Source organism: Chanos chanos, chromosome 10, assembly GCF_902362185.1.
Source record: "Chanos chanos chromosome 10, fChaCha1.1, whole genome shotgun sequence".
Lineage (NCBI taxonomy): Eukaryota > Metazoa > Chordata > Actinopteri > Gonorynchiformes > Chanidae > Chanos > Chanos chanos.
This window is the reverse complement of record NC_044504.1, coordinates 18,102,723-18,244,730: the sequence shown is the minus strand read 5'-3', so window position 1 is coordinate 18,244,730 and position 142,008 is coordinate 18,102,723. Positions and strand designations below refer to the sequence as shown.

General features: G+C 41.6%; 9 protein-coding genes and 1 long non-coding RNA gene across 11 annotated transcripts in view; 2 read left to right on the top strand and 8 right to left on the bottom strand.

Moving 5' to 3' along the window:
- Window positions 1-4,529, top strand: part of tedc1 (tubulin epsilon and delta complex 1) — a 5,511-nt gene extending 982 nt beyond the window's left edge. The window contains exons 4-8 of the mRNA XM_030787428.1: window positions 291-476; window positions 610-690; window positions 1,847-1,933; window positions 3,228-3,434; window positions 4,164-4,529. Of these exons, the coding sequence (XP_030643288.1) occupies window positions 291-476; window positions 610-690; window positions 1,847-1,933; window positions 3,228-3,434; window positions 4,164-4,529 (927 nt within the window). The remainder of the gene's footprint in view (window positions 1-290; window positions 477-609; window positions 691-1,846; window positions 1,934-3,227; window positions 3,435-4,163) is intronic.
- Window positions 4,530-44,207: 39,678 nt separating this feature from the next.
- Window positions 44,208-45,158, top strand: tmem121aa (transmembrane protein 121Aa). Its single transcript, XM_030787219.1, has one exon. The coding sequence runs from the start codon at window positions 44,208-44,210 to the stop codon at window positions 45,156-45,158; it is 951 nt and encodes a 316-aa protein (XP_030643079.1).
- A 4,947-nt stretch (window positions 45,159-50,105) lies between these two features.
- Window positions 50,106-50,690, bottom strand: pth2 (parathyroid hormone 2). Its single transcript, XM_030787427.1, has 2 exons — window positions 50,581-50,690; window positions 50,106-50,472 (listed from the first exon to the last, which is right to left on the bottom strand). Exons 1-2 carry the CDS (start codon window positions 50,688-50,690, stop codon window positions 50,106-50,108), a joined length of 477 nt encoding a protein of 158 aa, XP_030643287.1.
- A 4,427-nt stretch (window positions 50,691-55,117) lies between these two features.
- rin3 (Ras and Rab interactor 3) lies at window positions 55,118-62,639 on the bottom strand. The gene is made up of 9 exons (XM_030787426.1): window positions 62,275-62,639; window positions 61,627-61,741; window positions 60,804-60,876; window positions 60,584-60,675; window positions 58,665-60,149; window positions 57,129-57,437; window positions 56,150-56,281; window positions 55,801-55,964; window positions 55,118-55,447 (listed from the first exon to the last, which is right to left on the bottom strand). The coding sequence occupies exons 1-9, from the start codon at window positions 62,602-62,604 to the stop codon at window positions 55,118-55,120; spliced, it is 3,030 nt and encodes a 1,009-aa protein (XP_030643286.1). The 5' UTR covers window positions 62,605-62,639.
- Window positions 62,640-66,638: 3,999 nt separating this feature from the next.
- LOC115822818 (synaptosomal-associated protein 23) lies at window positions 66,639-73,430 on the bottom strand. Of its 2 annotated transcripts, XM_030786741.1 has the most exons (8): window positions 73,354-73,430; window positions 70,516-70,630; window positions 69,124-69,165; window positions 68,924-68,972; window positions 68,432-68,549; window positions 68,173-68,337; window positions 67,811-67,955; window positions 66,639-67,642 (listed from the first exon to the last, which is right to left on the bottom strand). In XM_030786741.1, the coding sequence occupies exons 2-8, from the start codon at window positions 70,570-70,572 to the stop codon at window positions 67,583-67,585; spliced, it is 636 nt and encodes a 211-aa protein (XP_030642601.1). In that variant the 5' UTR covers window positions 70,573-70,630; window positions 73,354-73,430; the 3' UTR covers window positions 66,639-67,582. The 2 variants fall into 2 exon arrangements, with proteins under 2 accessions (XP_030642601.1, XP_030642602.1); XM_030786742.1 differs by lacking the exons at window positions 69,124-69,165; window positions 70,516-70,630; window positions 73,354-73,430 and having other exon boundaries at window positions 68,432-68,550; window positions 68,924-68,974.
- A 2,986-nt stretch (window positions 73,431-76,416) lies between these two features.
- sptb (spectrin, beta, erythrocytic) lies at window positions 76,417-96,160 on the bottom strand. Its single transcript, XM_030785936.1, has 36 exons — window positions 95,614-96,160; window positions 92,484-92,635; window positions 91,966-92,139; window positions 90,913-91,019; window positions 90,713-90,793; window positions 90,504-90,619; window positions 90,268-90,380; window positions 89,972-90,159; window positions 89,746-89,863; window positions 89,375-89,533; window positions 88,872-89,174; window positions 88,602-88,752; window positions 87,475-88,345; window positions 87,089-87,226; window positions 86,206-86,965; window positions 85,813-86,015; window positions 84,183-84,273; window positions 83,909-84,055; window positions 83,492-83,761; window positions 83,017-83,241; window positions 82,829-82,918; window positions 82,349-82,633; window positions 81,960-82,090; window positions 81,553-81,757; window positions 80,931-81,154; window positions 80,654-80,804; window positions 80,276-80,520; window positions 80,055-80,193; window positions 79,887-79,971; window positions 79,598-79,794; window positions 78,697-78,764; window positions 78,531-78,594; window positions 77,989-78,245; window positions 77,665-77,838; window positions 77,482-77,524; window positions 76,417-77,289 (listed from the first exon to the last, which is right to left on the bottom strand). The coding sequence occupies exons 1-36, from the start codon at window positions 96,158-96,160 to the stop codon at window positions 77,101-77,103; spliced, it is 7,461 nt and encodes a 2,486-aa protein (XP_030641796.1). The 3' UTR covers window positions 76,417-77,100.
- Window positions 96,161-104,948: 8,788 nt separating this feature from the next.
- LOC115823376 (stAR-related lipid transfer protein 9-like) lies at window positions 104,949-106,258 on the bottom strand. The gene is made up of 5 exons (XM_030787425.1): window positions 106,212-106,258; window positions 105,905-106,107; window positions 105,629-105,708; window positions 105,245-105,403; window positions 104,949-105,050 (listed from the first exon to the last, which is right to left on the bottom strand). Exons 1-5 carry the CDS (start codon window positions 106,256-106,258, stop codon window positions 104,949-104,951), a joined length of 591 nt encoding a protein of 196 aa, XP_030643285.1.
- A 128-nt stretch (window positions 106,259-106,386) lies between these two features.
- Window positions 106,387-106,878, bottom strand: LOC115823186 (uncharacterized). Its single transcript, XR_004025629.1, has 3 exons — window positions 106,833-106,878; window positions 106,629-106,725; window positions 106,387-106,539 (listed from the first exon to the last, which is right to left on the bottom strand). It is a non-coding gene; the product is annotated as an uncharacterized LOC115823186 (long non-coding RNA).
- A 12,385-nt stretch (window positions 106,879-119,263) lies between these two features.
- LOC115823375 (stAR-related lipid transfer protein 9-like) lies at window positions 119,264-133,220 on the bottom strand. Its single transcript, XM_030787424.1, has 14 exons — window positions 133,158-133,220; window positions 130,937-131,065; window positions 124,178-124,245; window positions 123,926-123,958; window positions 123,134-123,246; window positions 121,738-121,880; window positions 121,413-121,480; window positions 121,021-121,118; window positions 120,699-120,899; window positions 120,427-120,524; window positions 120,250-120,327; window positions 120,033-120,110; window positions 119,673-119,852; window positions 119,264-119,269 (listed from the first exon to the last, which is right to left on the bottom strand). Exons 1-14 carry the CDS (start codon window positions 133,218-133,220, stop codon window positions 119,264-119,266), a joined length of 1,356 nt encoding a protein of 451 aa, XP_030643284.1.
- Window positions 133,221-137,278: 4,058 nt separating this feature from the next.
- The window catches only part of cdan1 (codanin 1), a 9,392-nt gene continuing 4,662 nt past the window's right edge, over window positions 137,279-142,008 (bottom strand). The window contains exons 12-28 of the mRNA XM_030786385.1: window positions 141,927-142,008; window positions 141,655-141,798; window positions 141,240-141,406; window positions 140,984-141,065; window positions 140,655-140,744; window positions 140,450-140,504; window positions 140,202-140,335; window positions 139,993-140,096; window positions 139,706-139,855; window positions 139,543-139,606; window positions 139,275-139,353; window positions 138,936-139,153; window positions 138,583-138,690; window positions 138,259-138,322; window positions 137,963-138,144; window positions 137,727-137,834; window positions 137,279-137,374 (exon numbers count right to left, since the gene is read on the bottom strand). The exon at window positions 141,927-142,008 is cut by the window's right edge and continues 51 nt beyond it. Of these exons, the coding sequence (XP_030642245.1) occupies window positions 137,279-137,374; window positions 137,727-137,834; window positions 137,963-138,144; window positions 138,259-138,322; window positions 138,583-138,690; window positions 138,936-139,153; window positions 139,275-139,353; window positions 139,543-139,606; window positions 139,706-139,855; window positions 139,993-140,096; window positions 140,202-140,335; window positions 140,450-140,504; window positions 140,655-140,744; window positions 140,984-141,065; window positions 141,240-141,406; window positions 141,655-141,798; window positions 141,927-142,008 (1,927 nt within the window). The remainder of the gene's footprint in view (window positions 137,375-137,726; window positions 137,835-137,962; window positions 138,145-138,258; window positions 138,323-138,582; window positions 138,691-138,935; window positions 139,154-139,274; window positions 139,354-139,542; window positions 139,607-139,705; window positions 139,856-139,992; window positions 140,097-140,201; window positions 140,336-140,449; window positions 140,505-140,654; window positions 140,745-140,983; window positions 141,066-141,239; window positions 141,407-141,654; window positions 141,799-141,926) is intronic.

The following is a 142,008-nucleotide window of genomic DNA, read 5'->3' as shown; positions in this document are numbered from 1 at the left end:
GTTTCTAAAACTGGTTAGAATGCTGTGCTGTACTTGTGTTAAAGTCCAGCAGATGGCAATGTAGCCTCATAATACAGGTAGCAAATACTTGAGCATTAGGAAAGCCAGGCAAAAATTGCCACGTGAAGCCACATTAAGATCTGTCACCTTTATTTTTGTTCCATTGATTTTATCAGTTAATTTGTTTTGTCAAATAGCATTGTATAACTTCTCATATAACTCTTCTTAAGTGCAGTGAGAGAGTATAGTGATGGTAGACAGTAGATTTCCATGGTTCATATCTGTCTCAGGACCACATGCATTTGCTTGGAGATGGGGACTCACAAGTGGATGTGAGTGGAACAGGAGAGGGTGGTAGCAAGCCGATCAATGGTGAGATGCAGCTTAGGACTTTGCAATGGCAGTATGGCAAGCTAAAGCTCCACTGGAGAAGACTGCTGGCAGCCCAGGAGGAAAGATCCAGATTGACACATAGGGCAAGTTGCTAATAAAATCATTTATACTCTCATATTTACTCTCATATACTCTCATACTCTCATATTACTCTTATACTTTCAGACAACAAAAGAGTTAAGATGCAATGTCAGAGTCTGTCATTTGTTTTTATAGATCCTGTCTAGTCCTGCTCCTCTCCCTGAAACTTCATCCACTGATTCTTCTCACAAGACATGTTCCACTGCACTTCACAAGGTGACATAAACACACATACATCTGTACATATGTGTGTAAATATATACACACACACATTCTGGAGGAAATGGCTTTGTCCTTATAGTTTGTGGCAGTTAACAACAATCAAAGCAAATCAGAAAGTTGAACTTATCCCTCTGTTGTATAATATGATGTGTGTTACTTATGCAGACATATAGCAGATCAGAAAAACGCTCCACACCCAGTAATTCTACTTTTTTTTAACACAGTTATCAATAATATTTGCCAAAACTTTGTGATGTATAATTGGAGCACCTCAGAGTACTGATTAAAAGCTGGAGAAGACCACTGTGTTCACAGATGTGTATTTTCACTCTCCTGCAAGCTTCTCCTGTCAGAAAACTACCACCAAAAGATTTTGTGTTCTGTGCTTTTTATAGAGCAGTTGAGGGAGCTCTAAATCTCTACATGTCTATCTGTTTTCACAGTTCAGAGTGACAGATTGACAGACAGGAAATCCTAGTCGTTTGAAGAATAAACACTTGATCTTAAAAGTCAAAGGCCCACGCACACACTTTTCTCCCATTCTCCTCTGAGCTACATGGAGAGCTTTTTAAGAGTATTTCAGCTCAGCTTAAATGAAAGTGCTCTTTTTTATGATTATGATCTGGACTGAAGAGATAGGGGGTTGTTTTTTTGTTTGTGTTCACAGAGAGAGAGAGAGAGAGAGAGAAAGAGGTGGAGGGGGGGACCTTTGAGACTTTGTTTTTCCCTCTCTGCAGTTTGTGGGTATGCAAAGGCCTATCAGCCCACAGTGTCTGGGGACTATAGTTAGACATGTGTGCATGCAGAGACAAATAGGCCGCTTTTTTTCTGTGTCTCTAATGGGTGGTGAGCATCTCAGGGATTTCTCTTCACTGCCCTTCAGAGTTTGTAGGCAAGATGAGAAGAGCTATCAGTCTAACTCTCCCTAAAGCAGTTAAGTCTAATGGGAAAGCTGTGGAGCATTAATGATACACCTTATGGGAAAGGTTCGTTGTTTCTGTGTAGCGATAAGGGGCTTACTAGAATATGAGGAAAGTCTAGAAGAGAGCATACATTTGCTGTAAGCACAGTGGGAGGAAAGAAACAAAATTTTGTAATAGGAAGGGTTATTTGAATACATTCAGGAACCAATGTCTTGATATTTTTACAGGAACTAGAGCAAATACAATCTCTGAATGCCACGCTGGAAGCTTATCTGAACTGGAAGTCTCTGGAGCCACTCTTCTGGTCCTGGATGGTACATGTTCTCCTCTTCTTTACTGTTTTAACTGTCTTTTTCATCAGTCCCTACTTCCACTGCTCATTCTTGGTATGTGATTTTGCCTTATGGTCTTAAATTCATTTTTGACCTGAGCCTGATGTCATTGTTTGTGGATAGAAACTCTGACCTCTTGTTCCTCTGTGATGTTGAGACTCAGAGTGTAGCTGCAGCCACTGAATCCTTCACTGGTTCAGTACTGTCACAGAGAGTGATTCAGTAGTTTTGGTGGCCTGATCTGGCATGGCTTCACCCACAATGGCTGGCTCCACTCCAGACAAAAATGAAGTCATAAAGAAGTCTTCTGCAAGAGGGAGTAGAAGCTGGCTTTTGGCAGGAGCCTCCAAAAGCCTCTTACCAGTGAGTGTGCAGATTTAAGAAAGAGGCACTTTAAATGCTGCTCATTGAGAACTATGAGCAACGGGGGTCCTTTGAATCTGTCAAAGGAGGGAAAACCATGTGTTCTCACGGCCTGACAGATCAGCGTTGGAGAAGAAAAAAAAAATGCTTAAATGGTTTGCCCACATTTTCACTATGGTTTCACACCTTGATCTCCACCTGTGATGTGCAGTGAATGACTGGTTTCTCACAAAAGCAAAATTCTGTCCGTGTCCTCTAATGCTTGATTAATGTTATCTCTCAAATACATTTAAGCGAGTCAAAGAATAAGTTGCCTTGAAGTCTTCAGAAGATTAAAATGAGCTAACCATTTTGAATTTCATGTTAATTGTCAAATTCAGTCCACCTCTCAAAGGTATTGGTGAGTTCTTCACTAAAGGGCTAAGAAATTACTGAAAATTGAAGTTGAATAATAACCTCACAAAGTCAAAAGAAAATCTATAGTCCTTAATGAAAGCCCAAAACTTTGGGATGGAGTGTTATTTGGCTGAGACTGGCTGCTATCACATATACCCAAGAGTGATATGAGAAGCTCATGCAGAGCATCCATCGGCTGCGACTCTCTGTTGATTAACACAGTCTCAGCCACATCGATCTCCTCGGCCTGCAGTCATTGAGGAAGACTGGCTCTGAAAGCAGACAGCTATAGTCAGAAACTGGAGCGTTTTCAGAGCAATATGGGGGAGTGGAACGCAATAGAAACGCACTGATTTGCTCAGATGTCAGGATAGGTCTCCTCAGATAGCGAGGGAAAGGATTTTTAGATGCATGTCGATGTTTTTGGAGAGAGACAATACATCTGCCATCTCTTGCTTGTTTCATTTTTAGCATGATTTCTGAAAAATACTTGTTGCACTATGACATCTCTATTTAGGACAGTGTGATTGACAACGACGTCTCGCGTCTGGATGAGGACGCCGTTGCTGACGTGTCACAAAGGGACCAGGGTATTAAAAGGAGCTGCTCCCATGCTGAGAAAAGTAGAGAAGCTGTTAAACAACTGAATGAGATGGTGCAGTTACTAGAGGCAGAGCTGAGGCTTGGACAGACTCAACAGCCTGACCACAGCTTGTCCACACAGGTGAGGTGAGACAGGAGCTGTACCAGACTGGACTGACTTTGAGTTCAGATGAAAGTTAAACCAAAGCTTGGATGTAGAGCTCATTCCCATTCTCCCCCTTTAATCCTTTGACTGAAAATTGCCTAATATATTGTCCCGCAAGTGAGTACCTCGTAGGCATACTGTACTCTTTTCTAAACAGAGCAAGCAGATTCCTCCTTCACACATGGAATTACATTTCATGACGTTTCATGACCTGATGGCAGAGTGGCTGCTCAAACAGTCATCAATAGCTTCCCTAACATTAGTGCATAATACAATAGATTAGAGCTGAATGACCTGAGAGAGAGAAAAAAAATGGGTCATCTAATCATTACATCGCTTTATTGACTGGATAAATCCTCTTCTTTTACACTGACAGTGGTGAACTAGCTTGAATAATTGGTTGGTCTCACACACATTGAAACAGATGTAGGTCAGCTTATCAAGAGCTATTAATAGTTGTCTATGTTTACAGTCTCTTCAGAATCTCTGTAGTAAGGCTTAATTTTATCACCAACAACATGAAAAGTCTGCCCTCCCAATTATTTCCTAGGAGAAAGCCGCTGCAGAAGTTATATCAAACAAAGATATATACCATACTTTAAAGATAATGAGGTGTATTGTCTTCATACTGTGTTTATGGTGGAAACTGTGCTCCAAATTCTTTCCTTTACCTGTGTCTTATGCCTACCCCTTCACCAACGGCAGGGTAGACACCAAGCTCAGCACCTGACCTCAGACAGGGAGAGGACAGAGGTGGAGAGGAGAGTGACCACCAGATTACAAGGCCTTAGACTGACCAATGGCAGATATCCACTGCCATCCAGAGCCTACATACCCTGTCTTCAGGACTCTCAGCCAGCATATTCAGCTCACAAACCCCAAAAAGTTGAGAGTGGCCAAGTGCGATTGACGGGAAAGCTCCAGGCTTTGGACGTGCTGAGAGATCTAAAGGAGAGAGAGGCTCTCCTGCAGTGGAAACTAGAGCTGCTTAGGCAGACCCAAAGAGAGGAACTGCAGGACCACGCCAGCACTCTGGAGGGGCTGGTCCTCATTCCACCACTCAAGAGATAAAACTCACAGCTTGGGACTAACACTCAGAAATCACAGAAAGAAGATCTGCATACAGACACTAATAGGGCCACAAAGCTGGCCCCTGGCAGTGGATCTGGAACCGCTGCCATTTAGTCTTGAAGTGATTTCATGTATTTTCCAGTGAGAGCTAATGGCCTTGATAGAGGATAAAAGTACTTGGAGAATGCAATTGAAAAATTTTTGTCACATAGTTTTTACAGACATGTTTATTTGTGTATGTATTTTGTGAAATGTGATTTTGGTGTCAAAGAATGTTTAAGTTATGACTGTTTATTAATCCCCCAATCCCCCAAAACAACTGTGAATTAAATGACAAGCATGCAAACATGTAGCTATGAAAAGGCACTTTTAAATTTAACATCCATGCAACAGCCACATCATGCAACATCCACCTTTTCATCAGTCATTCAAGGTCAGTCCAAGCGGAACAAGACACGAAAAAACACTCAGTGGGGGGAAAGAAGTTTGGCATAGAGAGAACCTGAACTGTGTATGTATTCTCTTAATGCAAAACATTTTGGAGAACAGACAAAAGTTTCTGAAGTAGGTCATGCTTCTGGGTTTCCCCCCCTCAACTCTCTCTTATGAAATAGGACAACTGTTCTCAAATACTGAGTAGGTCTGCACTCTTTTGAGATCCAAGCACAGAGGTCCACAGTTTTGTGGTGTGCTTTCTCAATATGACAGGATTCCACCTTGCAAAGCTGAGCATTTTTTATTGCAGAAAAACATGTCTGCGATTGAAATCTTTTGGGTTTAAGCAAGTCGGGGGAGTGAGACGGCCAGCAAGCAGCATTAGCTTGAGAGGTTTTCGAGAGCGGCAGGATTAGTAGATTAAGGAAAGTCATTTTCTGCAATGATTTTCGGTGGGATTAAAGGGAGATATGTTAATACAGCAGCTCTGTGGAGCATAGCAAGTCCTAACAGGATTTTCTCTTCATTACCTCCACCCTCCTCCTTAGTCTGGTGAGCCTCATCTACGTGTTTACAGCTAAGGATGCAGCTAGTTTTCTCCTGTTAAACAGTGCCCCCCCCCCACACACACACACAGTGGGGCTTTTCTCTTGGATATGGTGTACTGAAGAACTCTGTCCAGAATGCTGACAATTAGGGTTGTATTTGGGACCTTGGCTAAAAGGTCATTTAATGTCACAGCTGAACGCTGGTTCAGGAAGGTGGCAAGGTGTGTTCAGTCAAAATCTTGCTGCAGCAGCAGTTAAAGCATTCTCATGAATATTCCCATGATTTATTTACAGAAGCCAGGAGAGGAGAGAGACAGAGGTATTGTCTCAGACTACCCTGGCAGGAGAGTGAGAGTAGCAGCAGTAGTGTTGAGTGTTGTCTTTGTGAACACTCTCTGACTGGGTGTATATGAGACAGATGAGCTGTAGAGTGAGCTGTCTGGCACTTGACTCAGGGGTGATGTGGATTAAATGAAGCTCTGGACCAGGACTGTCAATCACTCTTCTTGACATTCTTCAAACAACTAAACGCAGCCTAGACACACTGCTCCCAGGACCCATGCAGGAAAACACAGCCTCTCCTATGGAAGGGAATACAATCTCCACAAAGGCCTGTCAGAGAGAGCGAAAATATGCACATTAGGGTCTCAGAAATAGAGCTTCTAACAAAAAGGAAAACCGAGTCCATGTGTTCTGGCTGTTTTTATTTTAGACTTAGAGCTGTTAGGAGGATCCTTTGCCTCATTGCCGTCTTGAAGGTTAGGCTGATAGCCCTCCAGAGAGGAGAGCGTTTCCATCTTTCATAGCAGCATTTTTTTGTTGCCAGAAAGGAAACTTGCTAAGAGGAACAAACTTTCCGAGAGAGGTAAAGAGACACAGGAAGGCCATTGTGATGCATCTCTCTAATTGGCACAAGTGGCTTCCTCACTCTTTTCCTCTATCTATAGAGGGAGCAGAAGGGTGAAGGCCTTTCCTCCCAGCCCTCTGGGAGCTCTGACTAACATGAGGAGAGATGTATCGGACTAATTAATGAAAGGAGGCACTGTGCTGGAATGTGGAGTTCAGCAGGCTTATACCACAGTCTCATCCACTGTATTGAGATGTTGGAGCACAGGGGAGGGAGGCACAAGGGGAGAAGCTGACAGCAGACAAATGAAGAGACCATGGTAGGAAGATGTTTTTAGCTCCTCCAAAAAACATGGAATACGTTAGAATTAATCTAACCTTTTTGTAATGCAGGATGGACCATTACACAGATAAGAGTGTATCTCACGAAAGGGAAAGAGTGGTTGAATATACTAGTACCAGTGTGTATCAAATGTAACCTAGTCAATTTCTCCTTTTGCTGTCAGTGTAAATGCTGATTGGGTTGTATTGAGATGCATGTCACTGAACTTTGGACAATTGAAATTTTGTGCCTGAGTACAGATTGCTGTTTGTTATTGGTTAATCAAAATTTAGGAAGGAGAAACATGCCAGCAGCAAGCTCAGAGCACAAACATTGTTTACATTTGGTTAGAAATAACAAAAACAGGAATTTTCTCTTTTGTAAGCGGAGGATTGCATTATATGGTGTTCTGTAAGTGGAAGAGTTTATGCCGAATGGCAACATCATAGTATGTGTTTCCTCTTTTATTTATCTCACATCACTCTTCTCTTGGTGTGTTGTGGTATCCTCCAGGCACAACACATTTCATACCAGAAGGAGAGAGCTGTCACTGTTTATCTACATGGTTGCTTTATCAGGGTCAGTGAGTTTGTTGAATGAAGCAGGACAGCTTCACTTTCTGTTGCTTTTCTAGCCTCCAGACCAAACTCTTGGATCTCCAGCTCTAAACACCCCCCCCCCCCACACACTCCTCTCCCCCTCCCTCCCTCCCTCTCTGTGCTGTGTTAGGCACACTCTCACCAGTACCCACAGCAGGTGGCAGGCTCAGAAGAGAGCAGCGAAAACACTAATGTGAAGGACTCATTCTTGGGGAGTTCTCTTTGTCCCTGGGAGGGGCAGGTTTGTTTAACTGGACACCTAGAGACACTGCAAACAGCTCCCGCTTCTGATTTAAGAATAATTATCCAAGACACTCAGCAACCGCGACAGGGCCCAGCCTTGAGTTAGAAAGGCAGTGAATATTAAACTACATATTCATCTAACTCTAGCAGACATTGATGGCAAATATGAGGCAATGGGTCTGCAGATGGACCCAGGAGTAGATACCAGCCCTTGAGCACTAAATCAATAACCATCCCAAGGCCTGGGGGATTTATGGCCTCTATTGATTCTCACTGTAGCGCCTCAACATCAAGACCTAGGCCAGAGCAGCAGAGCATGAAGGATTGATCACATGGATCACAGCAGATGACCTGGAGGGATCTAACAGACTCAAGCAACAGAGTGCAGAGGGTCAAATATGTGGATCATAACCTCGTAGAGGAAGTACACTCAACACTGCTGGTGGCATTGCTGGGGCTGAGTCTCCATCCAGACATGACCCTGAGGCATGAATGTGGACAGACACTGTTAGATACACAGCTCATGTGACCCAGCGTTGCGTCACCACTCCAAATAAAAGGCATTGAAAAGCAAGTCAGAGACGAGAGAGTCAGAGAGAAGCTTTACTGGGTCCATAGATAATCAGTGGTATTATAGTTCAAAACACACCATGACATTACACTCCTATCAGAATGATTTGTTATTATTTTAGTTTAACGGCTTCTGTCAAAGCACCCTCTTCATTTTCAGATGCAGCTCCCTTTTAATCAACACTGTAGCAACAACAACATGAAACAAAGAACTTCAGTAAATCGCATAACTAAAGAGTAAAAGTGTGCTGTGTGTCTTCCTTAACACATCCGTGTAAGCTTCCCCATCTCTCAACACTAGACCATACAAAGCACAGACTACACATGCCAGAGTTGTGGACTGTGATGTCTTGTGTAAATGTGAGGGAAAATCTATTCTTTTTTTTCTTTCTTTTTTGTGTGTGGAAAAGGATTACAACATTGGATCAAGTGTATTATATGTGTGAGGTGTTTCCCTTGTCGGCTGACCTTTCAGCAGCTAAATGGAGCAGATGTGAATTCCCTAGCTCATAAAAATGAAAAATGTTTATATGAGTTGAATAGAAACTTTGGCCAAGATGAAGGATTTTATAGATATACTAATGACTAGATGTCACAGTTCTAGTCAGAGGAGCTGCTTCCTCTAGAGAGGAATGCTTTTGATCCATAACTGCCTTAGGAGAATGAATAAGAGTAGAAAAAGCCACATTAAAATCTCATTTTTAGAAAAAATAACACAATTTCAGTCTTTTAAACTGGGTCTCTTCATAGTGTTGGACAGTGGGCAAAAGTCTGTTTGTAGATGACATTCCTGTCACTTGTGTGCTGAGAGGTCTCAGGTGAAAGCATACTGTCCCTTGTTTTGGATACTCATCATTCTCTGTGGCCTTTACCCCCCCCCCCCAACACACACACACACAAACACACACACACACACACTCCATACCCAAACTACTGACACCCTCAGCTCTGATTTATACAGCAGTAAATAGCAATCACCATTCACTCACCCCAGGCCCTCCCTCCCAGTCACTGGACTCCCTCCATCTCTCCTCTAAACTCTGCCCGAGCTGTCATAAATACCAGCTGGATCGATAAAAGCGCAGGGTTCACTGGGAAAGTGTGGCTCCCACAAATATCCACATAATCAGTCCAGTGCTCAGCTGAGATGTGACCTCTATTCAATCTCACTGTCGGCCTTGTGGGCTGCAGCACACCCTGGCACAACTATGCACTTACAATACTGCTCTCCTTCTCCTTTCCACATAACGACATCCAATTAGTTAAGCTGAGATAGGACACCAAACTCTCAAAACAGACTTTTATGTGAGGTTATCGTGCGATAGGTATAAACAAATCGGGGCGTACTGTAAATATTAACATTAGTTTTTTTCATTTACTGTTAAGGGTTAACTACTGCTGATCAATTAACAAATACACTGTTAGATATACTGTAGGTATAATGTAAAGTTTTTATAAAGTTTCTTCAAGGTGGACTTTGTATTTTTAGTTATTGTTACTAGACTTATCCAATGGTTTTATCCTAGCACACTGCATGCTGTAGCCACGGCTTACTTGGCCTTCCCATAATCTGAAGTCTATCTCGCCTAATCATTATGAAGCTGCCTGACTGATTCCATCCCAGTCACAATCAGTCCTGGAACAGATATTGGAAATAAATTGAAATTTCATAATGTCTCTGCCTGTGGGCTGCTCTTACAAACCATGACTGAATACCACAGACTGGAATGCCCCTCCACTCTGAGGTACTGCCAATGTGATGATCTTACCCACCGTCCGTCCACTCAGAGAAGAGGATGAAGCTAAGTTGTTTGTCTCCGGGGATAGGCTTGAAATGTGTCCGCTCAGAACTGGGGTAAATATTTACAGTTTAATGGCCTTAGCAAGCTCAACTGCTATCAACCCATCTCCTTAATAAGCGCTGACTTAATGCATATTTATCAGATCCGGCATCTGCTGTGGGACTCTGAGTCTGGGAGTGTTGAAATTCAGCACTTGTTTTTTCCTCTCCCTCCACCACCGACTGGAGACGTGTATTTCCGCTCCTTTTTGATTTGTTTTCTTGCAAACTCCTGTTATGATGAATGCACAATTACACAGTAATCCTTCCCTTGGAAAAAAAAAGTCTAAAGTGACTGGGGAAAGCAATGATCTGTGATGCCTCTAAAAACACTAATCACCCCTGTCTAATAAAGACAGGTGGCCTTTCTCAGAAGGGAACACTCATATATCTTCTGCTCTCAGACTGCCAGAGAACTTGTTGAATGAATCTCATCTAGCTTGGCCAATCTCAGCACTCGGTAATCGTTCCATGCCATCAAAATGACACACACTTCAACTTCAACCTAAAATAAGATCATGATCAAGGAGAAAAACTTTAAAACCATGACTTCATGCTTAACTTCACATGCGAACTATGCCACAGAAAGCAGCTATGTGATATGCTATCTTAGGGCAAAGGGAATCATCAACACTTGATTATTCACAGCATGGTTCCTCCACATTTTAATAGCATAGTTGTAGCAACTAATGCACAACATGTACTAGAAGTAACTGTTATACTACAGGTATATATATAAGTCTATTATATAAGTCTATTATATAAATGCTTTCATGACCTTGTAGGTGTTGGAAACTTCCCTATCACAATGAGGGATGAGTATATGCTCTTCAGTATAAAAATTCAAAAGAAAATTCTGTGATATCAAGAATCAAAGTCAATATTGTGGGTTTTTTTCCTTCAAGCTGTTTGCTGTCATTTTTATTTATTTTACATGGACGAATTCTGTGTCCCTGTGTTGGAGTCTGGGATACGGGAATGTCCTCTGCAAATCCACCCCATAGTTATTTGAAATTGGCCTCTGTAGGCCTCCGTAGTCTGCTTGCCATGGACTTTTCTTTGTATCTACACTCCTAGCATATCATCAGAATAAACCTGGACAAAAAATAGCACGAGCTAAGCTTTGCCTGTACAACCCAGAGCATTGTTCAGGACAAAGGCAAGTCATGCACCATTCAGATGCAAAAAGAAATATGTCAAAACAGATGATGTATTAACTGTAAACTAATGGAAATATCAGGCTGAGGAAGAGTTTAGAAATGGCCAAAGAGGCAAAGGCTTATTCACCATTTGCTCTATACTTTGAATTGCTCCAGACTGAACAGTCTGTTTTCTTAAAGCAGTGCAGGTGAATGACACTGGTGTGGAGGTGCAGGTGACAAAAGTGTTAAGTAGACACTTAAAATGCAGAGTCATGTTTCCAGGTCAGCTGAGATCAGATGTGATGTGAATGCTGGGGGAAAAAAGGGGGCCCTCTTGTGCAACAGGTCCTCCCAGTGATCCTATCTCTGTTCTGTCTCCTCCCAAAACAGACAAGAGTATGGTAGAAAGATCAAGGGTGATGGTTGGAGAGGAATTAAAAAACAAATGATTCCCTCCATCTCTCCCCTTTTTAATGTCATTCTCCTGCACCACTGTGCTCCGCAGGAGCATAGATAGAATGATTCACCCAAAGTAATGTCAATGTAATTTCACCTTCACGACCGCAATTGAACTGAAGGATGTTAAGGTGTGCTCGTGGAGAGAAAATAAAAAGTCCCCCCTTTGCTGTAGTTGTATGGATCTCAAATCCATTCTTCATAAACTGTTTCTTGCCACATGAAGTGAGAACATTGCTGATTAGAAGACTATCTGGTATGATTCCAGATAAGTTTGCAGGAAATTATGTAAATGCTGGCAGCAGATCATTTTGGAGAGTGTTGTTGTTCATTTATTTATTTATTTTTAATTATTCATTTACTTACCAAATCTGAATTGAGAGCTTGAGCGTTAAAGGAAGTAAATTAAGCTTTGTTACTTACAACTGGAGTTAGACAGCTTCCCTTGGAGCATTGATCAAAGACAGACAAAGATGTGATAAGGAAATTGTCTGGGCATAGGGTCCTATTCTGTAAGCTCAAGGTTAACTTCGGTGGGTCATATGCCCTGACATGAAAATGAAAAATCTGCATAGCTACCATGAGAGACCCGGGCTCTGACGCCACAGGAATACAACATTAGAAATGTAACAAAGGAGTCAGAAGGCTTCAGTAGCCTTTGCCATCACGCTCAGAGCTCAAAATGAACAGATGCACCAGTTCACATTGATTCACTTGATGTCAAAATTTAATCTTTTGCCTTTTGCCTCAGAACACTCCTGCCTCAAATCAAAGTAATCAGTGATACATGTCTCCCCATGCCTAGAGACAAGTGTACCTTTTGGGAAACATGGTCCAGTCTTGCCTTGGCAGCTCAAGTTTCCTGTTAGTCTCAGTTCTTTCCCACTCCAAAAGGATAAGGGTCTAATTGATGTTTGTTTTTCTATGCACTAGAACTGTGACAGAGAGACAAATGATCTTATTATTATGTAAATTGCCCCACTATCTCATTTCAGTAAAAGCAGGGGCAGAGCCTTAGACACAGACTGTGCCTTCAGCCTCTGTCTCCTCAAGCTTCTCAGACCAGGCCAAGTCACGCACACAGATGAACCCCATACTGAGGGCTCACACTGAGAGCCCGCCCGCCTGTATATGCACACATGCACAGGCACAGTTTTTCTCAATTTTTGACGATGGAGTGACGGGAGTTAAAAAAAACAAAAAAACCCCATCAAAAACAGAATACCCAGCTTAGCGTGTCATGGTTATGGAGTGTGTGTGGACTAATAGGTGGAAAGGGGAAGGGGGTGGGGGGAGAGAATGGAAGTTTGAGCATTGCATGAACAGGAGAGGTGTGGTTGTAATCAGTTCACTTATTGAAGCTGATGTGAATAATTCTCCGCAACGAAAGCGCTCGGGTCCCAGGGGAGAGAGATCAGTCGCGCCAATGAGGCGACAGTGGAGATGAAAACAAACGAGAGGCAACACAGCCGCTGTGCTTAAAAACCTCATTACCCGCAGATTTCAAAGGCACGCGAAAAAAAAAAAAAAAACCTGTTCGCCTCTGTCATTCCGCTCGACTCGTGCTGCATTGATTTAAGAAGGTTTTTCTCAGAAGGTGCGTTTGTCTGGGCTCACTATGAATGAGCAATTCATGAGACTTAAATGAGACTTGGTAATTCTAAACCCTATTAAAAAGGCAGAGTGGTAAGGCCATCCAATTAGGTCCAATGTCATTGGGCTGGAAAGGAAGAGGGCTCCACTCTGAAAATTATTGGCCATTATGAGGTTAATGAAACAGCAGTCTGTAAGCAACAAGAACATCGAATATATGTATAACATTATTGAGAATAGAGGGGACATCATTAAAGCTCTTGGAAAGACAGTTCCCTTCATTCGCATCTCTCATAAATTGTGTCCAGAATTCCATGCATGGTTCATGGACTTGTAACACATTTACCCTGCCATGATCTCTCCTAAAACTTTCGTAGTCTTTAGCCTAGAGAATCTTGTGTGATCTTCACATTAAGATACTTTTTAATTTTCACTGTACTTTTTACTTTGACTGAACATCTGCGGTTCATGTTGTGACCACATTTCTTTCCTTCTCTGCCATGTGCATCTCCAGACATTAAAGCTTTTCTAATTTAGTCTGTTACCTAACCTCACCTTACTCATCACAGCCTGTCCTCATAAGAGATGTCCCAACAATGACGCTTACAAATCAAACACCACAGTACACTGACACTCTCTTTCATATCCTTTCATCTAGTCTTAGAACAGAGGAGACTGAGTCCCCTGTGACGACATCACTCCAATGCTGAGTGCAGAGGAAACTCATTACACCATAATGCCTCAACTAGTCTTGAGAAATTCCAGCTGCCACAGTGACGTCTGAATGCCAGACAATCGCATAAAAGCTCTGGATAGAGTAGAATCTTATTGGGTCTGGATTCCCTTGGCATTTGATCCAGATTGGATTAAAATACCAAACAAAGGCAAAAACGTCAAAAGACAAAATAAAAAAGACAAGTTGGAAATAAGAAATAGCAAATAGAGACGCAAGCAGATGAGGAAATTGAAGGACAGAGGTCAACCTTCACAAAATTCATTCCAGAACACAAGCTTTAAAATCAAACTAATCACCCATTGTGTTACCGGCACACACCTGAGCTCACTGGCGTCTCTTACTGCTGGGGGCGACACCTGACACAGAGCACATGGGACTCTCAAGGACAGATCAGTTATTTTCAGTCAAGCAATGCCATTTGTTCATTATGAATTAAAAACAAATGAGTCACACCTGTGACACTCTTCTCTCCTCATACTTGATATTCTCATATTCCCATGGCCACTGTCTCTGGAATTATGATGAGCATTCCAGTTACCAACTCAAACACAGTCTTTTACCATTGTACTGTTTCAACACACGTCATATGTTTTTAAATGTGTGTTAATGAGTCTTAAGTTTATGAATAGATTATTGAACATATTTTTTTGGGAAGGAATTTTTCCTGGAAGTCTTGGGCATTCATCCGCCTGTAAAAGTGCCACTTTTAAAATGAGCATCGGTGTCACAGTGATTGCGTGCAATTACTCCGGAGATGAGAGGCCTGGAAACCATAATTACTTATTTATACGCAAATGTAAGCCACCAAGGAGCTTGTCATTCATTACTCTGGTTTTCATCATTGTGTCTGCTGGTAATCTCATATAGTCCTGCACACATTCGCCAGGGCACAATAATCGTGTGTGTGTTTAATTGCATATTAAAAGTCACCATTTTAAGTGAATCGAGCCATTAGCAGAAATCAGGTTGTTTGAGCCCAGAGCGGCAGTAACTTTGTAAAGACTGACAGTTGGTTTATCTTAGCTGTGGATATATGTTTTTTTTTTTTTGGATATATTATATATTTCTTTTTCAAACCAATTACAGATTTCCCATTAGGAGAGGTGCAAAACACCAATTAGGGGAATTCTGAGCAGAGGAAAAACATGGAGAAAAGCCTTATGCATTGGTTCATATCCACATCAAAACGAGAAAATAATGTATTCATCCCAAACCCAGGACTTTGAGAGGAACTCGCAATCAGCCACAACTTTAATCCTTGCAAAATGTGGAGCAAGAAATAAAAAGATTTTCTTCTTCCATCCAGTTAGTGTTGGTATATATTGTGCACATCGTTGGATCTAGCCTCTGAAGCTGGAAAACAACATCTCTAGGGATCTATCAAAACTTTCATGAGGATGCTAGTTCCTGGTTCCATTAGAGCAGAGCTAATTTTGCATATATTCCTCAATTACCAGATGAAACGTGCCATGAATATTCAGTTGTACTATTTTTCTTCCAAGAGTTTTTTTTTGTTTGTTTGTTTGTTTGTTTTTTTTTTAAAAAAAAAGATGTATAGGAAGATTTGGTGGACTGCATTTTTCATGCTGTGTAAGCACCTACAGACTTTAGAAACATATTTTGTGAGCAAATTTATAACTTGTAATTGTAACACATTCTCATAAAATTATGAGCTACTGCAAATATGTTGGTTTAATTCTACTGCAATAAACATTGTTCAGTTAGCAGGATACGGTTTACAAAGTTCCTTATCCCCTATCATTACTAATTGACATTACTTCAAACTGTAACTAAATTGATATTGAAAAAAAAATAATTAGTGAGAGAGAGAGAGAGAGAGAGTACTCAATAATATGACAGGTAAAGGAAGAGAAAGGAGTTTTATCTGACACCTCATGACATCTCATCTCATCTCATATAAAGCGAATACAGTAGTCAGAGTGACCGCACGCAGCGCTCATCTGCCAGAGGGAAAATGCTAAAATCGATAGACCTCACCCTGCATTAGCAGTAAAGGGTCACTGTTAAAAAGCCATGATGGGAGAGAGTTAATGGCACAGACAGTGCTCAGAGCTGTTTGTGAGTGTCCACCTCAGGAATTGTGGGGGACAGTTCAGGAGAGAGGGACAGATAGATGACAACGATGGGCCATTGTCTGAGGAAAGCTCTCTACAGAGTTCAAGAGTACAGTGTCTTGTTACTGAGACTCGGGATGGTAAATAACGAAACCATCTACTTCTCATCTTTATTTCTTTTTATCCATGTTCTCCCTCTTGTTCCTCTAAATCTTTAAGCTCTGCTTGTTTTATCTTTTTTTTTTTGTTCTTCTATGGTGCAAATGGTAACCTCTGAGTTACATTGTGCGTTTATGCATGTTATAGGTTTGTCCGAAGGGGGAAAATGACACCCTTGAGTAAGAGGCCGTGACTGTCAGAGTGTGCCTGACAAACACTACATAATGCTGACAGACTGCAACTCCGTGCTACAGGCACATATATCAGAAGTCATACTTGACTGAAGGCTCTCTGCTTACCATGAAAACTACTGAGGCTTCGTTCAGCTGCCATAACTCTTATTAACTTCATCCATCTTAGTAATGTTATCCATCCTTCAATCTGCGGCTGCAACAGAGCAGGTCCAACCACATGGAGAATTTGGGACCCTTTACTTCAATTAATCCTGACACCCCAGATTCACAGACCCTCTCTACTTTTCAAACGACGAAAGCACCTACCCATAATACTAGTGTTTCACTGCAACCCAGGTCATACCGCACTCTCTTGATAGATGGGTATGATATCGTATATGTAGATATGTAGTCGTATCACAGTAATGTTGAGCATCGATAACGGGAAAAAAAGACCTGACTGTCAGTAATGAGCAGCTAGGGAAAAAAACAGTTGAACCCTGACAGAGAGCCAGAGGGCAAAAGAGACATATCTTAAATAAGAAAATCATCAATCATGTTTTCCGTGCAGAGGCCTTGATGAGCTGGCAGAGTAACTAATTGCTGTGTAACTGCAATTACAGCTGACAAGCCTGCTACTGAAGCTTTTACTATGCAGGAAACAAACTGTAGCTTTAGCCTTGATGTGTATAAAACCATAATAACTTTACCTTAAAGAAATGGAACTTGCATATATTCTAAAAGTTTTCCCAAAAAAATTCAAAATTTGAAGGCTGTATCTCAGATGAGAAATCGGCGGCAAGCAAAATAATTTGCTAAGTACTTAATGTGAGAGCGTTTAAAAAGGAAGCTAATTAATTTAGAATTGACTGCAGATTGACACAAATTCCATAAGTCCATTTCAAATCTAATCAGCTCCTCTGAGTAAGGAGAGAGTGGGAAAGCTGCATCAATAATTATTTGAGCCCTTGTTGGACTCATTAGTTTAATTTTGCTGTGTATTTTAGCGGATATATTCAAATGAAGTGTTGTCCTGAGCCGTAGTTTTTGCACTACTCATTAGAGGCATGGGCTCTTATTTTCTCCTCTTCAGCTTCAAAGAGAGGAGATTTTTTCCCCCCTGGAAACCTGGCTACATCTCCTCATGTCCCTCCATTCATTTAAAGATTTTTCCTTATATAGACATGGACTAAGAACGGACAAGAGGCTGTTTGACCAGACACTCCACTCCTATGTCAAATATCACAAAAATATATCTTAGCCATATTTATACCGCCAGAGTGCACATTGGTCACGGAGTCTCACATGCTGCTCTTTAATCTAACGGCAAATGAGACAAACCCAACATCAGTATTAGTAGACACTGATGTAGCACAAAAATATGATTTGTATTGCTCTTATAACTGCTGAAGGAGGAGGAGAAGATTCTAGATCAGCATTTGACTCTCAGAGCAACTCTTCTCTTACCTTTTGCCCTCTGTACTGTTTTCTGAGCAAAAGAAAAATTAGTATACTTATCTAAGACGAGTGCTGTAGTTCATTAGTTCGTTAACAGGAACCTTTGTGCCTGCAGGTGTGAGCCATGCTCAAAATGCAAAAACTACGTTTCCGACAAGCCTCTAATGATTAAAATCCTACAGGAAGAGGGCAGGTGTCCCAGAGCTGTGTGAGCTGGTATTTTTTGTTTAGTTTTGCTAGTTATGTATTTTCTATACAGCTCTTAGCACTTGGCAGTAGAATGTGTTTCAGTCAGAAGTAATGTTGGGTTGTGTGAGTTGGAAAAGAGGGTTATAGGTGCATTAGAGGTAAAGGTGATATGTGTGGTGAAAATGACAGAGGAGCCCCGAGTGGGCAGACGCACTCAGTCTTGCGGTGTGTATTAATGTGTCGTTTACACAGAGCTGGTGGGATTTACGATACCTGCAGAAGCAATGAGAGGCAAGGAATGTCTGCAGCACAAAAGCCTGTAAACACTCACCTGAGAACAAATGATAAATAACCTCTCAGTGATATGAACAACATGGCTGGGAATTTAGAGCATTTATAGTGTAATTTGTCAGATGCATAGCACATGTTAGGTGACATTAACTAGATTTTGATGGCAGTTAGAGTCAGATCTCTGCGCTCTGAGAAAAGCCATAGTGAATTAGAGTAGACTTCATTTAGCATTAGTGATGCAAGTTGCTTTGTACTAACTGAAACAAGGCACTCATCTTTTTGTGTGTGTATTATGTGACTAAGTACACAGGCATTACATGGGCATTTGAATGTATGCAACTAGGCAGAACAAGTGTTTGCCTTGTTCCACAAGCCAAATGCAGATAACAAACACAGATTGGCAGCACGCTGGGAAACAATCCGCCATGGCAACTTGTACAGTGAGCGACAGGACCTTCACGCTGTTCTTTTGAAATTACACAGATGTTCTCCCTGTCAAAAGAGATTATGATTCATCTCATGAAAGCTGATTAACACACCAAGGCCGGCCAAAACTATTTTAATCTCTATGGCTTTCCCATCGAGGTGACGAGAAATTAATAGAATTATCCCTTGGTTATTGACGGTCACTATATTGCACCTGTATGTTATTGCACTGGGGTTGATAAAGAGTGGAGACATCTGGCAAAATGTTTGTACTGAGATTTTCATAAATGAATCATGGCCAGAGTCATTTCAAAAACAACAACAAAGACAAAAAACACTATTTCAGGACGAGTGAGGAGTGTAAAGTGGACAGAGGGGATATGAGGACAAGATCAAAGGATAATGTTTGATCAGTAGTGTATGGATAGTGTTTTGATGAGCAACCAGCAGGAGGGTGGGACTGTTGGTACTGAAATTAAAAAAAATAAATAAAACAAAACACTACCCCTCTCCAATCCCCCCCCCACACACACACAAAACCACTCTAGATCGCAGCAGTTTGTTTACATTTGTGTTCTTACACCCACGTTTACTTGAAGTCAATCAATACATGCTCCATCTCCCAGCTGCTCCCTCCTGATAACAGCCATTTCTTGGGTTGTTTGTTTCCATAAACGCCTCTCTGTTTGTGTTTAGGCACTGGGCTCCCACCTCTCACGCGATGGGAGATGACAGGTTGGCTGAATAATGAATGCCTGCACAGCGAGTGCCCATCTGCGCCTTGAATCTCTCTCTCCTCTCGTCTGTTCCTCAGACACCAGACGGCCAACCATTAGCCACACAGTGGCTCCCACACATGCCAGACAGGGCTGCCACAAGGGCTTCCACCCTATTTGTGTCACTGGGGAGATGCCGATGTGCTATCAGCGTCTGAACCGTGGAACGACACAGCGAGAAAAAAAAAAGTGGCACGGGCTCAAAAGAAGAGCAGAGCTCCAACTGTTCATCCGTCTCTGCCCCAAGAGAGCTAGGGAAGGGAAGCCATTTGAAGCCTGTTGTATGTGACTGGAGCTGTGTTTGTGCCTCTTCTACACCAGACAAAGGAAAAGACTTGCCCTGAATCTGTCAGTGTAGAAAGCAGGGTGAGGAAGCCTGGTGGAGAGGTACTGGGAGAAAGGAAAAGGTAAAGCAAGGAGAAGAAGTGATGAGGGATGAAGGTACCTGCTATAGCAACCAAAAAAAAAAGAAAGAACGAAAGAAAGAAAGAAAGAAAGAAAGAAAGAAAGAAAGAAAGAAAGAAAGAAAGAAAGAAAAAGAAACAAAAAATGAGCTCAGGTTTGGATGCCAAGAGATCCATGCCTGTTTTTCATCCTCCATTCAGTAATTTTGGCCTTTTATGATAATACCACTTCTTCCCTCAAACAAATTAGACAGACCTTTGCCGCGTATATTAAAAGTCCCTGTGTTTCAGAAAGATGGAAATAGAGACTGAGCAAAATGAGGAGTGGAAATTTGTGTTGACAGGAAATTGGGTGTAAAGTGAGCAGTGGGGTTAATGCAATCTTTTTGTTCGGACCAGAGTGTGTTTGACCGAGGAAAAGCTATTTCACACGGCCAATGCAACAAAAGCCACCTGTGAAACCAGAGGAAAAGGAAATCACTGATTTGAATTTTTTTCTGTCATGGCCAAAACAGAACAAGCCACCATGCAAATCTGTAGTGAGTGAAAGTTTCAGACCAGACATCCTCATTTCATACACACACACTGATCTTTCATTTCAAATACACACACTGATCTGTCCCAACAATGGGAAAAAGCTTTTCTAAATGGAATGGAATTTTCGGTAATTCATGGCTCTGAACCTTCCCTTAAATTTTGCCTTTTAATGATGACAGAGAATATGTGTTAGATGAGTACATTGTGACATTCAGAGCTCAGTTCATTAAGTAATGCAATTTTAATGGTGATGATTTAGTGTTCAGATATTCACATGTGAATGGCTGTGTCATGTGACTTCTCAGTGCATATTGTGTGTTGAGAAGGGAACTGGCTGAGGGTGATGAGCTGCATGGTAGGTTTGTTTATTTGATTACTGTGAATTCCTATTTCCTGCATGAAATCACACCCAGGTTACTCTTTAGTACTACAACATCCAATCGATCACTGAAAAGACAGACCTGGGGCCCTCTGAACACACACATCTTTCTCTCTCTCTCTCTCTCTCTCTCTCTCTCTCTCTCTTTCTCTCTCTCTCTCTCTCTCTCTCACACACACACACACACACACACATACACACACACACACACACATGCACATTCACCTTACTCAGTGCTGAGGCAAGCCAGACAGACTGGAGGCTCATTACCGTAATTACCCAGCATGCTTCATTAATCCACTGCACCAGTCGCAGCCTTTCTCATGTTTCAAGAATTTAGGAGTGTGTAACACAATTTCACATGGGTTTCCTTGACTGAAAAGATGGTATCTCACTGTTCAAAAACCCAAAACTGATCAAGGAGGACCACTGACAACATTATGGAATAAGATAGCAAGCAAGAGAGAGAGAGGCAGAAAGAGATAAAGAGAGAGATAGAAAGCAAACATGATAGCCAATTAATCATACATTTACTGACATTTCATACGGTCCAGTGTACTAAGCTTTTCGTTGCCTCGTAATTTACATTTCTCAAGCACAGTTAAGCACAGACCGTTACCAGCTGAGCGGACCCCATAGAGAATCATGTTTTTATGTAATACAATCCATCAGCAAGCACTTTTAATTAAGCTAGGGTCATTCCCACAAGCTAAATAATGTTTAGTGTCTCTGTCTTGAGCTGTTACTTAACACTTCACCCAATAATCCCCATTATCCCTCTTGTGATTATAGTATAAAGCAGGCTCAGTAGAGCTGAAACAAAAACTCATACATAATCTGGATGTAAATATTTGTGACAAACCCTACCAAAAGCATTTGTTTTGGATAATCATCTTGACTTGCATAAGATGTTTGCACAGCATGACACAACAGAAAGACAACAGAATCAGGGGATTCCCGCAGGCTCCAGGGGGCAATGACAGAGCAGTTTGTACAGAGGGAGTGATAACTGAATGCTCCCTGACACGAGCTCTAACACTGTCTGTCTGTTTCTATGTCCTACGCAGACAGGTAAACTGATAGGCTTCACCAGCATGCTACAAGCTTAGCCTTTACACCTGCCTTTCCCAGCCAGCACTGTTAAAGAGAGGACTACAAGAGGAGGATATAAAAGCCCTGTTGCTAAACAGGGAAGAAAGACTAGCTTATCAACAAAGAAAGAAATGTCAGCCGTAGTCTTTAGAGTGGGAATTAGTGAATGTAATTGGTAAAAGGACAGGTTGAGTCTTAGTGAGTTTATTTTAAGAGAGAGAAGTGAGTGAAGTGTTAAAGGGACTAGACAGCAGAAGGCGATTCATACGAGCTTCATAATTGAAAGACTTTGTGAGGTGTGCTGTCATTATAAAATTAAACTACATGGGAACCTAAAAGCATTCACTGGTCACTGATATGATTTACATGAAGTGATACAATCAACCATGAGACTAGGGGAGGTGTTCCTGTTTCTAATTCAGGACAATATTTTTAGCTGCTGAGTGTGTTACGGCCATTCAGCCTGGACTTGTAGTTTTATGTGTCTCAGCAGTGGACTGTAAATAATTGTACAGCTGGGTCCTGTATTTCACCTTTGATTCTCGAGTACCTGCAGTTTTCTTTCATTTAACCCCCATTCTGTCTTTGGCTTGGCTCTCTCTGAATAGGCTGACTTAAATGTTCTCAATGAATTTCTGTTTTTTAAGAGGGAACAAAAAATCTCTATCTTTCTCAGTGTACTGTGATATCAAAGGCTCAGTCAAAATACTGAATAAAATGGCTAGTCTTCTATTTGAATTATGCAAGTACATTTTTTGTAATAAATGATGAAACTCTATCTGGATGAGATCTCTTCTCAGATCTCCAAAGCCTACTTATGATGAGTAGGATGGTAATTATGTTAACTTGCCCTTGTTGTAATTGGACATCAGCTGTTTAATTGGCAAATGCTTAGACTACTCTTTCTCTAATTACAAAGCCCTAATAGACTCTTTGGTGGAATCTAATCCATGCTCTGCTTTGCTCTGTGATATTGACAGACAGCACACTGAACAGAAAATTGTGCTCATATCATCTGATTGCTGCAAAATCCATCCACACTGCCACTGTGCATTTTCTCCATGTCTGATGGATATAATGCCCCACAAAATGGAATGTACTGGAAGGGAAAAGGGGAAAAAAAGAACATGTTTTCTCTTTCCTCGAAGCTTGCATGGGATTCTGCATGTAAAAAGCTGGGAAATGGCTCAACAGGGAGAAATGTACCGTTTAATATCTGATCTCAGTGTGACACTCTAATAACGCTAAAAAGAGGTGAGAGAGGAAAAAGGCCAACCATACATTGCAAACACATGCATGCATACATATAACTCCTAAAACAGAATTGCTGTTTTGCTATAACAGAATGGTGGGTACGGCAGCATATGCAGTTGTTGAGGCTAAATGAATTTAGGTCAGAGTGAAAAAGTAGCACGTGTTTATGCCACTTCACAGGCTGATGATGTGTTCTAGCATTGAGATCTATCACAAGCTCTGTGGGGTCCGAGCTGGAGTTTATTTTATGGCATGTTTCACCGCTCCCTCAGTGCCACCTGATTACTGTCTATGGCTCAGACCAGCATCACTCATTCTTCTCTCTCTGCACAGGTTCCTCTCTTTAATATCATTTTTAAGATCTTAGCCCCGAGAGAAGAGTGAAGGGTCTAGACATGTCTGCGTTTAGTTGGTTCCCATCAAGTGGTTGCCATGGTTATTTAAAATCCTTCATTCAAGGCAGTTCGCCAGTTTGGTGCCACTGTAGTGGATTTTTTTGTTGTTGTTGTTTTTATCTATTTCTGACAGAATGGAAATGCAAACATTGTGCATAATCCATAAAAGCACACACATATATGCACACATGCACATAATTAGTTCTGCGTCCATAAGGCTTAATAGATGTGTGAAAAATAGGTACAAGGGAACCACAAAATGCCTTCAGCCAAACTCTCTCACACAAGCAATCCATCACATCAGAGTCAGGCTCAGGAAACAGCTCCTTTCCTCCAGAATGAAAATGTCACAGTATGTTTACTGTTGGGGAGTGGAAAATTCAATTGGAAGACATCAAGGAATACAACAGAGTATCAAACTAGATTGTGTAGAAAAATGTAACCTCTTTAGCAGAGCTTTCATGCCAATGAGCTATTGTCCTTTGCCAGGTTTTTTTAGCACATTTAATTAACACCAAACAGATGAGACAAAGGCGTGAATCTGGGGCACAAGATAATGCTTCAGTATGTATATGCCAGATTCCATATGCTGTGCTGTGTTAATGAGATTAGTGGGACCTGGGCATAAAACACAGGCCCAGATTTAATGAACCTGTGCCAGGGAAGTGCTGAACCGAACACATTCCAGATCTCTCTGTCTCTTCTGCTTTCTCTTCCTGTCTTCTTCTCCATCCTCTATCTCTTCTCTCATCCATAACTTGGGTTAGGTTCATAATAATCAAAGGAATCACAACAAACATCCACACAATACAAGTAATAGTTTTGTTTTTTCTTTTTTTTTTTAGAGAGAATTCTGATTTGAGCAGATTGTGATAATTTCATAGATGTGGGCTTAGAGAGGCCACAACAAATTTGCTCAATAGCGTATCAATATTTTTTTTAACTGTACACTAGTCCTTAACATAGAGCTTGGAGTCAGGTACAGGGAGATGTTACCCCAGTCTCAGGTCAATTCAGTCTCAAGCTAAGTGGAAGCCTTTTATTGAAGTTACTACCTTCGTTTGTGAGTGTACTTAACTAGATTTTGGAATATAAAGCACAGCTTCAGCCAAGCTAGGAGAATCCATGATTAGATTGTACCAACATATGAGAGCAGCTGGTGTTTAGAGAATGGTAGTGCACTCAGAGGTTTGAAGAGTCATACCCAGAGCACTAGAATGGAGACCTAGAGTCTGGGGATGAGGGCTAGCTCTTTATCGTCTTATCACCATGAATGACAGTTCTTCTTGAGAAACCAGAGCCCTCACGCACGTCTCTCTCCAATTAAATCAATGTCTCTCTTCCATAATCTGTCCACTAGTACAACTCCCATCAGATGTTTCCATTTATCAATTAGCCCCCCTTTATTGGACCGTCTTAGTCTCTGGATTCAGGGTTAATCAGCCTGACTAATTCTCTCCATGTAGCCGCTAGGGCCCTCAAGATCAGATAGCTTTCTGACAAGTGTGCGTGTTGCTTGGGAGATATCAGACTGGAGGTGAAACTTGACAGGGTTTCTCTCTCTCTTGCTCTGTCTCTCTCTCTATCCCTCCGTTTCTCCTTTGTTTTTCCCTGACCTTGCTTTACCTTCTCTGCTATCTAAGAATCTTTCTGCATGGCTTGGTGAGTCATACAGACAGACTGGTGACTGTCTATTGTAATACTGTATGCCTGGAGCTCAGAGCAAGAGTAGGACATCTGTTCCTCAATTCTGAACACACACACACACACACACACACAAACACAAACACACACTTTATGACTTCAATGTCTTTTCATGATACTTGGAGTTGTAAAAGCATTCCGCTGACTCATAAGAATGAGCAATGCTGGTTGAGCCATTGTATGACAAAACAAAAAAGTCTTCAGTTGTACAGTCGAGTTGCCCCTTTGCATTCCATGACTAGCACTATGTGACTGTGTGAGATTTTTTTGTCACTCTCTCTATTCTGAAACACTCATGTGGCTAAACCAATCAGCTTGAGGAGTGAGCCCGATGATGCTTCACCCTTGTGTGCTGTGAGGATTAAGAGTAAAACATGGCTGCATCATGCCGATCTCAGGCCCAAATAGATGAAAAGGTCAACACTTTTAGAGGTCCGTAAATCTGTGAGCTGTTCCCCGGGCACTTAATGTCACTCCCACCCCACACACACACACACACACACACAAACACACACACACACACCCAACACTGTCACGCACTTTCCTCAGGGTATTAAAAGAAGACAGGTTTTCTTAAGGGAAAGACAGTGGCCTGCTTATTAACTCATTCAGCCACTGTCTCATTCATCACTCACTCTGCTGTCCCTTCCCCCTGCTCTTACTCCATTCTCACTGTAGAGAACGACTGAGGACATAACCCGATAACACAAACCCACACACGCCATCACGTGTTCTCTCAGTTCACTGAATCACATTCCACTTACATGCTATATACATCATGTTACTGCTGTGTGTGTGTGTGTTTGTGTGTGTGCGTGTGCGTGTGCGTGCGTGTGTGTGTTTGTCTGTGAAGCCATTTGTCTGTGCTGAGGGAGTGCTCCGTTGCCAGGACTCGCTGTTTCTGCCCTAAAGACCTGAGCTCACCTCAGCAGCACTCACTCACATTCAGCTTTCACTACCATTGACACCACCTCTCTCACTCATTTATCACATTTCACCACCTACACCACCCATTCAGCCACTGCCCACACTGTCCATTCATTCAGCCAGAACTACCGCACCAGCATGACTGCTTTACTTCATACTCCATCTGTTCATGACAAGGTCAGGTTTTTAAAGATTTAAACACTCAAACATATAAGATATTGTCCAGATGGTAAAAGATCAATTTTCTTACTCTCATTATTTTTCTCTGTGAGTAAAAGGTAGCAATCCTGGATGGGCAACAGTTTGGTAGGTAAGGACTGGGCTATAGTGAAACCTTCCCTACTGATCATGTGACCAGTGGCACACACTCTACAAGCCCATATTCTTTTATATTTATTATTACTCATATGAACCACCAACAACATTGGTATCATGGAGATATCCCACCAGCAGAGAAAAAAACAATATCTGTTTACACAGTTTGAAAGATTTATTACATTTGAATCTTCTGAACGCAGTTGTTCAGAGTATTTAAAAGTGTGAATTTTAATAAGATTTCCCATGTAAAGCTTTTTTTGGTGTTTATTGCTATATTATATATAAATAATATTATATGCAGGGTGGCACGGTGGCACTGTGGGTAGTGCTGTTGCCTCACAGCAAGAGGGTCTCGGGTTCGATCCCAGGGTTTGGGCGGCCAGGATCCTTTCTGTGTGGAGTCTGCATGTTCTCCCGCATCTGTGTGGTTTCCTCCCACAGTCCATGCAGGTTAGGCAACTTGGAGATACTAAATTGCCCCTAGGTATGAATGAGTGTGTGTCTGCCCTGCGATGGACTGGCAACCTGTCCGGAGTGTTTACCCTATGAGCACAGGGATAGGCTCCAGCACCAGCTCCCGTGGCTTAGAAAATGAGTGAGTGAGTGAGAGAACATTATATGCATATTATATGATGGCATACATGCAGTTAACAGTGTCTGTGTATGTGCATATGAAAGGATATGAAAGATTAGTCTTTGCATTTGATCCTGAGTGCCTGTGGGTATACATGTGTCAGTACCCTGTATGATATATGACTTTTGAAGTTCTTTTTACTTTGGCTTTGATATATCAGAGGCCTGACGGTCCCTTGCGCAGATGTATGTATATATAGTGTGTATGTACATGTGTGTTTGATGAGACTTGAACTTCCACAGATCATTCATTGTCTGTCATAACACAGATGACAGCAGTATTTGAAATGTATGAGGTTTGAATGTGCAGCCTGAATATCAAAACATTTTCCTTTTCATGTCTTCCGCAGCTAACTACTGTTCCTGGACTCTGCAAGGGAGAACAAGGTAACCAGCCTCTTAAAATCTGCATATCTCCATCAGCCCCCTGATTCTGGTGAATGGGGAGACTACTGGGAGGGGGGATCAGGATGTCACCCTTCTTTTTGATGCTTGTTTAACGTGTGTGTGTGTGTATGTGTATGTGTGTGTGTGCATGCTAATGTGTGTGCATGCATGCGTTTGTGTGTGTGTGTGTGCGTGTGTGTTTGCGTGTGCGTGTGCTTGTGCGTGTGTGCGTGCCTGTGTGTGTGTGTGTGTGTTGAGAAGTGATGAGATCAAACAGCATTGCTAACAGAAAGGCTCTCAGTGTCATCAATATAATGACATTACCACAGGATGAGCAGCATCATCTGCAAGATAACAGAAGACGTCGGCAAGACAAAGGTTTTTGACTGAGAAAAAAAGACAATCAATCAATTAACAAAATATATACTAAATTCCAATATATTACTAGAGCCGCAGCAGTATACACAGATGTACAGGAAGCAACAAAAGAGAGGCCAAAGGAAGTGAACTGAAATTAATGAAGGTTTGCATTTAGTTCAGTGAAGGGTGTCTACCATGCTTGATCTCTCAGACCACTCAGATCTTGCTTTCTCTCTCTGCTCCCACCCTGACCTCTACCTTCATTCCCCTGCTGCATGCTCTCACTCTAACTCTAACATGTCTTTTTACTCACCAGAAGGAAAGCAAACATCAGACGCTTTTAGATGTTTATCCATCACCAGTTTCTTTGGCATTGCACTGCATTCATTCCCCTGACCCCACCACAGTCCCCTCAGTGTGCTGTGTGTGAGTTTCAAAACCCTTTTGAGAAGAGAGAACAGTCACCTCTTAGCAGTGCAGGTGCTAAAATGAATTTCTATTGTCCAAACAGTGCACAGGATGCACTTGAATTCACACTGTGTTAAAAAAATTATAAATGAATGCTGCGACACCTATCTTCGACTAACAATTGATCTCAAAATTTCTTTCAGGGGCCCGTTAGGGCTCATTACCTTTAAACCATCTCACAGCCTTGAGGATAATATCAAGAAGAGTGTACATCCTATTGCTCAGAATAAACATAGAACCCAGGAAATAAAAAGTTCTCCAGGCCCCAAAAAACGAACTACAATGAGGCTATGTTAAACAAGAATCTAGCTGACAAGACTGATGGAGTGAGAATGATTTATATGTTATCCTGATACCAGAAGTAAAACTGGCACTTTATTACATTTTACACATTACAATTTGTTACATATCACACATTGGCAATACGTTACATATAGTATCAACTGGACAGTTTAATTTGAAACATCACATTTTTAAGGTAAGGAGTACTGAGTGAGATTTCAGAATTTGCACTGGCATATACAACAAGCAGAAAAACAACATATCAGTGGGTTGGCAAATGAAGATGTTAACATAGTCTACCAACATGCTCCCACACACTCTGCTAATTAGTCTGCCAGAGCTATGTCGGAGGTCAGGGGTAATGAGAGAGAACGTTGGAACTGCTCAACGTTGAGCTGCGGGGCCAAACGGAGAAGGGAAGCCGAGCGTGTAAAATTGGAGTGATGTTTAATTAAATCTACATGTCAGCCAGCACCCAGAATGCCGCCTGCCCAACAACAGTCACAACCACTTTCCATAAAACGCATGTACACGTCAGACTGCGGCTGACTCGTTTTAACAAGGACACTCAAACTCTATTGCCTTTAATGCTCCTGTAGTCATTCCGTCTCAGTCTTCTTTCACACACACACACACACACACACACACACCCTGCATACTGGTAACCCTGTTCCTTCAGACAGACTGCAGTAGGTCAGCAGGTCAGGTCGAGGAATGAAACAATTTAGCCATACACGGAATTAATGAACATGTTCAGGCATTCTGTTCCGACCTCTTATTCTTCTGTGCTGCCATTACCACAAATCCTGTCCTGAGGGAACCCTCTGCTGCTCTCTTCACAACTAGAACTCCTTGAAAAAGTGTCTCTCTACTAAAGTGTACTCCACTAAGAGTTCTGACGGTCATTTTTTTCCTGTCCGCTGTCATGTTCTCCCTCCTTCTCTTATATGTATATAGCCTTTACATATATATATAATTATATATATCATTATAATTTTATAAATATTTATAAATACAATACATACATATTATGTGTGTATATTATGTGTGTTTGTGTGTGTGTGTGTGTGTGTGTATGTATTATAAATATTTATAAAATTGAAGTGTAATACATACATTTCAATTTCATACTAATCCAGCTCAATGTATATCCGTGTACACACGTATATTTATAAGGGTGTGGTCTTTCCCAAACATTAGTTTACTGCATAAAATATCAGTGTATCTGAAAATGCATATTTAGAATTCAGCCAATAAGACTCTGATGACAGCGGGCATGCTCTGATCTCAGTGATCTGTTGGTCCTGCGGGTCGTGTGAGATTTTTGTCTCTCTGTAGCTGTAACCTGCTAACTCTAATACATTATTCATCTGTTTCTCATGAGACATCCTGAAAAGTGTCCAGGGTGGTCACACAGGATAAAAATTAATGAGCATATTTTAAAAAGGGGGAAAAAAGATATGCTAACCTATTAATGACAGATGTGATCTGCATGGTAATTGCTATCATTCATATTTTATTCCATTTTAAATAAATAGTGTTTATCTACTTCGTATAGTCAAGGTAAAGTCAGCATTCAGATTGTGTGATACTGGTACATTAAAATGTTTTCAATCCACTTCAGATTAATTGTGGAAGAGATGCAGGCTCATAGCACATTATCTGCTGTATGTTAAACTAGTAGGAATGTAATCTCTGCCCTGCCACTGTTCCCACTTTCAGTAGAACAGAACAGAACTACAGAACTAACCAAGAGAAACTCTCTCCGGCTATTGTCTTTCACATAAAGACTCATGGAAAAAAAAACATTCACATCCCCACCCTAACTACAGACACACACACGCACACACACATACACACAGACAGAGAGAGAGAGAGAGGGAGAGAGAGAGAGAGAGAGAGAGAGAGAGAGATTGTCGTCAGCTGTTGCATTGACCACTGAGAGAGTGTAGGGAGGCAGTGGGCCGACAGTCCCTCAACATAAGCAAATTGCCAATAAATTATGCTTTGTGCCGGGAGGGTGAGGAGAGGCTGAAGAGAGAGGGAGAGAGAGAGAGAGAGAGAGAGAGAGAGAGAGAACGGAGTAACGCGGATTAGACTGGCGAAGACCGGCCCGTAGTTAGGTGCCTGCATCCTCTCGCGTTGGTGTTCGAAGCGTGTACTACTAATTGGTGGGAAATACTCAACTCAGTCATAACCCTGCTGTGATGGAACAGCTGCAACCTTCCGCAAACCGGTCTTTTGGACCACGTCTTTTCGTGCATCTCTGTGCGGATTAAATCATCCTTAAAGCGCCAAATCGCCCATCAACTCACATCAGCACCGGGGACAGCGGAAGCGAAAAGGTACAGTGATAACTGTATGAAGGAAGAGATTTTTCCCGATCGGAGCGATTAATTCATTTCATTAAATAATGAAGCGTTGTACACAACATGGTTCCTAAATTTATACAAACTTGATCAAAAGTGGTCAAAATCTGTAAATAATCGACTGATTAAATATGTCAGAAACAAAGTACATGCAACTTATTTGCTCTTTTAGAAATAGAGTCGCCTGAGAAACATGAACTTGTTGTAGTCAGCGTGATACAGCTCATAAGTTGTCTCCATTTATTAAAATTAGTCTGTTATTTTTGGCCATGCATCTGGAGGGTAGTCGATAGAAGCGAGTACTTTTGACGTAAAACCCACGAGGCAGATGATAAATAGTCGAACGCTGGAGCATGGAAATTGCTGTATCGCGTATTTTATTATTTACATGCCTTAATATAGATTCATGTACTGATGATACATAGTAGTAGAATCATTGCTCACAAATGAATGAGAGTTTGTGAAAAGTGACCAGTACCATCGCAGCTCCTCTCTGGCTGCCCGACAGCAACCAATACGCTTCCGCTGGGGCTTCTTTTGGAGCACTTCGAGCGGTCGACTGAAACATGTCCGTTTTAAGAGCCGATATTTCCATCGCACAAAGAACAACAGAATGTTCTTGTCATCTGAATTCATTTCTTTTGAGCAGAAAAGAATCTTGCACCTTTAACCGTCTAAAGAGGACTACAAACGACTCCTCCATCCATTTCCACTTACTGCACTGGCTTAGAGCCACCGGTCATTTTTCAAGCCTGTTCACCATCACACTGCTGCAGTGTATACAAAGATAAGCCAAGTACTGTGCCCTGGGGCGCTACTCCTGACAGAGGGAGTGAGCTCATAAGCAGTCTACCAGATCTTCAGCCCCTTTGACATCCCGTGTGGTTTATCTGTTTATTGCTGGTTCTTTACTGAGGGTCCTGCCTTTATGCCCACTCTTCCTCTCTTTTGTTGTGAGTCAGAGTTACTTTCTCACATTTATTAGCCATTTTAAAGTCCATTGTTTTCCTTTGTGAGATGAATGCAGTTGTTTCACATCAACACTCATTCACAATAATAGTCCCTCTGTGACATTCTGACCAACTTTGTCGAAAGAGCTTGAAGAGGTTTGGGCAATGATCCCAGTGCCATGTCCCAAAGAAGCAGTCAACTCATTTGTGCAGCTGTAGGCCACTTTACATCAGGGGCCAGTCAGATTCCAAATTCCGAACACACACACACACATACACACACACACACACACACATATGCTGTACTTATACACTTGATTTAGCTCAACAGTTAGCAAATTAGACGTGATACCAGACAAAAGTCTGATTTGAGTTCATTATAAAGGAATCATCTCTCTGTTGTCCTGATCGGTCATCATCTGGACCACAGAATAAGCCAGTCATTTTCACCCTGCTGATAGAGCACAGCATTGCCAATCACAGGTTCTGTCACATTCTCCTTGCCTCAGGGTCTCGCCCGTACAACATCACTGCTTCCAGATGCACGCTCCCTAGTCTTCCACTCACTTCCCCCACCAATTCAAAACCCCTGCTGGCTAATTACTGTCACAATGTCAGTGCAGACAGCTGGAAAGGCCGAGTGGTGAAGTGGAGTGCTTGACTGGGCTGGCTGGAGCCAAGCCATCCCTCCATGCCCCCTGCCTGTAAGCTGCTGGGAGAAGACCTAGCTAGCTGCTTGTCAGATACAGCTCTAGCTTTCCCTGTCTGCTGGATATTCTCACTAGTGGAACTAAGGCATATTGTGTTTGATGCTGAATGGGGTGAGATTCTAAAACGACACCTCTGTCTGGGGCTGATCTTTTAAAAGTTTTTAAGCTGTGTTGATATACTTACATATAGCAATAACATGCATAGTTACATATGCCAATAGCAGCTGACAGATCCAGGTGTTTGTGCATTTTCAGCTAAATATTAAGTATGAACTACTATAGGATAAATAGTTGGGAGACACTTGCCTTCATAGTGATGGCCATGTCCAAAGCAACTACAAAGATAACTTCAGTGACTGGAAAACTTCTTGGCTCCAGGATCTCTGTCCATGTAAATTATGGATACATCACCCCACACCTCCTGCAGCATGCCCCTGTTTGAATCTTTGAATCTGGGATGTCTGTGTGCTTGTGTGTTTCATTATAAATAAAACAACACAAGTATGTTGATTAACACCTCCTCCCTAAAGGCTGATTGTTAGTCCCTTTTGGTGGTGATGGAAGCATAAAAGAAAATATATATCTTGAGGTTGTATGAGAGGATGATTATGAATCTTCTGTGGGGATTAATTTAGGAGATTTCGATCGCTGACATCATTCTGATGTTTTATGGGGTGTTGGATTGGACGAAAGCCCATCCCACTCCTGTACTGCTGTCAAATAACAGTCACCCTCATAAACATCCATCATCCTAGAAACATGAATCAATCCTCACCCTGACAACATCTCATATTTCTGTGTCTTTATTCTGTTTTTTTGTCTTGTACAAAATAAACCAAAGTTCAAGGAGGTAGTGAAATGAATTTCATACATAGGAAATGCTAGTCCAAAAGCCTCTGTGATTGGAGAAAATGGATCTAAAATGTCAAAGTATTTGTGTGATGTTTATATTTGGACAATCTCTTGTTTTTTTCTGTCAGAGTGACAGGGTACATATTAAACCACTAAACTGTGGCCAAACTGCAGATCCACTTTCAACAACTATGTTTTTGAGCACATTCCATGGCATGGAAACATTAGTTCCCATGACAACCTAATCATTCATGGGTGCTTTTTTTTTTTTTTTTTTTTGCTTTAAATTCATTGCAACATATCCTTTACAAATTTGACAGCACTGACCTGAGATGGAGCATAAAGCAAAGCAAAGAAAGGGTCTCTTTGAGTGGTGCAAGTGGCATTTTCGATGTCTGAGTAGAAAGTAATTTTCCTGTGATACAGATGAGCTACTGAACTCTGTTTGTACCACACCCAAGAGCTGAGTCTCCTGCAAAGGTAACCACAGGAATATATGAGTCACTGTAAAGCATGAATCCACAGAATGTGCATGACACATGTCTATATTGAGTTTGGGATATAAGATTTAATGCTGTTTGATGGCATAGTCACTCACTCAGTTCTCACTAGTATAATCCTCCTTACCCATCCACATTTTGTCTGACAAGGGAGCAAATCTGGGAACACAGACTGAAGGCTGTTTCCCAAGAAATTTTTCCAGTGTAGCAAGAGCCAGCCCAACACAAAGTCCAGTGTCATTGAACATAGAACCTGATGATATAAGCTGCCTGGGGTAAAGACATTACTTACTCCGGCACATAAACCGACACCGCAGACTGGCTGAGATTTCAGAGGGATCCACCTTGACAGGTGACAGCACAAAGGGAGCATCACCCTCCACCTCAACTTTAGCAGAGGGCCAGAGCACTGCTGTGTCTCCAAGCAGCAGTAAACGTTTAACAGAGTGTCGAGATTGACCTTGAGTCACCAATCTGCTCTACTGCTCATGCCACACGCATTCACTCTCAGAGAGAGAGAGAGGGGAGGGGAGGAGAGGGAGAGAGAGAGAGAGAGAGAGAGGGAGTGAGAGAGAGAGAGAGAGAGAGAGAGAGAGAAAGCTGAGATAACATCTAAGTTCCCCCATATGTGATTGCTCTGGCTCTCTCTGACTATTGCTTCTTTTGTTGCAGAAGCTTAGAGTCTTAATGCTCTTTCTTGCCTCTTTTCTCCACTCTCTGTGCTGCAAGCGTAGAAATTGTCTGGCTTGCTTTCCCAACAGCTTGCCCCTCATCTCTCTGAAGCACAGTTTAAGATGATTTGGCATCATATTTTCCCAGTGAACGATCAGACTGTGGTGCAGAATAAACATCTGAAAGGCGGTTGTGTCACCATGACATTGCAGATACCGCTGGATTGTTAGAATGACATTTCACAGCCATTATGAACAAAGATATCAATATCACTAAGATAGTAACATCCTATGATAACTAAGGGCCTGGACCACATCCATAACAAAATAGCTACTTGTGTGACAAGCATACAGTTCTCTCTCTAGTAATGGTATGGACTGAGCAATGTGGTTTTGGAGAGATAAAAACATATTACTTATAGATGGGACAGATTCTCAGACCTGAGCTCACTGACTATTGTTTTCCAGCAGTATGTACGGCAAATCAAATCTTACATTTTAAAACACAAGAAAGTCAGTTTATCTCCCTGACATACATGACCCCAGTGACCTCCCTCCATTCTGAATTATAATAGGGTTGAGATAGTGTGTGCAGCATAAAATCGGTGGCATTCTGTGTGTTTTAACTTTTTGATTTTTCTGCTATTTTGTCTTTATATTATGTGTTGCCTCATGGTGCTTTAAAGAAATTTCTTCCATATTTGATCATTTATCTATGAATACTTTTCCCATATTTGTCCATTTATCTATTACAGATTATTAATATCTCTATTCTGAATCTGTCTGTGACAGCAATGTTTTATTGTCTACTATGAATATGAAAGGATTGGAGTAGGTTCTTCAGTTGCTCTTCCTTGTTACTATTTGACCAGTCTTTTGCCTGGTCTCAGAGAGGTAATGTGCTAGGCCCAGCGCCAGGATGAGGTGACTGAGGGAGCAGTTAAAAATGGTAAGGGGGCAAATCTTTTTATATAAAACAGGAGGTTATCATCCTGCCACGCCTATTTCTGCATTTTTCTCATCCTACGGGTCGCAATATAGAGGCGTTTCGACCAAATGTGAACAATTCCCAGCCTTACCTTTTCCATGTGTTTGTGAGTCATGGCTATAATATGAAATAGGAATAATTGGGGCAGATTGCGACCGCGTAAGTTGAACTAACTATTTAGCAAACAAATTAGCTGGAGTGTTAACGGTTTTAACTTTTTTTTTTTTAAATCACATTGCGTACAGCGTGTCGTGAGGTTTATACCTCATATATAAATCTCTTGACAACGCACAACAAACAGTGCTTTCCTATAGGGTACATAAAACTTAAAACTTAAACCGGGGGGGGGGTACAGCTGAGGGGGTGAAGCCCCCTCTTGCCCCCTCATGGCACCAGCCCTATCATGTGCCAACTGACTGATAGTACATTTCACTCCGAGCCACAGGGGACTGTCAGTGTAACAGTCATTGAGACAAATGGAGTGGCATAGTTTTTTAACATCTTTTTGATGATGATTCACTGAATCATCACTTTCCTAAAAAAAATATGTCTCCTAGACAGACTGATTTGCAGTTATTTTAAAGAGAAGGAAAAATCTACAGTGAGCATTTTTGTTTGATGGTTTTAAAAAGATTTTAAATAGTCTACCCTTTTCGTCTTCATCCAGTGATGGCTCTTATAACTCCCCATAATTTCTCAGAGTCTCAGTGTCCCTCTGGCCTTCTCTCTCTCTTTCTCTTTAACTCCTCATCTGGCTCTACAGCTGCAGGGGCTGTGTGTCACTCAAAAGCCAAGCTGTCAGAGAACCCAGAGAGAAGCATATTCAGCCCCTCTCCCAGCAGAGTGCCAGGGACAGCCGTGTCACACTGAGATAAAACATCACACCAACGTGAGTTGATTTCAAATGCCCACCCAGTCCCAAACTTCAGTGTCTTTAGTTGCTTTGTTGCCTCACCAAAAAGAGACAAAAGACAAAAACACTGAAGGGAAGATGTACAAGACAGAAGGAGACCAATAAAGAATAAAAGAGAGCTAGAGGTTGGGGGGGGGGGGGGTGAAAATGGCAATGGAGAGAGGGAGGGAGGGGGAGAGAGAGAGAGAGAGAGAGAGAGAGACAGTAGGAGACAGAGAAAGAAATACCCGTGAACCTCTTTAAAGTGATTGTTTCTGGGCTTTGCCTTCAGTCTGTATCTGATTCTTCAACTCAGACATGCTCGAGACAAAATGAAGCAAAAGAAGAGCAGAGGCATTTCAATGGGGAAATTAAAAGATAAATCTCAGCAGTGAGACCCAGTCTGCATGCTAATGTCTGAGAGTCAATTTTGAAGAGGTTACTTGACATCTTAACAGCACAGACACTTGGGCTTGACTCCACCTTCAAAGCAGACTTAAGTCTGAGATTTGCAAGTGTTACGTTTAAACACAGCTCATAAGGTACTTCATTAACTGCAGTTTCTTAACTATCCTCCAAAGAGTAATGCAGTCAAACAACACTCATTTCAAAACAGCAGCAGTAGCTTACGCTTACACATCCTAAGGGTCGGAAGGGCTTTGGTGGAGGAGCAAGGTTGCCCAGAATGTAATCGTTGCTGACTGCTGTTCCTCCTATGGGACTGCTTCTACTGGAGAGGGAAGATTGGTATCTGGATGTTTTATCACACAATGTAGAATGGATGGAACAGTCATCTCCACTGACCTCCAAAGAGTTTGAAACAAGTTTAGAGGAGAACATGAAAAAAAGAGCACAGGGTAGCTGAGAGTAAAGGAGGATAGGAGGAAACAGAATGAAAGAAACATTAAGTGTGACACTAGCAATGGAAAGAAAATATGCAATAAGAACAGATGACAGAGCTAGCCTACTAAGATTCTCCAGTGTGCCTGTGAAAGGGAGATGAGAAAATATTGATTAAGTTACCAAGCAAAGGTAAATACAAAGGTAAATCAAATTACAGAAGGCAGAAATGAGCAGTACTGAAAATATCAACATTTTCAGAAAAAAACACAGATGATTAAGGGTGATGTTGACAGAAGAACAGATTGAGAGAAAATTCAGTCTCCCACAATCTCAGTAGTCTGAAATATTTCACTTACAGAGGCCTTGTACTGAGGTGCCCATGAGGACAAGGGTGGTCATGACTCTTTAATATCTAAGTGCTGGTCTTTGTGTTCATCTCACCATTACTGAGGAGAATCAAACAGCATACCTTCCTCTATCCCCTTGATGTGTTCTTTTTTCTCCTCCCACACCCTTTTCTTCTGTTCTTCAGTAGCAGATGTTCCAGCTTACAAAGAAAAGGGTTTTACTTATTTATTTTTTTTTATCTCTGGAACATTTTGGTTGTTCCTCAGAATGTCATTCACTTCAGGGGTGCAGCGGCGAAACATCCTCTAGCTTTACTGAAACCATGAAAACAAACATTTTATCAGCCATTTTGCCATTGTCAGCGACCATTTGGAATAATGGGCTGAAGCAGTTATAGTGGTATGCAAATATCATTTCTGCCCTGATGCTCTCCAGAGAGGCCAGACACTGTTCCAATTGTTCCTCCTCAACTAGAGCCAATACTCACATTTGTTTACAAGGTAGAAATAAGTCGCAAAGAAATAGAACAGGAAGCACAAAACTTGATGGCAGTAAAAACAGAACATTTCTAGATAATTGCCACACAGAGGGGAGTTGGGTGGAAATGAGATTTGTATTTGAATGAGATTTCTTCACTGGAAAAACTGAGTACACCATACTCTAAAAAAAAACAGTCAAAATGGACTCTGGATATGCTCTGCACTTTTTTCTCTCTGATGTGATGTAAAGGACACGAGTCCTGCTGTGATAAAAGGCACCTTGTGTACTGTGTGTTAGCATATGCAAAATCAGTGGGAACAACAGCGGTCTACTTCTACTATACTGGACACTTGAATACTTTCTATTGGGCCAAGCTCTTTGAATGAATGTTCAAAATGAAGCTGACAACAAGTATCTCTGCTACTGCTCTGAAAGCATTTTATTTTCTTCTCTGCATTTCTTTTTCTCATTCTCCCTACTAGCTGTTGCAAGGTCGTCTGACAGACTCCCTCTGGACTGCCAGATAGACCTGGCTCAAGTCCAATAGAGTCTTATTTTGATTATCCGTCCAGACGAGAAAATCAGCTTCTGTAAACCTTTCTGAGGGACTCAACGTGACATCATGTTTGGCCTTTTGGCTGAGGATGGCTAGTCCTCTCTGGATGCCTCAGGCTAAAGACAGGACTTTGAACCCACAGTCACACTGACTGCCTTGCCTTGGGCTTTTCCATTACGCCCTGCCACATCTGAAAGAGCCAAACAGCAGGAGAGAACCCCTCTCTCCTGCTGTCATAGGACATCATTCCCTTTGGCTTCCACAGAAAAGATAGAAGTCTGGAATTCTGTGGGCGTTCAAGGACTGGATGAATGAGGTCAGAGCAGAAGAGAGGACATCGGAGAGCTCTACTGGGACCTGATAAATGCAATGTTCCCTCTCATTCGCACTCTTATCTTTTGCTCATTCTGTGGTGTGAAAGGCATATTGAGATTGCTGTACACTGTACCAAGCCAGAGAAGCACTTCCATATTAATACGGCTATGCCAAGCAGCTGGGCTGACATCCTGTACCATAAAGGGAGTACAGGAATACAAAACACTTAACACATAAGGCTTCAACCAATCATATGCATTTCTCTCTGCCTGCTTCCACTCTTTCTCTCTCAGTTAAAGGATGAGCGGCTGGAGCTTGTCTTTTGGCTAGGCCTGAAAGCAGTATTGTGGACGTGCTGTTCTATGCTGAGCTCAGACTACCCCTACTGATATGGCTCCGCGGGGAGCAGTTGTTCATCGGTCTTGCCAGGCTGGGTGAACATGCTGATATGATCACAGGGAGAGGCTGGCAGGGCTAGCGAGGTACTATCCCACTCTTTAACTTGTATTTCCTTTCCCTGTGCTCCTTCGTGTTCCCGAGTGACCTACATGCACAGAGTTAGAGATACAGACTGCTACCCTGCTCGTGAGTCAAAATAAATAAATAAATAAATAACTCATATTTTTAGCGCAATGCTCCAAACAGAGCTGGAAAGAGATTCACACAAGTCCCTGCAAGTCATTCCAAGGTCTCTCCAAGACTCACGAAAACTTATTGCTTTAATTAAGGGGGCCGGGGGAGGGGTTTTGTTCATTATGAATAAGGTCAATCAATTAGAAGGCGAAGAGTTAGAGTGAGCTTGAGAATCACTGTGAGTTCTGAGAATAGTCTTCAGGAGGAGATGGGTGAGAGAGAAACAAAGCATTAGAAAAGAGAGAAGAATGAGAGATGAGTCAATGGTGGGCGGAAGAGAGAGGATGCCTAGAATGTTAGAAAAACAGAAGGAAAGCAGAATGAGAACTTCACTACAAATTGGATGAAGAGAACTGAGGTGCTTTGTAATTGTGCAGTGTAAAAGTTCAAAGAAAGTCCCAAAAGACAGACACAGGAATACAGACAAGCACACACACAGATACCAGGGCCATGTGGGACATGTGACTCATGGTATATTAAATTTAAAATCCTGAATTCACGTCAGAAAAACAAGTATGTCATTATTATTATTATTATTATTATTATTATTATTATTATTATTATTATTATTATTATTGTTGTTGTTGTTGTTGTTGTTGTAGTAGTATGCATTTACATTTTCTGGATTTCTTGTTTCTGGTTTCTTGTATACCCCGACACCCATTGCTATACAGCTATCACATCATTGATAGCACATATATACTAAAGCAAACTTTATTTTTTCCAACAGGAAATGTAATTGAAGTCTACCTGTCAGGAGGATACCGAAGAAATAATATAAAATGTATTTTATTTTCCATTTTCCATTTAAAGTGTATATGCCAGAAGGAACCAACAAATAATAATGAACATAAAAGAAAGTGTGGAATGAAGATGGAATTGCAGTTAAGGCTTCTTTTATCGTTGATATTTCACGTCTCTTTTGAGAAAGATGATAGTAAGATGTTCTTTAATGCAGCATCTAAAAGTGTATACTGAATACTTAAAGTTCTTAAACATAGTTTAGACTAATACACACGACACATGTCAGGAAGATTATGTGGTATGTGAATGAGATGTGGCTAAACAGTTTTTATAGATGTTGATGGATTTGCCCCATGACTATATGTGCTCTCGAACATCAACGTTGTGTGTTTTTATTGACTTTTGTTTAAAACATTAATGCTTCACCGGGATTAAGCTGTATACTCTATCTGTGACTGAAGTCTGTCGACACTCAGCACACCATGAAAACCATAGAGCAGGAAGTATACTTGATATGAAGCATCATTGAGACACACTGGGGGTTAGGGGACTTAAGTGTCTGCTTTTAGTGTCTTCTATCATATTGAAGTACAAGTATTTTTTCTCCTTTATTGAAAAGGAACCAATGTTGTCTAATCAATGCCTGTTTCCACAGCAACACAGCTCTCTAGCTGGTCTTAACTGCTCTAGAACACACACACACACACACACACACACACACCCATGCACACGCGCACACGCACACACACATACACACACACGCTCGTAATTACTCGCATGTTTGACAATTTCTAGCACCCATTGACATACATATGACAGAGGGTCTGACAGCAATCAAACAAACTCTTTCTTCATTTCTTACACATGCACAACGGCTGAAACCTTAAACATAATTTATTCTCTTACTCCAAGTTTGTGAGACGAGTTTGTTGTTTGCTCATTGAAAATTAATATGGTGTCTATGGTCTCTCGCAGACTGCAAATTATCCAGGATGTAAACTGTTTTAGAGACTTTGCTTACACAGTGGCTGTCAAGTTTGTCCCTAATTTGCTGAGACTGCTTCCTGTACTGAGATATCTCTGTAACGCTGGGGGAGCTTACTCTGAGCCCCTGCACACTGGGGGACTCAGTGGACTGATGGCTGATGGTTTGGACCCACCAGCAGTTCTGTAGTGCTGTGTTTTTGCTCAAATATCTAATGGCTTTAAATGTGTATTAAACTGTATAAAGCTGAGTCCTGCCCCTGTATGTCATTACAACCATTATAACCGTGTGTGAGTGTGTGTGTGTGTGTGTGTGTGTTTGTCTGTGCGTGTATGTAAGTGTGTTCATATGTGCATTGATTGACCTGTTGAGCTTACTGTGTAATGCTCCAGTGGAGACACTCAAAAGCCCCCATGTGTTTTGCCATTTTAATTAAACTCTTGATTTAAAACCTCTACTCTGGGGTACTGTGCACAGAGTACAGTATAATGCCACACTCTATGTGTATTTGTGTGTGTGTGTGTGTGTGTGTGTGTGTGTGTGTGTGTGTGTGTGTGTGTGTGTGTGTGTGTGTGTCTGTAGAGAGAGTGAGTGAAACAGACAGGTCATATGTATTTGTGGTTGCATGTTTCTGAGCCTTTGGCAATGTTTTTCCCAGTGTCTATATGTATTTGTTCTGTGTTTCCCTATTGTTTTGCCTACACATAATGATTTATTGTGTGTGACCACATAGCATAGGTCAGTTAGCACTGGTGTACTTGGCAGACTTGCTCAGGTTGTGTGAATATACCAATGCAATCAGGCAATCTTAGTATGGGCTCTCAGGCAGCTGTGTGTGTGTGCCCATGATTCCTAAACCTTCTGCTTTCATAGACTCTACTTTTTTTTGGCCACTGTCTTCCACAAAGGCAACATCTGACACTTAGCTATTAAATTCAAAGCACACCCTTTCACTGAAGCACAGCACTAGGAAAATCGTATGCTTCCAAGAAATATGCGGGTCTCCCTGCTGTTTCAGACTCATCATCACTTATTATGTCTTTCTCAACAGAAGTGGTTGCTATGGAATCCAGAGGGTGGGAGCATAAGACAGCATTAGGGAAGAATCCCTGTATCTGAATCCATCATGAGCAAGAGCAGGTACTGCAGCAGAAAGACAGGCTCTAGTCTGTATGCAATAGCTGCTTTAAAAAGAGGAGCTGTTAACAGCAAAAATTTTTATTTTTTCACATAAACAACATTGAATGTGAAAAGTTGATCTTAGTAGTTGAAGACAGCACTGAGAATGAGGTCATTCTTCATCCTACAACTGACAGAGCGCAGAGATTTGAACAGCAAATACATGCACAATAAGCTGTTGAGAATGGAAGACAGTGTAATTTGACAACACAGTCATGGTGATAATCATTTAGGAGAGATAATAAATTTGAAGACATTGAATTACTCTAATAAATGATCAACAAGTGTTACTGTTTGCACATTAAACAAAGCTGCTAAATAAACTCATTCACATAACTGAATTCTGTTCTATTACACTAGATTTTAACTGAGAAATATTTAATCAAACCTTATAGGCATGAAGAAAATTCATTCAAAAGACTGAAAAAAATGTGTGCTTGTCTGTGTGTGTGTGTGTGTGTGTGTGTGTGTGTGTACCATGTACTGGTATCTTTCTGGGGACCGAAAGTCCCCAGTATGACAGCATAATCCAACAAAAGTGCTTGGTGGGGACGAAAATGCTGGTCCCCACTTGGAGAACAATGTTTTCAAAACTATATTGGTGTTACTGATAAAACAAAAACTGTCAAAACATGTCTTTGGTTAAGGTTAGGGTTAGGGATAGGGATAGGTTAGTATTCTTTAGTTACCGGATGATGGGAGTCAAAGGGAAGTCTCCACCAGGATATGCATACAAACGTGTGTATTTATGTTTGTGTGTGTGTGTTTGTGTGTGTGTGTGTGTGTGTGTGTGTGTGTATGTCTGCGTTGTCAAGTTGTAAGGCTTCTTATTACATTACACTACTGCCCCCTTTTGTCATGTTATGAAAGAACAGTGGATAGTACAAGGTCACAAAATATCTGATTTGCTGTTTGGTATTCACTGATAACTTTCTCTTTCTTTCCCTCTCTTTTCTACAGAATTGTTTCCCCAGCCATAGAGAGAGAAAGAGGGGGAGAACCAGTCACTGTACCTACATCTCTTCGACCAAAAGGAACCACTTTAGTTATCATATAAGACCAGCCATCACCACAAAGCAGATCTGCCTGTTTCCTTTTGAAAGCATAACTTAGGGTGCAGGATCCAGCTCACTGTACACTCAAACAGCGCCAGAGAGACCCTGAGGCTCAAGAGCTCGACCATGCTGCCTATCTGGGTCAGCTGACACAGATGAGTGGCTCCAAATCTGTGGGGTCAGGCACTCAGCACAGTCTGCCCCAGCTTATGTTACATTGGAGTGGACCCTTGGCTTCAAAACATCCTGAGGTGTTCGCACAAAAGGCAGAGGCCATGGCATCTCCGGGGTGGGAGAAGCCATAAAAGGAGTGGAGGGCTGTCACTACTCACCACACTCAATGAAACAGTACTGACAGGCCTCATGCCTCCATATGCCAATGTCACACGGTGTCACAACCTGGATTTATCCCATGTCCATAGCAGTTGTCAATTTCCAGTCCTCACAATGGTGTCAATGGATGAGATCTGAGACAAAGAGCACCATGAAATAATTCTCTAACTTGCTTACTATATCTTTCCACGTCACTGCTGACCTGAAAGTCTCAAGGGATTTGCAGAGTGAAACTGGCATAGAAAAGGGGCGCTCACCATGGTTCTGCCGCCCCCGGACAAGCGACACGTGTGTCTGACCACCATCGTCATCATGACCAGCATGGCATTCATGGACGCCTACCTGGTGGAGCAGAACCAGGGACCACGCAAGATTGGTGTATGCATCATCGTCCTGGTGGGAGACATCTGCTTTTTAATTGTCCTGAGGTACGTGGCTGTTTGGGTGGGTGCTGAGGTACGGACAGCCAAACGTGGCTATGCCATGATTCTCTGGTTCCTCTACATCTTTGTACTGGAGATAAAGCTTTACTTTGTCTTCCAGAACTACAAGGCTGACCGTAAGAGCCTGGAGACAGTGGCAAGGAAGGCCCTGACTCTGTTACTATCCGTCTGCGTGCCAGGACTCTATTTGGTCTTGGTCGCATTGGATAGTATGGAGTATGTGAGAACCTTCCGGAAAAAGGAGGACATGCGGGGAAGGCTCTTCTGGGTTGCACTCGACCTGCTGGATGTGCTGGACATTCAGGCTAACCTATGGGAGCCACAGCGGACAGGCTTACCAATTTGGGCAGAGGGTCTGATGTTCTTCTACTGCTACATTCTGCTGCTGATCCTGCCCTGTGTCTCTCTGAGCGAGATCAGCGTGCAAGGTGAGCATGTCTCACCGCAGAAGATGATGCTGTACCCTGTGCTCAGCCTTGTCACTATCAACATTGTAACAATTGTCATTCGAGGGGTCAACATGGTCCTGTTCCAGGATAGCCGGGTATCCACAATCTTCATAGGTAAGAATGTAGTGGCAATTGCAACCAAGGTCTGCACTTTCCTGGAGTATCGCAGACAAGTGAAGGAGTTTCCACCACAGGATCCAACGAGCATTGCCATGGAGCTGCAGCAAAACTCTGTTCCACATAACCAGACATTGCCAAACACCACCACCAGCCTACCAGAGGAGCCGTCACCCCCCCGTGAGGTCATTGACACATGACCAAAGCCCACGCCCGTGTCTGACCTCATACTATTCTTACTTTGCACCTGATCCTTATGAATGAGACAACCAAAAGTACAGCACTGAGAATCCTATTTTGTAACAGTGTTTTTAATCCTCTCTTTGGTCCAGACTGGTGGATGTATGACCAACAGTCATTCACCCTCTCTGACAAATGCCAGCCGAATAGATGAGCTCATGATCTGCCTGTAAACTTCCTTTTAGGTTTCATGGGAGGGTTTTGTAATTGTGAGGGTTTTTTTTTTACTTCATGATTGTGTGTGACATCTCTATTGTGGCAAAGCAGACCTTCAAAGGCTGCTAATAGATTTTGGCTTTCATTTAGAATAAGTAATGATGGGTAAGCTGTGTCAAAAGCTGTGAGAGGAGTGGTAAGACAGAAGAAAGAGACTGAGAGTAGAGCAGAGAGCAGTGGGATGAGTATCGTTAAATATACATCCTTTCAGAAGGAATCCTGTTAACGGTAGTCAAAGACCGTGATGCTCACCGATTTCCCATGGGTCAGTTCTATCTTTACATGGAGATATTATGTAGGACTTCTTCATATGTGACCAGGAAATGCAGGTGTTTGCGTTTGTTTGTTTGTGAGTGTGTGAATGTGTAAGAGAGGGGGTGAGTCAGAGAGAAATGAAGAAAGATTGAGAGGAATAGGAAGGAAGAGTGAGAGAGTAGTTTTAAGATATTTACAAATATTTACAAAGGGGTGATTTGAATATATTTCTGTCAGATGGAAATGGAAGCATTATTATTATTATAATTATTATTATTATTATTATTGATTTTTTCTTACCTTTTATTTGTGGCCGTTCCCTATTTTACATCTGTGAAACTTACCAGTGAAGACAACATGAGAAAAATTTTAATAAAATTTAATAAAATATAAACTCATGTTACTGTTTACTTGTGAGTCATAAATGTATGGTCAACTTTTCTGTAAATGAATAACAGCAACATCACAAAAAGGGTGTTAAGAAAACAAATAGACCTTCAGCCATGCCAACAGTGCTAAGAACCTTTCACAGACTCATGTATGCAAGGAGAAAGGGAAAAAAAAGGAACACATACACTCACTGACAACACATACTGTAGAGATCAACCCTGGAACAGAGAGAGCAAATTAAAGTAATGCAGGAAGCCTCAGAGGGCCAAGGGAACGGGTTCAGTCAGTGGGGGAAATGGATTGCAGAAAGCAATTTACAGACTGCTGATTGGGTTTGGCTGGCAGGTAGGCCAGACAGAGTGTGATAAATAATGGTTCCTGTGATCCTCACCTTACTCATCTATCATGGCAGCTTAGGGTCTCCTATCCACCGCCCTCAGGACCAACCGGTAGAGAGAACTCCTGCACTCTTCTATTGTAACAGCACAGCCTCAGCTCATCTCCTGCTCCCCTTAAGTCACTGCCTTACTTTCCACAACATGTGTGTGTGTGTGGGGGGGGGGGCTTCTGCAGTGGAGGTAATAATATCTGAACACATCTAAACATGTCATGTGATTAAACACCAGCAGAGTCCTGACAAACAACAGAACTGACCACGCTGCAATACAAAGCAATTCAGTTGCAATTGCTCTTACTGAATATTTAGGTTCTCAAAAAGTGTGACTTAGGTTGAAAGAGGCTCTCAGACTATAGATGACAATAGATGACTTCGGTATTTACATTTCTCAAACAGTCAAGAATATAGCTTAAACCTGCTGTAAGCAGATGGCCATGATAGTGGAGAGAAGAGATGCTGAAAGTGTTCTCAGCACACCCCAGAATATAAATAAATGAATGAATAAATAAATAAACAAATAAGGTCATCGACTCCTTACTCATTCTGGGTAAATGGACTGGCGATTCCGTTACTAGGCTGTTAGGAGAGTAATAATATTATAGCAAGAGCTCTTTCAGAGAGGAAGAAGAAACTGAGAAAGGATGAGAGAAACATACAGCACGAAGCCGCCTGGCAGTGAACCGTTCATAAATCACACGCCCTTCGAGTCGCCAGATTAATCGCCCGGTAACCGTAAATAATGGGGTCACGCGAATGTGTTTAGCGGAGGCCTCTTTTATTTGGCCTCTGTAAATTCATTAAAAACTCAGTTTGATTGCATGATAATTCATATACGACTCGAAACGAGTCCTCGAAATTTGGTCAGAAATGAGTGTAGTTTCTACAGTCCCTATTAAAAGTCAACTGTGCTGTAGCGACTCGTGCCATTCAACTGTTCGTTCTGCTTTGTGACACAGGGTGTCATCATGCGAATCCGCTAGAGGGAGATAACGGTGTCCTAATGTCACGCGTGCCAAGAAAGGAACAGGTGGGATTTTAGTTGGAGACAGTTTGACGTAGTTTAGTCTCGATCGTGCACACATTTTTGACAGACTCAAGGGAATATCACTTTAAGTAGCGTATTAACCAAAAGAGAACTTTGTTTGTGTGCAAGCAAAAGTTTTTAGCGTGTGTTACGAAGGTTGAAGACACTTATCCAAGTCATCCAGGAGAATTTGTCAGGAATAGCTTTTTGGTAGTCCAGCATGCAGTTTATAGTATGACACTTTTCCCAAGTAAAATTTTGACTATCCAGAAATCCTTCATTCAGAGCAGGTGTAGGCAACCCTCTTCCGGGAGGCATACCATATTTTGCTCCAGCTGTAATCCAGAACACCTGTCTCTAAAATTCAGATAATCACAGGAAATGCTGAACCATATGTGTCTGAGGAAACAGATGTGTCTAAGGATGGCTGAATCAAAAACCCTCACACTGTGGCTTATCGGGAGGAGTTTAACCCAAGAGACCGAAGCAGACATAGATGTGGTCGCAGCTAAGCAACATGCTCGCTGAGTGAAGACAATGGATCCACTGCTGTGATTCTGAGCCGAATCATTTTGAGGTGATTGCATTATTGCATCCAGCCCAGCGATTTGAATCGTCTTACATGTCTGACTGAAGATGTAAGCAAAAGTTAGAGAGGTTGTGGGAGCATAATGGGAGATCACACTGTGAGATTCATAAACATGTATACTACATTTACACTTATTTTTTTAATTAAACTTTGTTTACAACAATGCTAAAAAATGAACAGCAAAGTGCTTGCCTAAGAAATTAAAACATATTTAAGAACGTAAATACATTTTTAGGGGAAAAGGTGGAAAGGGCCCGGTGAGAGAAACTGTGAGAGGATTAGGGGGAGTCAGAGGGAATGAGAGATGCAGGAGAACAATGAAGTTTTGTGGTATATGAGAGAGAAAAGAAGACAATAAAAACGGGGAAGGAGTAAAGATGGGTAAAGATAGATGGAGAAATAAAAAAAAAAACAGAGAGAAAACAAATCATGTTTGTTTGAATGCTTCCTAGCCCTTGCATCAATTTCTGTGTGTGCCACGAAAAGTAGACATTAAACAACAGTGAGCAGAGTGTCTTCCGTAGAGTCCTCCCAGGCATTCAATACATACATCCATTATGGAATGGCTGGAAAACATGCCCATCAGAGCACTGAGAGCTCACGCTGGAGACACAGCACAACAGTAAATAACAACATAATGTGTGAATATATACCATCAGCTACACAGAGGAAGGCAGACCACGTAGATAAAACATAAGCAGGCAAGAGGACAAAACGTATACGGTAGGCTACAGTTAGATCAGACAGACAGAATACATAATTAGTTATTACAGCCTGATTTCTGTAATAAAACATGTTTGTAACCAACCTTAGCTGGTTAACATAGTAAATGATCTCCTGATCATGTAGACAAATGTAGGGAGAAACTAGCTGAACATAATGTTAGCTCCCACTATCAGGTCAGTCATGTACATTCATCTTAATTATATTTCTCCTACACTGACTAAACCATTTTCTTTGCTTTTATTAGTCTGGAAGCAGCAAACATCTTATGATCCCTGCATGGGAAATTGTTATCTGTGGGATAGACTGCATTATTTGTATTTTTGTACTTAACTGTTGTATTATTGTACTTTCTTCTACACTGTTTAAATTAACTGAAAAGAGAGAAACAAGCGGGGAAAAACAGAATTTCAAAACTATGCATTTGTTTTCATTATTTTTCCTTATAATTTGAATTTATGAAAAATTTCATTAACTGTAACATCCTTTACCCAGCTACTGTTTTTCTTTGGTAATACTTAGAAGAATATTAAACTGAAAATATTATTAATAATTACTTTGAATAATTTAGGGATCAGACTGAGCAGTCAGCTATTTCATCCACTGCCTGTTATTTCCGTTTAATAATTTAAGTTGAATTAATTTGATTGAAATGAGCAATTAAAACAGCTGTTTTTTTGAGCACTTCAGATAGACATAATAGCGGCAACTAATTATCATTCATTCAAGGGACATACTCATATGCGTATAGCCTTCACTGTAAATAGAGTTTCCCAAATAATATGCAACAGAATGTGGTACATTCACTGGAGAGTATTTAAGCATAACAACAACCATGGTTGTTATGGTTTGAGTATCTTTATGATTGCAAGGAGTTCAGTCTATATTTCATACTATTTTAAATTAATTAGTCAGTTAATCCACCACTGGCTACATTAATCTTCCTCCTCTTTTTTTTTTTTTGATGACCATATTTACATGCTATTTTCTTACAGTTTTACTCTAAGTTTGTTTTTCAGATATATTTCCCAGTCTTGTCTTTATTTACATTGTCTCTTCTTTTTTCTTTATTTACATTGTCTCTTGTTTTTTCTTTATTTGCATTGTCTCTTGTTTTTTAATTGAAAAAGATAACATGGAGTTGTTTTAAATGTTTTTTTTTTCCCTGGTTGTCGGCAGACGTGTCTACAGAGGATCATTGCCTTATTGGGCATGTTCTGATAATGGATACTGATACTTTATTTTGCTACACATCACACAAATATCCGACATTCACCTTTATTTTCTTATGGACATATACAGATGGGACAAATTCACTGGGAATTTACAACCAACAGTTTCTGCATGTAGGAATTCAACCATTTCTGTCTCTCCATGGCCGTTAGCAGTTTGCTCTTCTCTCTGAACGCTGCGTCATCTGCCACTACAATATTCCTCTTCTCCATGTTTCCCACTCGTGGGGCCCAGTTGCTTGCCCATCCCTTCACCAGATCTTCTTCCAACTGTGACTGGGCAAGAGGGAGCCACTCTGCCCCACCCAGAGGGTCCTCTTTGGGCTTGGTTGCACCAAAGTCTGGAGCGGATAGCATTTGGATGCTCCAGTCACGGAGCGAGATGGAAGGATAGAGAACCTCCCACTGTTCTCTTTTGGACTCTTCTCGACCAATTTGGGATGAATCTCTGCATGCAAGAAAATTTAAGAATCAGAGTCAGTTTTTTCAAAGACCTTTTCCGCTGTGCTAGATATTGCCAGTGCTGAGGAGGTAGCTGTAGAGTGTGCTGCCTTACCTCTGCAGGGGTCGGAGGCGGGGCTGGGGGAAAGCAGAGCTCACTAGTGTCATACTCATCAGGACAAAGAATATCAGAGTAGGGCGAAGAGGGAAGATCATAGCAGCCATCTATAACATCATCAAACACATACAGTTCACAGGGACTAGAACTGTATATTTTCATCTCCAAATTCATATCAATAGTTTATTACAGTCAAGAGTGTATCAGCATGCTATCTTACTGGAATCATCCACGCTTATCTGAATTGAGATCTGTGCAAGTAAATATCTTCCATATATAGATAAGGCTTTGGGGTTTAGGAGACGTTGGGCTGTTATTTCGTTGATGTCACAGATATCTTTCCTTCCTTGCAACAGAATGATACTGACTCATTCTCACATGATGGAGTTCTGAATGTCAGCAGTGTCACATCTTGTCATTAGAATTTTGAAGAACTAGTTTTTATACGAATGTGTTACAGACCAGAAAGAAAGACACTATTACTAACACAAAAGACTATTACTAACACAAATGACTATTACTAACACAAATGTTGCATAAGCTGAATTGCCCTTTTGTTTTGTTTTTTGTTTTTTGTTGGAGTTTTTTTTTTCCTTTTTATGTCCTAAAAAACTGACCGATGAGAAAGACATATAATATAAAAAATATGTAAATAAAAAATATGTAAATGGCTGCTTTAAAAACAACATGATGTACTGCATAATTATTATGCCCAAAATATATTTAAAAATGCACACTCTATCACAAGTCAATGTTACGATAATGTAGAATACATTAGAAGCAAGAACTGCTCACCTCTCGTCACTTCTGGGTCTTTTGTCGTTGTACTGTGGTACGTTTTCTCCAGTGGGGAATATTCAGGTTCCAAACACTTTTGTCCAGCAAGTAAAAGCTTGTTTGTAGCTCTTCCATGCAACGTGTCAATGAGCGAACATATGTGAGAGTGCAGTCGCTAATGCCCTTTCGTCCACCTCTTTCTTTGGTCACAGCTCAGAGGTAAACTATGCCTTTGCTGTGAGTGTTTGTCACCTTTCCTGAGGTACAGCCTTGGGTGCAAAGACTAACTCTACTTGGACGCGTGTGTGTGTATGTATACAGGATGCTAATACGCTGTCAGGTGCCTGGGTGAATGTGCTAAGGTTGCGGGTGTGTGGGTTTTTATACACCCTGATTCTGTCAGAACCTGTGAGGAGACGATGAAACACTGTGTCACTCTCCTGTTTTAAAAACTCAAAGGCATTGATACACAGGAAACCACACCCATGGATGTCCTTTAGCTTGGTTTGAGTCTTAAAATAGAGAGCGGAATCAGAACATTGATGGAACCTGTTTGGACGTCAGAGAGTCTAATGATGTCTGAGGAAACTGGGAAAGAAAAAAAAAATATGTGTGCCCACATAGGTGTCAGATGATCAAAAGAGCATAGTGGTATTACTGTGTGCAATGCCCTTTGGCCTCTGATGTCATCACCCAGTCACCTCTCTGAACCTGTGCATAATATGTATGAGCTCGTGACAAGGCTAAAAGGGCAGTTAACGAGGCCCCAGATCCCAGTTTGTATCGATATGTGTTACATGATTGCGCATCCCACGCAGATGTTGCTATTTGGAGTGAAAGCATGTTAGTCTTGTTAAATTTGAAAAGTCCCCCCAAGACACCTGTCAAACACACCAGATCCCCCGCAAAACAACTATTCGCATTTATACAAATGCTGCAATGCCTTTATGTGGAGGAACAGTCAATGAAAACTCATAAATTCACAGATGCATGTGAGCCAAAGAAAGAAACATGTCTCTTACATATGGATAAAAAGGCCTAGGGGAACAGAAATGGAACATACTTTGCCCAGTAATGAGATTCCCTCTGGGATAATGGTTTTGCGCTTCATACAAAATTTGTTTAAGGAATAGTCATATCCACTTGCTCCTGTCCAAACACTAATGCTGTGACGTTGAGTGTGTCATTGATAATGATTTGTGTCATCGCTAGGGGAGGAGATTCGGGGCTGTATCTAAAGGACTTTGTGTCCTACTCTCACTATCTCTCTGTCTTCATCCCCTGAGGTACAGCACATTCATTTACATACTGAGGACCTCGTTACTGCAGGCTACTTCATTAGGCTCTCATTTAAAATAATGGTCGTCAGTGGTGAGCAACAGCTTCAGAGGAGTGAATCCTAACAGTCATTACACAGGGATATAGCGGAAGCATAGGCCTGTCAGACCAAAGATAAAGGAGTGGACAGAGAGAGAGAGAGAGAGAGAGAGAGAGAGAGAGAGATTGCTAGTTAGAGCTGTATGAGAGAGCATCCAGGGTGACAGGGAACTGTTTGTGGCACAAGCTCTTGTGTAAGCTTGTGTTTGCACAGACCCAGTTGGTACATGAGCTCTTGCCAAGTCATGGTCTTAACAACAGTGCATACAGCCAGGAGTGATTGTCCCAAAGAGTTCTCTTTCTGAGGTCCATTAGGATGTTTCTTCCTATCCCATGAACCTATCCCAGTGCTCACTGGGCAAAAGGCAGGGAAACACCCTAGACAATTCACCAGTCAATTGCAGGGCAGACACACACATTCACACCTATCCCCAATTCACCTGACTTACATGTCTTTGGACTGTGGCAGGAAACCCATACAGACACAGGGAGAACATGCAAACTCCACACAGAAAGGAGCCTAGGATCAAACTCAAGACCTTCTTGCTGCAATTGGACAGCGCTACCCACTGCACTACCCATTTCCAGTAATGATTTTAGGTAAGTCTGGGTGCAAGGAGCTTTATGTTTTGGGGAAACTTAAGACAATATAGGCATGAAGTACCATTCTGGACCATTACTGAGGACCCATTAGTGAATGTATTGTATGTATTGTATATATTGGAAACTGAGGTTAGTCTGTGTTGAACTGATAAAGAGTTTATGAAGAGCTAATAGGAACTTAATAATAAGGAACTTAATTATAATAATTCTTCTTTCCTCCATGACTGTCTTTGCAGTGCCGTTACTGACGTGAGCTTTAACGCAAAACTAAACTTATGTGTCACCATGATCTGGAACACTATCAACAGCTCTTTCTCTCTCTCTCACGCTCTCTCTCTCTCTCTCTCTCTCTCTCTCTCTCTCTCTCACGCTCTCTCTCTCTCTCTCTCTCTCTCTCTCTCTCTCTCTCACAGGATGACAGGATGTCCCATCAGGTCCTTATATGGATAAGAGCTAAATGCAGGCACACGACGTAAGCACGCCTGCAACAACATATTACCTGTTAAAGTAAAAGCCCGCAAATGAAAGTCCCAGAAGTTTAGATTTATTCTTTAACAATGTGTGAAATTGTGCTTTTGTTGTTTTTATTTTTGTTTGTCATCCATACAGAGCCCTTTTAAACCAGTTCAGTGGAATTGTGGTTTTGGCAAGATGGATCCTTCCTCAGGGGCAGCATGAGATAAGCTCATAATACAAAGGGTGTGTTAAACTGTGGTTTTACAGCTGGTATTAAATTGTACTGATATTAGAGCAGATTTCCTTGATTGCAAAATCAAAAAGATCTGTTTTCATGTGTCAAGCTGCATTGTGTCTTCTTCCGATCAATAGGTAATTCAACATTTACAGCTGTAATAAGAATGTGTAGAATAATGAAAGACTTAACAAAAAAGACATTTTACAATGGTGTCATATAAACAATACATGTAATTTGAGAACTGAGTAACAAGTTGGTTTTTACCGTAGGCAGAAGCGAAACTAATGAAAAATATATAGGTCTGCGTTTATAGCTGATATGGTGTGTTAACTGTGACTCCATCTCTGGAGCAGAAGTTGAAATTACGTTACATCAAACCTTCAGAAAGAAATACCAATATGAATCCCATCAAAATGTTACACTGCAAACAAATTTCTCATGCAAACATTCAGGATTTACAAAACAAAAGCAAAAAGAAGTAAACTGAAAGTTCAATGTCTGTATATGAAATGATAGTTACATAACAGCTTTAAAAAAACAACAACAACAAAAAAAAAATTAAGAAAACATTCAAGATCAGCACCAGTATACAAATATCTGTCAACTGTGCCCTGAGTTGTTCTGTAGCCTCAGTTGCATTATGTGAAAAAGAAATTTTGACAAACCTTAAAGTGACCCAGAAAAAGCCTCATCCTTTTACTGTATAAGGTGAGTCTGAAAATGTCTGAAAATGGAGTCATCTGGCTGCCTGTGTTGATTGACATCAAGGGATAGTGATATTCTTAGATATTTTAAAGTCTTCAGGTGGAAAGTGGTGGAAATTCTGGCTTATTAAGACCTGAGCAAGTAAATGTTATTGATTTAACTTTTGCTTTGAAATCTTCCTCCCTGACACCTCTGATGTGTAACATTGAGTATAAACAGTCCAGTTATTTCCGTCTTTGGAAGTATCCAGAACGTCTCAAGAATCCAAAATGTCCTTGTATTCTGGATTTTTCTTTGAATTTCACACAAGCAGCTTTGAGTCTTTGGCCCAGATTCACCACCTACCCCCCACCCCCCACACACACATACACACATACCTCAGATCAAACTATCTGGTGGTGGAGATGTAGTGTTGGATGTGGTGTTGTCAGTTTCCTGTCCTGCCCATTTCCCTGGGCGGTACACAAAATAGTATTCCTTACGTGGTTCGCTGTGGTGGAGACTTGATTTGATGGTAAGGGGAAACTCTTCAGGAGCCAGGGCCCTGTAGTGGCCCTCCACTAGCACACTCAGACAGTAAGACTCAGGTTCTAGCACTTCAAACTTCTCTGCACACTGTGCAGCCAGGTCCTGGGCGCTGGTGTTGGGACGTACTCCAAGAGTCTTGGTGTTAGAGCCAGCCTCCAAAAAGGATACATTGATAAAGTCCTGAAATAACAGGCATGTCAGTGAGGCTTGATTCTCAAGCCAAGTCTTTGTTAATCACTTTTTGCCAAATGCAGCACATCAGTGAGAACATAATATTATTTGATAAATTAATTGCTTAAAAGAATATTTTATGGAGGATTCAGTCACTGAACTATCACTGTATAGTTGTCAGTATTTATGGTACTTGCGAAGCACTAAGAATGTATTAATTTGCCATAAATGAACACATAAAATGTTTCACCAAAAGCACAGTTTGTACAAAGCTGCTGTTTATTTCAGTGGCGATAAGAATAGTTCTGAAAGGGTGAGGGAGCTTAACTCACTATGTAAATCTCTTACACTCAGACACCCACCTGCACAGAGGAGCGGGATGCGCGCGCTTTGTTAAGGGTACGTCGACGCTCCCAACGATGGATGGAGTCTTGGATCTCCCGACTTAGCTGTCGGGTCATTGCCTGCTTGTCATAGTTCTTAATGTGCTCCAGTGCCCCATAAGTGGTAGTGAGATAGTATGAGCCTGAGAGAGCCAATCAGAAACACCAGCTATGTCACATGCAATACATATCACATAGAACAGGTGACATCATTTATGTTTGTGCATTAGTATATCCTGACAATCCAGTCTGGAAGCATCCAAGGGGAAAGTGATGTAAGTTACAGAGATTCTATGACTGTATATGTATTGTGCTGTGTCTGTCTAACCCTCTCCCAGCTGCAGTGCAGGGTCCATCAGTTCCATCATGTACTCTACATCCAGTAGTAGAGCAGTTATGTTACTGCGAGCGAGCACATACATCAACACAGGGAGAAAGTCATCGGCTCCATAGGCTTTTCCTGCAGAGGACACCACACAGTACCAGTCTTTTTTAGACTACTGCTCATTAATAACATAACATACACAAGGGCCCACACAAAGAAAAACAAAACATGTACTCAAAATGCACTCAGTATGCTTTAGAAAAACTGTATGCAGAACTACTCTATGAAGAATCTATGTACTTCAAAAACAAACACTGGTCCAGTGGTCTGAGCTGCTACATTCAAAGATGTAGTACTTCCTGTATTCAGCAGCGACGATGACAGCTTTGATATAATCTGGACTAATTTTGGGGCTGAGAGGAAAAGGAGGAGTCTGGGGTGAGAACACAGCAGCTACATTATCCCCTCTTTCTGCTTAACATTGAGATTCTTCTCTTTCCTCTACAGGTCCTCATGTGAATTATCTGTGGAACTGATGATGTTTGGCACATGTCTGAACTACGTCTCAGTGAATTACTCAGTCTCTTATACCTAAATTTAGGTTGTTGCTCTAGCATTCACAATAAATCCATCAGACCAAGGGTGTGTTAAGAGTGAGTCACCACAATTTTCCTACTTGACGGGCTGCTGCTGTAATGTTCTTCCATCACTCACTGTCATTTGAAGCCTCAGAATCAAGCAAACATGGCTAAATCATTTGAAGGCCCAGGATTGAGTAAACATGGCTAAATCATAAAACAATATGCCGTAAGTTGGCCTACATCTCATGGACCGGCTCCTTCCTTTCACCTTACCTTCCTTATTTTGTTTCTATCTATCTATCTATCTATCTATCTATCTATCTATCTATCTATCTATCTATCTATCTATCTATCTATCTATCTATCTATCTATCTATCTATCTCTCTGATAGAAGACCCACCTGGACTGCCCACAGACATGGACTCATAGATCATTTTGCAGGCCTTCAGAAGCAGGTCAATCTTCCGCTGTGGTGAATACTCCTGGTGCAGGTTTCCCAGCTTCACCTGGATCTTCTCCATGACAGTCATCTCAGGCACGCTGGTGGTTATACCCAGGTCTGTGGTCGTAGTGCCTAGGACCACTTGCTGGTTCTCTCTCAGTTTTTTCAGAGAGGCTTCACGGGTGTGAATGTCTCTTAGGCTGTTGTAAACTGCCTCACGCAAGGGCTTCAGGACACTCTTACACAGTGCAGCCTCAATGATCACCTCTAGATAAAAGGAGAACATTCTGGTTACTGCTGTAGACGCTTCTATAGTGAAACAGCAGTTTGTGTTGAAATATTGAAAACATTTGCATGACATTCTTTACAACATTTTTAAAATGATAAGGTCTTGTTGTTTGTTTGCAAAACCTAGTGAACTTACCGTGAAGTTGGTACAGAGGGCAAATCCCATTGGATAGGTACATATATGGTAAATTTTCATCATTGGATAGTTAAAAGGGCCAGACAATGTGTATTTAACACTTTGTTATCCACTAACTGAGGTACTCCCATGTGGACTGAATCTGATCACAATGTAAATCAGGACACTTCGCGTCAACAAAATCTAATTTTGATTGAGTAATATTTAAGTATTGTTGCTACTTCCCAGCACATATTATCCTTCATAAATTTCTGATTTTAATGTAGTGTGAGGTACGAATAAAGACATCCCAATCTAAATTTCTGAAGTACTTCAGAATGTTATGAGCAACTCTCATGCAAAGGCTGGAATATGTCTCCAATCTGTCATCCACCCAGAGACAGAGAACTTGAGTAGAGACAGGGAGAGAAGCCAAGAGCTTAGTGTAAACAGTTCTCTGCTCTGGATGTGAAAAGGCAGAGGGAGGGAGACTCTAAAGATGTTCTTTTATAAAAGTTCCCCGAGTATGACAGAAGAAGAGAACTAATGTTTTCACTCTGAGTTTAGACTTCAGTAGTAATCAGATACTTCTTCTCGAAAGGTTGTTCAAAAGGAGCTATGAAGTTATAGAGCATGTCTCATTAGTGTTTCTCTTCTCTTTTATGGACCTGCTCTGTGGTGATAGAAGAGGATGACTGATTTTACAAAGAGTCCCTATTAGACCAAAACATTAAAAAACAAATTGACAAGCCTTGAATAAAAGTGGTCACAGTTTCAGTTCAGTGAACAGATTCCAAGAGAACATCTTCTGTGTCTCCAAGTAATTTGCAGTCTCACATAACCAAGATTTTAATACAGAAACACTGGGACAACTAAGGTGAGGGCCCTCATCAGCAGGTAAAATTGTGTAGGTTTGTTACCTTGATTATCCACTGTTTACAGTCAAAGAGATACTTTTTATGTTTCATACCTTACTTATTGAGTAAACAGTACGAGGGTGAATGGAGGAGGCTGTAAAATTGACTTGAGTCAGTACGCTCTATAAATAAAACCTTGTGTAATGCATAGCATGGATGGGTGTGTTACCTTACCTAGCTTCTCTTCTGAGTAAACTGCAGCTTCCTGTATATTCTGTAGTTCAGCACTCTGGATCAGGTAGCTCTTGAGCTGCGTCATCATCTGTCTGATCTCCTGCAGCATCTCTGTGCTGGAGGTGTGTCGTCGCATGGTATCCAGAGTGAAAGCTCGGTAATCCCGCACCAGGTTCCCAAAGTAGGAGTTATTATCACGGGCCAGCTCCACAATACGCTTCTGTAGTTTGCGCTCTGCATTCATGAAGGTCGTGAACACATTGGACAGGTTCACCATGGAAAGACGCTGTTTGGCTCGGTCCAACATAATGGTGGGCGACCGCTTCACTACAGCGTTTGCTGCCACTGTATCTGCCTCCTCCTCTGTGCTACTGGTTGAGTATGAGTCGTGGTCCGGCTGTGGAGCACCACCTTCTGGGGCATAGAGCGAAACATCAGTCAGTTTAGGATCCACAGATAGGGAGCGTCTGGTGGGCACAGGTGTACTGGAGGTTTGGGGAGGGAGAGAGCTGAATTCAGGAGTTTGTCCCCCTGGCCCATCGCAGGCATCTGGGGAAACTGATGTGGAAGTCTGGGACAGCTTTTTTGTCCGAGGTGGTGGAATTGGAGGTGCTGCCTTCTTTACTGCTGTTGATGCTCCTGGAAGTGTAGCTTCACCCATAATGCTGTCAGTTACTCCAGTCTGGTCCTCATGCCCATCCTCTTGCAGAACCTCTGTCTCGGCCCGGAGCTCTGTGGGTTTGTCCATCTCTGTCATGCTGCTATCATCCAGACAGATTAGTGAAGCTGTGGGCACAGAGCTGCTGAGTTTCTCCTCTTCTGGCTTTGCCTGCATAGAGGCACTGTTGGAACTGCTTGGGGCCTCCTCCTCCTCCTTCTCCTTCTCCCTCTCCGTCTCCTTTTCCTTCTGCTGTTGGTTTGACTCCTCTGAGGGTTGCTTCTCTGAGAGCCTGCGTCGGATGGGGACGGGAGGAATCCTGAGTGGTGGGACGTGGCAACCCTGCTTTGCTGTCTTGCTCTGTGTAGACTGAGCTGTATCTCTGCTGGTGACTTCTTTCTCTGTGCTGTGCACTGGACTTCCCTCTTTGTCTTTTTCTCTCCCCACACGCTCATGCTGACTTCCTTCCCCTTTCTGCCCTGATGGGGGCACTAATGCAATTTCCTCCCCCGTCAGTTTGGTTCCCGCCTGCTGCTGAGGGGACTCATAGGCACTCAAGGGTCGTGGAGGCAGAGGGGGAGGCCTTTTATATTTGGGTGGCGCTTGAATTGGTGTGTTAAGGCTCTGGCTCCTGATGATGGGTGTGGGTGCCGCTGGAGGCAGACTGTTGTAGTACTCCTCAATGAAAATGGGGTTGATATACCAGAGCTTATCATTCCCAGCTGTCAACTGGATCTCACAGGAACTGCGTCCCTGAGCATCCTGTCCTCCCGTGCTTCCGCCAGCGATACTTTCTGCACGGATGTTTAGTGCAGAGCCCCAGAACTCTGTACAAGGTAATGAATTGTAAAACCATTGGAGTTAGGACTTACTATCATGAAGTAAAAAAGATTTCATTGTGTTGGTCTTGAATTTTCTTATGGTTGTACTGAAAATCAAGTAACAGTTCCATTGTTTCCTCTGGCCCCAGACAGTGTGGTGAAATGGAGCTAAGCAAAAAAAAAAAAAAAAAAACCACTCCCCGTGTTCCTTTGTCTTGTTAAATATTTGTGGTTATCAAAGGAGGAAGACACACAGTTTGTGTCATTCCAGGTTCCTTTCAATTGCACAACCTAAATGTTAACACTAACATATGTTTTGCTTATGTTAGTTATAACTATGTCCAAGTCTAACAAATCATCAGACCTCTCCTCGCTCATTTAATATCTGGTGTGTTAAGAATCACTCATTCTGTCCAGGCTACATATCACTCAGACTTTACCTAAGCCAAGTGTGGAGATCACCTCCATGTCTTCATATTTATTGGCTTGGATGATGACCTGAGGTAACTTCAATGTGAAGGGAAGAATGTCCCTAAACGAAGGAGATAAAGGCATATTTCAATGTGCTGAAATGAACATAGAAAAATAAAGAATTTTTGGTAATGTTCCCATATTTTGGTTCTGCAGCCTGACTGAGAAATCTGAGAGTTAACTTCTCACCGGCTCACACAGTAGAAGGCGATGAGTTTGAAAATGTTGTCGAAGACAAGGACAGACCCTTCTAAGTAGATCACTGCAAGTGCAAGACAAAGAGAAGGGAAAGCATTGACCACAATGACCTCACAGCTATGAGGCCGTTATCTTTACAGCAGCTTTAAGCAAATTATGGCCTGACATGAGTGTTGTCAAGGACAACAATGTGTGAAGATTAAACAAAAAAGTGACGACGAAGAACTGTAGGAGTTCCTTAAAAATCACTATGGTAACTATCAATGATATAACCTCTACATGACTTCACTGGGTGACATTCTTTAGATGGAGGAGGATGCCAGACATTTTCACCTTTTCCAAATCATGCTTTCACTCCACATGAGTACTGGGTCTCATAACAAATCTCTCATATTCTCTCTCTCTCTCTCTCTCTCTCTCTCTCTCTCTCTCCCTCTTTCTCTCTTTATCATATGCAAAGACATCATACACTCTTATCAGTCTGGACTAACCCCCTAAGTTTTTAATCTGCTCCCACACTAATACTGTGTATAGAGGCAACAGGAAGTCCACCAGTGCTAACATCAGTTCGGAGTAGAGGACAGGAAACTTTGTGGTCAGAACGTCCCTCCCCCCTCAACTCTGTGACGCTTAGAATCAGTGTGAAAAGCTCCTACTGCAGAGTCAGCGAGTAATTGAATGTGGGGTCCACACATAACCCCCCGCCCCCCTAACACACACACACACACGCCTGCACATTACAACATTACATCAAAGAAGCATATATCAGACCATGCACTGTGTCTGAGAGATGAAATGTCGAAATGTTACTCACAAGACCTTTCCTCTTTCACAAGCAGTTCCTGAATCTGGGCTGCCCCCTGCTGGTCAGGGAGTCGCACTGACAGAACCATTGTCTTCTGGCCTGTGTCTCTCCTTACTAAAAAGATCTGATCCAAGACAAGTACTTATTAATATCTTTTTCTAAGGTGTTACAACACATTTTCATGCAGTAGAAAGAGCGTTTGAAGTAGTGATTTTAAATATCATTCTCAGCAGGACATTTAACATCAAAATTTATTTCCTCAGGGTTATCTATAGCCCTGAGTTATATGCTTTCAAGTTATCCCAGGGCAAAATTACTATCAATATTCTGTTACATTTGAATGGAATGTCAAGGTTAAGTCCTGAACAGCAGTGCTAGTCTTGCTCTAGAAAATTACTTGCAAAGACCAATTTAATTCCTGTGGTTATACCACTTTCAAAGGTACCAATGTGAAACCTTGCTTAGGCCCAGATCTGGAGCTCTTAAATCCTACTACTTATGGAACTCTCTACTGCAGGCTAAGCAGAATATTAAAAATCCCTTCTCACTGGTGCTTTCATTTTCACATGAGCATCTGTCTGTGTATGCATATGCATGTTCACACACATAACAAAATTAAACTAGGAAAAAGACTAGTTTTAGAAGACTGTCTCTCACCCCAGGCATCTCCTTATTGAGTATACGTGTTGCTCTCTCCCGAGTTATTCCCAGCTGTAGCCACACTGGGCATGTTTTGATCAGCTTCTCCAGGATGCTGATACATGGGAGGGCAGATCTGGAGCTCTTGGCAGAGGTGGGAGAGGAATGTGGAGCTGCCAAGGCCTTTGTAGCTGAGGGCAGAGAGGGTTTGGTGGAAACTGAAGAGGTCTGTTTGGAGACCAGGGGAGGTGGGGGTCTGGAAAAGGGTGGAGAGCACTGTTTGGGGACTGTAGAGGGCAGTTGTGCAGGTAGGGGTGGGCGCATGGGATTTGGGACATGAGGAGACATAGAACTATGGATAGGTGGACAGGAGGGTTTTGAATTTGGGTGAGGCGGTGAAATAGGTGAAGGAGAAGTGGATGATTTTGAAACAGTGCTAACAGAAATGTCAACTAGGGGTTGTGATAGATTAGGATTTGGCGAGGTGGATGACTTGGGTGACTGGGGAGGGGGAGACAGAGAAGAAGTTTGTGAATGGGTGGAAGGGGATGGTGAGGCAGCTGAAGTCGGTGAAGAGGGTTTGGGTAGGACAGGAGGAGGGCTGGGGGGCATGGTGCATGATGGAGAGCTGGGAGGGGGATTTGGGGATAGGACAGGGGGCGCGGTTGGTCTAGAAGGAGAGCGGGGCTCCACAGCAACCCTGCAAAGAAAGGTGAAGTTTGCACATATTTCAGAAATGAACCATAATGAGAAAAAAAATCATGGTTGCTGAGATGATGGTTGGTTATAGATGATGAAATAGTCAGATATTTTCACCAAAGATTTAAAATTAAAATCTGAATTGCGAACTGTGTATATGAGATATCTTTGGCAAAACTCATTTGGGAGTGTTGTTTCTCAATTCAAAATTTTTAAATCTCTTCACTTCTATCATGCAACAATTATTCGGGTGCTGTGCTTGCATAACTACCGCTATTCTTGTGGTTCCTTATGTTAATACTGAAGATATGTCTGTAAGATTCACACTCTCAAGGGTAGATAATGTAATCTCCTTCAAAATCAAAATTGAAAAATTTGCTACACAGGGTTTATACTACCATCAAACTCTTTCTTTCTTTCTTTCTTTCTTTCTTTCTTTCTTATGTCTGAATTGTACTCTGCTCTTTTCCAGTAACTATCCTTCCTTCTCTAAATTCTTCTTCTTGTTGGCTACGAAAACTCTGCTTTCTCTCTTTTTCTCCACAACAAATATTTCATCTATTTCTAAGATGGATATTGTTGCTAAGTCTTGTTGTTACCAGTCCATTTTACCTTACCCTTCATTTTTCTTTACATTTCCGTTACAAACAGCAGTTAGAAACTTTTTGGACAGCTGTAGAACATAACTACCAAAATGAGCAAGAACAGAATGTAAAAACGCTGGCACCTCTGGGAAAGCATTTTTGATCCAAGGCTTAGATTAATCCCTACTCTCAGTGTGAAGACACGCAGGACAGAGTAGCCATTAGGCCTGCACTACTGGTCTGCAGAGCAGAAAGGAAAACGGTTCTGATTACTCACCCAGAGGATGCTCCAGAGTCTTGAGAGAGAACAGCTGTTTTCAGCATTCTTTCTTTCACTAGCCAAACTGTCCTTCTCCGAACCCTTGTGTCACACTCCACCTCTCCTACACACAACTTCTCCAAGACAGGACAACTGTTCCATCTTTCCTTCTCTTGTTCTTTCCCTCTTCACGGCCTTTTTTTTCTTCTGTAGTTTTCTTTGATGCAAAATTTCCTTTTGTCTGAGAACTAAGAAAAGAGGCTGTGGTTTGAAAAGTTTCTCTATGTCTCTCTCTCACTCTCTCTCTCTCTCTCTCTCTTTCTTTTTCTGTGTCTTAACTTCCTGTCTCTTTTACAAACAGCAGAGTTGTCAGGAAGGGGCTGTCCAGGGTGGTCAGCCAACCCCCCCACCTACCCAACCACCAACCCAAACTGCAACACTTAGGTCCGCCTATTAGACAAGCAACGGAATCCAAATGCTTTATACTCCCACTCCTTTTTTTCTTTCTTCTTTCTCTCTCTCTCTTTTCCAGTAACGAACACAAATTCCAGATGTCTTGTTAAGGGTACATGACCTAAAAACTTAGCTGTGCTGATTGGTAGTGCAACATATGTTTGCATGGATAGAACCTCCCTTAGTCCATCCTCATCGTCTGAAGTTAACCAGATCCAGATGCAGAGCTCCTTAAATGTGCAGTCGGAATGCAGGAGAGAATGTGGGCAGTGTAACTGACAGTTGTTTTTTTTTTTTTCTGTGTGCCATTAGTCCCACCCCGCTCCTTCACACATCACATTTAAAATAACGATGTGAATAGCAAAGCAAGTTCATCACTAAATTGTGTCATGATTGGGCAGGATCATTTTTCATGAAATATGCCTGGGGTTTACACAGTTCTGAGGTTTAGTTTCTTGATTCAGTCACAGAATATGCATTAATTGTGGTTTGATTGTTTTTGTCTCACTCAGTGCTCTAAAGATATCTGAACGCTGTAGAGCATGCACACAGATGCTTCCTGTCAGTGAAGTGTGACTTCCACAGGTCAGTGCATCTAAAGTGGCAGTAACAGAGAAAAAGTCAAAGATGGTGGTTTTGGCCATCTAATACAGTGAGCTTACATCAGCAAGTGAGATTAGGCTTTTGGAATGAGGAAAATAAACTGGAATGCAAGGAATATTTACGTACGAGATGTGAATGTTTTTGAGATTTGGTGGCAGCTGCATAATTTTGTGCTCCACTGTGATCAGTGGATTCTTTCATCTTAGGACAGTATCCACTGACACAAAGACAGAAGCATCAGAAAGTCACTTGTTAAACTTTCTCACCGTGAATATGAAGGGAGATTCAAAAGGGGAACCATTACAGCAGGAAAAAAGAAGGGCCCTGATTCACTCTTTTCCTCCACAGGAATGGTTCATACTTTCCATTGTTTTCAGAGCTTTTGCCATTTCAGCGGAAACAAATTTCTAAAAAACTCCTTAGTCCCCATAGTTTAAGCTTCAAACCGGAAGTGGATGCTGAGCTTTAGTGATAATGATTTGGTCTAATGGATTTCAATATTTCTTAGAGTGTTCAAAACAGAGAAATATTTTAACCCCATCTGAAAGTGCCAACCACAGAGCTCTGGATTATATGAACACCTGTTGGTATTTTATCTTTATATGGAAGTGCAGAATAGTTGGTTTTTCCAGCAAAATTATGGAAAGAGACACTTGTACCAACGTCATGATTACATCCATAGCTCATGATTTTTTCCTTGGATAATGAGAAATTAGAACGGGAAACTACATTCATAACTACATTTCACCTCTCGCACCAACGAGTGTTTTCTCAAAGCCACTTAAACACATTTAACGGAACGTCGGTGCATGAAGATACTAATGTGATATTATTCTATCCACGCACTCTGAGGAATACTCATATAAACAAACAGGTAAAATATGCACACATTAGCATTTTATGCAGTTATGAGGGCACACTGTAGTTGAAAGCCAAGATCATCTTAGTTTACTTTATCCATCTATTTACATCCTCTGTGACAAGGTTATTTGCTAAACAAAAAAAAAGTAAATGGTAAGCTTATTGGATGGTGTAAGGTTGTGGTTAGGGATTAAGTTTTGCGTTTTGGCCATTTGTTTTTAGATTAACTCTATAATACACTGAGTGCCGAATACTGAGTGTCACAATGTGTTACATGGCACATATTTAAACAGGAAAACTGTCAAACAGGAAGATAGTGTTTACTGATAAATACACAGGAAAGTTTCTCTTTGGTCTAAAATAATGAGTTAAAGCTTGCAAACACTGAGACTAGCAGCCATGTTCTGTGAGCATTTCGTTAAGATAAACAGAGCAAACAAAATTAAAAAAAAAGGGGGATAAACACCCACTCACTGTCTATGCCAAGAGAAGGCTGAAAAGGATTAACTGCGACCTCTCCTGGTCACACGATACATGACCAAATAAGATCTAAAGGAAATAGTGTTAAAAAAAAAAAAAAAAAAGTGGTGCTCCAGTTCTTGTAATTTTTTCTTTTTTTTTTTTTTGCAGCTGACTTCTCTTGGACAAAATGATACATTACTTAGGTCATACATTAACCTAAAAATGCTTCTCAACTGTCTTATATCATTAAAAGAGACCACTCTCTGCAAAAATCTACTATTTGTGTACCAACACAAAACATTCTTTATTAAACCTTGTGCCACTCTTCTGTTCACCCTCAGATTAGTCAGTATAACAAACATGTGACAACCAAACTGTGTGCATTTAAAGTTTGAAACTCTAAAAGCTAAATTCTCCAATTTAGAATGAAGGGGTTACACACAATGTCACTGACACATGACTGAAGAATTAGATTTGCTTTATTAGACATAAAATACAAGCATTTGTTCAATAATAAGCCATATTTCTAAAACTAACAGGTGGTAATTAAGTGGAGGTTCATAGTTTAAACCAAAATTTGACCTTATGGTCATAAAATTCTGTAGGCATGTTCAGTCCAAACCACAAACAAGTTTAACCAACTCTTAAAAACATCTCACATTCACATCGAATAAAGATAAAGCTAAGGGCAGGGGCAAGAGATAATCCCTTAAAAAAAAAAAAAAAAATTATTCACAAGTCATGGTTTATAATGTTTTCATGATAATTAAATATAAGCACAATCTCAAAAAAGGAAATCTGACTACAAAATAATAATAATAACAATAATTACAGGATGAATCAAACATGACAGGGGTAGATGGAACCCACATGACAGACTGAGAGAGATCAACACACATAGACACAGAAGTTCTATCACTGAGATGGAGAGGCATCGGCCAATGAAAATGAGTGGACAGGACATCAGCTGACTATATACAGCACATAGAGTAGCAGAGGACCATGAATACTCCAGCCCCTCCAATTAACAACACACACATTACAAACAATACATACATTACAGACAGGCAGTAGGACAGCAGCACACAGGAGACCAGAGGTGACATTGTTTCACATACAACCACTGCCTGTGTGTCAAGCACTGAAATCTCACAGATAAAGGGTGAAGACTTGATTGTGAGAGAGGCTGTGTGTGTGTGCATGTGGGCTATGTACAAATAAGCATGTGGACAACTACAAAAAAAGGCACAAGGGTGGTACTGGAATATTTTCAGAATTAAATCTGTGTTCTCGCAGAAAGTGTTTAACTTCGTGTGTGTATGTATGTATGCATGTGTGTGTGTGTGTGTGTGTGTGTGTGTGTGTGTATTGAGGCTCTTAGTCGACAGTGGTAAAGTTCCCTCATCTACAGAAGCTTGTTGGCTCTCTGGTTGGCCTCATCAATGCGTGCTTTATTCATATCAGCCTGTAAAGAGAAAGAGAGTGTGGTCTCCAGCAGCGTCTAGCACAGAACGTCACACAAACATGGAACCACAGACCATAGAGCAGGCCTGGGACATGGCACTAGATCAGACCCTTTGGTCCACAGATCTCTCATAGAGGGAGCCTTATGGGGTGCTACCAGTGGCCTTACCTTATCTGTGATGCGATCGATGGTTTTGTTCTGCTTGTCAATCTCGTTACCCATGTCCAGGGCCATGGTCTTCAGGTTATCGATGATACCGCCAACCTGTTCCAGATTCTGTTCCATCTCATCCTCTCGAGCATCGTTTGTTATCCTGCCAAACACACGTCACACACAGACACACACACTTCAACCTAATCCAGTGCAAAAGTATAGTTAAAAATGCAAATCCTCCAATTACATTCAATTTCAAGCTGAGGACAGATTATTTTCATCATAATCAATCTACATACTACATCTGTAAACTGTTTGCAAATTAAAATGTGACATGCGTGCATTATAACAGACCAAAACGAGCCGTTTTTCCTCACCTCTTGACATAGGGGCCAGAAGCCACGACCTGGCCATTGCGGACACCAGTTGGCTGGGTGGAGACGACACCGCCGCCGCCCTCTCCACCCTCTCCTGAGCTGGCGTTGTCACCGCCTGTTCCCCAGGTTCGTTTATATCTGCCGTCGTGCTCAATAGACTTCACCCTGACAATTATCAAATGGCAATTAATTATTGTAACAATGCATAGATACTCTGAAGTCTTACTAATTGGCACTAAACCTGTATACATAAGCCTACCTGTCACAGGGACACACACACAAGCCGCAGCATTTGGACAAGTCGGTCAGATTCTTCTCAGCCTGTCTCATGTCTTCATTAATCTGGTCCATGCCTTGCTCCACACGCCTCAGTTGCTCTGCACGACAAAACAAGACAAGGCCAGGGACACAATGAGAGATGTAACAGTAGTTATGAAGTTCTAAAACCTACATTTCTGCAATCTTGGCAACAGAAAACAGTTTAAAGTGAGGATGTATGTTTGAGAAGTTCTCATGACAGATGAGTTTCTCTTCAAAGTCCTCTGGAACCACAGTATTGTATACTTTTGTTCTACTCTTCCACCAACACATGATATAATGGCTCAAAGACCTTAAAATTATTTGCTCAGCTTAAGAGCGTGTGTTAGAGTTGGCCAAAAAAAAAGCTAAAATAACATGTAGTGCCCACAGGCCAACAGAACAGGCATTGCCACAAAGGTTTTGGGAACAAAGATGAGTGAGAGTCACTCACCCCCCTGTTGGTCTAGCATGGTCATGGTTTTGACTCCTGTTTCCTTGCTCTGTAAATAAACGTGTACATACATTCAGTGTGAGACTTAAACAACAGAATATTTTACCATTTCCACTTAGATTACTTTTCCACTTCAATTTGCAAAATAGTGTGTCACTTTACCGAATGTGATACAGTAAGAATGGTCAAACAACTCTCACCTCCTCTGCCATCTGAAGCATCCGCCTGGTGCTTTCCAGTGACTAAAAGAGTGCAGATAACATTCGTAAGTCAGTACTAATGACAACTAGAATACCAGTCAGTCTTCAGAGCAGAATTTTGAGGCAAAATACAAGAGTATACACAGAACTAAACAAGAGTACCTACACTGAGGGCAGGCCCTATAAAGACACATTCATTACTAATGTCTGTAGCCTATGGGACTGCAAAAAGCTAGTCAGATGTCTCACAGTATTTCTAGCAGTAACAGACAAGAACACTGCACATTTGGGTTAAGGTTGCTTTACATGTCTGACCCTGCCCATAACACAAACATGAAAAGTATTAATTAAGTAGGATACACTAAGAATTTATACATATATATATAATATAGACACACAGAGACAAAGAGTAAACTCCATTAAAGGGAGTAACAGGTATGCAATTACATTCTGGAATCATTCTGGAATGTCTGTGTTCATGTATAAACAAACAAACAAACCAAAAAAAAAAAAAACCCACACAATCCAGACCTCAGGTAAACTAAGCATTATTCTACATAACTTTGTAATAGTGTGTGAGGCTTTTGTGTGAGGCATGGCCGTCTAACAAGGTGCAACTGAAACGTGCACTAAATGGAACTAAGCTCATAAATGACTCAGCTAATGAAGAAGGAGGAAATGCATGGCTATGAATATGGCATTTCAGATGCATCTCAGTTGTAAAGCAGAGCATCCATAAGTTATCTTATCTAAAGAGGGAAAATACTGAGACTGAAATACTATGTCTGGAGTGAGATTTACAAAAAGTAGATCCACATGGTGTGTGGTGCTGATATGGTAACTTATGTGCTGAAGATTTGCTAAGATACTGATAGGACAATGTTATAATGTTTACCCCATGTTACCCGTGCTGAGTTTCATGAGTGCACACAGCGCTTTGTACTTATGTTGCAGCATGCTCTTTTAAGCATGTCAGTCCTTATACAGGCAGCAAGAAGAGAAACAGAGAGAGAGAAAAGTACAGATAAAGGCAGAAGTTAAGAAAGGAATTCATTAAAAGACCTGAGCCTCTCTGAAGCACACAAAGATATTATGAGATTAGCCTATAGATTATATTATGTTACAGCACAAGTTACTTTAATTTAGTAGGGCTTCATCAACACAAAAAAGTTTAAGTTCTAAAGTAGAAAATCTGTGAGGCAAGACATTAAAAGTAAAAAGAAATCAGAGAAGAGAAGAGAACAGGGAAGTGATCATAAGGTGGCAAGCTTAGGGGGAACACCGTAGCTTTCGGTGGTGATGACAACAAACTCATAAACATTAGCCTGTCTTGCTAAATCAACTATGCAATGACAACATTTCTTGCTGAATCTCCATGGCAACACGTTCTACCTCGTCGGTCACTTGGTTGGCTCTCGCGGTGATCTCCTCCACAGACATGTCTGCCATCTTGCTGCTGTCGAAGTTGGCTGCTCCTCCTGTCGCACTAAGCTCCACGCTCTGAGGTCTAAAGGTCAGGGTGATGGAGAGGGTTGAGAGGTCAAACTGTCATCATGGCATAAAAAATATTTAAATGAAACTCCCAAAACCGGACATCTGACAGCCCAAGAAGTACTGCCAACATATCTTTAAAGCAAACAGATTCAGTGATAAGATGTAGGCTATTGTGTGCTTTTACAATGTGATGAATCATAAGCTCCATACTGAAAATTCTGTTTGGTTAAGAGGTAACAGCAGAAGAGTGGTAGATGTGATGGCACCAACGTGGACATTTTGGAGTTGTAACGTCACACAAAAGCAGAAACCAGAGTACTGGCATCTAGACAAAGGCAACATGGCTCTTTTGTGAGAGCAGAGGACTTCCTGCTCAAATATTTTTCACACAAATCAGAATGACAAACAGTAAGAATTCTCACTATGAGGATGGGAGGGTTTATAAGGAAATGAAGATCAGGAGTCTGAACACTGTCCTCAAAAATCAACAGCTCATACACTACAAACATATCTGAAAGTGAGATTGGCGCCCATGTGTGCGTGTGTGTGAGTATGTGTGAGCACGTGCATGTGAGAGACAGACAGACCTATCTGATACAGTTGTGAATATGTTGGACTATGAGCTGTAGTATTCAAATAAGATATCCCAAAAGTCTATTCACACTTACAAAAACAGCACTGCCAGATACTGTAAACACTAACCCCGGTCAGACATCATTACAACATAACCTGTTGCTCAAGTACAACTTCACGTGAGACACACAAAATCATAAGATAAAGTCAATATCAAAAGGTTTAAACTTTTTGAACACTTTCTGCCATATATTACAAGGCAAACATCTAAGTGGCACTAGTTACAGAACACTGATAAGGCTGACTGCAGAGAAAAAGTAAAAAATACCATACAAACATTTACAGGAAACATAAGCCTGTTTATTGCCCTTTCGTTCTTCCTCCATTCTTCCTTTTAACTAATCCAACAGTATCTGAACAGACCTTTCCTATTTTTCCTGCATAGCTGACCTCTAGGCAACACACACACACACACACACACACACACACAAGATCCTGACTGTACATGTAGCCTCTTCTGCTAGGTTGTAAATTGAAGACAAGACCATGTTAAAAGTGAAAAGAAAATGTGTGACTATCTTGTTCTGTGTTGCTTTCACTAACTTTACAATGAGTGCCATCTACACTAGCATTCGGTTGTCTTGTCAGCACTTCAGCATGAGCTGTCAAGGCCACAGTCTCACCACAGACGCATTAACTCGCCCTCACACATACACACAAACACAATCAGCCCAACCCATCTTCATCTGCGTCTCTCTAACAGGCAGGCCTACATGCATTTCAAGCTTTTCCTCACAAACCAGTTCCCCAAGATTGCAGCGTCACCTCACACCATGCCACACTCCGTTTCTTGTAAGCTATGAGGTCATTCAAACAATGAAGCTGGGTGATGGGAATACACTGATGGGCATAATAATATCTTGTGCAGTACAATAGCTGTAATGACCAAGATTAAATCTTGTCATATGGGCGGTACAGCTGGCATATGTCTGTGTGCTGGTTTATATGAAGAGGGGGAAAAAAAACATTTTTAAAATGCACAAAATAAGAAACACTTTGGTTCTGGTTCATTTAATATCTATTCAGAGCCTTTCAGAGCAACTGTTTTGTACATTTCCTGCTTAATTTGGCTGTCAAAACGCCCTTTAAACTGCCAAATTTAGGCGTATGATAGACACCACGAGCGGAAACATTTTGGTCAGTCAAGAGTGTGAATTCTAATTCCACCATAGAGATGCTCTTGTGCACTAAATCCATTATCATTCCCCTTGGGTAAAGCGGCATCACACGTTTGTAATCGTTTAGGCGGTTCACATACCTAAATTGTATTGCAAACTAAGAATATAAGTTATGGCTCCAGCCAAAGAGTACTGTTAGATGTCAACGAAATATTACCAGACACGTATGAACAAACACATTAGAGCGTATAATTTACCGGTTACGGCGTTGTGTGAATTCGGGAAAACCATAAAGTTAACGACATAACGACGAAGACCACGACAGTTAAGTTGTTAACTGTCTTAACTTTGGGTGTTCAATGACCCCAACTTCTGCAACGGTAACGTGTAACACATGAAATGTCACGACACCTGCGTTAAACATTTCGCTAAGTGGGCAATAAACAGTGTTCCAACGTAAGAGCTTTGTTTAAACAGTACGTTATTACTGAGTATTTTAGTACGCGCTTCAAATTATATTTTAGTTGAGGAAATGATTTTATATGAAAGAGTATGGACATAGTAAGCTAGTCTAAATGCATTATCTAGGCAGTCGACTGAGCACAGAGTTGTTAGTTTCACCTGACCCACACCCAGCCACCACAAAAGCAGATTATGTTTACTAAATTGTACTTCTTCAGGAAAGTTAGTTAATTTTTAAGTGTCAATTTCCCAGTTTAGAAATGTCCCAACACCGTACACTGCTTCTTTCATTACCACAGTTCTCACTTACTGTTTACTCATGGTGTCAAAGTCTTCTTGTTGAGAGTTTTCAAATTTATTAATCTATTACGATGGTGGGTTAGGCACAATGTATGCTATCATGCTAAGTAAAGGTAGCTAACTTAGTTCCGCTTTTAGGAAAAAGCTGCGTTTTATCATTCTCAAGTTACCCCGAACACACACGCAGCATGAAGTTGCGTTGAGAGACTCACATACTACTTACTGAGTCGATTCCAAGTTTAAATTCTTTTAAAGACACCCAGGTTATTATCTTTCCTGATCTCGACAGTGTCCGAAATTCCTTCAGACAAATGGAATTTTGATGTTGCGCATGTCCGATCTTGTGACAGAAGTTTCACTTTGTGCGCAGGCGCATTTTTGAAGTAAAGACTTTTTAGGTGGAAGCGAGGCGACTCGAATCCTATGAGGGGTGGAAGTAACAAACATTAACTGACAAAAATGGAGATTATGAAACTGCATTTGAATTGAAAAACAGAGCGGTAATAAATGGATGTGAGATGAAAAATAGAGGGATAAAGTATCAAGTGATCTGATTAATTTAAAGGCGATTTTATTAAAACAGTCGTGTTATGATGAAAACAGAGCCATGTTTCATCACTTTGATTCACCATTCATCATTTACAACGCAACATTGCCATTTATCATTAAGTAAAGTAGCCTCAAGGGTGGAAGTAACAAAAATCGATGAAAATGATTGTTGTGAAAATGCATGTGAATTGAAAAATAGATGGGTAAATTGTGTGCCAAAAACTCAGTTAGTCAGTGGGCGAGGTTTTTGATTGACATTTTGGGAAGCAGAAACAAAAATTAATTGCTGTAAACGATAAGCGGAAGTAACAAAAATTGCTTGCTGTAAATGTCAGTCAAGTTGATTATCAGAGCAACACTGTTTCAGATAAAATGATAATCAAGTTTATCAAATACACCCCTCTATTTTTCAGTTCACATACATTTTTACCCCTCTATTTTTCAGTTCACGTGCATTTTCATCACCTCCATTTTTTTTTAGCAATTTTTGTTACTTCCACCCTTGAAGCTACCTTACTAAAATGATAAATGGCAGTTTTCTGTTGTGGATGATGAATGATGAGTGAAAATGATGAAACAAATCGGCTTTAAATTAATCAAATCACTTGATACTTTATCACTCTATTTTTCATCTCATATCCATTTTTTACTGTTCTGTTTTTCAATTCACATGCAATTTCATCACCTCCATTTTGTCAGTTAATGTTTGTTACTTCCATCCTTCATAGAATGCAAACCACAGACTTCAGTTAGATGCCATTTTTCGGTTACTCAGTTTCCATTACTTGGTAGTACTATTAGCTTTGAGTTTTGGAACACCTGAATCAAAATTAAAGAGCAAGACTTTCAGGACTGTCTGGACACACCTTTTGCAGTGTGGGGTATTGACCTAGATGTTGGCAATGTTTTAACAAACAAGAAATGACACAACAAAATCAGTCAGACGTTTTCATAAACAGTTTAATGACACTACAAAATCAGTCAGAAGACTGCAGATTAAAATAAAGTCAACACCCAAATTCAACAAAACAAAACAAGAGGCACTCTGTCTCAAACAAAAGTTTTATTGATTCAAGTTTTATCTCAAAATATTTCAAAGTTGTGCCTGTAATGTTTTGAATACATGGTTCCCACATAAAAATCTAGATGAAGGCTAGTTAATAGGGAGCAGAAGGGAAAGTGAGAAGACAATGGGTTTAGACTGTGTGTGTATATACAAAGGTAGAGCTCAAATTAAGCTTCTGTTGGATGTCTTAAGGTCTGGTCTAGGAGAGGGAAACACATGGACCCCAGGAATTGTGCCACTGGAACTCTTAGGCCTTGTTTACACTTGATTTTAAAATGCATCTTGGGTGATTGGATCACAAGTGGACAGTGCTAAAATGCAAGTGTAAATGACCACCAAGACACATTGTGGTCCGATCACTCAAACCACTTGCTGAGATGGTCTGGGACGCATTTGACCACATATCTTTTGTAGTGTAAACGCTAGTGCGTCCTGATGCATCCCCGACAGAGACTAACGTAATAACCTGCTAGTGAAAGTGACGAGGCAGTAACGAAATCAGAACACAAGTGGTCAGCTGGACACCTTGGAAACGGATGATAGACACAGGTGTAAACAGAAGTGTGTCTCGGCTGTCCACTTGTGATCCGATCGCCCAAGACGCATTTTAAAACCAAGTGTAAACAGGGCCTTGGACTTCTGAAATTCTCAAACCCAATAAGGGCCTTTGTGTTTTTTTGTAAGAATTACTGCCGATTACCCACATTTTGATTTTGCCTGCAGAATGCCTTTTCAGATTTAATGTTAGGATAAGTCTGAAAGACTGAATGAACCATGGATGACAAGTGAGAGAGACAGGCATTGTATAGAGTGTTTAAGGAAGTATACAATAAAGAAATAAAGTATGGCTTCAAGGCTACCACAAAGCATTTTTGAACTTTCACACTTTATACATATAAGATGCACAGCATTAAGTTCCATATACTATACTGCATATATTCCTTGTTTTAGAACAGTGAGAAAGACAGCAACCAATCACTGTCAAAAATAAATCTAAACATATGAAGCACTTATCAAGGGGTGGGCTTCAGGTGAAATATATGTATATATATGTAATTCCCAACAATTACTTCCTATGCCCCTCCCCCAGCAGTTTCGAACATATTACATTCATATTGCAAAGACACACATTTTCCATTAACACCCTTCCTCTGACTGAGTAACTAATGTAAAAGAGCTGCCAAGTCTCAGTGGGCAAAATGTTTTCATTAGGCCAATGCACTGCCTGAATGACAGGTGAGTTATGAATTCATAGTTGTAGTTCTTTACATGACTACATGGTTCATAAAATAATGTAGATGTGAGTAGCATGACACATGCATGTATTATATTCTTTCTCCAAAATAAAGGACAACAATGACAGGTCAGTTTAATAAAGACCTGCTGAGGCACACTCATGAGCCAGAGATTAAAAAGTGGAACTCCAAATCATATAGCACCATATAAAAGAAACATATCCCATCATGCATTTAATGAGAATTTTTTTGTTTGCTTGTTTGTTTTTTTGTTTTTATATTTGAGGCCAAGAGCAAAGGGAAATCTCTCTATGACAGCTGTGGCATGTCACTTGCTCTCTGATCCACTCTTGCTTTCGTAATACCATTAGATTAATGTATCATTTTCACCATCTTACTGCATTTAATCAGTTTCTTATATTATCTAAATTAGTCCTCTAAAAGGAAAAAATAGTCTTTACAATATAGTTTTGGTGCAATTGATATGCATACTTGATTCACTAGTGCTTTTGCTATACAGTAGTGTACAGTGTAAAACACGCTCAGAACAAAAACTCCCTGATGGCTAAATAACATTTACAAAACTTTCCCAATGTCTGTTTCTAATGGAAAATCCATAATTTCAGTTCCATCCTCAAAAGCAAAGAGCACAGTATAATATTTCACAACCATTTTACAGAATAAGGCAGATAAACAAAATGACACCTATCATATGGTTTTGAAATACAGATTATAAATTCTGCATATGACAACATGCATAGAGGAGGCTATAACGAAAGAACAGAAAAGCAGAAAATTTACAATCAATCTTTGGTTGAGGATTGAAAGAGCATTCCTGTGCTTTTATTCAGATACAAAGTGAATCTTATTTGTGTCAGAAAGTGACATATGAAAATCGGCAACAACTCTCTGGCTTACATACAGGCTGCAGTGCTATACTCGATCTACATTATATAATATAATTCAATCCTTACAAATGAGTATAATATAAAAAGTAGTAGGATAGTGACAGAAATCAAAAGTCTAGCTGATTGTTCATTTCTTTACCTCCACCTGTCTTTTTCCACCTCACATTTCTACATTCCTTTTTCTCAACACGCTTGGGCTGACAGCTGTGCCCTCATTTTTTCTTGGTAAACAGACTGAACCTTTTCTCCTTGTCCTTCTTAGCTGATGGGGCTTCAGGGATGGTTGAAGAAGAGGGTGGAGGCAAACTCTGAGCCCTGGTCCCTGAAGGTCCTGGGACCACCTCCTCTGTCAGGGGCTCAGCCGCCCGAGCTATGGCTTGAGTCCAATTCTGGAGGTCCTCCTGTGAAGAGAGCAGAGAGTAGATTGACTGCAAAATGCCTTGTAGGATTTTCATAATATTTTTGCTGAAGATCCAATTTTCAATCTAGTATGCTCAGATAATGTTATCTATTATTAATTTCTAACCATTTGATAGTTATTAATTGATTGTATGTGATTTGTCTGATTAAGAACAACAACGAAAAAAACTCACCTCATCTTTACACTGGAACAAGTACTCACTACCATTCCCTAAACTGAGAGAGAGGAGAAGGAGATAGATACGTGTTAAAAACAGATTGTATGGTTAACCCTGTTTGTGCACTGTATCGAGAAAAATGACACGAGAAGTACACAACAGATGAGAGTCAAACCATAACATCGTCAGGGTTCTCACCGAAGTTTGAACACCTGCTTCTTCTTCTTGTAATTAGTCAACACTTCACATAATGCATTGCTAAGAGACAGTGGGTCCTCTCCATGGTATGTGACACCATGGCCAAAGCTCTTGGCATCCTTGTAGGCTGAAAGCTGACCAGGTTTCAGGACACAGTAAAGATTGTTCCAAGACCTGATATAGAAAAAGCCTGGATCAGTAAAAATATGTAATTCTTTTGATTCAATACTCTTCAATATTCTTAAATATTCTCTCTTTATTTGCAAAATTTGTTGCACAAATCAAAGTGATGCTGACAAAATAAGGATGTTCTGGAGAATATACCTGTTTGCTGCTTTCTTGTTTGGACCCTCCATTTCGTGTTTACGGGCCAGCGTTCCCTCGAGAATGACGGCCTGTGTGCGTGGGGGCTCAGTTGGGAGAGTGGCAGCCCGCTCTTGTTCTTTAGGGACCTCTGTGGATGTAGATGGTTCCAGATCTAAGGATCCACTCTCACGGATCTCTGAGAACAGGGGCACAGTGGAGTCCCCTGCTGTACCATCCCCTCGCCCAGAACTGGGCTCCACAGTTGCAATGCCAGACTGCTGAGAAGTACACACAGATATCACAATCACAAGAAGGATTACAATTATTAAAAGAGAGGAAAACAAGAATGAAACAAAGAAAGACGCAAGACACATTCATGTATTTAAAAGAACACATGGTAAAAACAAGGACAAGGCCTGGTGGGAGAGATGAACATCACAACCAGCCCTTGCTCTTACACACAATCCTCTACCAAAAAGGAACTGAGACGTTTTCTTGACTGAGAGATGGGAGCATAGATAGGATGGTCACCTTAATGGCTTGTACTTTAAAATACTCACCAATGTCTGCTCTTCTGTGGTGTAGAGCTGTGAAGATTCCTCAGCGAAGCCTGTGTCTTCTCTCCTGGAGATCAGAGGTGAGACATTAAAGGTCATAATCCATGTCATCATACGGATATTGTACAAGTCTCTGCCTTATACTCCAGATGAAATGGGTGCACCTTACCTGCTTTCCTTCTCATCCTCCTGGCTCTGTAGTTCCTGTTGCATCTTTCTGAGTTCCAGTAGCTCCAGCTGAGAGATGGAGAACAGATAATGAACTCTGATTTAGACTAAAACTCATTGTCATATTAACAGTAGAGACATTGTTCCAAGAAGTCACTGGCACAGACTAGCACATACAAGTGTGCTCACACAGATGCACACACATGTGTGTGCTCTCCTTTTTAGATACACACACACACACACCAGGGTTTCCGTTAGCCGGTAATTACCAGTTTTTGCCTGGTAAAATTAAAAAAAAAAAGATAAATTAAAAATTTGCCAGTCAAAATGTCTGGTAATAATGCTCATACAAAACCTAGCTATGAAGGTTATCCCTGAAGAGGACATTTGTGTTTTGACAGCAAAACAGCCTGGAGGAGGAGGAGAGAGTGATGCGGCTTATGTGCACTGCAAGCTGCAGAGACACACTGGACACATTTGATTTCAAGTCGGCAGCAGAGGACTTTGCCACAATGAAAAAAAGGAGAAAATAAAATGTTACCTGATGCCATTTGATGCCATGTAGGCCTAGTCTTTTTTTAAAAACAGGCTACAGATGTTATAGGTTACAGATGTTTCTTACTAGCCTATGTTTTAGCGGCTAATAATGTTGAGGTTTTGCTCAATTGTTTCTGTTCGTTTTGGTTAATAATTACTGCTCATTAAATAGTCAAAATGATTTGGGGTCACTGTCATTCTTTTGTCAACCTAGGTGTACCTTGTATTTGCATTTGTAACATAGACTATTATTGAAACCTGACCAGTAAGTTTCAAATTTGTCTGATAAATTCTTTCCAGACACCGGACTGGCAAGAAAAAATCCTAGCGGAAACCCTGCCTCCCACGCATATATGCACACATACCGTAGTGAGGCGCTCCAGTGCAGAGAAGCGTTCCTCCCAGGTGGCAGTGGATTTCTCAAAGGCCTCATGTCTCTTCAGAAGTTTCTCCACCTCATCCACTGTTTGGCCCAGATCTCTGCTAGCCACATAAGGCTCCTGAGCTACTAGCCAGGCCTCTGCAACTGATGCATCCCGTGCAAACTGGCACACTTCCAGCACTAAAAGACAATATTCAGATTCTCTAAGCTATGGAACGTGGTGTGTGTGTGTGTATTTAAATGTATGTTTCTGTATCTGATTTCATACTCACACAGTCGAAGCCAATCCCATCTGTCGTCCCATTTCAGCATCATCTCCTGCTTCTTCTCCATCAACTGCATCAGTTTCTCTTTAATCTGCAAAAAATAGAAAGTGCCATATCACTGATTCTGTCCCACCTTGACGCAGTAGTCTCCAGTGCTTCCCTGTGATACCTCACCTCAGCTGAGTCACGATGTTTGCGTGCCAAGAGTGCCTGACCTAGGCCCACACAATCATTGTATTTAGGCTCACGGGTCTCGATCTCTGCACGAATCCCCTGGTGATACTTCATTAGCAATTCCACCGAGGACACATCCCTACAGGGCAAAAAATAACACAATGTCCTACCATTCTCTTTTTCTATCACAAAATCCCTGCTTTTCTTTTCCTCTTGCTTACCTGGGCTTCTCCTGGGTCTCTATCTGCTGAATAATGCTCTCCATCCAGGCCATCAGATCTCTCACCATAGTGAAGAAGCGGAACTTGTTGGCCGTCTCCTCAAGTCGTTTCCTCCGGCCTTCACAGGCATCCAGCAAGCCTTTCCAGGCATCTACCACTTCCTTCTCCATGTTCTGAATTTCAGTAGCCTGGTCCCCAGCATACTGGGCATGCAGACGAGATGCTGTCTCCTGCAACTGCTGTACCTATGGGGACAAAAAGAGTAGAGATTTGTGTAACATGTCCTTTGTTGAGATCAGGGCTAATAGCATTAATGTTAATGAGTATATTGTGTATATGAATAGATGAGTATATACAGTGAGTAAGAATGTTCTTTACCTGTTTGCCCAGAGTGCTGATGTCTCTCTCAAATGCAGCATGCATGCGGTGGAAAGACTCTGCCTTGCTGAAGTCCTCGCCAAGATCATCAGGAAGTTCATTCTTTTTCTCCTGGATCTGAGAAACCAGCTCCTTCCCATCGCAGAAATATCTGAGCCACAGGTAAACATTAGAGCACATTATTCACCTCATAACAAAGATTGGTTATAATTTCCCATTAGACACACTTCAGTAGTTATACCCAATCCCTAGATCATTTTTTCAAAGTCACACCCACTTGAGCAAATCATAAGAAGCAGTGAGGAGTTGTGCACGGGTGTCAATTAGCTCCAGAAGATCTGCCCAGCTTTCGTTTACACCATCCTTCCACTCTGCCAAGGTGGCTGCCTCAGTGTGGCCAGCCTCAATCAGCTCATCAATAATCTGGTTCACCGCATCCACACGCTCCTGACCAACCATCCCTGTTTCCCGAGCAAACTCACGGAACTTATCACGCAGGATCTGAGAACACATAAATCCAGTGAGTTGAATAACTAATAAGCTTGACATGAGCACCAAAAATATGTAGCGATCAATTTTGTTTTTATATCTGAGAAACATGTACCTCTCAGAGCGTTCCATTAAGCAAGCATGGTTCCATTTTGTATTATGTTTCAGAAATGCTTACCAAGAAACATTTTTCAGAGAATTTACGGAGTAACTCTGGAACACTGATACATACTATTCTGTATTTACAAATCTAAGTTATAATTAGTTCAAAAGACATTATTTTTATGTGTTCAGAGGTTACAATGTAACAGTGTGTAACATGTACAATGTATGTGTGTGTGTGTGTGTGTGTGTGTGTGTGTGCGTGTGCGTGCGTGCGTTCATATGTGCATGTGGGTGTCCTGTGCTACCGTCACGTGGTCAAGATCCTGGCCCATCTCTTGTGATGAAGCGACCACATCACGCTCAGCAATCCACTGCTCCAGGTCCTCAACCTCCCGACTGAGCAAAAAGTGGTGGTACGTGTGATCCAGCTTCTTCCTGCGGTCCTCTGCTAGGTCCTTTAGACTGGCGTACTGTTTGTCCACCTGACCCTGCCTGCGAATGATGGCCTCTCTGTGTTGGAAGACAGAAAAGTAGACAATGTTTTTACCTAAGGAATATAAGCACTTAGATCCACAGCGGTTTGAGTGATTTGCTTAAAAGTGTGATGTATACATTAAAAATGAAATTCTGCTCTCACAGTCATCATATTTTAAATGGAAATCATGGGACAAATTTAAGCCAAAAGTTTCACTGGGTGTGTTGCTTGACATACCCATCAGGGTGGTCCTCAGCCAGCATACTTTGAGCCCGGTCAGCCAGTTTCCGAATAGAGTCTGAATAGTCATCTACAGCTTGCTTCAAGATCAGGTGTCGTTTAAGCATAATCATAGCACTCTGCTCATCCTGTGGGCAGAAAAGACCAAAGAGTTAAATCAGTGACCTTGAGGATAAACACACAAGAGTTTAAAATTTAACCTAACTCTAGTATCATTTGACACTGCACATTTTTCCTGCTTAAACACTGAGGGGTAACAAACATAACATAACATCAAAGCTTAAGATCAATGTGGTGCCACTACTGTACCAAATACTTATTCATGTTCCTATGTAATGCCATGACTAATCACTGCAGACCAAGTTTATTCTTCCTGTTGTTCTCACCTTGGCCTTCTCGTCAGCGATCATGTAGAGTTCCTGCTCTCCAATCCAGGCTTCTGCCTCATCAGCATCATTGTAATACTGCTGAGCCAAATAGGAGCCATTCAGCCGACCGCGACGTTTTGTCATCTCGTCCTGCAACCTTGCCCATATCTCCTCAAGCTTCTTCATCTCCTCTGCCATGCGATCTGCCTCTGGGCTACCCTCTGCTGCTGCCATCATACGTCGACCACGTTCTACCACCTCATCCACCCTTGGCTGGTGGCCCTCAATTTCCTTCTGCAGAGTCTGTGGCATGGGTGAGAAATGTGGGCTAGCCATGCTTGTTCTTCAAAATGCCAAAAACTTTAAATTCTTGTTCTATCTGTTTTTAAGTTAATGATGTACTAGATTCTTAGTTTAATAAAGGGTAAATTGCAGTGTAGGAAAAAAATGATCATTTTAAGACATGGCCTTGTAGAACAAAAGTTCATGAGAACCAACCTGGTTTTTCTTCAGAAGCAGCTGGACTGACTGGAGATTGTTGCCATGCTCTTCTGACAAAGCCATGGGCAACCTCTCCTCCACCCAGAGCTGAAATATAACGAAACAGATGATAAACCCTCAAAATAAGAAAAAACACAAATGTGCTCTAGTATGTGAAGCACATGTGTCATATGTAGTGCTCTCACAATTTCATCAGCAAGGTCCCTGTAGAACTGGTAAACAGCCTTGGCAGCCTCCAGCCTCCCTCTTCTTTGGTCAAGAGGAGTGAACAGCTGCTGGAAGTCCCTTTGCAAAGCCTGCTGCTCAACCTCCAGTTCAGGCTGGTCTTCTCTGAGTGGTGCATGCTTCTGCACAGCCTCCTGAAGCTCTTCCAGCTCCCGTGCCCTATCACGCACCTGGTTCTCTGTCAACTGAAAGTGACAACAGATTAGAAGTTCAACAGATCCATTATTTAAAGAGTCAAAAGGAAAATCGTCTTTGGCTACCAATAGATGAGCATGACTTCAACACATTCTCAGCATTACAGAAGTTACTTCAAGGAATATGATGTGTCTGTGTTGTTGATCACAGAACATTTTGAAAAGAAACAGTCTTTCAGGAATTCTTAATTGTCTAATGTATGTGAAATATGAAAATGAACATGAATACACAAAGTCTCACCTGATGTTTTTTGAGCAGTCTATTGGCACTGGCAAGATCTTTCACTTCTTCATCCACATCACCCTGAAGCTGCTGCTGCAAGTTGGCCAACGACTTCCTCAGGTCAGCCAGGCTCTGGTCAAAAAGCTCAGAGCGGTTAGCATCAAATAGGAGTCTGGCCTTCTCTTGTGTGGTGTTTTCTAATTGATCCCACAGCTCGTGCAATTTTTCCAAGCGGTCTTTCACAATGGGCTCAAATTCTGGCTTTGATTTCATCAGCTCCTCTCCCTCCTGAAAACATAAAGATATGTCAAAGGTCACACTCAGAAGTCTCACTCTAAATATTGTTGTAGTCTAGGGCTCCGAGAGAGATACGGTGGCACAATGTAGCATGCAAACAGAAATATAATTTCACAGTAAACTCCAGCAGTCTCGTACCTGGTCTATCTTGGTGAGCCAGTCCTTGTTGGAGGCCAGCTCAGCCATGAAGGCCTGGTGCTTCTGCCACTTGCTGTGAAGATTACGAGCCTCATCATACGATGTATCCTGAGCAGTTAGCATCTTCTCATTTATCCACAGTGTCAGCTGAGGGATTTAAAAGAAAAGGGAGGAAGAGAGAACGGGATGGAGATAGAGGTGTGAGAGTTGAGATAGCATGTAAGGTTTGACAAAATGACCTGGCATAAAATCCACAAAGACAGAGATTACTCACATCCTGGGTATTTTGCAGGAAATGCTGAAGATCCCGGTTATCCTTTAGTTTTTCTGAGACCTCATTGGCCTTGGCTCTGTTTGCATTATACCTGTAAATGAAATAAACACATGGTAACAGTTTCTGCATGCAAAAAGAAATATTTTATATTTTCTAAGTAAACATAAACAGATAGAGCTTAACCAAACCCATTCAGCTTCTCACAGCTGAGAGCACGCACTGTTGGAGGGTAAAGCTCTCTGCTTTGAATCTGCTTTCAAAGAGGTGCACCGTTACTCTAAGATCAATACCCATCAGTACAGGCGCCCAGCTCCTACTGCCCTCATCCGACATGCCCTGCACTAATGGGAAATTATAGGTCTCCCCTCTCCATCCTAATGATAACATTTTCTGTCTCACTGCTGACCCAGCTCCACAACCAGGTTCAGAGCATCAGCTCAAGGTTGTCATTACCACTACCTGGTAAAGGGAAATCTGAAGATGTTTTACTGAGTAAAACTTAATGTTAAAATTTTAAACCAATTATTTGCCCATGCTCTGATCAATCATATCAATGTAGTAAAACATCAGTACTAATACTAATTTAACATTGTTAAATCATATACAATGGAAACTGCTTATAGTGATCACGTCTATCCGGGTGAAACTGATCACTATAAGTGGACGATCATTATAACCGATTTTTTTTTCTTTTTCTTTATTTCTCCTGCAGATTACCATCATGACATTTATTACATGAATATAAAGTAACGAAACAGACAGCGTTGCGATTTATGGAATTTTATGGACTCTTTCAAAATACAGTAGGCCTACAACTGTTTCAAATGCTTCTCAAATTACAGTGCTGTACAAATTAAATTACTGAACTGTGTATAGCGTAAAAGTATTGTGCGGTTTACAAAATACAGTAACTTCAGTAGTGCAAATACAGTAGTGCAAAGTCATGGCTTGGCTGGGATTTAAGAGCATTTCTCAATTCTTAACAGAATGGAAAATAAACTGTAGGCTATCAATGCCGAACTGGTAGCAGAGATTAAGATCAAATTTATCCGTAAAATATTCTGAGGAACACCAAGTTTCGCTGCTGCATCTCGTTGGGTCATTTTGGCAGTTTGTCATAAGCTTCGATGAGTCTACGTTTGTCACTGAGAGAAAATTACTTTCTTTTTCCCGTCTAGATTTCTGTGCACGCACCATAGCCTCAAGTGGCCAGTCAGAAGCAGACGGGTTACCGATCAAAGTAAAGTTTAAAAAAAGGATTTTATCCATGTTGTCACGTATGAAAAGACCCAAAATGAATGCTGTAAGCAGACTACTTGATTACTATAAGTGAATTATACAGTACTGTAGGCCTACTTGTACAGGAATGATTCTGTCCCAAGCTTTTTGATCCAAATAAGTGGCTGATCACTATAACCGTGATCACTATAAGCAGTTTCCACTGTAATTTGAACAATGTAATTTTCCTGTGACTGGAGTATGGTTATTTAGATATTGGTAAAAGTGATCAGATTTAAAAAAAAAAAAAAAAAAAAAAAGGGAAAAAAGCAATGTTGCTACTTGAGTAACCCATCACTTTGAATGTGAAAAAGTGTATGAGAAATTACAGCACAAGTAGCAAATGGCTGACCTGTCTTGGATGGAGCCCATCTTATCCTTCACTCTCCCTGAGTAAAGATTCCCGCTATCTATGAGCCTTTGACCACTCTCCAGTGAGTTGACAATCTTCTCCTCATTTGCATCCATGGTGCTGACAAAGTCCTCATGTTTCTTCAGGGCCTTCTCAGCTCCATCAAGGGTGTCAGGCTGGTCCAGATGAGCCAGAGTGTACTCCTATAAGGGAGAACATTATTGGAGACCCTAGACAGTTTTCTGAATTGGAATATTTTTCTAAAACATATGCTTTTTTGGTTTCCTAAGCTACAATGGAAACATCTATAATATAATCAGTAAATGAAGCTGATCTGTACTTTACTGATACATTAGTCAAAAGGCTTTAGCAAGATAGCACAGGGATTCATACTTGGTTGTTTAAGATTGCTTCAGCTTGCTTGGCATCTCTCATGAACTGCTGGAAGCCCAGGCCCTGGTCTAGGAAGTTCTTACGGCTATCCCACATCTTGTGCAATTCATCCCAGCCCTTATCCAGACCCTTTAGCCTTTGCTCCAACTGCTGGTACTGAGGGTCATCTTCTTGACCTTGGGTTACGGCCACTCCTGTGTCCCTAACACGGTGGTAGTCCTCCTCATGGCCATCCATGTCTACTCTCACAGCATCATGCAGGTTAAGGAGCTGCTCTGCCTCAGGGAGTGAAGTAGGCATCTCCTCAGATGCAATAGCTTTCTGAGTCTTGAATAGCCATGACTGGAAGTCATCCATATCCTGTAGGAAGGTCTGCAGCTTGCTGACCTCACCTAGAGAGTCCTCACGATCCTTTAAAGTACGCTTGAGTGTGTCCCAGGCTGTATCCAGGGCGGTTTGTCTGGCCAGGATATCAGGGGCATTCTCAGGGTGGTCCTTCACAAGTTGATCAGCTTCACCATGAAGGAAATCAAGCTTGTCTTGGATAGCAGCCAAGTCTCTCTCCATGCCAAAGAGCTTCCTCTGGATGGTCATGACTGCAGCCAGATCGTTCCCTAGGTCCTGTGTGGATTCAATGACTCGTGTTTTGTCCTTTATCCATGTCTCTGTCTCATCACACTCCAGCCCATAGTTGTGCAGGCTAAGGGCTGAATCCACCTTCCGTTTCTTATCTTCTACCATGGCTTTGAATGCCTCCCACCTACAAAGAACAGTCATGGAAGTTGAAGGTCTACTTAAACCATAGTTCTACACTGAAGCTGACAATAAGAAGTAAAACAACAGGTGAACTGGCATTTCCTTTCCTTTGCGGTTTGGCTCTTACCTCTTGTTGAGGCGAGTCTGACAATCTTTGACTTCCTTTATTCTTGGATGTCTGCTGTCCTCTAGCTGTTTAGCTGCTTTGTTGACATCATCAACCCTCGTTTGCATGTTGCCCATCTCTTGAACCAGGATACTTAACCTGAGAGAAATGGAGCAGTTATATGCATGGCAATACGTGTTTCACAAAGCACTTTATTTGCTAAATAAAATTCCGATGTTCAGACCACACCATCCTGGATAGTGAACAGAATGACATTGCTGTGAGTAAAGCCTGCATAACCACAAAATATCATCAGTTTAAAGTCAAGTCACTAAAACTGCATGCCAATTCTTTGAGTTACACACTAGTCATCCCACACATACACATACTTTCTCTCACAGACATACCTGTTCTGCACAACCTCCAGATCCTCCAACTTCTCTGGAGTCTCCAGCCCCACTAGCCAGGTCTCTTTTTGTCCCATCCAGAGTTCACAAGCATCTGTTTCACTGAAGATAGTGTACAGTGCCATGGTGTCATCCAGCTTCTTCTGACGTAGGTCTGAGAGTGAGAGGAGCTCCATGTATTGATCTCGGATATCCTTCAGCCGCCGCTGGATATCAGGAGTGTTACGCAACTCCTCAGGCAGTGCGTTAGCCTGCTTGTTAAGAGTGTCAATTGTAGCTCCATTCTTGGCAGCCTCATCCCTAAGATCACGATGCCTTTTGAGCAGCCGTTGCGTGGTATATTCATCGTGGCCAACTTCATCACTGGCCATCTGCCGTGTGGCATCTACCAGCCAAGCCTTGAGGTCATCAGCGTCACCCTGTAATTGGAAGAAACGCTGTGTGTCCTGCAAGTTCTGCTTGCGGAAAGCAGCCAGTTCTTCCAGCTGCTGCCACTGTTGCTGCACACTGTCCATACGTTGCTGCACTTTGGGGGCACCAAAATGCTTTGCTTCCACCATAGCTCGGCCTTCATCCATCACCTGCTTCAAGTGGTCACGCCGGGCACCCAGCTCATCTTCAAATGCACTGTGCTTACTCTGTAGCACCAGTACACTGGTCAGGTCCTTGCCATAGTCCAGCGAGGAGAAGATGTGCTCCTTCTCTCGAATCCAGCTCTCCAGCTCCTCTATCTCCCAGAAGAAGTTCCAGAGGCGACGTGACTGCTCCAGACGGACCTTCCGCTGTTCTGCAAGTGTACAAAGCTCCTGATAGCACATGTCCAAGTGTTCTACACGATGCTGGATCACCTGTGGATCACATGGTTTATAGCCTATATGGGAAAAATTCATAATGGTTAGACATGCATGATGATTTATAATTATGTCATATCATCTCTCAATTATCATCCATGTCAAAATTTAGATGGAATAATATGGACCAGCTGTACAATATTATGTATTGTGGGTAAGAGACATTGAAGTATCATGACATGATATTACAGTGTTATAATAAAGGATGAAGAGAGATCATAAATCAGGATACATAATTTAAAAATCAGCTGTGATGGATTAGCACAGTCTACTTACTGTCTCCATTTGCAAACTTTAGAGCAGCTGCGTTGGCTGAATGTACTCTCTCCGCCTGAACAGCGATGTCTGCCTCCACCAGGGCATGCTTCTGCAGCAAGTCCTCCACCTCCAAAAGGTGCTTCCCAAAATCAGGAGACAGGAGCCGAGCCTGGATGAAAAAATCAGATCAAACTAAATTGCCACTGAATATCAAACATTGAGCAAACACTCCTTTATTGTGATGTTTACTACATAAGCAAAAGTGTACCTCTAACTAGTTCTGTTTACCTTCATCTCATCCATCCAGTTGATGATATGCAGCATCTCCTGAAAAATCCTCTGCAGAGTGAGGTTCTTGTCCAGTCGGCTCCTACGGGCACTCAGCAACTCCTGCAAGTAATCCCACAGACGCAGAATGTTGTCCTTGCGGGCATCAATGCGCTTAGCATCGTGGTAACGCTCAGACTCCAGTTCCCGAGACATGGCCACCAAAGCCTGCACGCGCTCCTCGTACGCAGCAATGTCTGTCTCGATTGCATCATGCTTCTTCTTTGCTGCCTCCACTGCAGGCAGATCATAGCCAAAGTTGTCCTGTGCACCAGAGGACACAATAATGAGCACACAACCAAGTTTGCACAGAAAATACTCTGAAAGGTTTTATGCAATTCAGTGCAGAGAAGTTAGGGAATAAACGTAAGTAAGTATGAGGTGGATTTATGTACATTGAATATGTTTGTATTTAATGTGACCCTTGTCAGTTTTCCAAAAATCTAAGTACAGCTGTGTGGTACCTGTGCTACCAGTCTCTGGTTCTCCACCAGCCAGGTTTCTCTCATTGCAGCTTTCCTGTCAAAGCGACGGGCCATTTGTTCCAACTTCTCCTGCCTGATAAGCTCATCCCTCAGGACCCTCTCCCGCTCATGCTCTGCTCGCTCTAAACGCTCCCATGCCTGACATAGGGAACACACACATACATGGTCATCACACATCCATGTTACTTGTATCCACTCATGTGCCTATAACAAAAGATATTGGCGCATAATCATCGAATACATTCCATTTAAACTGACTTGCCACCAGCCTGAAAGCTCAAAAATGTTTGGGACTTCATTTCTCAGATCAGCTTCAGGGCACTACTGTATTTATGTCTGCAGTGTCTCACCCTGTTAATGTCTGCCACTAGCGCTCCCTCTCTAGGAGTGTACACCCTTTGGTTGTTGGCCCTCATCCGGCTTTGGATGGTGAAGAGCAAAACTTCCAGATTTCCTTTTTCCTGGAACCTGGATATCAAGATTTAAAACAACTCATGAAAGAAGGTTACCTTCTTAACAATCACAAAAGGTGAAGAAAACAAAGGGTGGCATGAAGACTTATCATAATTTACTCACTTGGGTGGCTTTTCCATAGTGCGGTAGGAGTTGAAGGCTTGGAGTTGCTGTTGGACACCAGTCAGCGAGTTTGCAAGTTTGCGGTTGTTAAGGACAAGGATTGTCTGTTCAATCCATGTCAGCAGGTCTGAGGACAATGTCTCATACTTATCAATCATCTTCTCTGTCTCAATGGCATGGTCTAGCACCTGCAATGTTTCCAAATCAAAACAAGTGCTGATTAAAACAAACTCATCTTAACTGTACAGTCAGACACACATGCACTGACACAGTCAGAAGTGCTGTAACTACGTTACCTTCCCAACCCTCTTTCCTTCCACTGCAAGAGCTTTCATCTTGGAGAAGTAATGGTAAAATGCCACAACATATGTGATGATAGACTTCTCATCTGGATTTTCTGTGAACACATCTGTAAACAACACAGCAGGAGACGTGTTATTTATATTAACAGTTTACCATTTTAACATAATTTCAACATACTTTGTTTGAGTTGACACTTAATCCCCACTTAGTCTTCAAACTTGTCACTTGCCTTCTGGGTCCAGAAGTTTGGTGACACCAAGCTTTTGCTCTGCTACGTTGAAGGCATGCTGAAGGTTGTGTGTGGGATTGGACCTTTGCAGCTTGCCATAGTCCACCAAATCTGGCCTGATGGAGAGAAGAATAATGGCATGAGGGGTACAGTGGAGGGACTAATGATTTAATTCTTGGCATTTACTTCAAAATAATGTGTTTCTGTACCTGTGTTTATGTATGAGGGCATTGAAGGCCATACCATCCTTCCAGCTGGTGGTGAAGTTGGTGATATTTACATTTGGATATCTGCAAAATCACAGCATTGTCAGAGGAAGTTCAGTGGGTAACTGTAAAATGTCCACAGTCACTGAGTAAAGTAAATGAAACACAGGAGTTCCATATAGTGAGGTACTGATCATGCTTACCCTGCAGTCTTCATTTGGCACCAGAGGAGGAGTGCATCCTTAGCTGAGCGAGTCTCTTGCTTGCCTGTCTGGTCAGCCTTTCCTGTCTCGACAACAATGTCTTGAATCTGTCCACAAAATTAGATATGATTTAAGTAAGCTAAAGCTAGCTGCACAATATAAAGCTGAGAAGAAGAGCACAGTGCAGTGAGAGCAAGTTTTTTCCCAGACTAATCTGTAATACAAAACAAAAGATTACATGGTCATTAAAAAAGTACCCAATTAACATAGAGATCTATGTAAGGGTGTTGTTTTCTCACACATTAATTAGAGACTTTGATTTGTAGTGAGGTTCTCTGAGAGTCATGGTGGCATTGGGAGCTAAATTTGGACTGTTTTATGCTTCTCTGTGGTTTTGTACATCACTGTGGGGATAGAGGCAGAAAAAAGAGCAGTCAGTTTTTTTCTCTTCTTTTGTAGGAATTGGATTATGCAGCACCCTGTATTGTTTGAACCAGACAAGCTAAAAATAGCAATGCTGTCAAAACAGGTGATTAAAAATAAATGCAAGCCTTTCCCACCATCAGACACAAAACAAAAATCAAGCTTGCTGGAGGTCCTCTGTAATTCTATAAAAGGATGTCTAGTATCCCTACAAACTGCTGTTGGCAAAGATATTGATAGTTTGAGGATACGATGCAGGTCTATTTTTCCAGTTTTGCTTTTGGTCCCATGTATGGTTTGCTAGTTACAAGTTTGGTGTAATAATTAAAAGCTAAATATAGCACGTGCCACATTGCTTACAGCCTTAATGGCAGCAACCTCTCCCTATCCCACAGCACTAGCTTTTTTCTTCTTTTATCCTCTAGCTTTCTTCTTAAAATGTAATTAATTGGCACATATGAATATTTATTACCAATTAATGATTAATTACTTAATAAGCGGTCATTAAATATATTACAGTTGTACCAGACAGCATGCTGATTTAAGGGTTAGTAATCTTTGTTTGTATTTAGTGATGTCACCAGTTGTGCCTTATAAATCAGGGACAGACGTGGACATAGTTCAGCTGACCTGGAAGCGAAGGATGATGGTCCAAATAAGGCCGAGGATGAGACGGTGATTTCCATCAACAATATCATGTGATCCCATGTTTTCTAGATGTACTCTCTGCTCCTTTAGGAACTGCAGAGCTTTGTCCACATTCTCCAAGCAGTGAATCCTCATGCGTCCCTTTGTGGGCTTAGGCTGAACAGAAAATATAACAAAATATTTCAGCTTTGATCAGTTCGCTGCACTGCTTTGTGTGATAAAACAAGTAGATTCACATACAAATACACACATGCACCCACTCAAACACCTTGCATGCTGCATTCTTGGGACACTCCTCTGACTTCCATTGCAAGAAAAATGAAAGAAAAACAAAGAATAACAACCTAACCCTAATGCCAACACTAACTCTAACCAAAAACACTTTTACATTTTTGGTTATACCAATAACAGCGATATCTAAAAAAAAGCCCCTATGCAATGGATTTTACCAGTGGGAACTATGATCATACACGCAGGCACACACACACACACACACTCACCAGCCGCTCCCCTGATAGAACTTCCAGTAATTTGATGAGCATGCGACCATCCCGCAGGTCCAGATAGAGGTCTGAGATTCGGCAGCTGACCCTGGCCAGGATAGAGTTCACCCATTTCGTGAAGGTCTTCTTCTGGACAGCCTCTCTCTCATCTGAAGGAAAGAGACAGAAAAAGTCTTGCTGTCATTATGTTGCCTCTGATATAACAGTGGTCAAATTTAAGTGGTTAAGTTCTCAAAACAGTTATTATACTCAGAGTTGAATATGATTAGAAATGGTTAGAATATGTAAAACTCTATAAATAGAACCAGTGTTGAGAGAGTTTGAATGAACTTGACAGAAATCTACATGAGCAGAGTTGCATGCTAAATTCACTGCATTTTTGGAGCCATATTTAGAGTGTGAACTTAAAAAAATAATAATATGGGGGTGTGTGCAAGTGTGAAATACCTGTCAAAGTACGACAGATGGAGCAAATCCTCACTGCAAAACCTTAGTTTTGAAAATATTTTATTACTTTAGAAGAGTTAGTAGGAAAGGAAGCATAGAGGGGTCCCAGAGGAATGTGTTCCAGTTTGAACCATGTAAAGTTCACCGCTGTCCTCCTTCTCACACTCCAGAGCTACCTGTGTGTGTGTGTGTGTGTGTGTGTGTGTGTGTGTGTGTGTGTGTGCGTGCGCGCATGTACGCGTGCGTGTGTGAGTGTGCATGTGTGTGTGCGTGTGTGTGTGTGTGTGTGAACATAAATGTCTATGTACATTGGTGCTTCTTGAAGTACTTTCTTAAGAAATGCCATGCCATGTTTATCCATGGCTTCCCAAAAAAAGGAACAAAATACTGCATGCTTAATGATGAACACTATAAATGATTTAGACCCCTTGGTTGCCGAGAGACCCAGGAGAGAGGGGGGAGAGAGAGGGAGAGAGAGAGAGAGAGACAGGGAAGGAGAAATAGAGGGAGAAAGAGGGGAGGTAGATGGAAGGCAAATGGGAGGGGTAGCCTGGAGATACTGAAAGGTAGAGCAGCAGGCCAGTGTATGCATTAGAATGAAAGAGTAAGAGTGGGATAGACGAAGGCGTGAGGAGTTGTGTGCTTTTAAGTCTGGACCATACAGACCCTTGAGATTACCAGGACACTATCTCCTTTTTTTCCACTGAAAATTGGGAAAACAGTTGTATACCAGTTCTGCTCCTCTGGTGTTTCTTTTAAAACATGTATGTCATGTATGTTTGAGTTTCACTAAAAGAAGGAAGAATTTTACACCACCATAGTAAGAGTCTCTGAATTAATCATATCTCCCCACGTTTCCACAATGGACTTAAAAAACTACAGTACACAAAGCAATCACAGGAACCAGGATCACCAGCTAATTAAAAAATAATGACAATTATAACATGCAAATATAGTCTGACAATACTTGGGAATGTGTGCACGCGACACAGAACAGGAGCTCCACTAAGAGAGACAGCTTTGCTTTACTACATCACAGGAGCTAACATCATGATTTTATTTAAACAGCAGCGTGAACAATCAAACTGAAGTTATAACTAGGAAGTGCAGGTGAAGCAAAGTGATCTTTAAAATGTCTTTATGAACAGTATTAGTTGAACTGGAAGTAAGGATGCAGTGCTCTGACTGAGTTCAAAATGCAGCTTAACCACATGTATTACTACACGCTTTCTAACCCTGTGAGTCTTTAAGATCTATTCAGCCATGAGAGGAATTCTTACAATTATTCTGCAACGATTCATTGGCATACAAGCAAATATCCATTGCCAAAGATGGTTCTGGTAGTTCACACCTTGTTAAGCACTAGCACTGAGCAATGTCATGAACCACCGCTAAAAAGTGCTCTACCTCTGCCCTCAGCTGCCTTGAGCAGGCTGTGTGTGTGTGTGTGTGTGTGTGTATGTTTGTGTGTGAGTACCAACCTGACTAAACACTGCTCTGTTTCACATGAGTTCTAAGTGATCTCAGTCCTGTATTCTGACTCAGGCGACAGGCCTCTGAATTATTCACACTGATGGATTTTCCCTGTACAGAAGAAACCTTTTTTCCCACAGTCAGCCCTAACTGGATGTGGCCTACAGCTCTGGAAAGCTCCAATGTGTCTAAGCGAAGACCAAACACTTGAACATCAGCACAGACAGACAGTAAAATTTCCTTAGCTACATGCTATTGCTATCTGAGTGATACATACACAGGGTACAGGGCATAGACAACAGGATGACTGCAGGGCAAAGGTTACAAGATCAGAGCAGCAAGGTGATGGAAGCAGGAGGTGGATACAACAAGCAGTCCAACAGCCTATGCCACAGAGCTATGCTACAAACAAACAGAACAATACAGTTTTCTAAAAATGAGCTATTATTAGACATTGATGCTCTTTAGTTAAATTGTTTCGAAGCCTTAAGGGTTAAGATTGGATGAAGCTGTCCTCCAGGAGTTTCATCCACAGAAGCTGAACAGCGAGACAGAGTAAATATAAAAAGAAGAGGCTGTTTAGCTCTTTCCCAAATATATATCTTTCCCCCACAGTGCTAATGCATTTCTGTCATCAGGGAGAGCAGACTCTCATTTTAAAATAAATTTGCAGTGACAGAAGATCTCTTCCTTAAAGAAAAAAAAGTGTGCGAATGGTAAGAAACTCATCTTAATATGGATATAAAGGAGAATATGATGATCTAGCATGTCAGAATCCAGTACAGGTCATTGCCTTTTAATAACTCCTATCAAATCTTGTCTAATTCTGTAGAGAATGGGAAAAGGAAAAAAAACATCTTGTTCATCTGACTGGCACAAAAAACATACCAACCTTTTTATAAGTTTCTGTAATGAATTATTTAAAGCTCACTCAATGAACAATTGGGGCATAGACAAAATAAATAAATAACTACAGTACATTTTGAACCGAGAATGGAACCGTGGAAACGTGGCTCTCTTTTCCACCTTTCCATCCACTTCTCCTTCTCCAGCTCTCACACCAAACAAGCCTCAGACATACTCGCTTTAAACTTCATCGATACCTTGCACAGTGACTGACAAGACAGAAAAGGAGAGGGTGTCCTCTGCCTTACTGAGGGTAGGGAAGGGGCAATGGTAAGAGTTCACAGCTCCAGCACGACAATACCTTGAAGCTGTCTGAAGCGCCCATCCAGGATAGAGTTGAAATAGATATTGGAGGTGCTGTAGCTGAGCCAGCGGGCTCGTCTCATGCTCCGAGATGAGGATGTGGCCAAAGGTTGAAGTTGCGATGGCCGGGGGCGTCTCTGTGTGCATGAGGAAGAGGAGGATGAGGAGGAGGAGAGGGGGCAGATTTCCAGCGACGCTCCAGATGAGGGGATATCCAACAGAGTGCCATTTCTTTCAGGCTGCTGCTGCTGCTGCTGCTGCTGCTGCTCCAGCTCATGTTTGTGGAACCTGTCCACCCTTGCTCCTCTCTTCATCTCACCCTGCTGGGTGTGATGGACTGGAGGGGTGCTCTTGCTCCGATTGCCCGTCACATTGGCCCTGATTGGGGTTTCTTTGGTAGAGGCGAAAACTCGACTGCCGAGCTCTTTAGTTGGGGCATTAGACCGGAGGGCACTGGTCTCTCTGCTGCTCTTCAGGTTGATCTTCACCTCCCTAAGCCGGCTCTGGCTGACAGGAACAGCCCGGCACAGACACGGGCTGCTCATCCTCACTCCACTCTGTGCTACGCAGCCGGTACAGCTGGCCGAGCAAATTACTCCTCTTCCCTCTCCTTCCCCCGACTCTCAGTCCTCCTCTCCTCTTCCTCTTCCTCTCTCTCGCTCTCTCACTCTCTCTTTCTTGCCCTCTTTCCCTCCCTCTTCTCACTTAAGTAGTGATGCTGCCTCTCTCCCTACCAGCATGCAGCTCGAAGTGGCTCTCCCACGCCCTCAACCATGCATAGAATATGTCCCCACACACACTTGCCCTACACTGACAGCTATGATGTCACTAAATGGGAAGGGCATAGGAAGTGTGCCAGATTTGTAATCGAGCTAAAAGTAGTGCTATGAAACACAATACCCTTGTACAAGCATGTACTGATGTATCAGTAAAAGGTGATTTGTTGGAATTATGTGGCATCACTGTAATGATTGGCTGGTAAATTGGTTGCTTGTGTGCGTGGTGTGACTACATTCAAGTTTAGTATATATGCATCATCATGTATCATCACTTGTCTTCTCTACGTAAATACACATGCACGCTTATCTTTTTATAAGCTGTAAATCTGTAATGACGGATCAGGAACATCTCTCTCCCTCTCCCTCACACACACATTCTCCCTCTCTCTCTCTCTCTCTCTCTCTCGCTCTCTCTCTGTGTCTGGCAAGTAACTCTAATTGCATTACAGAAACATCAGTGCACCAGCAGCAACACATAACACCAGAGACATTCTCCCCTTCTCTTCTCCACTTAAAGAGACAGAACACTGGACTGAGCTTTCAGAGACAACATCAGTCTATTTCTAACAGCTCAACAGAGCTTTCATAGACCAAAAAACAACAGTTAAAATGACTGGGTTAAAATGACACTCTCTGTCCTTAAGGCATGCTTCATCTCTGCATTTGAATAACACAGTTCTTCCAACACTTACCCAGCACATTTACTGCTGTACTTTAAATATTTCAAAGTCGGTCAGTGGTGAGGAAATATTAGGATAGTTCTGTGTCTGTGGCCTCAAAGAAAACTATTTAAAACCACCCTGTCCCTCTAAGCACTAACCCCATGCTGGCAGGGGAGGGTACTGTCATATATTATCAGCTGCCTCTTATCACGTCACAGCAGTAATGGACACGGAGGTTCGCAATGCTTCCCAGATCCATTCACCACTAATCTGATGCCCCTGACCAATCACTGGGAGCTGCTGCTGCAACAGGGAGACAAGCCCTGACAGCTCCCCACTTGTGAACAGCATGCAATTGTGTGAAAAAGATGCATGCTCAATGGGCACTTATCAGCATCTATATAAAGTGAAGTTTTCAACATTGAAACTTAATATTTAGAAATACTGTGAATCACTGAATGAGCAACATTGATGAAAGCTTGGAATAATCATAATAATCATAAAAAGCAAGGCAAATCACAGTCAAAAAGTGCAGCACTTAGCATTATAATAAAAGTTGTCCTACGTGTAGGTGTGTGCGTGTAGATGAATAGGCAGACACAAGCCGTGATAGCAGGGTATGAATCCTCAGCATGGAAAGGGGCAGGTGAAAGTTCACGACTAAATATAAATATGTTGCTATATTGCTACATATATTGCTAAGGTCAGGGTGATGAGGTGTAGTCGGGAGATGGGGAGTGATTATGCAGTCCTGACCAAGGGGCATTTTCTCATTTATTTGACCTCATCTAACTTTTCATTATAGATGAAAAACACGAAATTTCGTTGTTATATTAATATTTAATGCATTTCTGAGAAAAGAGAACAGGTGCTCAGATGGCTTAGCAGGGCATCGACAAAAACCCAGTTAGTGCTGTTTGCAGGTAGGAAGCTGTACTACCATTGACAGGTCAGGGTGCGGAGTGGTGGTGGATGTATCTGGGGGCATGATACGAACCTCTGTGCTGTCAGGTGAGAAGAAGTGGCTGATGGTACGAGGAAAGTCTACGCCCTTCCTCAGCCAGTATGGGGGTTGTGTAATCAACGGGAAACTGGACACCACTAAACTGGGTCACTACTGTTTCCAGCACGTTTTGCTGTCTGGATTGGCACGCTTTCAACGTTATATTGATTATGGCATAACCACTGATGCAACATTGTTTTGAAATACAATACAAAACAGTACTTCAATGTCAGTTCAGTGATTATGGGCAAGTGCAGTACTTAAGTGCTGAATCAGTGTAGGACATGGATTTTTTCCAGATTGAACAGATGTCCAATACAATGAGAAGGATCAATGCTAAATCAACATTGGAGATTGATTGAACATCGATGTAAACCGCATGCTTTTTGCCTGATATCTAAGCAACGTAGTTTCAAGGACACGTTGCTATCCGGGTGAACTGCTATATCTAGGGGAGCGATCCAAACTATGGTGGCAGACAGACAGTGAGGGCAGCTGTCCAGGTCTGTCAGGAGGAGGCATTCTGGGTATGTGGGAATGATCTCTGGAGTGTAGGAGCGTAGGAGAGTGGAGTGGGTTTGCATTCAGCTGCTGGTGTGGTGTGTTTGTATGTGTGTGTGTGTGTGTGTGTGTGTGTGTGTGTGTGTGCACATAAATGTCTATGTACATCTATGTATTTTTATGTCTAGGTCCACAACACTATATGACTACAGAGAAATATGTTAAAAAACAGCCCAAGAAGCAAATGCCTCACAAAAAAAGTTCCATTTGTTTCATTCGTTGATCCCATTCCTAAAGCTCCTGCCACTAAGGAGAAGTTTCTTTCTCACACTCATTCTCACATGTTTCAAGAAGAAGATGCATGCCAGGAAACTGCTTGTTGTCTCACCACACATGAAGTGTTGGCACTACAGAAATAAGCAGATCCAAGATCACTAACAGTGCTTTATCAGTCCGACATAATCACAGAAGAGTATATCTACGCATGACAACTCCTCTCCTCACGTTCAATGGCTCCTCAAGGCCTTTTACACAAACACACACACACACATACATACACACACACTTAATAGTATCCCTGTGTGACTGACCTGCGAGGGCTTTGATGCGGGAGCGTTCGAACAGTCGGGCAGAGCTGTTGTCATTGTCCAGCTCCTCATCAGAAAGATCAAAGCGTGTGTTAATGCGGCTGTACTGCTGCGTGATCTCAGTATTGTCGAAGTCTGTGGTTGTCGTCATGGCTGCTGGCCACCAGAGAGCAGGAAAGATAAAGAGAATTCAGTCTTGCTGCTGAAGTAATGATATGTGTTCAGTGTTGGAAAACGCCTGGAAAATAGACAATGAAAGGAAAAAGAGATGAAAGACCATTTCCTTAAGGCGGGTCACCATTCACATGCGTAAACTGTGCCTTTCAGATTGATATAGATACATTATATGTTCATTCTTTCTCAGTATAAAGCTGACAAAATCTAAAATTACACTGTGAGAGCAAAAGGAGTCCTGGCAACATATGTATTGGACCACATATGGAAGAGCGTAATTTTTACAAGAAGCTTTGAAAAAGTGCTTCACAAAGTTTCAAACAAGATGTTAGTTTTCAGCTTAACTGCTTAAACCACCCAACTGTCATCCTAAACAGGGGTGTGTGTGTGTGTGTGTGTGTGTGTGTGTGCGTGTACGCACGCACTATAGTGGAATGGCGGGTGAAGGTTAGCTGCTAAGATAGCTCTATCTTTGCGAGGCATGCTCCTCTTGTGTAGTCTTATCACTTAGTGCAAGGGCTAGGCAACCCCAAGAGAGAGTTAACAAATGGCCTCCCTCCATCGCAGAGTCCCTATTTACAGAGTTTACCTGTGTGTTTTCTTTGTTTCACACTGCAGTGGTGTCTGTGATACAATGTTTCTGGTATTTAACTGCTTTGTTGGATTCATTTTTTTTTTATTTACCCCCAAATCTAAATGGATTTCTGCACTTTGAACACAACTTTTCTTCATGCATTACCAACACTATTGCTATGTGCTAACATTCATGGATCACATTCTATCATACCACGAGTATTATCATATCGAATTAAAAGTGTGTGTTTTGTACACATAAACATAGAGCTAAGGGGGGAGAGAGAGAGAGAGAGAGAGAGACAGAGAGAGAGAGAGAGAGAGAGAGAGATAGAGAGAGAGAGAGTCCAAAGAAAGGGAGAAAAACCGTCAAATTGGAGGTCTTGATCAAATATGTACAGTTTGCCATATTATACTAAGCTAAATGGGAACAACACATCTAAATAAGATCAACCTCTGGCTGTACAGATAAGTGATGATGGGAGGAGAAAGCATAATTCATGAGTTGGGGAGACTCTGGTAGAGGAGACAGTGGTGGCCCTGTCTGTCCCTGTATCAGTCTAGTGCAGAGGGTACATTATCACTAAGTGACGCTCCACCCAGGAGTGGGAATCCCCTTATCACTTCACACACAACCTGGCCACACTCCTGCCGTTAGCTCACTGTACGTCTGTGTACGTTTATTCTTGCTACACTACGTAACTTTGCATCACTAGAATTTCAAATGACTGTTCCCAAGCAATGGGGTGTACCTCTGATAGGTACTTAGAAAACAAGTTTAAAAATTATACCTCGTCATGGCCCAGAAGTGAAAGTTATACTCAAAGCTTTTCTTTACAGATTTTCATTACGGCGTCCCTCCAGTCTCTCTTTTGCATTTCTGTGACATCACTATTATGTAATAGGGGAATTTACACAGTACTTGAATCTGTTTAGTCTTTCTATAGTTAGATTTTAGCCAGGGTGAAACTGCTTGAAGTGTAATGATACCTTACAGGGTAAAATAACAGGAACAATGACTCAAAAACAACAACCACAGCTGATTTCCTCTGCAGAGCCTGGTGAAGTTATGTATCCATGGCAAACACAAAGTAACAGAGTGAGGTCATGGATATTGGAGAACGCTGCCAAACTTTGCTGGCGAACTGAAATATTTTTCCTGCCTTGCTTTCCAAAAAATTTGTAAATTTTATGGTTCATAAATGTATTTCTACTCTCATTTGTTTTGATTATGCTAATGATGATGATGCCCATAATCATCAGTGACATCATCATTATCAGTGACATCATCATCATCATCATCATCAACATCATCATCATCAACATCAGATTCTTCTAAGTCTTCAACAAATCAATGCTGACAATGAGATGGCAACTCTAACAACTACTGTTTAGGAGGCAGCAGCGGCAGCATTACTGAGGTATTTCTGAAGTGTGTAAAGAGCACACACTGAAATTTGAGGTGGGTGTGGCAACGCTCGTGACCCTACAGCATGTTTGCGTACAGTTGTATCAGCAGCTGAGAGCTGAAGTGGTGACACATTGGTAATTGTGTATGGCAGTGACATTCAAGCTGAGAAGGCAAGTTCAGGCAAAATCTAATATATAGGAAACTTAAGAGAGAATTCTGTCACATTACTGTCAGAGATGTCATTCACTAAAGAATAGAAAGAATCAGGAGAATGGTCACATGACTACACACATAAGACAGGGACACAATTTCTGATTTTGTTACAAACTAGAAATACTTACATACAGTACCCTTAGTTTAAGTGCTCTAATAATAGTGTTGTGATATATTGAAGGAATATCTGTACAAGAAATATGAATGAATATTTAAAAGGTTAGTGATGATCAAGTTACTGCACCGCTTCTTGTATCAGTTTTGCTCACCTACAAGGCAGAGGCTGCAATCGAATAGACCTGAAATGGAAAGATGATCAATGCTGGACTATTCCTGGAGTGAGTTTATTAGAATTTGCAGTTAATTCCAGCAGTGTGCATCAATGTGCAGAACACTGCCAGCTTCCCTTATAAGGTGAAGTCCAGACTACCCACCTATTTCCATTGTTATTTTAAAGAGACTGTGACAGCACCCAGCTGTTTTTCTTTCACTGATACTGTGAAGCTGCTTTGTTTATCCAGTAGAGAGAGAGAGAGAGAGGGAGAGAGAGAGAGAGAGAGAGAGAGAGAGAGAGAGAAGGAGACTGGGAAATATAGCCAAAACACCCCTAGTTAATTGCATACTGTCACCGAGCCCTTGTTTTCAATATAAAGATTCACAGAGTGTGATGGATCACACATACACGCGCGCGCGGGCACACACGCACACACACATTCTTTGTCCCTCTCAGCACGAGTACGCTACTAATGTGCGCTACCTGCGGGGTCCTCATGCAACAGGTCACTGCCTTTTTTAACCGGGCTTTTGCCAAAGAAAATACCAATGGGAGTCAGAAGGCTGCGAAAGGATAGCACATTTTGACAGGCGTCATTATTCATGTTGTTTTGAAAGGCTTAAGACTCAAATGTTTGTAGATGAGCGAAGGACAACACCAATGACATTTGTTTTTTACACAGACTAATTTCGTTCTACGCCCACTTTATACAGTGTGAAGGCGACATTAATAACTTAAATAAACTACTTCCTCAGCGTTTATAAGAAATTTACGAAAGTTGCGAAACACTTACCTGTACTAGAAATACAAAACTTGTGAACTGTTATCCTCTGCTTGATTTTTGCTCCTCAGGAATCCCTATTTTAAAGCCAATTATAATTCCAATAAAGGCGATGAGCGTCGGGTTACGGTCGCGGCAGATGGAAGGAGAAAGCCTGGAGAAGGGGTATGGGACAGGGACTGGAATATGGAGGGTCGCCGCACACAACGGTCATTCCCGTTTGCCGGCGTCCGACCCACCCAAAATTTAAAAATAAAACGTACGCATGGAGCGCTGTCTCACTGCGCAGGGGGTGCACATTCCTGTCAAGAGTCAGTGACTTTAAATGGCAGAGGCACTTAAGTACCCCCACCCTAACTGTCGTTATACCAATGCCCGCCTCCCTCACAGAAATGTCTCTGGCAACATGTCCACAAAGTACAGTTGTCCCTTTGCCTGCAGTCAGACATTAGTGAATGCTCTACATGCTGCATTAAAGTGGAAGGGGTTTGGAAAATCGTTGGCTGTGAGTACTCTGTTTTAAATAGTTTTAATGAAAGTAGTACATATTTCAAAATGTCCCGGGAACGTATTTTATCTCAAATGTGAACGTTTCTCTCAGTATAAGGAAAGGCAATAAAGACATTAAAATGATGACTAAAATGGAATCATTCACCTCAATATGCAATGGGAGAACCACACATTCAGTGTGCCCCAGTGATGTCTGCGAATGTATTACCAATGAGATTTTCTTCTTATTTTCTTTCATTAATTCAATGTAAACAAAAGAAATCTATGTAACTGTATTGAGCAATTCAGTAATAGCACATAGTTAAACGACAGAGACACAATTATGAGGAAAATGCCAAATGTATTTAAGAAAATAATGTTTTCACAAATAAGTTAAATTTCAGTAAGACTGAGAGGGTTGCTTGACAAGTATAAAAACGCACTTTGAATACAATAATAATGAGAAAAACAACTTTAAATATAAATTATTTTACATTTAGACATGGTACAGATATGAATTCATAAAACGTGATATTTACTGATGTACTCAACATATAATTACAAAACTCTCTTTCCCTCAGACAAAGACATTGAGAGAGAAACTCTGTGTTCCGCTGGAATCAATATCCAGCATATCCTTCATTTTGGGTTCCAAATGGAACTTCTGAATTCACCACATTCTCTAATGCAACAGCAAAGTTTGTCCTGAGCTCATGGGTAACAGGAAATTCCTAACTTTGAAAAACAGAATCAGTTCAATGAGCCCGTTAACAGCCAATATTGACACACACAGTGAAAACAGGTGCTTTTCTTTTTTCTTTTTTTTTTTTTAACTAAGACTAAAATCAGCATGTAAAGATTTGTTCATACATCACAGATATGCCATTGTTTATCATTAGTGTTACAAACTGATACAAGCAGACATACATATAATAACTGATAATAAATTGTGTGTGTATATATACACACACATATATGTGTGTGTGTGTGTATATATATATATATATATATATACACACACACACACACACACACATATGAAAACATATATATTACCCACATAACTACTGTTGCATAAGTTTCTTAGACAAAATAGCGTAAGATAAAGTAAATACTGAAATATATCAAAATCAATTACATAAATATCAATTTGAAAAAAAAGAGCAAAAGTAATAGCCCCACTGACCAAGCTTATCTAGATGCATTCTTAACATATAAAAACCTGTAATGTTAGTGCAGTAAAGTATCCATAAAAATCAGTGATGGGGTAGCAAGTGTTTTAAACTGTCTTTAAGAATGGCTATAAAATACACCACCTATTGGTAATTATGGGGGCTAACTGCAGTAGTGAATGGATACAACACATTCAGACATCCACCACTCACAAGTGTTTTTTATCAGCTGTTTTTGAAGAACTCTGTAAAACTAAGTGTGTGATATGTGTAAGCGTACTGGTAGAGTATTGTTACCTGATTGTCCAGGTAACTGGTAGTAATCTGAATGTGTGTCATTCATCAAACCGATAATCTCTTATCCTCAGTGGGACTGAGTTAAATATATAAAAATATTAGTGTGCTTTGAGAGAACTAAGCATTATCAGCCTGGTCTTAACATCACAGCTGACCTCTCTGACCTGCTGTCGTCCACACCTCAGCAGATCAGAGTACCCAAGATGGCAAACAGTTGATTAAAAAAAAGGCCACACAGATCAAACACATTAAGACTTCCCGTAAGAAGTGGCAAGATAAGTTGCTTCAAAATATCAACATAACTATCAGTGCTTGTAGAAAAATCAAGTAAAAGAAAAATAAATATGGTGCAAATCTTAGCAAAAGTCAAAAGGGCTTTAGTATAAGTGCTCGCTGCCAAATATGGAACCTGGTTTGTCACAGGGAGAAAAAAGAATCAAGGTCAGCAATGACAGCCGACTGTTTTCTCGCCACTGTGCTTAAATGTCTCTGAGGCAGGGCTGGAGTTCCCAGATCAACCTGTGGGAGGAGACAGAAAAAGCAGAGGGCACCTTGGTTATGAAACGTCTGTTTACACCGTGCTGTCCACAGGTATAATTTGGTTTAACTTATTTGAAGATGTGAGCATGTAAAAAGAAAGTGGTTAAGAAAAAGATTAACGTTATGTGTAATATGTTTATAATTCAATATCATGAAAGGGTATAAAAGCTCACCTGCAGCAAATAGATGACTGTGACAAGTTCTCGCCCATTACGCTGACTGGGCTGAAGGATCCATGCACTAGGAAGCATCTCACCACGGACAGCATCCACACTGGGGCGTGGCAGAGACTCCTCAAACACAGACTGCATTGCCAACACCCACGTGTCCTCCTGAGATGAAGAGATGCTCGGATCAATGTTCTAAACAAAATCTCTGGCCTTTTTGGTGTATAAGCTTACAGGGTGAAGTTGCATTACTCAGGAGAGTTAAAGGTGAACTAAAAATGAACAACTTAATGGACAAATGATTAAAAAGGGACATACAGGTACAAATTTGAACAATCCACTTTGCAACACTGTGCTGTGTTTAATGCAAACAGAACCAGTAGCACACACCTGTTTGGACTCAGTGCTGAGGCAACAGAAATCCCGCGGCTGTTTGAGGAGACAACGGCCTGGGTCCGTCAGCAGATAGACTGATACGAGAAACAGAGGGCCAGGAGTTAAACACAAAGAAGCATTTTAAGACACAATCAATGAAGAAATCTCAAAGGAGTTCTACTGAAGTGAGAGCTGTGGGTGGGTGTAAGAAGAGCTCTCTGTGACAACACTGCCTATCCCTTTCCTTAACAGAAGTAAACTACAAAAGACAGCCAGGTAAGTACTGCTCACCCAGCTGTGTGTCGTCATCTAGTGGTCGGGTCCAGGCTGATCTGACTGAGTCATGGTAGAGGTGAGTCTTAGAGTGGTCTCGGATTGTACACCAAAGGCTGGCCAGGGGCCTTTCCAGCTCTACTACCCCAAGAAAGCCGTGAGCAGTGGGCCTGGGGGAAGGCCTGTAGAAGGTCTGAACTCCTCGCTCTACACCTTGGTGCCTGAACGGTGAGAGATAAGAGCATGTTCAGCGGACAACGTAAAACATGAACAGTTCTATGGTAATCAATAGTTTACCAATTCAAGATTACTAGTATAAGATTACCAACCTCCATCCAGCTGAGGCCCTCCCTGACAGTAGATTTCTAACATTCCCTGCAGAGGCCAAGTGCACCTGATATACAGAGAATAATATAATATAATATAATATAATATAATATAATATAATATAATATAATATAATATAATATAATATAACCATTCCACCTCTGATAAGACACTGGCAAGAGTACAGTCAGCAATGTCTTGATAGGAAGTACACAGAGAGGAGGGTGAGCCAAAAGAAAGGGTACGCTGGCGAGCACAGGGAGGAGAGGATGGGGAAGAGGAGGACTGCAGGTCACAGCCTGTTACAGGAACCTCCAGGCGGACATCTGAAGCAAAAAGTGAAACAGCGTAATTAGGTTTGGTTTACATAATGTATCAGTACTCATAATAATACAGCACGTGGGTCAACACTCACCTTGTACAGACATCCATGCACACTGGGTCTTTAAAGTTTGTGAGAGGCTTTGTTGAGGCTGAGTCCTGATCCTCAAGCCTGTATCTTCTCCTGTAATCTAAGAAGGGCTAAACAATGAAATCACGCAGCAAGACAAAGGCTTTTTTAAGTGCTGCTAAGTATCGCCTGAGAAAATACTATTTTATCACTAGTGCAATGGCACACCTGGATTGAAGTGGAAAGTGCTGACCCTTCCTTAGTTAGGGCTGCATTGCTACTGTTGTAGCCTGATGTGGGTCCTGAAGAAAGACTCAGACTAGAGCCGGTACATAAAGTACTATTACTGACCCGAGTCCGAACCCGCAAATCATTCTGAAGGCATTAGAAACAGAGAAAAAACAGAGGTCAGGAAAACAATAGTTTAGCTTGGACAGTATTTGCATGTGATGTTGTCCCTGTGTCCTCTGACACTCACCTTCATCGCCTGAGAGAGAGTCTGTTGCTGCAAACGTCTTTTCTCCTGCTCTGTCCTCTCACGAAGTCGATCACGAGCCCGGGCAATCTCTGTTCTTGCTTCCTCGCGTGCTCGACTATAGTCACGCAACAGCAGCTCTATCTCAGATGGGCACTGAACATCCCATTTTGGTGGATTTGGGACTCTGGAAACAAATATATTATTTACAAAAATCTTTAATCTCTATAATAATATGAAAGGACTAACAATTTAAAAACAATGTGAAAAATAATGAAATTAAACAGAAAATGTAAATTCTATACAGAAATGTTTTCTGAAATATTAAAAAGAACTTCTAAATTTAACAAAAAGGTCAAGAAAAGCAAACAGATGGGTTTATTCACATAAGTTTACCATCATCATAATAAGTTTGGACTTTCACCTGCTACTCTCCACTACTTCTTGGCGAAGCTGTTGTAGGTATTCTCTTCGCCGGCTAAGACTGTGTGAGGCCCTTAATGATGACTCCTGCTCATGAATACTAGAGTTGGGGTGCTTGCGAGGACTAAGGCTTCGTGCCCGACGATAATTCTGCAGGCGAACGTCTCTCTCCTGTCTCAAACCATGAATTCTCTTCCTATGCCTGAAAGCAGGAAAGGATAGAGGACATTCACAACCAAATGATTATTTCTTCATACATAAATCCACGTGAAAAAACAAATCTATGAACAAATACATGAGGGCCATCAGAATTATGCACATTTAATTGAATTGAACTACATCAAGAGTCATATTTTTACAAACATTTTGAAATTTAACAGTAACGTGTACAGAACCAGTACACAAACCTGTCATAGAGCTGATCTTTGGTTGAGAGTGAAGGTTCTTCAATGGAGCTGGACCTTAGCATCTTAAGCTGAGCATCTGTTTCTCCAAGGCCATAATGCAGCTTAGCTTCAGCAAGCTCCACTGTCACGTGGTGTGGGCTAAGGTCTAGTCGTACAGAAGCCATCACCTGCTCTCGTTCCTTCCGTAATCTCTCAATCTCCCTGGTTCTTTTATCCATTTGTGGCAGAGGCTCCTGTCTACGACCAAAGCTCATACTTTCAGAATCAGGGGATTGTGTCTGCTGGCTCTTAATGCTAAGACTTGAGGAGCTTTCAATGCTTGCTTTAGCTGCATGACTGAATCTTGCTGGTGGACGTTGATTAATGCCTGACCAGTTGGTAAACTTATTGTGCATAGGCAAGTTTTCAGGGACCAGGTGCTGGCCTTTCTCTGGGCTGATATCTCTGAGTGGGTCGATACTGAGCAGCATGTCAGTGTTGCACTCGCTTGGAGCCACTGATATTGCATCATCCTCCTGCAGTCGTAGAGTCCTGTGGTTAACATCACTCCAGCACTCTACCATATCTTCAGATTCTGTGTGATGATACTGCCCACTGCAATTGCTGTATGTTAAACGATTTCCCAGTCCTGATGATTGTACTTTTTCCTGGCTACAATTGTCAGGTTGCCTGAAAATGTCTGTGGAACAGTGATGGTAAGCTCGGACACTGTGTGCTGGAGCTAAAGTCTCTCTTGCATTTTTGGAAGGGGGATAGTGCAGATTGGGTTGACTTGCAGCCATTTCCCTACTGGCTGAATCCAAACAAGTTCTCTGTATATTTTGGGGACATTTGCTTTCAGAAGACATTGTATCTATAAAACATCCATTAGATACATTTGAATTTGAATTACTGAGGTCACTTAAGGTCTCTAGGGATACAGACCCCACTGATCTATCTGTAGAAATCCGTAATTTTTCAGTCTGATGAGCAATTTTTTTCTCTATGGTAGATAACTGTTTGCAATGATTTTTATGTAGCGTTCTGGAGGTCTTGCAGACTTGTTGCTTAGCGACTTTCGGTAGCTCTGTTCTTTGGTTCTTTACAATGCACTGGTTAGACTTTCTTCTCCTTTCATCAGAACTCCTCACTGCCTCCACAGTGACAATGGGAGAAGAGGCACGGTCTATTAAGCTTGTATGTTTCTTAGGATCAGTCTTCAAATGTGAAATCTGATTGTCTTGACCAGTTATAAGGAAGGGGTGCCTATCAATGACAGAGACTCCTAAACTGTTAGAGGATACCCCATTGGGTTTGCACTTTTGAGAGGATACAATAGTATCCAGGGATGGGGCTTTTTGTGAGATGGTCTCCACCTCTACGTTCTGCTGTCCAGTGCTTCCAGAGCCATTGAGCTGTAGGTTGGGCAAACTAATAATCTTTTCAAAAGGCTGCAAACTTTTGCATTTGCTTTGAAATATTTTGATATCATGCTTCTGGGATGCATCACAAACTTCTGAGCCAATAACTTTGACAATAACATTGACTTCATGAGCTTTGGAAATATCCCCGGCTTGAACCTTGTGGAAGCCCTTGGGTTCCATTAGAGCTGGCGTATCCTCAGTCTGGACACCAATCTCCACAGTAGTTTGGGTACAGCTGTCTCTTTTGCGGGGTTTGCTGGCATGCATATTCGACATTTTGACATGATCGTGTTTCACAGTTCTACCCCCAGTTCTCATACACTGAATGTTCCCCAGAAGATCTGAGGTGTTATGGATCAACTGAGAGAGATGCTCAGACATGTTCTGTAGGCTAGCCCATGTCGTTGGCACACTGTTTTCAGGTTTAGACACTGACACCTGGGTGCTGCTCCTCCTGTGACAGATTTTTCTTTTATGATCATCATTGAAGGTGATTGTCTGAGTGCCATGGTCACACATGGTAGCTTCCTCTTGGCCATTTCCTTGTGATTCGTGTTCAGAAGAACAGACCAATACTATTTCATCAACTTGACCAATACAACCACCAAGGGTCCCAGAGGCACCACTGAATAAGTCACAACTTTTCACACTTAACTTTGGCTGACTGCTGACATATGAAGGGCAGCAAACTGCTTTTGTCAGAGACTTCTGGTCTTTTGCTTGTTCTTTGAAATCTTCAGCACTGCTCAGCGTGCTAGAGAGTTCCTTGTTGTTTGCGTAGGTGCTCAAGTGAGAATTAAAAGGACAGTTCTGAATGTTCAGCCCATTATCCACACTGCAGCACCTAGTTATATGTCTGACCGTGTCTTCCAGTGCACCATATTTGCTAGAGATATCTGCAGCACTCCCAAAGACCTGGTTTTTGTGGACTGCTTTATGAGCATCCATGTCTTGCCATGGGTGAACAAATGGATTTATGTCACTTGAGGAAAAATGAATTGCAGACTCTCTATTTTGCGAAGCATCACTCTTAATTACCTGCATTCTCTTTTGGTCAACATTGCTTGAACCAGGATCATGGAACACATCACAATTATTTCTATTCACAGGCACACTAGCCTCAGGATGGGAAATCTCCTTTTTCTTAGCACTCTGAATATCAGCGTGATCAACTGTACAAGGGCTTGAGGTGACAGAACCAGGAACACCACTGCACATTTCAGGAGTGTGACCATCTTCTGTGGGTGATTTGAACAATTTCTGATTAACTGACAATGGCTGTAAAACACTGTGATCACAGAGGTGATTCTTGGGTGTGCTGCGGAGAACTTCTCCTTTTCTACCACCCATCTGAATCCCATGTCTTGGGTGAGTTGGAGTTCTGCCTGGATTATACCTAGTTGTAGTGCTTTCATCTGTAGATGAAACCACTGAGTCTGTTGACGAATCTGGAGGGGCTGCAACATGGGCCCTTCTGTACTTCTTTGGCTTTCTCTTCTGTCGGTCATCTTTAACATTTAACATGGTACATCTAGTGCAATCATCTTTTATGGCTTTTCCTCTCAAAAAATCTTTGTCTGTGCACTCAATCTTTGATTTTTCATTGTTCTTTGAGATTTTAATTGATGAATCAACTTTTTGTCCACCAGATTCCTTACCAGATTGTGGAGTTCTCATGATTGGTTCAATAGGCTTGTCTTTCTGTGTATGCTTTGTGTGGCTCTTTTGTAAAGTACTGTTGTTTGCAGATTGCTTCTCTTTCTTTTTTATTTGGTTATTGAGCCATGGCATCTGAGTCTCTTCAGCATGAACTTCTTTCCATTGTGTCTGAAGTCCAAGATGGCATGTTCCATCCCTGTTACTGACAAATTCCTCTAAGTGATAGCATGTTTGTGCATCTTTGTCAGTGGCTTCAGTCAAAAGGTACTTTTGTACGTTGCCTGTATGACCATGTCTTTGAGTCTTTGAGGCATTGTTCGATTTCAGTGATGAATCACATAATTTAGCGAAGGCACTATTTATACAAGGTCCATTGTTTATTATTCCTTCGGAACAACTGCTGATGTTCTTAAACTCCCTTAATTCACACAGATTACTCGCATGGCCATCAGTAAAAACTGTGAAAACACAAGTTTTCTGCTGATCATGACACTGATCTTGAGAGGTACACAGGTCACTGCATACATTTAATGAATGATCAGTTGCCCTGTAATGGAGTTCCTCCTGTGACAAAGAATTATATGTGGATATTTTGGAGGGGTTAGTTTCATTTTCATGTGCAGAAATAGTGGAATAATCCTTCCGATGACTACTAACAGTCCTGATGTCAGTGTCTGAGAGGAGGATTCCAGGTACAGCCTGTTGGTGCTCTGGAGTATTGATCTTGATGACTTCTGATTGGTCAGGTATAGTGACAACTCCATCATCCTTGGATTTACTGCAACTCAATTTATGGTGCCCTTCTGAAACCAGCTCTTTACCTGTACCCTCTATAGGCACTGCTGCAGTACACCTGACTCTGTCCAAATTAGAGGGATTGAGAGACTTATTTATTGAAGATAAACTTAATGTGTTGTTTGAGTACCCTAACTGCTCTTGAATTTGTGGTACTGGATTTGATTTGTACTCTTGGTTACTTTCAGTCTCACAGAAAAGAGTAGAACTACTACAACTTTTTGTGTTGTTTACCTTTATCTGTGGTTGTCCTTTCAGAGTCAAGTCATCATCTTTATCTTCAGCTGATGAGTTTGAAACAAAGGTCTGTTGCTTCAATGAGGTCAATTCAGGACATTCACCAGATACACTGACTGGTTTCAAATTTATGGCTCTGCTATCTTCTGGTGCACCTTCCTTGACCAAGCTGTTCTGGCCCTCTCTCCACAAGGCATCAACATTAAATTTTGCTCCAGCTGGATTTAATCCTGGCATTGCTGCTTGTGATGTATTATGCAACACTGACCTCTCCTTGTTGAATATCATGCAACTTTTGTCCTCTTTTTGTTCCTCACAGTGCACCACTGACTGATCTGTATCTTTGCTCATAGCATCCTGAGCACTAAGCATTTTACTGCTCTCACTGGGTGATTTTTCCCAGGTGCTTTCCTCACTTTGTTTGGTTATAGCCAGTGGCTGGTTATCCATCAGGCATCCCAAACCTACTTGGAAATCGCTGTTTGTTACATCCTCTTGAGTGTTGCTCTCTAAACATCCAAAAGGTGATGAGCTCTTGGGCTCTTGGGCAACACCATGAGCTGTCCTCTCATTCTGTGGATTTTCTGAATGAGTTTCATTTTTGTTGTTACTGGGATTCATAGTGTTAACATATTCAGCTGAAACTTTAATTCTTTCTCCATTTCTATCATTTCCTTCATCTTCTTTCAATGACATTTTCAGGTGTTCTTTTACCACTTCTGAAATCTTTTCAATGATTATGGAGTCACTTATCAAAACACTTCTGCGATTATCCATCAATTCTTGCTCCTCCATCTTCGTGATAGTAATATGAGTATCCTCCTCTTCCCCACTGTGCGTACCAGTATTTTTACTCATAAGATGAATAGGGGATGTGCTGCAATGTGTTACTGTCAGCGATGTTTTATTTGGCTCCTCACTATTAATTGTCTGCTCACATGCAGATTTTGCACACTTTTGATGTGTAGCATTAGTTTTTTCCATTTCCAACAAAGATAAATTTACAGGTGACTCCTGGTTATGATCATTTTCACATAGAGTAATTGTGTTTTGATCCGTCCTAACCGTTGTAGAAGGAACAATAAGCTCTGCTGATGCTCTCTTTGGAATTTTCAAACTGCCACCCAATGCATCCTGAAAATCCTTGTTCCTTTTTGTTGAATATTTACATGCTGTGGAGCTAGACTCACACTCTAGTAGTAAACGTGTCTGTCCAGTGTCTTGTTTCCAGTTAAACACTTCAGTTAGCTTCTCAGAGTTTTTGCTGTTGAAAAATGAACATTTTTTGGTATCTCCCACAGTTGTCATCTCTGTTTGCTTTTCTAGGTTGAATAAAGCATTCATGTCACTATCTTTGTCAAAGATCTTTTCACTGTCAGAGGCCAAACTAATCCCCTCCATACTGCTAACTATGTGTTCCACTGCATCATCTTTGAAGCTGTTCTGATTATTCTCCTTTGGCTTCGTGCTTCGATCCTCATTTTGCACCTCGCTCCTTTTGAGTTCAGCATTCTGTATTGAATTCTCCCTTTCTGAGTCAGAGGCTTCAAGGTTCACATACATGATGCATTCACTGCTGGCTTCTCTCAACATATCCACTGAGATAGCGGGTGCTTGGAAAACATACTCATGACTACTGGAACATACATTATGCCCAACTACTGCTGACATGTACTCAACATTCCTGGAAGTATTCAAGCTGCTGATGTCAACTCCAGAACAATCAAAGCTCCCCTGAAAGACTGTCCCTTCAACCTGCTGAATAAGGTGCTCTTCACTTGCATAATTATGCATGACTTTCTTATCATTCAGGGGATCAGCTTTCTCCCCTTCACTGACGGAATCTCTTTTGGCTTTCACAATTTGCTGCTCCAAATGTGTTTTTTCCCAACCTGGTGTTTCACTAATGGCAAGATCACAATGTACGTCAGTCATGTCAGTCACTGATTTTTCTTGACTCATATGACAACAGTTAATGGAAGAGTTGCCTTTAGACAGGGTATTTGGAGAGCTTTTAATGGGAAAGAGATTGGTTAGAGAAATATGAGGTTCTGAGTGAGTGTCTTCTGACTCTTTATTGACCATCTGGGGCTCAGGCACATGTGAAGTCAACAGCTCTGATTCTGGAGTACTTGGTTTACTTTCATAAACTGTTGCATTTTGATGGGCCCTCTGGCTCTTCTCCCTGCTCTTAGAGTTGGATAACTCAGCTCTTGTTTCTCTTTCCACACTCACACAAATTATTGATTTGTCATTATTGTCACTCAAAGGCGTTGTGGTGCTTTCAGGAGTGGAATGAATATTCCAGTCACAATTTAACATGCTCGTACCGGTTTTTGAGCTCAAGAATCCTTGTTCCTCAAGTGTCGCAGTTTCACTCCCTGTTGAATGAGAATGGACCGAGCTTTGGCCATCAGAGACACTAATGTTATCTGAAAGATCCAGGCTGTTAGTGCTTAGGCTGTTGCTGCTCTCTGTGGTGTTACATGGTGCCTGTTTTACCAGTCCTGCTGAAACTCTGTGGATTCTGGGACTATCTGTTGCATCGGTGGATGACCAAGCATCGGTCAGTGCAAGCAAACTGTCTGGTTCTCTAACACTGGAAACCCTGTGCAGGAGAGGACTGTTTGAGAGATGACCATTAACTGACTCAACTTTACCTTTAGAAAGTATCTTGGAAGTACTCTGTAGGCTCCAGAAAACTTCTGCAGGTATTTCATTGGATATTTCAACATCTTCCCTATCATTAGTTGACTGCTGTGTAGTAGTCTTTTGGCTGGTTGAGGGCAAGGCTCTAGTAAATAATAAATGATTGGGTGCCTCACTATTTTTCAGCTTGGCTGTTACATGCCTCCCACTGCTCTCCATGACCAATGAATCCTTGGACATTTGGCTGTCCTCACTCTCAGCCTCACTAGGCTCACACTCCTCCTGTTGTAGCTGCTTTGCCAAAGCCTTGGCATAGGCAGATGAGAGGGAGTCCAATGAAAATGAACTATCACAATCCGAAGAGGCATCTACCTCATCTCTGTCATCATCATTTTCCATCCATCCTGCCAGTTCCTGCTGCATTGCAACCCATGTTTTTGTCTTGCTTGACAAGGTCTCCGCACTGTGCCAGCGTCTCTGTCTTTCATCCTTCTGTGAAGTCATCAGTTCCAAATCCTCACAAGACACAGTTGTTTTAAATGAGCATTTTTCCTGCATCTTTCCCAAGTTCTCAGTTCTTTTGACTTTGTTTGGTTTCCTGTCAAATTTAAATGGTGATTTGTTACCAGACTTGATTCCTCTGGCTCCTTGTAACCCTGCTGGTGGCTTACGGAACACTCTTGCAAATGCTGTCCTGAGTCCAGTACCCACTGATCGAGATAAAACCTTACGGATAGTCTCCAAGCCCTTTCGTCCACCATAAGGGAGACTCTGAGATCCCTTAACCTCATTCTTTTGTGCACTAATATGTTTGATTATAGGCAATACTCTCCTAGTGACTTTATTATCTGACTCCATGGTGGCAAAGGTTTGTGGTAAACAAGCTCCTTTGTTGGAACCAATCCTAATCATTGAAGGAGAATCTTTTTTCTCTGTCATATCACTGTTAGCTTGAGCTGACCCATCTCTCTTTGGTGAAATTTGTAAGTTCTTACAGGAACCTGTCCAACTTGATGATCTTCGACTATATCGTGAAGGCATTGTGTTAGAGCGGCCTCTCACTCTTTGATCCCATATACATTCATCGTACACTGATTTGGTGGGATCAGTAGACTCTGTTAGGGATGCAGTAAACTCCGATGATTTGTTCCTTCTAAGAAACTGGCTGTTTGGGAAGACAGTGAAAAACAAATATGAATTAGAATTTGAATAAAAAAAAAAAAGAAGAAAAAGAAAAATTTAGATTTAATAATACAAGTTCATAATAGCAGCTGTCTTCTGTTAACAACCTAGAATATGCAATTAAACAGTCTTATTCTCATGACAATAATATGGGGTCTTAACCTGGCATTTCACTGATACCCTGTTTCTCATTTATGACTCAATCAAACTGTTTACCTGAAGACAGGGCTTTGTTGAGGGTACAATCGGGACAACAGGTCTGCAGAGAAGGAATGTCTTCGTAGGATGAGTGGACATCTTCTGGGTTTCAAAGGTGAAGCAAGTTCAGGGGATGATGGCCCATCTGCCCCAAGAGATGGAATGGCATTCTCCAGTCTCTGAAGTTCTCGTTTTGCCTCCAGTAAATGCCGCTTGCGAGCAATTCTCTCCAGTTGATAGTGCAGCCTTTTACGTCGCACACGATTCTCGGTTCGCCGCAGTGCGTGGTGTCGCAGTAGCTCCTCTTGCACCACCCTCTTCCTATCACCAATCAGTGATGGAGGAGCCACTATTTGACCACTGCCCTCCTCCAAACCCTTCATGTTCAGGGTGGTTGACAGAACCAGGGGGATGAAGTCTGTCTGCACTCCCGACTCCAGGGTTACTTTCTCACTAATAGCCGCGAGCCGTTGCTTTTCCTGGAGAATCCACTGCTGGACTATAACAGCAAGAATTCATTTGTAAGTTTAAGTGACCTGAAAATCATCTTAATGCTGTTTTAATCTAACATGACATTCCATTCAAATATTCAAAGCTCCTAGCTCTAACCAGGGCTGAATTTAAAATATTAATGTGTTATCAAATAGCTTCTTGCTGTTTATAAATAGTGACATCAAGTCTAAAATTCAAAGTGTTTGAAAAGACTGAACTATGAAAATATCACAGTGTGTGGGCCAAATGAAATAAGAAAACATAATTATATTAATTAAATGTCATGGCACATATAAAAAAGCAAGTGTCTAAAAACAGAAGATTCGCTCACTCTCAATTAAAAAAACTGACAGAAACACAACAGAGAATTATGTTGAAAATATTACATCTTGTGTAAGTTTCTCCTGCATTAGGACAGCGTAAGGCATCCTACTCACTCTCAGTTTGCTGCTGTCTGAGATGGGCCTGCTCTCTCTCTAGGTCCCTTTCCGCTCTTCGTTGTTCCACCTGGATCTCCTCGCGTAAGCACTCCACATACCTCTTCTGTTCCTCAAGGCGCTGTCTAGGTGCTGTCCCTCTACTGACACCCTGGCAACCTGTTCTTTCGACCCTGAACATGAACCAGCACAAAGACAGACTTGGTAACAACACAACAGACATATGCAGCAATATGTGCAAGATAAGCAAGTAAGCGAGCTCCAGATCTTAAAACCTTACTCAAGTAAAATGTTGAGACTAAGATGCAAAATCAGTGATTAGATTTTGTTGAAAAGAGTGAAATCCAGACAGATTAGTGCCTCTCTGCCTGAGCAAATGACTATGCCTTTGGTGCTTAACACCTTGTTGTAACCGAGCAACAGTTAAGCCAGTTCTGTAAACACATTCCTCTATGGGACCTATTAATGGTTTGGTTGCAAGTTCAGTGAGCTCTTCTTAGAAAAAAGGCAACCTTTCATTATTTAAAATGTTATATTTACATTTAGCAAATGTAAATTAGATTCATGCAAATACATATGTCCCAATATAACTGCATACTTTACATGAGGATTTAATACTGCAAATTTCTTGTACACTATTAGCTGTCAGTGCCTTTATTTACCCTGAGTCAGAGGTGAGGGCATCAAGTTCTGAGTGGCTACAGGTCAAAGCTCCTTCACTGGTCTGTGAAGAACAAGCACGACACATTCATCAGTACCACAAGGCTCTTCTCACCATCATGTTTGTCAGATTAACTGCACTCCAACGTTTACGTTAATGATAACAAGATTTTATACATTTTATAGATTGTGGTCAGACTGCAGATGTTCTGAATTAGTCCCAAATTTGTGTCCAATTTACAATTTGACAATGAAGCTATATGTCTATAGCTACGATAAACTCTGTAATACCACAAGGTGGCACTTTGCTGAAGGAAAATTAGTTACTGCATCAGAACTCAGTTTAGAGACCAGCTCACAGATCTTAACTTATCTCTCTATCAATTAGATAACTATTCAGTTTCACCCGTCACTGAAATCTTTAATGTGAATATCTCATTGGTTCCATGGTGCAGGAAATCATACCCGTCTCCGCTCCCTCAGTACTGCTGCCTCTGCAGGGTGGTTGAAGCGAAACTTGTGGATTCCCCCTAATGTTATCACAGCACCTTACAAGACAAACAGTAACACTGATTACAAAGAAACATCCAAAACATGCCACATGGAAACTATTCATTCACAAAGCTCCTCATCTGAAATTCCTGTTCTTAATAGTTATGCCCTGCAGTGATTCATACCTTACATAAAGAAAAGCCGTTACCTTGTGCTAGTCTGCACGGCTCTGTTACCTCTCGTTCATTGACCGTGCAGATGTTCTCAGGGAGGGGCCTCAGTGTCACCACCCCACCCTGATTCTCAATCTCACAGGCTGAACCTCCATTAAGGACTGCTCCAGAACAAAATTATAACAGCAAAATCATCCACTGTTAATGGAATATACATCATAAACTGTGTGGTATGATCTGAGAGGAATGTACTAATTAATATGAGATACCTATCTGTGGTTCTTCTTGACTTTGATCATGAGGTCCGATTCTAGTCACCCCCTCCTGTGAAAGAGAAAAAGAACGAGAGCTTCTGTGAACTCATATGAAAGTATTCCATTGCTGAGCAAACACAAAACATACAAAATATAGCCTACTGTTTAGGTTTAGCCTAGTCTTTCCCTTTGTATCAAAATTCCACTAAAGATTAATAACCTAGCCCTAACTTTAGCCCAAAAACAAAAGAAATATTTCAACACTTTTATCTCTAAAAATAACAGCCATTATTAAAACAAAAAAGTCTCCCAATAAATCGTAATCCACAATCGAGGACACAAACAGAAACTCACAAAACAACAACAAAACTAAAAAAAGGAACCGGTTTCATAATGTTCACTCTAATGAAAACATGACATTATGTCATTATGACTGGTGGTTTATTTTCACCGGACCTCATCATAATCACACCTCTCAGGCATGTGGTGGATGTGTTTACAGCTCTTAGAGAGGATTGCTTATGTTAGTCCAGACACACTAGAGGAGGGCAAGGACTCCCAGATGGGATTCAGAATCTAAGATACAGGAAATGCTGAAAGTGCACAGTCTGTTGCTATGTTTGTCACAACTACAATCAGAACAAAGCTCCCCTGAGTTTGGACAGATTTACGTAAATACTTCAAAGCTAGCTTAATCCTCCTTTCAAAATCTGTCTCAGTTTCTTAATACTAAACACACAACAACATGAAAGGGGGATAGTGAAAGGGAGAAAAAGGAAAAAGATGAAAGACAGTAAGTGAGAAACAGGGCTGTCAGGATTTTTTTTTACCTTTCTGGGGACCACAGCTTAAGAATTTGGTTCAAAGACCAACAGGTGAAAAAATAAGACAGAAAGAAGAATAAGGAAGAAGGATCTAGTTCAGAGAAAAGAAAAGAGAAGAAAAAAATTTTAAAAAACACTGTTAATGGTTAGTGAGTTCATTGCAGAGAGGAAAGGAGAAACCATGGATACATCTGGTGCATATTCAGCTAGCTCTTTTTAAGTCATGCAGTACAACCACCAAACTGTGTTGTTGTAAATGAGCTGAGAGTAACAGAGAGACTGGTAGTCAACTGCAATGAAAGCAGTACCGGCAAATGGTAGATTGTGATTCCCGTGCTGAGGACGTCCCGGTCCAGGGCAACGAGATGAGGCAGAAGAGAGTGGATCAGCACCCCTGCCCTGTCTTGGTTTATGTCCACTCCGTACTGCTCTAGCAATGCACGCTTATCACCCCAGCTATCAGACCAGTCCCTTGTCAGCTGCTCCACCTGAGGAGCAGGGAAAGAGACAGAGACACACACAGAGAGACAGAGACAGAGCGAGAGAGGAGAGAGAGAGAAAGAAAGAGAGAAAGAGAGAGAGAGAGAGAGAGAGAGAGAGAGAATAAGGTGAAACCTTTACACAGAACAGTATTATGTATTAGCTTTAAGTGGGTAGTGAAGTCTGACCTTCAGCTCATTCTGTAGCACTATGTCAGAGAAACTTCCATCTCGCTCATCACTAAGTGAGGGACTCAGGTTTCTCCGCTGTGACACAGAAAAGAGAAATGTTTGTATAACTGACTTGCAGAGAAGCAAGAACTTTCGATCATTTTTCACTCTACATTACAGTGACAACAGTGAAAATGAATGAGCACAGTCACAGCTGGTGAGAAGTGTCTAGTACCATTTCAAAGCTCAGCAGCATGCTCTTTAGCCGATCAATTTCCTCCCGCAGTTCCCTGATCAGCTTCACGTTAGCATCCTGAGATCAAATATAAAAGATTCGTTCCATATCACAAAGACGTAAAACAAAATGCTCAGCTACTGGTGGCATACTGGCACCCAAACACCAAATACACACCTCATTGACTCGGGGCTTGTTGACAATGTTTCTTGCATGGGCAGCATAGCGAAGGGTACTCAAAGTTTCATTGTAGCTGCTACATGAGGGAGAGATGGCTGCAGGGAGACAGTGCATCAGAGACAGAAACAATGTGATTTTACTACACAAATTAAGTAACCAACTAAAGCCCCAACATGAGCCCCAGAACACTGCTAACAGAATATGTCTGTCATTGTATCCATCACAAATACTACAAATATGACCATGACTTGTCAAGATTCAGCACTCACTTGCAATCATGATGGTCTTGGAGTTGCCTCCAAGGCTGTCTTTGAGGAGCCAGGTAAGGACGGAGTCTCTGTAGGGGATGAAGCAGTGCCTTCGACCACTGCCGGACAGAGAGCTGGACTGACTGCCCACTGTACTACCCTCCCCCTCACTGGCCACACTATTAATGCTCTGACTGCTACTAAACATCTGGGAATTCTGAGCTGTAGATAGAATCAGGGAGAGAAAAATAACAAGTTTTATCAAAAAAAAAAAAAGAAAAGGAAAGAGAGTAAAAAGAATGGAGAAAGGCTGAGGAGTTTAGGGATGTGGACAATGTTTTACCAAGAGTGGAGATAACAATGCCAAGAGTGACTAGGGATTTATTGATGTTGGCTCCCTCTGTGATTCTGTCCCGGCAGTAGTGAGGATCTGCCCGCTCACTACGGGAGGGATACAGATTGATTATAATACAGTATTAGTTCTTCAGTAAGATATCACCCCTCAAATCCTTATGTACAAATATTTTGCAGACTGTAGCCACTAGGGGGCAATCTCACAAAACACCAAAGCTGCTCTGGGAAAGGACTAAAATGTTATTTTTAAAAAATTGGCACAAACATAAAGTAGCTAAGCAGCATAGATAACAAATGTTGGTTGGTTACACTCTTTAAGTAAATAGCTGAGAGGATGAATGATCTCCACACAAAAAGAGCATAAATTATAAGGGAACTAACCTGCCAGCCAAATCCACAAGATTGATCTTGCTGACTATTTCTGAGGGGAGGTTGTTTTCAAGAATAGCCTGTAGCATAAAGGACAAACATGACTGTTACATTTAAGCTACAGAAAGCAGGCCAACATTTTGAGTATGTTGATTTATTACATTTTTATTAACTAGCTAAAACTAGGTAATAGATTATATGAGAAAAAATATTTACAGAGGCACTTGAGTGAGCCACTATGAACAAAAGTCAAATTTTAAATTTGCTCAGTCAGTTTACAGCACAGTGCTAATTTGAATTTGAGAGCTTTGACTGGTGAATTTGGTCAGGTACGGACCTGTGTGTACTGGATAGTGAAGATGGCGTGAGATCGGCTGCTGGCATCATGAATGTGTGTAGCTGCTGTGATACGATTGGCGATGCCTTCCTCCAGCAAGTCCACTGCCTGCTTGTAATCTGATACCACATGCTGAGAGAGACCTGTTGGAAGACACATAAAAATCAGGGCCACTGCTATATACAGATGCAGTACAGCTTGCAGTGAGAAATTACCATGATATTTCATCAATAAACTCTTGTAGTGTTTTCAAGGTATGTTATCTTGTATACATGTCAACGTCTTATTCATTTAGTACTAGTCTGTGTTGGGTTTTCAGTTACGATACCGATTGTAAGTTCCCTTGTCATGATCAAGAAATTGCATGATGGATCAGTTACAGAAATCACTGAAATTTCAGTGTATAGTCCTAGAATCATGTATTTACAAATTATTTTGACAAAAACATTGCACAATCACATGATCCAGAATCAGGTACACCGTATGCAGAAATGGGACTATGTACCATTGCGGTTTGTGGAGGAGGAAGGGAAGATTCCATGTCTCTAATAATACAGAATGAGAATGACATAATTTCTCCACATCGTCATCATGCAAAGGACATGAGTCAAAACCACTTTCTTCCTGTGCTTAGGATGCAGTGGCAAACTTCAGGATTGAGATGAAAGTACGCCTTTTGTGGTTGATCAAATGGAAAATTAGGAGTGTTAACTTTGGAGTGTTGCAGAGTTGGTGAGACTATCACAGCTCTGCTAAGAAAGAAACAAACAAACCTAAAGGTGGAGAGAGGGAGAGAGAAAGAGAGAGAAAGAGAGAGAGAGAGAGAGAGAGAGAGAAAGAGAGAGAAAGAGAGAGAGAGAGAGAGAGAGAAAGAGAGAGAGAGAGAGAGAGAGAGAGAGAGAGAGAGAATGTTTGTGTGTGGACCCTGAGAGAAATCTCCATCACTACACAATATGCAGTGTGTGAATAGCACTGTGCTCTTTTTGGCCACAGGAACTGAGGTCATTTCCTACGCTGCAGTGGGATTTCTCCTGATACAGACAATGACTGGACGTCAGACAAGAAGAGAAACAGGGAGAGAAAGAAAAAAAGAGAAAGAGGTGGAGGAGGGGCAGGGACAGAGTACCTTAACTTAGATCAGGGTTCATAACATAAAACTGAATATAATCCAACCACTTCTTGCCCACAGTTAACTCCAGTCTAAAAATATATAGTCAAATCCATCTTTCAGTCCACTGACAGCAGTTTTCCCACATAGACTTTTCCAGAGAGGGTCTCTTATCATGGGTGGGGACAGTTCATCCCAAGGTCTTTGGTTTGTGGTGGTCAACTTGTCTTTGGTATTATGTAGGGGTATTTTTAAACTCATTAAAACGAAGGTAGTGAATGAACATACCCTGAACATAGGGCCCCTTTTCTGGGTGCTCTCTGACCCGCAGGGAGACTGGTTTCTTCTGGTCCGCCGGTCTTAGCAAATCACGTACACGCTCATTATAGATTTCTATGAAACTGCAGGGGAAAAAGATTAGCATTGTCATTAACATTATAATGAGGGTACACGCTAACACACTCATGTTCACACACGCACACACACACACAACCCTATACCTGATGCTGTGTTACACCTTTAGCGTAAATATCACCTTTAGTTTAAATATCCTGAGTCGGTCCACTTTTAAAAGCTGGCAGTGTGATTTACGGCTTTAAAACAATAACCCTCACTGCAGCTGCCTAACACATGAGCAATTTAACATGTCTTGACTTCTAAATGTCAAACAGAGTCTGAGGTGTGTTTGAAATTTTACAGAAGACTGCCCAAGTCATATGGACATATGGGCATTCAATGACATTTATGTTCAGTCTTTGAATTACATATACACATTCATTCGCGCGCACACATACACAGAGGGAGAGAGAGAGAGAGAGAGAGAGGCAGAATCTCCTCAAAACCTTATTTCCACTCTGCAGTTCTGTCCATCAGGAGAGTCCACCCCAGATCTGAACAGGCCCTAAGTGGACAGATAGCAGCATGCAATCAGCGACCATGCTGTGTTAGGAGACTTCTCTGACTATTACTCATTACATTTCATGGGGAGATACAGCTTAACCGGTGGATACTTCTCTCAGAGTGAAGACATAATTACAGGATGATTATAAAAATCCAACATAACTATTGTTAGCTACTCACTTGACAGATCCTGGGCGTAAGTCCAATGGAGTCCTGGACACAGAATAGAGAGAACAAAAAAAAAAGATTGAGAGTAAGATATCAAACAAAGCACTAATGCATTTTTAAAGATGCCTAGACACACATAATTAATATGAGATTACATATTTGACTATGCATGTATTTAAACCAATCCTCCTTGCTCCACCAGTGTTCCTGCTCACCGGAGTACCCAACATAGTATAGGTTTTCCCCGATCCTGTCTGTCCATACGCAAAAAGGCACACATTATAGCCCTCTGATGCCCCAGCCAGCACTGACACACCCAGGTCCTGAAACACCTACAGGAGATCACACAAAAAGACACATAAACTTTTAAAGCTCTGGATTATACAGATCATGATTCACACCCATAAGCTTGGCTCAAATACAAAAATACATGTGACCAGGCACATAATCTTCTGCATATTTGAAGTTGTCTCTTTCTTTTTTCCTGTGCATACATGGTTGTGTGAAAAAGTGCAAGTGGCCCTTTATATGTTTTTCTGAGCCCACATAAATTCCAAGCATTCCATGCCAGGCTAGTTTTTGGGCTGACAGAGTTTGGGTAAGGAGCGTAGAGGTGAACTAACGAAGAGAGAAAAACACCAGAGAGAGAGAGAGAGAGAGAGAGAGAGAGAGAAACAAACGACAGAGAGGGATCATGTAGGAGTTATGAGGTCTAAAACTAAACCTGTGCTGTGTGTTTTTATTTCTCCTCTCCTTACTGAGAGAGAACAGGCATGAAGCGGCTCCCAGGTCTGAAGACAGGACCTCCACACTCTGTGAGAGGCTCAGAAAACACACACAGCCCTGATACAGCAAATTCTCTACTCTTACACACACATCGTGACGGCTTCTATCAAAGCCGACTCTTACACACACACACACACACACACACACACACACGCATATTGCGAGACATGTGCAGTGGAAATCATACTCCCAGCACGCAGGATCAAGTACAGTGCTGGACTCTGTCATGTATCAGACATTTTTGATCTGTGTAATGGGTCAGTAAAATTGTGGAAAAAGTGCAGACATTTGATGTCTGTTTTGTCTGTTTCAGTTTCTTAGTGTAAACATGGTGAAAGTTTTACAAACATGCAAGTTCAGGATATCATTGCACACTGTTCTCACTGATTTCATTGGACACTATTCTCACTGATTTCATTGGACACTATTCTCACTGATTTCATTGGACACTATTCTCACTGATTTCATTGGACACTATTTCAAGGCCCAAGTGTTTCTACAAGTTCTACAAGTATATCTTGGACATACCAGAGGGCATGTTTAAAACTGATAATTATCCTTCAGTGAAGATTAGGATGCCTATAAGAATAAATTGCAGTATTGCTTTTCAGCCCTGAGTAAAAATCTGCACAACATAGTGTATCTGAGGATCAGAATTAAATATACCCTTCATCCAGGGAACATACCCATGTTTCAACACACACACACACACATATGCGTGTGCATACAGGTATTGTCCCCACATTTGAGACTTGACATGAGTCAGTGTATCAAGCATCAAAACACACACATCACAAATCACACAAAAACAAGTCTTAAACGTGCTGTACACTCTACAAAGGGAGTGGTAAATGGTGAGATTGTATAATTCAACCTCCCTTGTCCACTGGAAACTGGGTGAGTCAGCAAAACTGCAGCCATTTTGGGATCTCCATTGTAATCCAGGTTTGTATGCAGTTGTAACTTTGTATGCAGTTGTAACAGCATTGTAGAATGGAGGCATCCGGACCTCCAGGCTTACCCCTACTCCAGTGAATTTCTCTGAATGGAGCTCTAATTGGTATGTTATTGGCTGGAGAGTAGAGATCACTGACCACACAAAGAGGGAAGGCACTCCCGCTCTCCTCTGGGCTAATTAGTCAGAGCTTGGCTCCTCAGCCGTGGAGAAGTCAATTCTAAATCACACATCAGGGAACTTCAGGCCACGAGAGGCACCTCCCTAACAGAGAACAGAGAGTAAAGAATGCTGTTTTGTTCTCTCTTTAAGGCATGGACTCACCTCTCCGAATTAATAATGTTTGCTCGCCTTTTTTCTTTCTTTCTTTCTTTCTTTCTTTCTTTCTTTCTTTCTACACACAAACATACAGATGCACATATACACACATTGGTCAAGGCCTGTTAAACCACTCCTCCCACTACTGCACCCTCATTGGTCTAATCAGTCAGTGACCTATTCTTCCTATTGTCTTACATCATTGTATTTTCTTTAGTAATTTGGCAACGATTACATACTTACAGCCGTCCCCATTGTACACACAGTCTGATATACTCACAGATCCATGAGGGGCAACAATGGGCTCTCACTAGCTCAGCCTACTTTCCAGGCTCAGAGAGAGAGCGAGCGAGAGAAAGCAGGTAGCAAGCAGACTACTGAGGACCACTACAAATGACTGACATTTCTCCTCCACAGTGAACAAAGGGGGCTGAGTAGCCTTCCAAATAAGCACAATGAGACTAAACATTTGCATCAACAGGAAGGCTATGATCCTGAGAGCCTAGGTGAGCATATCTGTGTGCGTGTGTGTGTGTGTGTGTGTGTGTGTGTGTTTGTTTTGTGTGTGTGTGTGTGTATGTGTTGTAGTGATCCAAAGGAAATGATTTTACTTTCCTGTGCAAACACACTTACACACACAATGAGAGAGGAAAACACAAGATAGATAGGCCTCCCTGAAATCAACTCACAAAAGAGAGACTAGTGACCAGAGAATCAGGTACAGAAGCAGGGGCAACTTCAGAAGTGGGTCTGCACCAGTTGGCCTTAGATGGACAGATGAGGAGTAAAGGGATGATATCTTTTCACAGACACACACACCACAGTACTACTCATTCCTGTTTCTCTGCACACACAGCACAGAAATAATACCAACATTAGCAAGGGTGGCAGTAAAAGAGAGAGAGAGAGAGAGAGAGAGAGATCCACTCCTGTATAACATGCAAAAAGTTAGAGCCCTCTAATAGGCACACTTCAGAGCCAGTCCTATAATCAACTTCAGCAGTGTTGGGTAAAGAGGAGAAGCTATTTCATGTGGCCAGGTCTACAGCAGCTCCTGGAAAACCTCTTATTTCAGGGGGTCTCCGTGGGGAACAGCAGCTGTAGCCTGTCCAAGACGAGCCCAACACGACAGCCACAGCCATACGTCACCTCCATCCCCTGCTGCTTTAATGCAGAAAATATACCCACCATAATCCTCTACTTATAACAGCTCTACTTATAACAGCTGTAATAGAAAGAGGTCCATGCTCTAAACCAGGCAAAACACAGTACTCAGTATGGACACAGCCTTGAAAGAAATTGAGAGGTAGACAACTACAATCCTTGAAAAAAATTGTGAAAGGGACTAGATGGCAGCTTTGCTTCCATTGGCCATGTTCTCAAGTCACAAAGTTGCATCTTTGCTTTTGAGCTGGGTTAAAAAAACATTGCCTGCATTTTGCTACATACTGTCGTTGCTTCATATTTGAGTTTAATTTCACACACAGGCTGACTTGCAGTTCCTGTTTATAACAACATGACTGTGGAGACAGAAAGAAATGGGTGCAAAGGGGACAAGCAAATAGGGAAAAGGGAAAAGGGAGGGAGGGAGGCGGGGAAAGAGAGGGAAAATGATAGAGAGAGATTGGAACTCAGTTTATTGGCAGACTTTCAAATGGCCTCTCATTTGTCATACTTTCACAGAATTTGTAGGTCAAATTTGCATGGCAATGGGGGAGAGAGGTTGAGGGGGATTCCACAGATAGACAGGCCGTCATTATTCATCACTGCCCACATGAAAGGCATTAAAGGGAAGAACTGGCAACCCCAATCAGATTTTTCAGCAGGCATTCCCCAAGCCACCAAACGGTACTTCAAGTGTGCACTGGGCAAAAGCCTGGCGTGAGAAAGGAGTAAATAAATAAATAAATAAACAAACAATGAAATGAACTGTAAAGCAGCTGTATGACGCTCCTCCTCCACCGCTTGTTAAAGTTCTCAGAGTGAAGCAGCTACTAGAACTGCAAATGGCTCCCACAGCTTGCAAAGCGATGTAAAGCTCTGTGAGTGCCAGAGGAAGAGTACAGCAAGATCTGTTTCTTCACAGGGAATTCACATGTGTGCTCTGAACAATTAGGCATAGCACATCCATCAAAACATAGCTATAAGGTTTACGGTTTCAATCACTCAAACATAGAGAGTATATAAATCATCTACCGACAGCTAACCGAACTCAGCTGAATGTCTGGTAAAATATACTAAAAACCGTTAGCAACAAACTCCCTTTTTTCTGGTCACAGACAGTCACTCTGAGAAGAGCAAATACTGATGAATGTGTAGAAATCTGTCTGCAAAACAATTCGTCTAGAGCTGATGAGCATGTGTGCTCGTGATGTATATACATGAATATTAGCCGCTAGCACGAGATACACACACAGAGAATCTATTCTTCAGAGGTCTAACACACCACTGACATACAGACCCAGGAATACCAAGAGCATAATCAAATCAGACACTGTGTCCAAAGATGGAGGAAGGAGAGAGAGAGAGAGAGAGAGAGAGAGAGAGAAGAGAAGAAGAGAGGAAAAAAACATGAGCTGACTTCACTTGGAGCTGACTTCACTTGGAAATGAAAACCAGCATTGTACTCCAATGACGTCCTCAGAGTGAAAGCTCTCTCTTAGTGTGAAAAATCATTTACCCAAGCAGCTGTGCTTTTGGCTAGCACTGGGGCTGGAGCTACAGTGAAACCTCTGCCCCCTGCCTGCCCTTCCTCCAATCCAGACACTCCACTCTCCACCCTCTCTCCACCCTTCCCTCCATCTCTTTCTTTCCTGCTTTGTTTCACCACTCACTATGGCTCATTTCTGATAGAAAGTATTGAATACTGCTTTTTCTTTTTCTTTTTGACGTGCCTGTTTTTCAAGGCCTTGTAGGGAGAAAGGAGGAGAATGCAGGTCATTTTAAACTGGGTATGGTTTGTGGACTGTTAGGACCTAGGCTATGAACTATAAAACAGTTCTCTTTCTTTCTCTCCTTCTCTGTCTTTCAGACACACACACTCAACAGCTGGCCTCCATTATCCCTCTAAGTCTATGTACTCCACGGCCCTACCTCTCTACCTATAACTTGTCATCTCCTTTATCCTCCTTTCCTCTCTTTCCCATAGTCCTCATTTCCCATTGTGTGTCTCCATACCCTTCTGCAGAGCAGAATGTTTATAGAGAGACGTGTCCCTCCAGAGTACCCTCACAATCTTTCTGCCACAAAAGCAAACAGACTGTATCTCAGTGCAAACAGAAGGGTCAGGGCTGTAGGGGTAGGGAGGGGTCTGTCTTCAGGGCTTTAGGGGAGAAGAGAGTGCTCTGATCAGTGGAGGTTCACATTTGACTGCCCCTCCACCGTGGGCTTTACTCTGAGTTGCTCCCACAGGACTGCACAGGAAGTGGAGCCAGAGGAACTGCTCCAGTCACATTCTGCAGGCAGACAAGAAGCCTTCAGCAGATGGGCGCAACACAATAAGAGGGCAGCTGACGCTTTGAGTCAATCTAAAAGTTCAAATCTGTTAAACTAAACTATGTAGCTAATTCAAACTAAAAATCTTTCAGTCAACATGAAATTCCTATATTTTTAACAACGTAGAACTTCAGGAAAATGGTATACTGATGACTGATAAATAGTCCTACAAAAACATAGAAATAATATAAATTACTTTTTTTTTTCAGTTTCACAGCCCTCAGACCAATTAAGTGTTCTTCTAACTGTGGTGGCAGATTTGTTAAAACCCAGAGATTTGAGAGGCCTAACACAGACCATCTTGTTTATACAAAAGTCAAGTCAAGATCACAGTGAGTTCAAACAAATCACACAGGTTATTCTTTACACTTTTGTTTTTTCTTTCAGTTCCATACTATTCCTTTTTAAACGAATCGACCAAGCAGATCATTTGGCCAGCAGCATTAGAACTACGCATCTCAACTGAATTTCTCTACAAGACTCTATAAAGAGGTCATTTTTTCTGTCTCTGACCTGATTGACCCGTAAGTCGTCAGTGGAATGTGAACAAGGCATGCTGTGAAGCTCTGACTAGGCAGAACTGAGAGAAAGAAAGAAAGAAAAAAGAAGTGCGTGTATGTGTGTGCACAAGAGAGAAGAGAGAGAGAGAGAGAGAGAGAGGAGAGAGAGAGAGAGAGAGAGAGAGAGAGAGAGAGAGAGAGAGAGAGAGAGAGAGAGACTGCGCACACTGGTGCCATCCACTATGCGTGGGCCAGCATAGCGCTCTTGTCTTTCAAACAGAGCAGACAAAGAAGTGTCTGAGTGCAGACACTATCACAGGGGGTGGCTGAGTGGAAGTCTCTCATAAAGACAAATGACAGATAATGTATCCCCCTTCAACTATTAGCCTGAAATGTAATGTTTGTTTCTAAATAAAGTTTTAGAAATTGCAATAGAATGTTCAAAAGAAAAAGCTACAAGTAAAATTTAATTGTTCTGCAGGAACTTTCTGCTCTGCCTCTTCATCAAGATCTGTTTTTTTCTCTTTGTACAATGGGGTACACAATAATGTGACTGCAGTTTGTTTTCTAATAGGAGGGACATTCGTTGTAATCAGAGAAACACACACAGCTCTAATTATGAACATCTAATCATAGCTACAAGTAAAAGACCTAAAAACCGCAGTAAAACAGAATCTCATGATCCTGATGTCCTCATCCCAGAGTAATTAGTCTATGGAAAGATGAGCATTTTGGTTCTTTTCCAAGGATTATATTTTCCCAGAACTCTTCCTGGTGTCCAGACATTTTGATTACTCCTTCAACCTGCTGTCTCAGTAACTGGCACAAACATGTCTACACCCAGACATGGCATTGCATAAGCCTTCATCAACAAGGAGGGAGAGAAAGAGAGAGAGAGAGAGAGAGAGAGAGAGAGAGACAAAGTGTGAGATGATGCCAGGAATAATATGCATAAGTTTGGGAGCTCACCTCCTCTTGTGAAGCATAATTTGGACCTTGAGGGTCCACTGACCAGTAACAGTAATCAAAGCCAAACTCCATCAGTCTCTCTCTGGAGGACCCTGGAGACTCCAGTCGTCCATCAAGGCGCCCCTCCAACTAAAGAAAGTAGCAAAAAGAGAGTTGTCTGAATGTAAGAACAAGGTGCTACTGAATAATTCAAATCATTATTGCAGCTCCCTGAGATGGTAGAGAAAACAAAATTCTTGTTACCACTTGTTTGTTTATGTTTTTTAAGAAAATTAGATTACTGTTGTTCAAAATAAACAAATTAATCACTAATCAAAACCAAATTCAATCTGACTGTGATTAACAATTACTGCTAATGATTATTTCTGGTGGTACAAGATGTCTTTTACTAAGAACACAACTGGGATGAATAGAGAATGATTAGTGATTTTATTTCTGGCTGACTTGAGATGTAACTGGAAAATAAAGAATACAGGCTGACTCAGTGCTGACAACACGCTCAAGTTAATACTGCATGCAGCCACGCAAGCATGCACATGCACACACAGACACAGACACGTGCACGCGCCAACACACACACACACACACACACACACATATACACACATATACACACATACGCACATACACGCACACACACACACACACACACACACACAAACACGCACACTCTAGCACTTTATTGGCTTCATTTCACGGGCTCCATCACTTGTGTGTATGTATTGTTAAGTTGTTAAGTCAGGGTGATGCCATGCCAAGAGGGCAGCAGAGAGAACATGCAGAGACATGCCTGAACACTGCTGACTGTTGTCTACGGCAACAATCTGCTTATAGCAGATTTTTCACAACCTGCATCCATTCTGCACGTCAGGCTAACGACTTCACTACACTGACAAAAACATTTTTCTGAGGAGACTACACATAACACTTTATAACTCTTACACTAGGATTTAATACCTAAGTGCACAAAATGAAAAAGTGTTAAGTGTTCCCTATGGTGCCAGTAAAATGTTCAGTGTTAAATATATATGGAACAGTAAAAAACATGTTTTATTTTGGTTTTGTGAGCTAAGAGATTAAATCCTGCTCAGAGTATCATAGCCACAGGAGTGTGTCTCTCTAAGTGATGGTAAGCCACTTACTGAGCCACAGGCAGCTATAACTCACAGCTAACATGCTGGACTAACACAGTCCCTACAGCTCTCCGTAAAGCCTGCTGTCAAACTAGACAATGACTCTGCAATAGATGGTTTAAACAACAATATGGAGCATGTGTGAGGCACTGTGCAAATCAAACACTGGATGGTATGTGTGCGCGCGCACTTGCGTGTGTCCCCTCTCATCTCCTGGTCATTTTGAATCTATCTCCGTTTCTCCATCCCCTCCCTTAATATCTGTTCCACTTTCTTCAAATAACTAACGCTCCTCTCTTGGGAAGAGCACTGGCCACAGAAGTCTTTTTTCTTGTGTCTGCTCCACCAGCCCCCCACCTCCAACACCCCCCCCCCTCTTTCTCTGTCTCCTTCTCCAAACAGCAGGTCACCAGATGTAGCTCTTCTGTCAGTGCATTAGGTTAAAGGAAAACGAAATGAAATCTTTCCCCTCTTATTCTCAAATCGTCAACAAAGGAGGAAGTCCTACTATGCAGTCCTGGAACAGAAAACTAGAGCTGTTTCTCTCACTCATTCCCCAAGTCAAATTTTTACATATGCGTTTGTCAGTAAGAATGAGGCACAGGATTTTTCAAACAGGTTTAGAGGATCTTAGCCGTCCTCTAAGAGTTAAATTTGTGTGTTCACAGTGTTATGATATGTGGGTGTTCCATGGCATCTGAGGAGCAGTCTCAATAGAAAGTGTGTATGTACTGTATGTGTGTAAAGATAGACTTTGCACACTTTCAATAAACAACAGTCTAATCATAATCAAGCAAGAAGCCACCAGTCTACACTGTAAACTTCCTGTTGCTCAGATACTCTCAAAACAACCCTCCTCCTACTATTCCCTCCTCTCCTGATCCCCTATGGCTGTAAAAAATGCATTTGCCTTGTACGTGAAAACAGACTGTGATTTATTTCTATATACATAAAATATAAAAATACTTTTATGTTCTGCACACACTGAATAAAACATGTGGGAATGAAGACTATGAGAACAAGAAAAAGCAGACACACAAACACACACACACACACACACAGACACACACACACACACAGTTTCATACCTTCATGTTTTTTACTCTCACTACTTTGTCTTCCACTTGCACAGCTATCCTCCCTCCATCCATGCTTTCCCTGAAGAGACAAAAGAGACACTATCATTCAACAAATTCATCCAGACATGTGTATTATTAAAACAATACACTACTCACAAATCATCGCTTACTGATATGTCAAATTTTGCAGCAATAATAACTGCTCCTCACGTTATACTGTTCACATGTTTTATGGGGAAAAAAATGTTAAGTTACATTTTTGTAAAGAACTACTCTAACCACAGAGTGAGGGATCCCAGAGGGACAATGAAAAATGAGATGTTGAAAATAGTAGACATGAATGACAGACATGAGATTCCATGCTGAAGACTGATCCTCAACAAGAGCACAAAGACGTTATAGATAGCTATAGTAAAACTGTCATTCAGCTCCTATTAGAATCACTATTTCTACTGACACTATTACTACTAACATTACTACTACTACTACTACTACTACTATTCTGTACTACTACAGCAAATTAAATTCACAAAGACTTACCATAATATTTAGTTACATAGTAATGAGTCATTTTATTATCACTTGAATGTTTAATTGAAAAAAAGACTAGATGAGGCCAGACTGGTAACTTATTACACATTTAAATGGCTGGTGCCAATGCCGTCACATAACCGTCAGCCAACGTGACGACATCATTATGTGTCTGAAATAGCTTTCCAGTGAGGATGCAGTGAAGTTCCCCCACATCTGAGACATGAGACTATTCCAAAAACTCAAACTCTCTGAGAAGCTCAGAGAAATATCTGTGCATATGTAATGCTACGCTGCACACTTTAGAGTAGGTCAAACAGTTAGAAAAACAGTCTAGAAAGAAAGCACTCCTCCTCGGAGTGCACAGCTGAGTGAAAGCAGGCATGAGTGTGTGTGTGTGTGTGTGTGTGTGTGTGTGTGTGTGTGAATTGCAAGGACAGCTGTGAGTGAACTCCAGCTGCTGGTTCCGGACAAAACTGATGCAAGAGAGTGAAATCTGAAGCTGAAGGGGACGGCTGTATTAATTTACGCTCTTTCAGTGTTAATGGGGCTGGGCTATGGAGTTTTTGGAGCTGTGTTTTGGAGAGGAGAATAGATCTTAAACCTCCAGAATGAACTCACATGCAGGCCTATGCTACACCATGCTTTCGTCTCAAAACCCTGCCAGTCCCAAAACCCAGCCCTGCCCAAAACCTCAACAGGCTGTCTCACAGCTCAAACATGGCCCAGGACAAGCTGAATTTAAATCAAGGGACAAAAAAAAAAATGTTTTGACTTAATCAAGAGGAAATAGATTCTCGTATAAGATAATTATGCCATCTGAACTTACATATCACACCCTGCTCAATATCTCTCTTATTTTACTGTCACAAACTGCAGAAATGGAGCTGTAAGAGGCGTCTTGCATTGCTCAGTAAAACAGGTCCTGTGAGAATAGTGATGTGGTGTAGGGATGCCTGACATAACAGAGCATGTCGTTTTTTGTTTTTTTTCTTTCCTTTTTTTTTTAAAGGTTATGGTACACGTTCAAGGAATTTGCCGACAAGCATATAAAATCAACCATATACACAGTGAAGACATCTGCATGACAGAGACAGAAAGCTATAAAACCATTCTTTTGTTATGTAGAGATACAGGGCTTTGTTTGAATGTCAAGACCAGCAGGACATGAATGCTGGGCATTTGGAGGAACTAATATTACTCCATCTGTGGGATCTGTGAGATCTGTCTCAAACTTGTCTTGATTTTATTTAACTACCCAGCACTCTCCCCCCGTTCTCCCCCCAGCAACCCAGAGTATTTTAACCCGACATACTGTAGTAATTTGGCTCTAGTGCTAGAGGGTGGGGCAGCGGGTTCTCGTGGGGCACACTGCTGGAGTAGTGCTTGGCTACCCCCAAGTCTGGTTTTTATGTTGTTGCTAAGAAGTTAAGGGAAAACAGATTTTTTTCCATAAGTTATTAACACAGCACGCGCAAAACTTCGTGATGTAACTTTACACAAAGAAGCTGAGCTCATGGCCTACCAGAGTAAACTATTCATTTAAGATGATATGGAAAGATAAAACGTTACTGGCAAATTATAAAGTAATGTAACTGAGTCCTCCAAATTCAGGTCTTGTTGCAGGGGCATCATTAGTGTACCTGCTAAGCCAGCCCACAATACGCAAGAAAATAAAGCACCCTTGACGAAAGCCAAATTTAGTGACACTTTCTTAAAATCTCGGCACCCTAAATATGTTCATAACACAACAGACGCACTTTTACCCTATATAACCTAAAGTTTTGGTGAGAAACAAGAGAACAGGCTACGGAATTGTGAAGGATGAATTTAACTTGACGAAATTTCAGATATTATAAAGTAAACTGAATAAGTTCACAATCTGCCTTAGCGCCGCAAAGAGGGTCTACTGTCATCTCAACCCAATTCCCACACTTAACAACAAACACCAACAGCTGAGACTAGTAGGCTTCGGAACAAAGACTTATTCCGTGATACATTCTTGACATGATCCCTGGTACTTACTTCCATGTAAATGTTTTGATCACTATAACAGGAATAAAAAAGTTCATCTAACGTTACACAAAGGTTGCTGTTTCTTACCTCTGATTCAGTGGACGGACTCGGATCGCGACTTTTACGTTTGCCATTTTCATTCGTCACTGAATGAAGAGCAACGCTGAACTGATGTTAGCGACTAATGTTGACACATTAAGCACTTCCAGATAACTGAACTGCCCCGACAGAACGGGGATAATGTGTCTCCAATGTTGTATTTCATGCCAGTCATCTTCAACACGTTCACGCACCAGGCACCGTTGCGGCGCGCAATGCAATGTCTTAACTTCCTGCTGTTCGAAAACTGGGCTGCGAGGGGGAGAGACTGAGGCGGTGACGAGAATCCGTCGAGAGTTGTTTTGGAGTGTATGTATTCGCCTCTCTGTATTGTTTCTCTCTCTTGATTGTAACTGTTACAATGTAACTTGCATTGTAGATATAAGTAAAGAGCTTGAACACCAGAAATTCGAGAATCCTTAAAAGCTGCTGAAGCTCCAAAATAGGCTTACAAGTTCAAACATTAATAATAAACAACGGTTCAAAGACTGTAAGAACATGTATTACTTTATTATATTACATATATATATATATATTCAAATATTCATAACACAACGAACATTATGCAGTTTAAAATCAACTGACAATAACTGAGTCCAACATGAACTTTAAGTCCAACATTATAAATGTGTACAATGTCAATTTACACACATGCGTGCGCACGCAAACAAACAAACAAACAAACAAACAAACAAACACACACACGCAGGAGTAAGCAGCACATGACATAACTTTCTGGGGTGAAATCGTGGATGTGGATAGTGTGTACATATGCATTTAAAACATACAGGCTGACATGATATGGTTAAGCTTTGTGCTGTGCCAAGATGTCCCATTGTATCTCACAGTACAGGTCAACATAAGGCACCCATTTCATTGGTCCTCTACAGAAAAGCCAGAGTCTGTGGGCATGTCTGTAACCTTGTGTTTCCACAAACCCCTAGGACCAACTCTATTCATTTTGTGTTCTTTACACATCCTGAACATTATTTGCTAATAGTTATAATGCCAGCAAACAGATAAGAGAAAGAAAAGCATTCTAGAGTCCTTAATCTGTTGCCAAGCTCAGAACAAAAAATGAACAGCAAAAGCAGCAAACTGTCTGTGAGTTTGTGTCTCCAAAATTTACCATGACTCAAAACAGCTTAGTTGCTCATATTTTGATCATGATACTTATCTCTCATATATAGTCAGAATTAACTAAATGATTGAAGTCAGGCAATGCCTTCAGCCACCCAAAGCCTTTCTATATAAATGTTATAAAACAGTTCAACATAGGCACAATCATCAAAGCAATATCATGGATTATGACTAAATGACTGGTCACACATTTTCCTCAACATCACCCCAATGCTTTAAAAGTTTCACATGTTATAATTCTTAATAAAGGCTTAATAAATGTTTAAAAGTGACCAAGTATTCAGCAACCCTCCGCTCATGACGGGATAGGTTCTAAAGGTCCGTATGCTGGCTCCCTCTGGTGGTCACTCTGATACTTGCAGCATGTCTCTGTGATTGATCACCGTAGGCAAAGGTGAGGGGCAGGCAATGGACAACTGCTGAAACTTCTCAATGGACTCCTACAATGTGAGAGGGAGAGCAGTTAACATACAAAAAACAGCTTTCTGAAACTTCCAACTAAAGCATTAACATAAAAGGACGAGAAATTCTCAAAATCTGCACTTACTTTTTCTTTGCATTTGTAGGATGTAGAAGTTCTTATGTCACATTTTTCCAATTAACAAAGCAGTTCACTGTGTTGTCAAAGTGTCTCTGAATGTTACTCTGAATCATACCTCTCCTATGCTTGAGCATATACATCTATCTTTCTATCTATCTATGTACATACAGTGTGTGTGTGTGTGTGTGTGTGTGTGTGTGTGCGTGCATGTGTGCGCGTGTGTGTTTTTCCTCTGTGTACAAGGTCCTTACCGCTGGCCATGATAACTCCAACAGCTTGGTGCAGTGAGACCCCACCTCTTCCTCTCTAAGGAGCCCTTTTCCTCGGAGCAGTCCTACCAAGAGCAGGAAGTTGTTCCACTGCACAGAAAGATGGACAGATTGTATGTAAATAATACAACACAAACATCCCATGAGCAACTACTCCGTCCATCAACACTAAAAAAAAAGTGTGTTTTGTCAGGCTACATTACATCAGTCACACTAACCTCTCTGTCAGTGGCGTTGAGTATAGAGGCTAATGTGGTCTCAGTGAAGAGAAGGTGTAGGGGTGAAGGGGCATGAGAACCTCTGCTCCACAGGAGCACAAATGCATCCAACACAACGTTAACATCAGGACCTGACGTCTTATCAGCCTCAGGTGGGGATCTCAGAGGCAGCTCACCTGATACTGACCACACAAATAAACACCACACAGGAGGTATGACAGTAGAACCATTTCAAGCATTTCATTTAGCATGTCCCCACACTGGGGGCTTGCCTTTAAAACTCTGCACATTCTTACCCAGTTTACCAGCCAGAAGGACAGTGCATCGCAACAGCATCTGTTCTGCTACTGGAGACAAAAACTGCAGAAAAACAAAGAGAAGGAAGCTGATGGGCAGCATTTCACAAACAGGCTAAAGCTGTATCAACTGTGCAAAACATTGCTTTCTTCTCAGATGATACAAACTATGCAATAGGCAAACTGTTTTTGTTTAGGGTACATGACAACAGATGATTAATGATTCATAATTATCCCCAATGCATTTTTCAGAGAGAGAGAGAGAGAGAGAGAGAGAGAGAGAGAGAGAGAGAACTATGAAACTGACTATGTAAGTTTCAGCACCTTTCTGCATTTAAGGGTCTGTCCCACTCTCTCTAGCAAAGCCTGAATCTGTTGAAGAGTGAAGGCCTCCTCATCAGACCTGGGCCCCACAGCTACACTCAGCACTTCCTGAGAAACACACAAGGCTAATCAGTGCAGGGTCAGACATGCATCAAAATTAAAAACATGTCTGGTACACCATTCACCCAGAATGAAAAACAGTAAATGTACGGGTATAGATTGTGAGCATTCCGAGTCAGGTTTACTGGCTCATTTACACTGTACAATTTTTAAAGCGCTGTTTGGGATGCTGCTGTGGTAAACATGAATGACTGCTGTTGAAATGTAATGTTTTGAAAGACTCCTCTCCGTACCTTTATTTCATTAATGACACATGAGGCCAGAGGGGCTTTGTGAATGCAGTCTGGAGGGCAGTCTGGAGAACCCTGCTGTACTCCAGTCCTGTGGGTTTGACTCTGTGTCTGTCTGCCCTTCTCTGAGTCTTCAGCATTTAGACAATCCGTGCGGTCAGGGTACGGCTGACTCTTCATCACATGATCAAATGTGCTCTTCCACTCTCGCTTAATCAGTGCTGAAAAGGAGGTGAAACCCCGTGAAAATGTGTTATTCTTAGTTCTGCCTGAATACACATTAGGGATATAAAGAAGCACATTCTCTAAAGGTAAAGTCTGTAACTGTATCTCTGATAGAACCTGTGATGTTGGAGGACAGCCAGCTGCAGGCTTTCTCCGTGGCCAGCCGTGTGGTGATGTTCTCAGCTGTGGTCAGGACCTGAGGGAGACCACAGAAGCTCATTATCACAACTGAGAGTGTAACGTTTTTAATGCAGCATGACAGTCACTTCAAAGGTGTTACATTCTAAAGAAGAATTTTTATACTTAGACTTTTCATAAGCATATCTATCACACCCATTTCACTTCTGCTCACTGTAATGAGTGAGTTTTGTGAAGTAATACTCACTGCAGCAGAGGTCTCTGCAGGCAGGAGGACCCTGAGAGCACCAGGGCCTTTCTCACTGCAGAACCTGGAGACAAAAGCAAAACACTGATTTAAGCTGAAAAGCCACAGAGGCCTGAGTAAATCAGATGAGTGAGAACAGAGGGGCAGAGATGAGGTTGTTTACCTGGTGGCTCTCTCCAGAGCCTGCATGCCTGCATCACAGAGCTGGGCACAGATAGAGTCATTAAGTTTGTGTGCACTAGCACCCTCTAAACTCAGTCCTTCCCTTAGGGTTTTCTCCCCGCCCTTTACCAGCTCTGTCACTAGTGTGGCCCTTGAGAAAAACAAGCAAACAAACAAACAAAAACATACATACACCGATAAATTAGTGTATATCCACCAAAGCTGAAAGGGGAATGGTGAAAAGTGTAGCTAAATGTGTGGACATGTTTAAGGAGATATGGGACTGACTTGATGTGTTTGACACAGTTAGAGCCCACCCTCTCAGCCACAAACTCCACAGTGCGTCTGAGCGAGGGGGGTTGGTTATGAAAGAAAGCCTGCTCCAGGTCCACCTGGGAAAAGGACAAATAAATAAATAAACAAATAAAGAAACAAACAAATAGAACTGTTGTTGTCTGAGGTAATAGGCTGCTTCATTCCTCTCTCTGACAACACACCTGCAGCTTCTGCTGAGACCTGGTGGTGGGGGGTCCCTTCAGCTCCGCAGACGTGGGGGTGATCTTACGAACCAGGCCTCCACTTTTGGCTGTGCTGCCTGCCACAAATGCTGCAAGAAGCTTACGAAACTCTCCTGTAAACACGAACAATGGAAGACAAAAAGAGTATGAATGAAGTTCGGTTAAAGCTGAGATCTCTTGGTACTTTTAAATACCTTTAGGAGTTATAAACAGGGTTTTACACTCACCTAGATATGGACAACAGGTGAAGAGAAGCTGTTGGTCCACAAGTGGGAGACTATCCTGCGGGAAAAAAAATTGAGAAGAGATTACAATCAGGCGACCTGTTCAGATTCTGAAGTCTGATGTACATGAATAAAAGGAGGGCTCCAAAGTGAAATTTACACAGAAGCAGAACTGTTTCTTCAACCCTAAGTCTGATGGAAGACTCACCAGTCCCTGAGAATTAGTGTTTTTCTCCAACAACTCAGTTTCTTCATTGAGACCGGAGCTAAAGAAGAGGTCCTCAGGAAACACTGGGATCTGAGAGGAGAGAGAGAGGGAGAGGGAGGGAGGGAGAGAGAGAGGGAGAGGGAGGGAGGGAGAGAGAGAGAGAGAGAGGGAAAGGGAGAGAGAGGGAGAGGGAGAGGAAGGGAGGGAGAGGGAAAGAGAAAAAGGGGGGGGCCACATATTTCTGCATTGTGTGGAAAATTGGTTCTGTGAGCTGTGGATGTTGTGGAAACTTTGTATTTCTGTTAAGAGCTTGGTGGGATTTATGGTACCTGAAAAAGCCAACCCAGTACAGCCACCATGAGGAGCTGGTTTAGGTAACACACCTCTCCACCTCTACCCAACACCATCCGCCTGACAGAAAAAAACAGAACATTAAAGCATGTTTACACATATTCAATTACCACCTGAAAGTGTATGTAAGATGAGTGTGAAGGAACAAGCAACGAAACACTATGTGGACTGAAAGCCATCCAAGCAGGAAAAGATAGGGCCATTGCATGTGTGTGTGTGTGTGATATAAAACACCTGTAAATTAGCAGCAGGAGGTTCAGGGCAGTCCTGTAGCAGGGCAGAAAAGGACCAGTGAAGTCCATCATGGAGAGAAACTCCACCATCCAAGGCACAGTTAACACGGTACGCCGTCTCCGCATGCAGCTTCGCAAAACAGCACACACATCCAGCACCGGAGAGCTCTGAGAGAGGTAACAATACACAATAACAGAACACATACATTTTCAGCACTATGATGATCAATAATGTACGGACATGTGAAGAAGAATTTATAACATATCTGAGGAAAAAACATTCAGTTACAATCACTTGGTAGTCTGTGTTTCAGACATAACCACATCCATCAAAACTATATATTCAGTGGCTTTCACAATATCTCTGGTCCACTAGATTTCTCCTGCTTGAAACAAACACGTTGTCCTGTCCTCACTTTACTGCGGAGAGCGACGGCTGTCTCCTGTCTCTCTCTGGATGGAGGTTCAGAGGTCTGGTAGGGCAGGAAGGAGATGAAGCCCAGAAACTTCGCTAACAGCCGAGCCATAAGGAGCACAGAGGAGAACTTCTGCTTTTCATCCTGACAAAGAAAAAGCCACAGATTGTTGTATACTATTTTAACATTGGGAGGAATATCTAGTTTGCCAACTGACTAAATAACATAGGATTGATATGACCAAAAGGGAACCATCCAGATTTATCCCTAACCTGTTGTTCCATATCACCCTCTTCATCACCGTCTCCTCCATCTGTACGGGCCTCTGGGCCCAGGATGGACACGTCATCTAAC

What these genes read in the sequence shown, in the direction of transcription:
- tmem121aa (XM_030787219.1), top strand. Translation starts at nt 44,208, where the DNA reads ATGGTTCTGCCGCCCCCGGACAAGCGACACGTGTGTCTGACCACCATC.
- pth2 (XM_030787427.1), bottom strand. Translation starts at nt 50,690, where the DNA reads ATGGCTGCTATGATCTTCCCTCTTCGCCCTACTCTGATATTCTTTGTC. An exon ending in CGCCTCCGACCCCTGCAGAG is followed by an intron (nt 50,473 to 50,580) that starts GTAAGGCAGCAC and finishes TCTTGCATGCAG; the next exon opens with AGATTCATCCCAAATTGGTC.
- rin3 (XM_030787426.1), bottom strand. Translation starts at nt 62,604, where the DNA reads ATGTCTCCTCATGTCCCAAATCCCATGCGCCCACCCCTACCTGCACAA. An exon ending in TGTGAAAGAGGAAAGGTCTT is followed by an intron (nt 60,877 to 61,626) that starts GTGAGTAACATT and finishes TTGCACTTGCAG; the next exon opens with TGATCTACTTAGAAGGGTCT. An exon ending in CATGTCTGTGGGCAGTCCAG is followed by an intron (nt 56,282 to 57,128) that starts GTGGGTCTTCTA and finishes TGTCCTCTGCAG; the next exon opens with GAAAAGCCTATGGAGCCGAT.
- LOC115822818 (XM_030786741.1), bottom strand. Translation starts at nt 70,572, where the DNA reads ATGGCAGACATGTCTGTGGAGGAGATCACCGCGAGAGCCAACCAAGTG. An exon ending in CATGCTAGACCAACAGGGGG is followed by an intron (nt 68,550 to 68,923) that starts GTGAGTGACTCT and finishes TTTGTCGTGCAG; the next exon opens with AGCAACTGAGGCGTGTGGAG. An exon ending in TCGATCGCATCACAGATAAG is followed by an intron (nt 67,643 to 67,810) that starts GTAAGGCCACTG and finishes TTCTCTTTACAG; the next exon opens with GCTGATATGAATAAAGCACG.
- sptb (XM_030785936.1), bottom strand. Translation starts at nt 96,160, where the DNA reads ATGAGCAGCCCGTGTCTGTGCCGGGCTGTTCCTGTCAGCCAGAGCCGG. An exon ending in TCCTGCAAAATACCCAGGAT is followed by an intron (nt 84,056 to 84,182) that starts GTGAGTAATCTC and finishes TAAATCCCTCAG; the next exon opens with CTGACACTGTGGATAAATGA. An exon ending in AAGCAGGTGTTCAAACTTCG is followed by an intron (nt 77,525 to 77,664) that starts GTGAGAACCCTG and finishes CCTCTCTCTCAG; the next exon opens with TTTAGGGAATGGTAGTGAGT.
- LOC115823376 (XM_030787425.1), bottom strand. Translation starts at nt 106,258, where the DNA reads ATGTTAGAAATCTACTGTCAGGGAGGGCCTCAGCTGGATGGAGGTTG. An exon ending in AGATGACGACACACAGCTGG is followed by an intron (nt 105,709 to 105,904) that starts GTGAGCAGTACT and finishes TTCTCGTATCAG; the next exon opens with TCTATCTGCTGACGGACCCA. An exon ending in TCAGCACTGAGTCCAAACAG is followed by an intron (nt 105,404 to 105,628) that starts GTGTGTGCTACT and finishes TCTTCATCTCAG; the next exon opens with GAGGACACGTGGGTGTTGGC.
- LOC115823375 (XM_030787424.1), bottom strand. Translation starts at nt 133,220, where the DNA reads ATGGATGGAGGGAGGATAGCTGTGCAAGTGGAAGACAAAGTAGTGAGA. An exon ending in TCACTATCCAGTACACACAG is followed by an intron (nt 121,481 to 121,737) that starts GTCCGTACCTGA and finishes TTTATGCTACAG; the next exon opens with GCTATTCTTGAAAACAACCT. An exon ending in CTTGTGGATTTGGCTGGCAG is followed by an intron (nt 121,119 to 121,412) that starts GTTAGTTCCCTT and finishes TCCCTCCCGTAG; the next exon opens with TGAGCGGGCAGATCCTCACT.